This window comes from Nicotiana sylvestris, chromosome 9, assembly GCF_000393655.2.
Source record: "Nicotiana sylvestris chromosome 9, ASM39365v2, whole genome shotgun sequence".
In the NCBI taxonomy this organism is placed as follows: Eukaryota; Viridiplantae; Streptophyta; class Magnoliopsida; order Solanales; family Solanaceae; genus Nicotiana; species Nicotiana sylvestris.
The window spans coordinates 55,703,798-55,847,976 of NC_091065.1; the positions used below are offsets into that span (position 1 = coordinate 55,703,798).

Consider the following 144,179-nt stretch of genomic DNA (forward strand, 5'->3'; position numbering starts at 1 on the left):
CTAATTGTCTACACTACGCTCATTCCATGATGCCTGTCATGGCCTCCAATTACATTCACTATATATATATATATATTCTACGGGACATTCTCCGGATAAAATAATAAACTAAAGGGAATAACCTCTTATCTCAAAACTCAAACAAAATCCTAAAGCTTGCCTACCCAAGTGATAACAGCCTAAACATACTCCTAGAGAATAAAAATAATAAGAATAAAATAAAATGATATTAAATTTGATTCACAGTTTATGACCAAGAGCCAGTTTCGATTTTCATAGATTATTTCCCCGACCCAACCCTTCAAAGTATCGCCATTTCCATTCAAAATTCTTTCATGTCTTCATTCTCAAATGTATAAAACAGATCTTACAAAACATAATTCAGTGAAGCTAACCAAGATCAAAATCATAACAGATTAATTCAACCATTCAAAAAATAAATTAAACAAAGTAATAGTGAAGCTAACCAAAATTAAAATCATAGCAGGTTAAAACTTACGGAAATAAGTATATCTATGGATTAATGAAAGAGAGGAGAAGAGATGGACCTTTTGATGACCTCGACAGACCAGGAATGAAAACGCCAAGGGAAACTGCGACTTTCAACCTCGAACGACAGCTCGACTAAACGAACTCAAATAGACTTCAATCTTGATCGCAATTCTTGGTTTGAAACCGAAAACGAAAGGGGAAGAAACTAAGATATATTTTTGGTATTTCTTCTCCTTAAACTCCAACACTAACTCTTACTTTGAAATTAAAAATTAAAAGAAGAAACTAAATATTTTTGCATATTTACTGAAAGCCAATCTGAAATCTAACTCATCCTAAAATAGAGACGTCTTTTTGTGTATTTCTCTTCTTTTGAAATCCAAAAGAGAACTGAAACTTTGAACATAGTTTGGACAACTTCTCCAAATTTCGAAGCCAAGGATTGAACCCAAAACCTTTTTCAGAAAATCTAGCTTTTCAACCCAATTTCTCTGTCTAAACTCCTCTCCGTTTCTTGGACTCCATCTATAAAAAAAAGTTAATCCCTCTCAATCTCTATCCCCCCTTTCCCGTTCTTTACTCTCTGCCTGTCCCATTGTGTGTGTGTGTGTGTGTGTGTGTGTTTGTGGTTGGGTCTGGAGAGTTGGGTGTTTGGGGCTGCTTTTCGCGAGGAAGAAGAGGAAAGAGTCAGAGTCCCTCTTTTTTGCGTGATCTGCGGCTGAAGCTCTCCCTATTTTTCGTTTCTGTTTGGAGTGGCGGCTAAAGTTCGCTGAAGGCTTGGTCAATTGTGAGGTCGGCGGCTGGAATTGGAGGAGGGTCGCTAGGTTCGAAGATGGATTTAGGGTTTGAGGTAGGTTAAAATTTTATGTGGTTAGGAGAATTGACATGGGCCATTGGATCAAAATAGATCAATGGCTACGATTAAGGGAGGGGTTTGATGGGTGAGAAAAGGATTTGAGCTAAAAGAGATTGGGAAGAATGGACCTTTATCTTGCTAGGCCACTAAAATCCGAAAACGAGTTCCCAATTGGTTCAAATTCAATTCTTTCTCATTGAACAAAAATAAAAATAAAAATACTACCAAAATATATTAATTAATCTTAGTTAATAAGAATAAACTATTAAAGTGAACTATATATTAAAATGAATGTGTCTTTTCAAATGTTAAAAAATGTATAGAATACTATGTTACAGTAATGGTAAAAATTAAAATATTATCATTATAAAATACTAATAAGCTTAAATAAATAAAAAGATATATAATAAGAGAAGAAATATCATAAAACTATTTTTGTATTATTAAACTTATGTTAGAAAATTAAAATTAAAAGTTGACTGAAATCCTATTAAAAATGAAAATAAGTAAAAAAAAAATTAAAATACTACTTTTAAAAGTTGTGCGTGTCAAAAATTACGTGCTTACAACAAGAAGTGTGTTGCATCAGTAAATTAGACCTAAAAACAGCAGTAACCACAAGTACATGTCATCGACAAATTTGATCTCCAGTATCGAAATTCACAGCGATGTTTCAGGACCCATATTTCACACCCTACTTAAAGCTAAATTACAACTAAATGATTAAAATTCTTATAAGCTCTCATGAAAGTAGTGAGACAAGAGAAACAAACTCCAAAGTCACCCGTCCCTTGGACCGCGTATTGATGACAAAATGCTCCGGGTATTTTCTTAAAAGCATCAGCAATCCATACCATGGCTTTGATTTGGCTTCAGGGCTAGGATAGTCCTCAGATGTTAAGTATCTCCTCACACGACTATGATGCCAGGTATTGCCAAAGTGTTCCACCAACTGCAAAAGCATAAGCTTGTCATTAGCCAAAAATCCAACTCTAACTTAAAAAATCTACAGTCTAACAAAAAGCTGAGCAGGAGCAAAAATTTCCCACAACTACCATGAACATGAAGCAGGAAATGATATTTGATACATGATGGAAAGACAAAATATAATACTCTATGGGATCTGTTTAGAGAGAAGACAAAATGCAATCAAATTGTCAACAAAGTAGAACAGCAACTTCAACCATAATTAAGCAAAACCTCGTCAAGGTTATAAAGAATGAGGGAAAGCATACAACTATAAATCTGCTCTTTTCTTTTCCAAATAAAAAGCTGTACCAGAAGTTCACCACTGCATGCCTAACACGCAAAGAAACCATAACATTATTAATCGTCAGACTCTTGACTAGGTATAAGATCTTCATATGTGTTTAATCAAAGCCCAATTAGGTAAATGGCTTTAACAGCTTAATAATCAAGTAGGGAATATGGAGTAAGGTCAATATATGAAGACTTGGTGTGTAGTTCTATCAATGGTGGTCGGGATTCAGGAGAATGGTCTTGATGATTGCACCATGTACAGGGGAATCAGAAAAGGTTTCAACATTTTTGCAAATATTGCTGCTTTAGAAAGGGAAGGGATTCACGGGAAACAGAATCTACTTTTGACCGTGATAATGGCCTTTGAGATTGAGCTTCCTGCTAATATAATTTTGATGGATAGAGATGTTACTTGTGAGTGGGAAAACATCATTTTCAACCCTATTTGTAGAAAGGGCTTGCAGGTTGAGGAGGTGGTACCTATGCTGAATCTCTTGTACGCAGACCTTACCTTTACCCCGAGGGCAGAGAGATTGTTTCCAGGAGACCCTCAGCTCAAAAAGACGACAAGATATGATATATTAGTACCATCAATAGAGTCATAATAAAATAACAGCAATATAGAAAATACGTAATAGATGGAAAGTACAATAGTAACCAGTAGATAAAGCCATGCATCAGTAGATAACCACTAGCATCCTAAAACTAAATCCTAACTGTCTAGTCCTACTCGGGTGCGTCGTAGAAATATTAGCAACTTCCTCCTAACCTACAACCTTAATATTCGACCTCCACATACTCTCGAATCCTAAATTTATGTGATGAAGAATCCGACCTATAAATCCGCACCCCTATCGAATATGATGTCATTACATCCATTAGAGGCGGAAGAGTTCCACCTCTTGACAGAATCAAAGTGCAAACAAACAATATAGTCTTCACTTAATAACAAATTGGCATTTCTGTGACAAAAGATGTATAATATTGAAGTTACCTCAGTATGAAGCTTCTCCATTGGCATCCATTCTCCCGGCCCACAGAGGTCCGAAAGCACATTTGCCACAGATGATACAACATCCTTTTCTTCTAACTGCATGAGCTGTTGATTGTCAGCATCTCGGTCAACACGTGATCTTCCCTCAATCTTCTTATCTGCAAGAAGTTTTTGGCCAAACAAGTTCCATATTCAGATACTAAGTTCCATTTAATGGGTATAAGCTTTACATCTACATTTATCTACTAAGAAAATCATAGAAGCATGAAAATCTAGCAGAGGACAACTGTATAAAATAGAATGGAAATAGCTTTTGGTTTGACATCGCCTGAAACAAATCTCCTGCTTTGATAAGAAATATCTGAGTAAAGACAGCTGAGTAATATCCGATTTCTAGGGTTAGCTTTGCATTATCATGAAAACCGACTCCTCTCCAAAGAATGATAGAAGGAACAGCCCATCCAGAATGAGCTTTCTCGAACAATAAAGAAAAGAGTTACATGAATACTATTATCAGATCGTGTAATTCAAGGAAATAGATTGCTTCCTCTTATTAATTCAAACTTTCCAAGTGCTCATCCTATATTGCATCCTCATATAGCATTAAATGTTTCAACTATTCATTGTTCTTTTTGTTATGGCGGTATATTTATCCATACATATTAGCTATAATGATAGTGAGTGCATGTCAAGTGTCCTTAGAAGTTTAATGCCTCATAGCAAAGGATGGGATGTGAGGAGGAGCTGACAGGGCTAGGGGCGAGGGAGAGGGTCGTAAGCGGGCACAGATAGAGATGAAAGGGGCGGCATGACGTCTACTCATCTGGATGCTAAAGACAGCCTTTAAACAAAAAATATTACGAGAGTTGAATCGAAAATAGAAGTTGATACAAAAAAACTCAGTGACAGAGGTTGACATCAGGGAGGTCTACATGGTGACATAATTTGGCAGAACGTTCCAAGTATTTTATTTTTCTAAACTGAACGGGAGGTTCATTTAGTTTTGGTAAATCAGATTGGAGTTCTAAGTAAGATGCTGCTTTTCAAATATACAAATTCTGAGCCAACCTTGCTGCAATCTTCTATTAAGTATATATATAAGATTTAAGATGGTTGAGGATTCTGAGTTTCCGAGTTCAAATATCAGGTCAACAGGAAAGAAGAAACCTCAAACCTGGATTTGATATAAGTTATGATGCAAAACCCATATGCTAGAAAGGAGAGCTTTTGAAAACCAATAAAAAAATTTCCCCCTATGGTGGTGTACGGGCTAACTTGCACACACCTCGACCAATAAAAAAAAACCATAGTGTTTTTTGTCTTTGTTGAGATTTGAGCCTTGATCTCCAATGTATGCACCCACTTTATTGACCGTTAGGCCACTCCATTGGGTGCAATCAAAGCCAATAGAGATGGAATTAAGTTCATAAACTGAGAAACTAAGATTTCACTCATGATAGGGAATATATTTGGTAACTTTCACCCCAATAAAACACTTAAATCAGACAAGTGAAGATGACCCAACCAAGAATTGGTATGTTCAAGTTGACAAGGGGGCAGAGTGGAGCAAGTGCTACTGTTGACTTTTGGACAAAGGGTTATCACTGGATGGGAGGGTTCAGGGGGTTGGAGTCTAACATATCAAAAAAGAAAATAAGAAATAACACAAAATCAAAACCAGTTAGCAGGGAGGTTCTTTGAAATAGAAGGCAAAGAGAAAAATGTCTTTTACGGTATATGATCATTGATGGAGCTTTGATTCCTGAAAAAGCCTGAATAGCGTAGGATATAATGGATTTTCATACGCGTTATACCAATCCTATCAAGTTGCTTTCCCTATCATGATCACATAATTCCACTAGCGTACTCACAACACTAAAGACCAAATTTCATGAACAAAGTCATTAATAACACCAGCAAACTTATAAGTCTGTCTATTTCATCTGTAAGCACAAAAAAAGTCTAAAACCTAATCCCTACAGCTCTTTGCTCCACTCCGGGTACTATTACCAAGGGTCTACTCTAAAAATTGAGTATATTTACATACATTAAAACTCCATCTGCAGTAACTAAATCCATAGAACTAACCATCACCATATAGACTGAAAGAAAATCTCTTCTGCATCTAATCAATAAGACTATAGTAATTCAACAAACAAAAACACCTCCTATACACAAAATCTCTTCTCGGGAAACACAGTTCACCTAACAGCAGAAATTCTCAAATAGCCACTTATAGAGCCAATAAAGATGAGTTACTAGCTACTTACATCCAATAAAGATGAGTCTTTAACATGTTAATCCTTCACAAGCAACACAAATCCTTTGTGGCAATTCTCAATCATAGTTAACAAATAAAGCATTCATATATATATATATATCGTCTAAGTTGATAAATTAACAATCAAGAACGTATTTTTATTGAAAATAAACACCATGAAACTGATAAAACTACTTACCTAAATGCCCAGAAATAGTAGCCTTCCCACCGGAACCATACCCATAACCACCACCACCCTCAATGCCATCCCCTCTCCTCATCTTCTTAGCTCCAGAACCATCTTCCCCGCCGTCATCGTCATCATACTCCTCCTCATAATACTCCCTCCCTCTTAACAAACCCTTTTTCCCTACCCCACCACCATAACCCACAGCCGGCGGCAAAGGCACATGTTGCTGCTGATGAGGATGATGGGGGCCCACAATAGGAGAGCCCCCAACTGGATAATTCACACTGACATGATGTCTGCTAGGCCCAATCGGCCCACCTAAGATACTCCGAATTGGAAGAAGAAAATAAAACTCCTTATCTCCGATCTGAAGTAAATCCTGCGAATCGAGTTTTACCGGAGGGTTACCGGGAAGATGAAGCACACCTTCAACGAAACAGCCGTTTTTACCTAACACTTCGAGGGCAAAGCGACGCCGTTGGAAGTCATAGAAGATGCGTGCGTGGTGGCGGGAGATGTTCATTCCGCCGCCGAGGGAAGATAAGTCAACGTCAACCGTTGACTTCTTGGAGTTACGGCCGAGGATTATGGAGTATGTCTGCATGTAATACTCGAAATCTTCGCCTTGTAGCTTCGCGAATCCTGCTTCCACATCGCTTCCGCTGCTACTTCCCATTTCATAGGACAATACGGGTGTGCAATTAAAGGGAGTTCGATTATGTGGTTATTCTATTTGTGCAATATCAAGGAGAGTGGAATGGGAAGAAGAAGGAGAATCGGACAAGTGTGAAGTGGAGTTCTGAGCATTGCTGACTCGAGAGGGAAAGAGGACAGGTGAGAGTGTATTTACGACTTGGGATTTCCTATTCCGAATATGTTAAACCTGGGAGCAATTGCCAATTGCATATTTTTGGCATCAATTGTTATTTAGTCATTGAGAGCATGTTTGGAAAGCCACCTTGGAATTAGATTTAGGTATAATTACACACTTTGATATATTTATCTCATCAATTAATTACTTGGTTAGCCTAAAATTGAGTGTAATTAAGAGACTTGTAATTACACTTGGAATTAGATTTGGATATAATTACACAGTTTGATATGTTTATTTGACCAATTAATTACTTAGTCAGCATAAAATTGGATGAATGTAGTTACACCCTTCAATTCTTAAAGGGATTATTTGACCAAAAATATAGATCTTGGTTCAACCAATTAAATTAGTATAAATGAGGGTCAATCTTAGCTAACAATGATATCTTAAAGATGGAGTTCTCAAAAGTGTAATAAATACCACGTAAGAATATTTTGATAGCAGCAGCAACATATAATCAATATTCAAGAAATCAAAGGCAATAATATAACATTAAATATTGAGGAACAACAATAAATGACATTTTATGTAAATAATGCAAAGAAGCCACCCAAGACCAGATGAAAGTAATTGAATATTCTTTCTGACAATGATGAGTGATAGATAATCATTTGAATATCTGAGTTATTCTTGGATATGGTGGAAAAGTGTAGACAAGTATATTAGTGAAAAGGTAATGTTAGTATGCTTGCAATGAAATCTGATTCTCTCTTTAGAGTCAATGTATATTTTTACAAATGAATATCACATGTCCCCCATCATTGTGTCTCTTCTTTTTATAGGGAACATGTTCCTAGAAACCCTAACAGTACACCTGTCGAGAATATTCATTAGAAGATTCTCTTTTATTTCCTATTTCGAACATAGTCGTTATAACTCTATCAAAGGTGCTCGACCTCGGCCTCGATGACAACTCCTCGACTTCGATCATGCTGACTCTTCGACCACGGCCTTTGATGCTAATTAGATTACTTCGACACGTGGTGCCTTAGGAATTTCTTACTAAAATCATTTCGACTAAAGACGTACTTTGACCTGTACAGTTAGTCCCTCTATTTATCGAGGTCGTTCCCGCGGACGAGGTCGGTGAGCGGACAATGTCGTTCATGATACAATTCTATGGAGTTGGTTGAGGCCGTGGTTGCGGAGATAGGGCTACATGGCCTTTTGAGGTCCGCATATTTTGAATTTTTTGAATTACCCGGGAAGTCTATTGGAGCCATCTGGTCAAAGAGAAAAAATGACGTCATGAAGTCATAATGATTCACGACGCGTTGCATCGATTTAGGTGTGACCCTTGATGGGTTCTCTTGTTTCGATTTTTATGATAATCATGATCCATCGTTTTGATTTTGTTGCCTCTCAAACCTTATAAATAGAGGATGGTTTGTCTACTTCGAGACTTTTTCCAAACTCTTTCCTCTCTTTAGGAAATAACTTCTTTTTCATCTTCTTTGCAGAATTCTTTCTACTATTTGTTTCAGCGACTTACACTGTTCCTCATTCCCTCTTGCTTATTATTCTTTTTTTTTTTTTACATTAAACCATGTCTAAGGTACCTTCTGAGGTTGGCGAGGGGAGTCGTGTTGCTCCTTTGGCAGTGACTTTCCCCTTATTTGAGGAGAGTGTTCCTGCCAATGTTGTGGATGGAATCTTCCTGTTGGTAGAGGATATAATCCCATACAACCCTGATTCCAGGTCCGATTTCACCAAATCACCGGAGGTAAACCTGGAGCTTTTCGATCAGCAATGACGGTGAAGGAATTAGCGGAGCTTAGGGATAAATTCAGCCTCCCTGATCATATCGAGTCGACCCCGGATGAGTGGGATACAGTACAGGTCCATCGTCCTAGGTATTGCGCCCTCTACGCCTACCCCTTCCAAGTCAGTTACTCTTTCCCCCTCCTTCTACTGGTGTAGGAGTTCTGTCGTTACTACGACGTTTGCCCTGCTCAGCTCGCGTCATACGTCTATAAAGCATAAATATGCTCCCCAAGTTTGCTGAGTTGGCTGGGATCGAATTGACACTGTGACATTTAATTCATCTATTCGCCCCTAGTTTTTATAGAGGGACAATGCTGAACCTTCGCCATCGAGGGGGAAAATACCTGGTGGTGAACATGGATGACAAGGCCAATCGTTAATTTTGGTTCAACTTCTTTTATGTTGGAACCGAGGACGCTGTGACCAATGTCGATGGCTTTCCTGAGGCTTAGAACTATACTTGTAAGTGCTTTGATCTTTCCTCCGTGTTCGATCTTGAATTTTGACTTCTCGTCTTCTTCTTTTGCAGCCAAGACCTCGCCTCCTCTTTTGGACGCCCATGTTTCTGACTGGGTCGAGCGGCTCCTCCCTCACATCGTAGGGATTTGTGAATGGCCAAGTTTTTTCAAGAATTTCGGGCATGTTCTCCCTTCGACTAGTAATTTCCTTTTTACCATCCGCATCTTAACTCTTTCTTTTTGTTTTCCTTCACTGATTTCCCTTTCCTTATTTTTTCTTAGCTTCATCCACGCCTATGAGAAGGTCAAAAGCCTCCGCACCCTCGTCCCGGAAGAGAAAGGCTATTATGCCCTCGGTTTCCACCCCTGCTTCGACTATAGCTAATCCTATTTTTTGTCCCAGCTCCTCCTGTTGTTGCGCTCGACTCTATTTCCACTTCGTCCGTGGAGATTTTGGCCTCTCCTCTATATTATCTTATCGACGAGGATGATGGAATTTTGCTTGGTGATGGAGATCTTCAACCTCGAAAGAGGAGGTTCGTAGACGCTGGTGAAGGAGTCACCCAAGCCATTGACGCGACAGAAGGGGACTTTTCGCTGCGTGAGACAGTGACTATTATCATGGAGAATGATGTCGAGCTGAGTCCTGAGGCTCCAAGGTTAGTGGGAGCCGATGTTGATATGCCTCTTCCCTCTACTGTGATGGAGACCGGAGAGCCGACTACTGATGTTCTTGATACTTCTTGGCGAGAGGAGGTATCAAATTCTCCAACAACTGTGGATACCTCATTGCCAGCTGTGAGCACATGATTTTTTCCCTATGAGAATTACTCCAAAAAAAAAAATTCAAAATAAAATGGTTTGGTGTTGTTTGTGATTTATTTGTATTTTTTGTCTGTGCATGTTTATTTCTACTTTAATTTAGAAAAATACAAAAAATATGCGTTGCATGTGCATTTAGGATTTAATTTTACAATTTAGTAATTAATTAAACAAACAAGTTTGTTTTACAAAATGAAAAATCACAAAAAAATAATTTACTTTGCATTTTTAGCATTTAATATCAAATTGTGTGATTTTATTTCTAATTGATATTCAATTGTGTGTGATAATTATTATTAAGGGTTGATTAGTATTTTGTAGGATAATTTTGGCTTTACAATTTATTTTAGAATTTTTGTTTTGGGAATTAAAAAAGAAAATAGAAAAAAAAGAAGAAAACAAGAGAAAAATCGGACTGGGCCAATTTTAAAAGAGAGTTCAGGCCCAGTCCAAATACCCTCTTGCCCGGTCCAACCCAGCCAGCCTTGAGGGCGGATGGAACGATGCCGTTTAGGCATGAAAAATCTGGGCCGTTGATCTCACTCGATCGAATGGTCCAGTCAATCCCCAGATATATCCAAACGACATTGTATATAGTTGATAGATCCAGGCCACCCGTTTCAATTGATCCAACTCCTCAGAACAATCCCCATAACCCGACCCACTTGCCCCCGGATCGACCCCGCCCCAGTACTACCCCAAAACGACACTATCTCCTTTAAATGAACTGATCCAGGCCATTGATCGTGCCTGATCCAACAGCCAGGATTAGACCACCCCCTCCGTATATAAACCCAACCTCTCACCTCACACCCCGCTAAGCCACACCCCTGTTCATCGTCTCCTTCAGAGACAAACCAAACAACCCTCCAAACCCTAGCCGCCCTAAAACCCCTTCGCCTGAAAGCCGGCGACAACGACGCCGATGACCATGAAACTAACACCCCTAGAGCACCTAACCACCCTCTCCACGAATCCCTTAACCGTTTTGCCCGAATTAGACTGTAGCTTCTCGAATCTTCAATCGAAGATTCGAGCAAACTTGAAACCCACCCCAACCAGTCCCAAACTCATACCAAGGCACCCCCTGACCACCCTCGTTATGGATCTGTTAACCGTTTGCCTCGAATCAACCTCCAACTTCTCGAATCTTCAATCGAAGATTCGAGCAAAACTCGAACATACCCCCAACCAAGCCCAAATTCACACCCTGGCATCCCATGACCTCCATCGTGCCCAAACCACCTTTGGTTTGAATCGAATCTGGCTAGAAACACTCGAACCCCAAATCGAAGCGTAAGAACCTTAGAAAACCAAAACTAGTTTCTGTCCGAAGTTTAAAGGAATTTGGGTGTTTAACTGACCTTAGGCGGAGTGTTCTCAGAACACTCGATTAAGGTCCGTTCGACCTCAAACAGTTCGAGTTTGAGTTTGAATCAGGGTCGTCCAGGTCCCGAGGTCTTGAGGTATTTTCCCCCTTTCCCGTTTGTTCCATTTTTGTGTTTGTTTATTCTATTTAATTTAGTTTAGTTTTATTGACTTTTCATTTTTCTTTTGTCGATTGATTCTGTCCGTCTTCAATGACCCTTTGTTTGGTCGAACTTTTTCTGGTCATGGTTAATGAATGTGATAAAACTATATAATCAATTTGAATAAGTATCGTCGATTAGTTAAGTTTTGTTATGAATCCCTGTTTTCTATCAATACGATTCGAATCACCTGTGTGCCTGTTCGATTCTTATTTGCTATTGATTGTATGAGTTGTAATTCGTGTAGTCGATTGAATAAGTGTCGTCGATTAGTTTTACATGCTTCAATTCTGATTAAATAACCTGATAACAATGTGATTCGTACTACTTCAATTCTAATTGAATCATTGTTTGAATTGGATTGTGAATTGGTTATAGTTGTAGTACTTTAGTGATCAGTTAAAAAATTAGTTGTTAGGTTTGTAACTTAGAAAACAGATCGATTGAAGTTTAGGGCATGACAGTAATACACAGGGGTTAAGGGGGTAGTTTGGGGATTGAAAAGTTCAGAAAATTGGCTAGTTTAAGTGGGCTGACAGTAGGGTACTAAAATACCATTAAACTAATACAATTGTTTAGTGCTAATGGGGAACAAGCCATAATGATGGGGGAAAGGTTTAAAGAAAATGGATTAAGAAATAGGTGCTCATACCTATTTGACTTTAAATAAAGAAAAGACAAGTGTAGTGGGGAACAAAACATATACTAGTGGAATTAAAAGGAGATGATGGGCAGAATTAGTGGGAAAATTCTTCCCAAAGTGCTTCTGAAAGTTGAGGGGCAAGGTTAGTGTTTGGTTATAAATATAGTCACTTAGGACAGATTTAGGGGTCATAGTTTTGACAAAGGATTAATTCTAAAAAAATCTGGAGAGAGACATGGGGGGGGGGACCTTTTTTTTGAATGGGCAGTAAGGGTTGAAGTCAAAAACAAGTAGAAAAAGTCCAAAGATTGGCACACACTGCCCGACTTTGAAAAAGATTGAGAAAACCTACTGTTGCATTAGTTTCCTGAAGTCAAATTAGAATTCCATTTGATGAGTTGCATGTTTCTAGCTTGATTTCTGATTGTGAGAGTCTCAGAGGTTCCCTGGTTGGTTTTCTAGTGAATTTGGGTTTATTCAGGCTGGTTTTGAGTCAGTTCTGGTAATTCTGTTGGGTTTTAAACACTTCTGGATTTCTGGTTTATCGCTTGGGTCTGTTGCGTATGTCACTAGCTGTTGGTACCTGCTGTTTGGTACTCGTAGTGTTTGTTTGATGTTCTGCTGTGTTGTATTGCTACTGCTGCTGATCCTCTTCTCCTTCTTCTTGTCCTGTTTTTCTAATCCAGGTACACTTTTCGAATCGCCTTGATGTAGCTCCTTGAAGTTGAAAAATGGAAATATTCACAGATTTGTGTTCATTTGTAGGCTGCCTATTGTTTACAATTGGATTAGTTGTTAGTTAATTATATCTAGTCGATATTGATTATGTGTTTAGTATTATGTGAATAGTGGATACACATGGATTGTAATTAAGAGCTACTGAACCGCTATGTTCCCGTTGACATGCTGTTAGTTTAAAAATTTGAGCTGCTAGGTTGTCAGTTGCTTTACCATAACAATTAGTACTAGATGAAGTTATTTGAACTCTTGATTCGTTCTGCTATAAGGGATTCATGTCAAAGTGGGCAACTAGTTAGGGACAATAATTTAATTAGAAACGGAAGCATCAGAATGTTCGAATGTGCGCTGGTTTGATTTGGGACTACTTGAATTCATGGTTATCTAGCAACCGCTTTAGTATAGATAGTGCTCACTTTAGTATAACACTATTCTGTTGAAAAGTCAAATTCAGAAACATGATTGGGGTTGCAAATGTATGATGGGTCATCAAGTTTGATTTCGAGTTAAACCTAATATCAGTAGGCATCAACAGTTTAGGCTAGTAATATCAGTAGGCATCATCAGTAACTTGTTCAAAATAATCAGGCACTGTTAGCACTGACTAAACAAATTGGTCATAATAATTGGATATGAATAAGTAGTTAATTTGAACGAGCGTACGTCGTAGTATTTTATTACTATTTGGTAAACACACTCTGGAGAGTTGGAGTAATTGTGGTGTGCAAATGCTTATCCCGCGATCTTCTCGGCTTGATCCTGTTCATTTGAACTAGGTTAGTCCTAGGCCCACCTTGGGCCACTGAAAATTCACGGTTGGCCTGCACGAATTTTATGGCTTGGGCTCTTTGGGCCCAAGACTGATATGGCATGTTGGCACTTAAGGATGGACTGAGCTTTTAAATTGGGTAGTGGATTCACATTAAAAGGTTCGTCCTTTCGTTTGGATCCGGACTTGAACTATGAGGCCCGTTTTTGTAATGTTAATTAATTAGGACTTTTCCAATAAGAATGAGATGAGCCTCGCCGAATAAAAAAATAAAAAAAATAATACAAAATTGCGGGGCCCTCAATAAATATATTTTTTAAAATACTTAGACTTAGAGACGTGCCGTTTAGCGAATTTCACGGCCTTCCCCAAAAGATAATAACGCGCAAGTCACTTCCGGCACGCTTTAAATAATTTAATCTCTTAAGCTCGGGTGAACATTTATGTGACCCAAATCCAAGTCTCAACGAAGTCGAAATATGTCGCTAATCACGGGTACATTGATTGTGACGTGGTTCGAGATGCATTTCCACGATGTTGCAAATTCCTTTAAAAAATAATGAATGAGACGAGCCTCGACAAACAAAAATACACCAGCTGCGGGGCCCTCTATACGTATTGGTAAAATTACTTAGACTTCGGGATGGACCATTTAGCAAAATTTCACGGCCCTACCCAAAATAATGATACGCTAGTCGCTTTACGCGCGTACTTAATAATGCTATCTTCTTAAACTCGGGTGCACATTTATGTGACCCAAATCCAAATCTCAACAGAGTTGAAGTGTGTCAATAACCACGGGTGTATTGATGTGACGTGGTTCGAGATATATTTTCACGATGTTGCAATTCCAGGTAAAAATGATAATAATAAAAGCGGTACACAGTTAAAATTTGCACACAGGTTCAGCATGTATTAAAATCAGATAAATAAGCCGAATATGACAGTTGAGCGACCGTGCTAGAACCACAGAACTCGGGAATGCCTAACACCTTCTCCCGGGTTAACAGAATTCCTTACTCGTATTTCTGATTAGCGGACTGTTATACAGAGTCAATCTTTTCCTCGATTCGGAATCCAACCGGTGACTTGGGACACCATAAATCTCCTAAGTGGCGACTCTGAATTAAATAATAAATCCCGTTTCGATTGTCCTTTAATTGGAAAAACTCCCTTTACGCCCCTTCACGAGGGGTGTAGGTAAAAAAGAGGTGTGATAGCTCTGGCAACTCTACTGGGGATCATAACCCAGAATCTCTAGTTCAGGGTTCAGAATTTGAGCTTAGATAAATTGTTATATTCGGTTTTATGTGATTTTTACATGTTTGGGCTTAATGTGCTAAATGATGCTTTTACCGCTTTGATATTATCTGAACTGTATATAAACTGTGCCGAAACTCTTCTCTTCTTACCCCCAGGGAGGAGCTTGCTGGTCGAGACTCCCTATTCTGTTAGTGTCAATACCTGAAATAAGAAAGAGACCGGACAAGTTACTAAGCCGGATGGCCTTTTGGTTCCCGGTACGTAGCCCCCTCCTCGACTCGAGTTGTCCGCTCGGGTACACAGTCTAGAACAAATACCCAGGTTATGAACCTAGAATAACTCAGCTTCATGTCGGATCCCTAGTAGGAACGTTTGTTTGCATCACGTGCATTTGACTTTGGAGGCTCAATACAGGGGTTGGGTCTGTCTAGGACATGTATACCAAAAAACGAAAATGACCATCCTGATGCATCTTACTTGCTACCTGTGCATTTATTTGCTTCGGACTTGCATGCTGACCGACTTTTTGAGGAAAGCGAAATAGCAGTATGAGGGTTAAGGAGAGTTAATCGCCTGTTTTTGAAAAAAAAAACAATGTCCAAATAGTGTCGAAACTCTGCCGATTTTTTTTTAGAAAATGGAAAAAAAAAGAAAAAGGAAAAAGAAAAAATATAAGTTTTATTTGCCAATGAAAAGAGTCTTGTTTTCAAAAGAAGTTTGTTTTATCTACCCGAACTACGTGGGTTTGATTCTCACAGGGTGCGGGATACGTAGGTAACCCTCATCGGGTCCAACCTCCCCTTTTACAAAAATAGCCAAAAATGTCAAATTTTAATTGTCAACATAAATAAGTCGGGTGATGCCGTTTTTGGCAAGAATAGCCGAATGTTACCGAAAGGGACGCCGGAAGGCTGACTTTGCATAAACGGCCACTTTTAGTCATTTTTGGATTTTTAACCGGTTGACTCACCCAGCTTTAAAATCTTCGTTCCCTAAGTGCTGAAAAGCTGTGTGCGGAGCCGGATCTTCCTTTTAATCTGTGAAAAATTAAAAATAGTCAATTTGTTGAGTCAAATAAATTTTGCTTCTTAATCACCTTAATAAATGTGCAGGATGAGCACGATGCAAAATAAACCTTTTTCAATAATGACTAAAATCCCTTTCAAGTTGCGGCTATGGTGGGATGATTTAGGTGGTGAAGGGCAAGATGAGGTCAAGAAATATCTAAAAGGTCTTACGGGTTTATTGGAAATCCAGCCACGGGGGATATCATAAGAGCTTTGGTCACCTGCTGGGACCCGGCACACAATGTTTTCCACTTCTCTGATTTCGAACTCACTCCGACTTTGGAGGAAATAGCCGGGTACATCGGAAATGCTGAAGTTTCGTTGAGGCAAAAATACCTGGTTGCTCCAAGAGCTGTCACTGTGTATCGGTTTTTAGATTCGTTAAAGATACCCAGGATGGTCCATAACCCAGATTTGGCCGCATGTTTTTGTAATCCGCGCTTCATATACGACAGATACGGTCATGTCGGAGGATTCAACAACCCGGGTAACAAGTTATGCAGCAAAAGTAACCGTCAGAAATGAGACGAGCATAGACGAGTGGCTTTTATGATAACCTTTTTGGGCCTTTTTGGTTCCAAGGAAAGACGGAAACATTGATCTGAAAATAGCCGGGGTCGTCAGTACCTTGCTCACTCAAGATAAAAGCACTCTTGCGCCTATGATAGTATCTGATATCTTCCGAGCTCTCACAGCCTGCAAAGCCAGAGGGAACTTTTTCGAGGGGTGTAACTTGTTGCTACAAATATGGATGACTGAGCATCTCTGCCACCGTTCCCAGCTCTTGAGTTATGGTTCCTCGAAGAAAACTTGCATAGAAGAGTTCTACACAAGAATCAAGGGGGTCAGTCTACCCGAGGGAGTTACGGCGTGGACATCATTCTTTCGGACCCTCACCGCCAGCCAAATGCAGTGGACACTAGGATGGTTGCCTGTGGATAAAATCATATATATGCCAGCCACTGGACCCCATTTCCTTTTGATGGGACTCCGGAGTATTCAGCCCTATGCCCCTTATCGAGTTTTGAGACAGTTGGGGAGATGCCAAATAGTTCCAAAAGATGAAGATCTTAGTGGCCAAGTAGTCGAGATCGGGCCCAACGGACAGTTTCCTGAAGCAGCAGTTCGACAAATTTGGAGCGAGTGTCAATACTTAACAGCCAATACATGTGTACGTGATCGGTCCAAAGGTGAAGTTTCGCCGGGATACCTTGCTTGGTTTAGGAAAGAAATCGAGTTTGGGAGACCGGCCAAGAGGCCCCATCTCCAGGAGTTCGTCCAAGCGTCGCAAGAACAGTGGGATTGGTTGGCTAAAGAAGAGAGTTACAGGGCAGAAATAGGCAAGCTGAGGGAACAGATTAGAGACCTGGAATTTGAAAATAGTCTGCAAGTTGATGCCGATAGGGGAGAAAAGAGCAAATTGGCCCAAGAAAATGAGGTGCTGAAAGCCCAAATCCGACAGATGAGAAGAGATGCTGGTGAACAACAAAGAAGTCGGTCGGATGAGCGGTTAATAAAAGGTTTGAAAAAGGAAATCGGTGAGTGCCGGGATGATTTGAAGAAATCTGAGGATACCATAGCACAACTCCGGACACAATGGGCAAAAAGAACGAAAGAGCGCACACAACACTTACAACAGGCAAGGAAAGATCATGAAAAGACCCTTGTCAGTCTAAAAAGGAAGGTGACCACCCTAGAGAGTGAGGCGGCTAAGCGAGCCAAGGCTTTTGAAACCGAGAGTAAACACTGCCATAATCTGATGGCCTCGATGGAAGAGGAAATACAACAGTTACGGAAACAACGTCTGCATGATTCTCAGGTTTTGAAGGCTAGAGGAGATCAGATAGGACGCTTACTCCTAAAGAAAGACCGAACCAGGAACAAGATTCTGACTATTGCTCGTGCTATTACCAGGAGATGTCAGGAGTGTGAAAACATGAAGCGCACTACCTTCTTCTCGGCGGTGATGATATTTGTGAAGCAAACCATGTATGAATTGGAACAGCTGGAAAGGAACCTCACACCTAAACCCGCGGCGAGGCCGAATGACGCCCCGCAGGCACCCAAATTTAAAACTTTAATGTGTTCATAGTTTGAAACTGCATTTTTTCTTTCTTTCCTAGAGTCTGTTGTCTGTTAGAGTCTGTCTTTCTTTCGCATCAGAGTTTGTCAGTAGTCCTCGAGATTCGTACTTGGTTTGGTTTCGAGTCTGTTATTTTCCTTTCCAAAAAACGTCTGGTTTGTAATAGGATGTTTATTAATGAAAAATCAAAAATTTCCAAAAAAATATCTCTTTGCTTTTCGCACTTATAGGGCAGAACTACGCCCAGTCTGATTCATGCGGGGACATGATACGTAGGCAATCCATATAAGATTCGACCACCACTAAAAAGAGAAAAAGAGAAAGGCAAAGTGAATAAAAGAAAGGAAAAGAAGGAAATAAAAAGAGAGATAAAGAAAGTTTTAGAAACACTTAAACGAGGATATCCTATAGCAACTACGTTTTAACAGGATATCCTATAGCAACTACGTTTCTTGTCGCATTTGTCTCTACTAGTTGAGGATAAAAATGCCCCTATTCAATTACATGCTTGCAGGTTATTATAACGGAATTCCGAGTGCCTTTGCAGAATAAGAAAACATGGCCATGCTCATGGGCAGCTAATCGAGCATCGTGGGCCCAAACCCAGCCCACACGGTATCGGCTGGACCTGGGCCAATGCCTTTCTGATGAAAGGCTGCTGGGTTCGTTTGATTCGGGCTCGACCTTCGTGAGGTTGAGAAGTGCAGACTTGCGCCGTTTATTTTAAGGCAATAGTTTGCCAATTGTAAGGAGACAGTTTATCAAAAGGACATGAAATTAACTAACATGGATAGTTCTATGTTTTTAAGGACATGCTAACCATAAAAAAACCTAAGATACAACCTACTGCATTGGAGACCCTTTTATCTATCAACCTACATATACAAACTAGCATTCAATCACCACATATTGACATCTACTGGGCACACAGGCTACCTTCAGTATCTAAACAAGAATGCAAACTATTACATATTACATGAATATTTAATGTAACAATCTATGTATAAAGACATTCTTCAGGACTTTCATTTATATTCATGCTCAAATTTCCCAATTACATTTTGACAGTGCATTGGTTGTGTACCTGGTATAGAAGACAAAGAAGAAAGGAATGATCAGCCGGGCAATATGCAGTAAACACAGCAACAACAGATACACAACAACAACACAACAACAAATCAACAAACCAAGTGTTTTCCACAGCCCACAGACAACCAACAATATTTCACAGAACAAAGAGAACCAGCAAATAGTCGAGCACCAAATGAGCAATCCCAGGAAAGAATAATGAAACAACAGCAATAACTGAGTGTTCAATGCAGCAAAACCACCAGTTCAACAACCACAAACAGCTCAGTCAATGCAAACAATAGAACTTGGCCAAGACAGCTTGACCAATATGCACTCTTATACAACTTTCAGGCAGTGTTTGGTTACAATGTTTATTGGAAACTACCTTATGCTTTTCAGTTTTCTTTAAACTCACTAGACCTCTCTTCAGACTAAAAGTTCCAGCCTCAAGACTAAAAATTCCAGCCCTCTTATATGTCCTGAAACAGCTTATTTATAAGCTAATAACCCAGTGCAGTCAAGCTGCCTGCATCCTGCAACTTGCAGTCTGCCCATACCTATTAAACCCATCCTTAAGCATCTTTTGATGCCAGCCATTTGCTCCCCACGCCTGGTTTTCTTTAATCAAGAGTTATGGGCTCATTTTAGTATTCATTTTAAACTCCCATGCTCTTATGTCTTGTTCCCCATTGGCATTAGTTTAATCTTAATTAGTACCCTACTTGTCAGTTCATTCAAACTAATCTTTTCTGTCCTTTTCAAACCTCAGAATACCCTTGTTAGCCCTTGATTATTACTGCCCTGCCCATTGCAGTATCAGGGCATTTTTGAACTTCTGAAAGTTCAATTTCAGAATTGCCCTAGCCTGATCCTTTTAATTGTTTTTTTTACAATGTAGTTACACACTAGCATTCCCAGATAATGTCCAATATTCATTTCACAATACAGGTCCATTCAGTCAAGTGAGGTTGTACATATCAGAACATTTGAACATTCAGTCGTAGGAAGTTAATCGACGACATTTATCAGGTCGACTATACTAATTATAACAAGTAATAATCAGTCGCTCATATAAACAATACGTTCAGGGACCTAAAGGGCTTCGGACAACTTTGGTCAATCACTGGGAACCTATATAAGTTAACTTATTTGACGATTAATCTAATCGACGAACATGTATATCACAGAGTACATTCAGAACACACACATAGAAAATCAATCGACCAAATAAAAGGTCTTTGCTAGAGATGGAAGAAAACAGAAAAAGTAACAGACAATAACAAATACTCACAACAAAGCATGTTAACAACTCAATCAAAACTAAAACAAAGAGCAGGAAAACTTACGGAAAAAGTTTAAACCAAACTGTCCCAAATCCGACTTAGCTTTGATCATTTGAGGCCGAACAAATTTTAACCAGGGTGTTCTCACATGAGAACACCTTGGTTAAGATCCATTAAACCTCAAACCCCTTTCAAGACCGGCCGGATTCCCCAGGTGCATGTGTTCTAGGTTTTGGATCTTCAGATCTGATTTTTTGGGAGTTGTGGGTAGATTCGGACCAAACCAAGCTTGGTTTGGTCACGAGGAGGGTCAGGGGAGTGTCTGGTATGAAGATGGGGTAATTTGGTATAGGTCCGGGTTCGACTCAAATCTTCAAATGAAGATTCGAGACGAAGGAAAGTGATTCGAGGCAAATGGATAGCAGATCCATGTTCAGGAGAGTGAGGGGGTCTGAGGGTGTTCAGGAGGTGATCACCGGCATTCGTGCCGCCGGTTTTAATGGCGAGGGAGACTAGGGCGGCGTTAGGGTTTGGGGGTTTCCGAGCTTGGGGAAGGAGATGCCTGAAGGGGGGGGGGGGGTTCGGATAGGGGGCGTGGGGTGAAGGGTTGAGTTTATATACGGGGAGGCTGATTCAATCCTGGCCGTTGGATTGATTAAAATTGATGGCCAGGATTGGGGAGGCTTGACCATACGGTGCCGTTTGGTTAAGCAAGGGGTCGGTCAAAAATGGGACTGGGTCGGGTCATGAGGGCCAATAAAGGCCATCGGATCAATGGAAATGAACGGCTCAGATTAACCGTCCCTGAAACGACGTCGTTTCGGGAGTTTCCTGGGCAGGCCTGGTCTGGACCGGACTTGTGCTGGTTTGGGCCCATCTTTTTGTTTTATTTCCTGGGCCTAACCCGTTTTTCAATCCCTCTTTTTGTTTTCTATTTTATTTTTTCTTTTAAAACAAAAAATGAAATAACAAACAATAAAATAATGAAATTAAAACCAACAACAATGCAACATTTTAACACAATTATCACAAAAAATATTTCGGTAAGTTAACTAAAAGCCTAGAACGAACGATGCACATATATTTTTTGAATTTTCTTTTACTGACCGAATTATGGTTTAATCACCCTGACATGCATATTTTGTATTTTGTTTGTTAATGATTAAATGCAAAATGGACAGATCCACAAATGACTAACAACACATGTCACGAAAAACTCGAACAATTGTACAGCGAAATCATTTGTCACTATTTTTATTTTCTTTTGGAGCGATTGCTCGTAAAGCAAAAATCACGTGCTTACAGCTGCCCCTCTTTGCACGAAGACACGAAGGGTTTTCGCGCAAAGATAAAGCGAGCGATTTTTGCTCGTCCGAGTACTCCGTGTGAAGCATTTTTTGAAAAAGATTTGACCGAACCTTTGCTTCAAAGGTTTCCTACATATCCTGGGCTGAACAGGAATCAGGTCAATGTAGTTCGGGAAATTTTGGTAGCTGGGACTACCGTGTGACTGTAGTGCTTGCTGCTGTTGTGCGCTGTTGCATGCTGCTGTAGGATGTTACCGCTCATTGATCTCCTTGTTACATTGATCTTGAAAGGAAAGAAGAAAGAAGCTAAGCTAGAGTAGGAGATCTCATCTATCTCCGACTTGTTCTTGTTGTCTTGCTTTCTTGTCGGCTAACGCTTTCCTCTGACGCCTTTATTTTGTGAACTTGGCAGATTATGCTGGTCCTTCGCCTTTTCTGAATGCCAGTTTTCATCACTTTGCTTGATTTGCTGGGAACATGGCTTTCTTATTTAAATATTTCAATGGTTTCTTCAGTGGTATGTTTCTTCATCAACATTGCTATACTGGGCATGCTACAACGTTTCCAAACTGCTTCTTCTGAGACGCGTTCCTTCTTCCTTTTGAATGTGCGCTTGCTTTGGCAGCCTTCTGCTTCTTGGCGCTGGGGATTTTATTGTTTCCTGCTTGGGGATCTCTGTTGTAACCTTCCGTCTTCAGGCGGGGCTACTGATTCCAAAATCTAGAGCTAAATGTATTCCCGCATTATACTGGTGGGCGACCTAGAACTTAAATGTATTCCCGCGTTATACTGGTGGGCGACCTAGAACTTAAATGTATTCCCGCATTATACTGGTGGGCGACCTAGAACTTAAAAGTATTCCCGCATTATACTGGTGGGCGACCTAGAACTTAAATGTATTCCCGCATTATACTGGTGGGCGACCTAGAACTTAATGTATTCCCGCGTTATACTGGTGGGCGACCTAGAACTTAAATGTATTCCCGCATTATACTGGTGGGCGACCTAGAACTTAAATGTATTCCCACATTATACTGGTGGGCGACCTAGAACTTAAATGTATTCCCGTATTATACTGGTGGGCGACCTAGAACTTAAATGTATTCCCGCATTATACTGGTGGGCGACCTAGAACTTAAATGTATTCCCGCATTATACTGGTGGGCGACCTAGAACTTAAATGTATTCCCGCATTATACTGGTGGGCGACCTAGAACTTAAATGTATTCCCACATTATACTGGTGGGCGACCTAGAACTTAAATGTATTCCCGCATTATACTGGTGGGCGACCTAGAACTTAAATGTATTCCCGCGTTATACTGGTGGGCGACCTAGAACTTAAATGTATTCCCGCGTTATACTGGTGGGCGACCTAGAACTTAAATGTATTCCCGCATTATACTGGTGGGCGACCTAGAACTTAAATGTATTCCCGCATTATACTGGTGGGCGACCTAGAACTTAATGTATTCCCGCATTATACTGGTGGGCGACCTAGAACTTAAATGTATTCCCGCATTATACTGGTGGGCGACCTAGAACTTAAATGTATTCCCGCATTATACTGGTGGGCGACCTAGAACTTAAATGTATTTGAAATTGTTCCCCCGTTCTTACGAGAAAATTTTGACAATTCGGCAGAAAATTTTCTGCCCCGGTTTTGGTGACTTCCCTGGCGTTGCATCTTGCTGCCATCATCAATCCTTTGTTTTCCTGCAGCAAACAAAAGGATTTAATCAGTTTTTATCGTGGTGGTAGAGGGTGCCTTTCTGGCGGATGATTTTTCCTTTCTTCTCTTTTCTTGCTCTATGTCCCATAATTGATTAGTGGGCAGAGTTGCCTGCTGGGGGTCTCTAGCCTGCTGAGGATTGGCTTTCAATTAATCCCCTTTTCTGCTTTCTCTTTAAGCACATGCTGTGGGAGTCTGCTTTTAACTTCCGACACCACTCCCTTTAGGAGCTTACTTCCTCAAAATTGTCGGGCACGATCACTGCATTGCCTGGGATCGGCCTCTAAGACTGTTTGCATTATCCTGCATTGGATGAATTCCCCTTCGGTCTCTGGTAGTAAGCTTTGAAAAATCCTTTTCAAGACAAATTTTAGGAAGAGAAATAAAAGCTAGAAAAGGAGAAAATCTTTCTGAACCCATATTTGGTGGGGAGAAGAAACTCAGAAGAACTTATCTGGAGGACATGACTGGTCCCCGTGATCATGACGTGCACCATAGATTCCCGACCCAGTCTATTTGTATCAATCGATTTGCCCGATGGTCTGACTTGCTGGGGATGATAAATGAGTGTCCATTTCGTTTCGAATGTGGTAGCTTTTGTTGATCTGTCTTGTCGCCTCATAGTGCCCTTCGAGGGGTTTTCACTAATGAGACTCTCTCTTTTCTCTCATCTCCCGGCGCCTTATGGTGCCTGTGAAGGTTTTCACCAATAAGACTCTCTCATTTCATATCCCTCATCTTACATCGCCTCTCGGTGCCTGTGAAGGTTTTCACCGATAAGACTCTCTCATTTTATTTCTTTCGAGGAATCGGGGTGTTGTAGATACGACCCTCTCTTCTGGAGATTCCTTTGACCATCAACTCATTCCTAGTCTTACGATCCTCTTCTTTGCTGGGTATCGGTGTATTAGTCTCGGCTTTATTTGCCTGACTTGGCATCTCTTGGACATTGATCGGGAGGTCTTTTGGACGTTGATGTTGGTTTTGGTGTGGGGTTAAAGAAAGGCTATAAAAATGAAAATAATTTGATGGGTGATGTGCTACAACTTTTGGAATCAAACCTTTGTTGGAACTTAAAACATAACCTCTGCCCCAGTTTTCTTGCTTGGGGAATTTATTTTTTACACTTATGTTGCGCTATGTGCGTTACGCACACTGTGCCTATTATGCACACTATGTACATTATGCATCCTATATTCACTATGATGCATACTATGACCGAGCCGTGAGGCGCCTACGTATCCTCTTTGAGGAATCAGGTCAAACGTAGTTCCCACGGTTTTGTATTTCTTGTGATTTTATCTTCTTCTTCTTTTTTCTTTTCCTTCTTTTCATTTTTTTTCTTTTTCTTTTCTTTTCATTTTTTCTCTTTTCTTCTTCTCTTTTTTTTTTCATGTCTTTTCCATTATTGATTCCACAAGAGGGGTATGAAAGAATTACTTAAGGCTCAAAGGGGGAAGCAAAGGTTAAAGTGTTTGGATAGAAGAAAGAATTGCCTCCGTCATCTCATTATCCAATAAATGCAAAATACAAACAAATAAACCAAAAATTGCCATAATTAAAGAAATTACGCGTAATATCTCTTGGCTGCATCAGAATTGATAGCCATGTCGACACATCTACCTTCGACATCTGTCAAACACAAAGCACCGTTGGATAATACTCTGGTCACGATATAAGGCCCTTGCCAATTTGGGGCGAATTTGCCTTTTGCCTCGACCTGATGTGGGAGGATCTTCTTCAATACCTGTTGCCCTACTTCAAACTTCCTGGGGCGCACCTTCTTATTATATGTTCTTGCCATTCTCTTCTGGTACAGCTGACCATGGCACACTGCTGCCAATCTTTTCTCATCTATCAGGCTCAACTGTTCCAATCGAGCTTTGACCCATTCATCATCATTAATCCCGGCTTCAGCGACAATTCGGAGGGACGGAATTTCGACCTCCGCTGGTATTACGGCCTCAGTTCCATACACCAACAAATAAGGAGTTGTGCCTATGGAAGTTCGGACGGTAGTGCGGTAACCCAACAAAGCAAAGGGTAATCTCTCGTGCCATTGTCTGGACCCTTCCACCATTTTTCGCAGTATCTTCTTGATATTCTTATTGGCTGCTTCGACTGCTCCATTCGCCTTGGGACGATATGGGGTGGAATTGCGGTGTGTAATCTTGAATTGTTGGCATACCTCTCTCATCAAGCTGCTATTAAGATTCGCACCGTTATCCGTGATGATCACTTTTGGGATCCCAAATCTGCAGATGATATGGGAGTGAACAAAGTCCACCACTGCCTTCTTGGTTACTGATTTGAAGGTTTTAGCCTCAACCCATTTGGTGAAGTAATCAATGGTCACTAGGATGAACCTATGACCGTTGGATGCTGCTGGCTCGATGGGCCCAATGACATCCATGCCCCATGCCACAAACGGCCAGGGTGCTGACATCGTATGTAACTCTGTTGGCGGAGAATGAATCAAATCTCCATGTATCTGGCACTGATGGCATTTCCTCACAAAAGTGATACAGTCGTGTTCCATGGTGAGCCAATAACACCCTGTTCGAAGGATCTTTCTTGCCAATACATATCCGCTCATGTGTGGCCCACAAACTCCAGCATGTACCTCTGCCATAACCGTCGTTGCTTGACTGGCATCTATGCATCTCAACAATCCCAAATCCGGGGTTCTTTTGTACAATACTCCTCCACTGAGGAAGAAACCATTCGACAAACGCCGAAGGGCTCTTTTTTGGTCTCTAGAGGCATGTTCTGGATATATCCCCATTCTGAGGTATTCCTTGATATCATGAAACCAGGGTTCGCCATCTGCTTCTTCTTCTATGGCATTGCAGTAGGCGTGCTGATCACGGACCTGGATGTGTAGAGGATCGACATACATTTTGTCAGGGTGGTGCAGCATTGATGCTAAGGTGGCCAAGGCATCCGCAACCTCATTGTGAACTCTCGGGATGTGTTTGAACTTCACCGATCGAAATTGCTTGCTCAGATCATGCAAGCATTGTCGGTATGGTATGAGCTTTAGATCTCGTGTTTCCCATTCACCCTGAATTTGATGTACCAAGAGGTCCGAGTCTCCCAAGACCAAGACGTCTTGGACATCCATGTCAGCAGCCAAGCGCAGACCCAGAATGCAAGCCTCATACTCGGCCATATTGTTGGTGCAATAGAAGCGTAGTTGAGCCGTAACAGGATAATGCCGTCCTGTTTCAGAAATGAGTACTGCTCCTATTCCGACCCCTTTCGCATTTGCAGCTCCATCGAAGAAAAGCTTCCAACCCGGTTCCTCAGGCAATTCCAACTCATTTGTATGCATTACCTCTTCGTCAGGAAAATACGTTCTTAAGGGCTCGTATTTTTCATCAACGGGATTCTCTGCCAAATGGTCTGCCAGCGCCTGGGCTTTCATGGCCGTCCTCGTTACATAGACGATATCAAACTCTGTGAGCAGAATTTGCCATTTTGCCAACCTTCCCGTGGGCATAGGTTTCTGAAAGATATATTTCAATGGGTCCAAACGGGATATGAGATAAGTAGTATATGAAGACAGGTAGTGCTTCAACTTCTGAGCTACCCAAGTTAGGGCGCAGCATGTTTTCTCGAGTTGAGTGTACTTGACCTCATGCACTGTGAATTTCTTGCTAAGATAGTAGATGGCCTGCTCTTTCCTTCCTGTGTCATCATGTTGCCCCAGTACACAACCAAATGAATTTTCCAAGACCGTCAGGTAAAGAATTAAGGGCTTCCCGGGCTTAGGCGGGACCAATACGGGTGGATTAGACAGATACCCTTTGATTTGGTCGAAAGCCTCTTGACACTCTGTCGTCCAACCTTCTGCAGCATCCTTTCTCAGTAGCCGAAATATGGGCTCACAAGTTGCTGTGAGTTGAGCGATGAACCTGCTGATGTAATTGAGTCTACCCAGCAAACTCATTACCTCTGTTTTGTTCCTTGGCGGTGGCAAATCTCGGATGGATTCAATTTTGGATGGGTCTAACTCAATCCCCCGTCGACTGACGATGAATCCTAGCAACTTTCCTGATGGAACCCCGAATGCGCATTTGGCCGGGTTAAGCTTGATATCATACCTCCGGAGTCTTTGGAAAAATCTCCTTAGGTCTGCCACATGGTCCTCCTGACGCCAAGATTTGATGATCACATCATCGACGTACACCTCTATTTCTTTGTGTATCATGTCATGAAACACAGCAGTCATTGCTCGCATGTACGTTGCCCCGGCGTTCTTTAACCCGAATGGCATTACCCGATAGCAGTAGGTTCCCCATGGCGTAATAAACGCTGTCTTCTCAGCATCCTCCTCGTCCATTAGGATCTGATGATAACCCGCATAGCAATCCACAAAGGATCCGATCTCGCGCCCAGCGCAATTATCGATCAGGATATGAATGTTGGGTAACGGAAAATTGTCCTTGGGACTTGCTTTGTTGAGGTTGCGGTAGTCGACGCACACCCTGATTTTTCCATCCTTCTTTGGGACTGGTACCACATTGGCCAACCACTCGGGATATCGAGTGACCCGAATGACCTTTGCCTGCAACTGCTTAATCACCTCTTCTTTGATTTTTACACTCATTTCTGTTTTAAATTTCCTTAGTTTTTGCTTGACCGGAGGGTATGCCGGGTCAGTGGGCAATTTGTGAACCACTAAATTGGTGCTTAATCCAGGCATATCGTCATATGACCATGCAAAAACATCTTTGAATTCCATGAGGGTTTTGATCAATTCTTCTCTGACATTCGGCTCAATGTGGATACTAATTTTGGTCTCTTGGACGTTATCAGCGTCTCCTAGATTCACAGCCTCGGTGTCATTTAGGTTAGGCTTGGGTTTCTCTTCAAATTGGCACAGTTCTCGGTTTATCTCTTCGAAGGCTTCCCCTTCGTCACATTCAGATTCATCGTCACAAACGACCTCTTGCATCATTGAGTCGGTTTCAGATTGATTTATTAGACTAGGTCGAAGATCCGCTGTGCATGCCATGTCATTAGAACCAGTAAAAAGAGAACTGTTCAGAAAGAAAAAGAACAAAACAAAATTAAAATGGGACAAAAGAAAAGAACTTTATTAAACTTGCGGGATAAAAGGGTTCACACTTTTACAAAAACGAAAGTAAAATTTGGATTACACCCTTGAATAATCCGATCAAACAAACAAACAAACAAAACATTAATCAAAGCCTACTACCAAGACTCCCCTCGGACAGGAAGAGGAGTAACCGTCCAATTGTTGGTCTTGGCCTCAGGCCCCACAAATTGTATCTCTGCTCTGCTGGAACCTTCTCCAGCTTCCACCATACTGACATCCGCGAATAGTCTCTCAAAACTCTGATTCAGGTCTTCATTTATACCGATCAAAGGTCCTCGAATCTTTGGGACCGGCGACCCCTTGGTACTTGCTTTGACAAAAGACTTTGGGAGGCGTGGCACTGGTTTAGGCAGAAACCAGACCCTCTTCTTCATTTTTCGCGCTTGCTTCCTGTCTGCTGCGGTTGGTTTGAACCCCAATCCGAAAGTTTCTAGATTTTTAGGAAGGGAGACCGGTTGGACTATCCCTTGAAGCTCGACTCCCAGGCCTTTTCCTGGCACAAATCCATTACCCAGCATTTCTGAGACCATCATGACTGTTGCGGCAGCTACCCTAGGGTGCAGGATGATTTCTCCTTCAGAAATTTTGTTGGCCGACCCTGTATCGAAGATCTGGTAGACCCAAGGCCCTTTGTCATCAGCGGTCTCTATGAAAGGTACAATGGTTCCGCCCATGGTGCACGTTGTATCCTCGTCGTGTAACACGACCTCTTGTCTTTCCCACTCGAACTTCAACGTCTGATGTAGGGTGGAAGGCACCGCTTTGGCTGCATGAATCCAGGGTCGTCCTAACAGCAGGTTATAAGAAACTGTGGCATCTAACACCTGGAATTCCATGGTGAACAGGACTGGACCAATGGTCAGTTCAAGTACAACATCCCCTACAGTGGCTGTTCCGTTTCCGTCAAACCCCCGGACACAGATGCTATTCTTCCGGATTCTTCCGCGGTCGATCTTTAACTGGTCCAGAGTGGATAATGGACAAATATTGGCGCTTGAGCCGTTATCCACCAATACTCGAGTTACCACCGAGTCTTCACATTTGACGGCTAGGTATAGAGCTTTATTGTGCTCCGTACCTTCCACCGGCAGGTCATCATCTGAGAATGTTACCCTGTTCACCTCGAAAATCTTGCTGGCAATGGTTTCCAGGTGGTTTACAGAAATCTCACTGGGTACATGAGCTTCGTTCAATATCTTCAACAGGGCCCGACGATGCTCCTCAGAATGGATCAGTAATGACAACAGTGAGATCTGGGCCGGTGTTTTTCTCAGCTGTTCGACCACAGAATAGTCTTGTACTTTCATCTTCCTCAGGAACTCTTCAGCCTCTTCTTCGGACACAGGTTTCTTGGTTGCAACTGGGTTGGTTCTTCTTAGCTCCACCGGAGCAAAACATCGACCTGATCGAGTCAGCCCTTGCGCTTCACAACTGACTTCTTCCACCTGTTTTCCTTTGTACATCACCACCGCCTTTTCATATTTCCAAGGCACAGCCCTGCTGTCAATCATCGGCAGCTGGACCACAGGCTTTATGGTCACCCGTTCTCTACATACCCCTTTCAACACGACCGCCGGTGTGGGCGGGATCCCTGGTATTACCAACTTGCTTGGCTCGGGTTTGCTTGTTATGGCGGACGGGCTCTTTCCCAATATCACTACCGGCTTGACGCCTTCTCCCTGCGACTGTACACTCGTTCCTCCACTGGTTGAGACTTCTTTCGGGGCGGCTTGGATCATCATCACTGTTTGTGAGGGTTTTCTCAATTCTCCTCCCTCACACACCAACTCAATCATGTGAGTTTCGTGGTGCGCTGGCAGTGGGTTTTGGTTGATGTTAGGAGCTTCTGGTGTCTGGACCTCGATCTTATTGGTGTCGATAAGATCCTGTATGGCATGCCTTAACTTCCAACACTTCTCGGTGTCATGCCCGAGCATCCCTGAGCAGTATTCACAACTTATTGATCGATCCAAATTCTGAGGTGGGGGATTTGGTTCTCGAGTCTGGACAGGACTAACCAAACCCAATTGCCTCAGCTTGTGGAACAAAGCGGTGTAGGTTTCTCCCAACTCCGTGAAAGTTCTCTGCTTCCGCAACCTGTCATTCCTAGCATCTGGATTTCCCCGGAAGCCTGCCCCTGAAGGGTTTCTATACGCCCTCGGTGGAGGATAGGTGTTTTGTGGTGGTGCATATATGTTCTGGGGAGCCGGCGCGCGCCATTGTGGGCGAACCGGAGGCTGAGTGTATGCTTGGGCCTGGTGTACGGAACAATGTGGTTCTCGAGGCGGATAGAAATTTTGTGGTGGGTTGTATGGGTAGTTTGACCTGTGAGGTCTGGGTTGGTTGTAGTGCGGCCGGCCAGCCCTGGACCAACTGCCTGCCTCGATCGTGGCAACCTCTTCTTTCTTTCTTCTCAGCGCACCTCCCGTGCTGCTTTGAATAGCCTGGGTTGTGGCCTTGAGTGCCGAATAGTTCAAGATCTTGTCAGACCTCAGACCCTCTTCTATCATGACCCCTATCTTGACCACCTCGTTGAAAGATTTTCCAACCGTTGTCACCAAGTGACCAAAGTAGGTTGGATCCAATGTCTGCAAAAAATAGTCCACCATCTCTCCCTCTCTCATGGGAGGATCGACTCTAGCTGCTTGTTCTCTCCAGCGGAACCCGAACTCGCGAAAACTTTCCCCGGGTTTCTTCCCAGTTCTCAATAACGTGAGACGGTCAGGGACTATCTCTAGATTGTACTGGAAATGACCTGCAAAAGCCTGCGCCAGATCATCCCACGTGTACCACCTGCTGAAATCCTGCCTGGTATACCATTCCAGTGCAGATCCGCTCAGACTTTGGCCGAAATAAGCTATCAAAAGCTCATCCTTGCCTCCTGCCCCTCTCATTTTGCTACAGAATCCCCGCAAATGTGCCATGGGATCACCGTGCCCTTCATATAAATCAAACTTGGGCATCTTGAACCCAGCCGGGAGTTGGACATCTGGGAAAGGGCACAGATCTTTGTATGCCACGCTGACTTGATTGCCCAGCCCGTGCAAGTTCCTGAAGGATTGCTCCAGGCTTTTGAACTTTCTCAACACTTCATCCTGTTCAGGGGCCTTAACCGGCTTCTCAACCTCTGCCGGTACTTCCAAATGGGGATTGTAAGCTTGAGGCTCGGGTGCATGGAATGTAGGCTCAGGGGGATAGTATTGTGTATCGTGAGCCTGAAAAAATGGCTCACTGGTCGTTCTCTGCAAAGGGGCTGATGTAGGTCCCACAAAAATGGGAATATTGGGTGTTGGGAGAGGTTGGTGGGGTGGTGGAGCTTGGGAATCATGAGGGCTTCTTTCTTGATGATAGAGGGGATTTGGGCGGCTTGTGGAAGGGCCAGAGTGAGGGTATTCCGGCATGTGTCCCAGTGTTTCAGGGCTCTTTTGTGTTTTGGCTAGGGCTAGTTGCATTGCATTCATCTCTAGTCCCATCCTTTCAATCTTTTCCATCGCTTCTTTCAACAACTGGCTCATCGGCCTTTCTTCCTCATTGCTATTCTCCGAAGTAGTCATGCTTGTTGCTACCGGTCCTTTGGATCTGGTTTGGTATGAGTGTGTTGCCAGAATTCTTTAACAACTAACTGTCTGGTATCAGACGACAACAAACTTTGTTAGCGTTAGAGCTTAACAGATTTGATCATAGCACATAGAGGATGTAATGCACCTAGGCAGTTAACCGTTTCTACATGCCTTGCTTCAAACAACATGCGTCATCCCGGTTTGCTCATTCGTCCCTTTAAAGTATTTTGGAAAACCCTGCGTTTTATTTTATTTGTATTTTCTTTTCTTTATTTATTAAAAACGGTCGAATCTTATGGGGATTGCCTACGTATCACGTCCCCGCGTGAATCAGACCAGGCGTAGTTCTGCCTCGAAGTAAAGACACATAGAAATTCTTCCGGAGTTGCTTAATTTCATTATCAAAATTTGCTATTACACATTGCTTTAAACAAAATAGCAACAGTACAGACTCCACGGTTTTAAACTTGGTTTGAGGAAAAGAAAACAACATATGGGGAAACAACAAACAAAACGACCAGGACTCGATCAACAACTAATTTTCCAACTTAGGGACCCACGAGGCATCTTTCGGCCCTTTCGCGGCCCTAGGTGTAAGGTCTCTTTGCAAGCTCTTCAACTCGTTCATAATCCGGTGGACGCAGCCCATGATAGAAGCAATGAGGGTCTCCCGAGGTGTTCGCTCGCATGCCAAGCATTTTAGGTAGATATAATGCCCGATTTCGTCAATTCTTGCTCGAATGTTGTCCCTTTCTGCGAACAGCTGCCTTATCTGTCGGCTTTTTAATCCTAGCGCTTGTGCATTGGTGGCGAGCTGATCCTGGAACATATCCATTTGCCTTTCCATCCTTGTCATTGCATTGTAATAGCGTCTCCGGTCGGCTTGGGCATCTTGTGTTTGCTTGAAGATCCGTTCTTGTAGAGCGGAATTTGTTTCCTTTGCTACTTTGACGCTTAGTTCACAATTCCTCATGACTTGCTGTGGGCGCTTCTTCCGGTCCATTGTACCTTCTGCCCATTTGACCCTCATCCTTGCTATGCAAGCCTCTGATTGGTCTAATTCTACTTGGCTCTGGATGACCTGATTTCTCAAACTGGCTATCAATCTTTCGTCGGAGCAACGCTTCTGTCGGTCGATGTTATTCTTACTAGCTTGGCGAAGGCGGGCCTTCAGGGTTTTGTTCGCTTGGGCTAGCTTGTCTTTTTCAGCCTGCTCTTAGGTGACTTGCACGTTGTTTTCGAATACAATCCTTTCAACTTGCCGCTTCAGCTTCCTGATTTCAACCAGGTAACCTTCCTCTTTTGCGAGCCAGTCCCATTGTTCTTGCGATGACTCAACAAAATCTTGGAGGTGAGGCCGTTTGGTTGACCGTTTCACAATGTTCTTCTTGTTATGCCAAGCGAGATAGGCCGGCGAGACTTCACCCCTAGACACATCACCTACCCGAGTATTTGCTGTCAGGTACTGGCATTCACTCCATATGCAACGAACTGTCTTTTCAGGAAATTGGCTGTCACTGCTGACCTCGACTGCATAAGTGCTGAGATCTTCGTCCGGGTGTAGTACTTGACATCTTCCTAACTGTCTCATTACCCTGTAAGGGGCATAAGGTTGAATACCTCTAAGTCTCATCAAGAGGAAGTGAGGACCAGTGGCGGGCATGTTATGATTTCTTCCACAGAAAGCCAACCCAAAGTCCAGTTTATTTGGTCTGCGGTGATGACCCGGAGATAGGATATCCATTCTTCAAACCCTCCCGGTGATCGGAAACCTGAAACCCTTAGGTTATAACCCTCGATGCAGCCCCCATTTGTAGACATGTAGCGCATATACTGAGGATAGTGACACAAGTGTTCGATCATCCACATCTATAACAACAAGTTGCACCCCTCGAAGAAGTCTTCTCCGGCCTTACAAGCCGTGAGGGCTCGGTATATTTCTGACATTATCATAGGGGCAAGGATGCTTTTATCGTTGGTAATCAGGATTTTGACGATTCCAGCCACTTTCAGGTCGATATTTCTATCTTTTCGGGGAAACACCACAAGGCCCAAAAATGCCACCATGAAAGCGAACCGCCTATGCTCATTCCATTTTACCAAATTTCCCCTGCTGCAAATACCACTTTCTGGATCATTAAATCCTCCTTTGCTCCCGTACCTCTGGTATATGAATTGTAGGGTGGAAAAACCTCTATCCAGTTCAGCGTATGGGACTCCTTTGCTTATCTTCAACAGATCCATGAATTTGTGTGAATTCACAGCTCTTGGAGCGATCAGGTATTTGTGTCTCAAACCTTCAGTGATGTCCATGTAACCCGCCATTTTTTCTAAGGTTGGGGTGAGTTCAAAATCTGAGAAATGGAACACGTTGTGGGCCGGATCCCAAAATGTAACCAAAGCCTTTATGATGTCGCACCGAGGCCTGACGTTCAACAAATCAACCAAACCTCCCAGGTGCAGTTTGACCTTGTCTTGCTCTGACTTTTCCAAATCCTCCCACCATAATCGCACTTCCAGGGGGATTTTGCTTCTAACTGTTACCGGCAAACTTGGACTTATGCTCATTCTGCATGTTTATTGGGGTGGTTAAGCAAAGATCCAGACTCATTGGACTCAAATACCAAATTGACACGCCTTTTTTCTAGAAAACGAAATTTTGGTTGTTTCCGAAAAGTACGATGTCACCTTAAAAACTTTCGTTATTTGGATTGTACCTATATTTTGAAAAACAAGTTGAGCCCGATGAGGGTTGCCTACGTATCTTGCACCCTGCGAGATTTAAACTGACGTAGTTCAGGCATAAGCCGAATTTTGGAGACACACTATTTTTCTCTTAGAAATGAATCAAAGACCCTTACTAAAACAATTTGATTAATATAATAGCATGCTTAATAAAAAATCGTGCAACTTTCTTATTTAACGTGATCAGCATGATAAGAAGTGTCATTTGTCCGCAAATATCATTTGTCCGCCAAATGACTCATTCACCCTTGAATAAATATAACATGTAGCACATAGGATGCCAAAGATGGTCTATTATTTTCAGGTTGCTTGTCCTAGACGGACCCAACCCCTGTGTTGAGTCCCCTAAGTCAAATGCACATGATGCAAATAAACGTTCCTACTAGGGATCCGGCATGTGGCTTTGTTATACTAAGTTCATAACCTGGGTATTTGTTCTAGACCTGGCTTACCCGAGCGGACAACTCGAGCCAAGGATGGGAGCTGTGTACCGGTAACCAAAAGGCCATCCGATTTTGCAACTCCTCCGAATCCTCGTTCTATTTTGGCATATGACACTAACAGAAAGAAGCCACGACCAGCGTGCGCTCCTCAAGAGAGAAGAGAAGGGTTTCGGCACAGTTTATATGTACAGTTCAAACAATATCAAAGCAGTAAAAGCAGCATTTAGCACATTAGGCTCAAAACATGTAATAAAATCAGCTAATAAATAAAGCCAAATAATAACAATTACACTAAGCTCGAATTCTTAACCCTGAACCAGTGGTTCTGGGTTATGATTCCCCAGCAGAGTCGCCAGAGCTGCACACCTCCTTTTTCCGCACCAGAGGGGGTGCAAGGGAGTTTTTTCCAATTAAAGGACAATCGAAACGGGATTTGGTTATTTATTTCAGAGTCGCCACTTGGGAGATTTAGGGTGTCCCAAGTCACCAATTTTAATCCCGAATCGAGGAAAATAATGACTCTATATTACAGTCTGCGTACCAGAAATCCGGATAAGGAATTCTGTTAACCCGGGAGAAGGTGTTAGGCATTCCCGAGTTCCGTGGTTCTAGCACGGTCGCTCAACTGTTATATTCGGCTTATTTATCTGATTTTAAATACAATTATGAACCATGTGCAAATTTTATCTTTTAACCGCTTTTGTCATTTACTGTTTTTATCAAGAATTGCAACGTTGTGAAAATGTATCTCGAACCGCGTTACAATCAATGTACCCGTGGTCGTCGACACACTTTGACTCCGTTGAGATTTGGATTTGGGTCACATCAATGTGCACCCGAGTTTAAGGAAATTAAATTATTAAAGGCGCGCCTAAAGCGACTAGCGTATTTATTTTGGGTAGGACCGTGGAATTTTACTAAACGGTCCATCCCGAAGCCTAAACAATTTTTAAAGCAATATTTATTGAGGGCCCCGCAATTTGTATTTTTATTTGGCGAGGCTCACCTCGTTCTTTATTTCTAATGAATTTGCAACGTCATGGACATGCATCTCGAACCACGTCACAGTCAATGTACCCGTGATTAGAGAGGCATTTCGAATCCGTCGAGATTTGGATTTGGGTCACATAAATGTGCACCCGGGTTTAAGAAGGTAAGATTTATTAAGGCGCGTCCTAAAGAGTCCAACGTATTGTTATTTTAAGAGGGTTGTGAGATTTTCTAAACGACCCGTCCTGGAAACTAAATGCTTCGATAATATACGTTTAACGAGGGCCCCGCATCTTGTGCGTTTTTGTTTGTCGAAGCTCATCTCGTCTTTATTTTAACAGGATATCCTATAGCAACTACGTTTCTTGTCGCATTTGTCTCTACTAGTTGAGGATAAAAATGACCCTATTCAATTACATGCTTGCAGGTTATTATAACGGAATTCCGAGTGCCTTTGCAGAATAAGAAAACATGGCCATGCCCATGGGCAGCTAATCGAGCATCGTGGGCCCAAACCCAGCCCACACGGTATCGGCTGGACCTGGGCCAATGCCTTTCTGATGAAAGGCTGCTGGGTTCGTTTGATTCGGGCTCGACCTTCGTGAGGTTGAGAAGTGCAGACTTGCGCCGTTTATTTTAAGGCAATGGTTTGCCAATTGTAAGGAGACAGTTTATCAAAAGGACATGAAATTAACTAACATGGATAGTTCTATGTATTTAAGGACATGCTAACCATATAAAAAACCTAAGATACAACCTACTGCATTGGAGACCCTTTTATCTATCAACCTACATATACAAACTAGCATTCAATCACCACATATTGACATCTACTGGGCACACAGGCTACCTTCAGTATCTAAACAAGAATGCAAACTATTACATATTACATGAATATTTAATGTAACAATCTATGTATAAAGACATTCTTCAGGACTTTCATTTATATTCATGCTCAAATTTCCCAATTACATTTTGACAGTGCATTGGTTGTGTACCTGGTATAGAAGACAAAGAAGAAAGGAATGATCAGCCGGGCAGTATGCAGTAAACACAGCAACAACAGATACACAGCAACAACACAGTAACAAATCAACAAACCAAGTGTTTTCTACAGCCCACAGACAACCAACAATATTTCACAGAACAAAGAGAACCAGCAAATAGTCGAGCACCAAATGAGCAATCCCAGGAAAGAATAATGAAACAACAACAATAACTGAGTGTTCAATGCAGCAAAACCACCAGTTCAACAACCACAAACAGCTCAGTCAATGCAAACAATAGAACTTGGCCAAGACAGCTTGACCAATATGCACTCTTATACAACTTTCAGGCAGTGTTTGGTTACAATGTTTATTGGAAACTACCTTATGCTTTTCAGTTTTCTTTAAACTCACTAGACCTCTCTTCAGACTAAAAGTTCCAGCCTCAAGACTAAAAATTCCAGCCCTCTTGTATGTCCTGAAACAACTTATTTATAAGCTAATAACCCAGTGCAGTCAAGCTGCCTGCATCCTGCAACTTGCAGTCTGCCCATACCTATTAAACCCATCCTTAAGCATCTTTTGATGCCAGCCATTTGCTCCCCACGCCTGGTTTTCTTTAATCAAGAGTTATGGGCTCATTTTAGTATTCATTTTAAACTCCCATGCTCTTATGTCTTGTTCCCCATTGGCATTAGTTTAATCTTAATTAGTACCCTACTTGTCAGTTCATTCAAACTAATCTTTTCTGTCCTTTTCAAACCCCAGAATACCCTTGTTAGCCCTTGATTATTACTGCCTTGCCCATTGCAGTATCAGGGCATTTTTGAACTTCTGAAAGTTCAATTTCAGAATTGCCCTAGCTTGATCCTTTTAATTGTTTTTTTTACAATGTAGTTACACACTAGCATTCCCAGATAATGTCCAATATTCATTTCACAATACAGGTCCATTCAGTCAAGTGAGGTTGTACATATCAGAACATTTGAACATTCAGTCGTAGGAAGTTAATCGACGACATTTATCAGGTCGACTATACTAATTGTAACAAGTAATAATCAGTCGCTCAAAACTAAAACAAAGAGCAGGAAAACTTACGGAAAAAGTTTAAACCAAACTGTCCCCAAATCCGACTTAGCTTTGATCATTTGAGGCCGAACAAATTTTAACCAGGGTGTTCTCACATGAGAACACCTTGGTTAAGATCCATTAAACCTCAAACCCCTTTCAAGACCGGCCGGATTCCCCAGGTGCATGTGTTCTAGGTTTTGGATCTTCAGATTTGATTTTTGGGAGTTGTGGGTAGATTCGGACCAAACCAAGCTTGGTTTGGTCACGAGGAGGGTCAGGGGAGTGTCTGGTATGAAGATCGGGTAATTTGGTATAGGTCCGGGTTCGACTCAAATCTTCAAATGAAGATTCGAGATGAAGGAAAGTGATTCGAGGCAAATGGATAGCAGATCCATGTTCAGGAGAGTGAGGGGGTCTGAGGGTGTTCAGGAGGTGATCACCGGCGTTCGTGCCGCCGGTTTTAATGGCGAGGGAGACTAGGGCGGCGTTAGGGTTTGGGGGTTTCCGAGCTTGGGGAAGGAGATGCCTGAAGGGGGGTTCGTATAGGGGGCGTGGGGTGAAGGGTTGAGTTTATATACGGGGAGGCTGATTCAATCCTGGCCGTTGGATTGATTAAAATTGATGGCCAGGATTGGGGAGGCTTGACCATACGGTGCCGTTTGGTTAAGCAAGGGGTCGGTCAAAAATGGGACTGGGTCGGGTCATGAGGGCCAATAAAGGCCATCGGATCAATGGAAATGAACGGCCCAGATTAACCGTCCCTGAAACGACGTCGTTTCAGGAGGTGCCTGGGCAGGCCTGGTCTGGACCGGACTTGTGCTGGTTTGGGCCCATCTTTTTGTTTTATTTCCTGGGCCTAACCCGATTTTCAATCCCTCTTTTTGTTTTCTATTTTATTTTTTCTTTTAAAACAAAAATGAAATAACAAATAATAAAATAATGAAATTAAAACCAACAACAATGCAACATTTTAACACAATTATCACAAAAAATATTTCGGTAAGTTAACTAAAAGCCTAGAACGAACGATGCACATATATTTTTTTGAATTTTCTTTTACTGACCGAATTATGGTTTAATCACCCTGACATGCATATTTTGTATTTTGTTTATTAATGATTAAATGCGAAATGGACAGATCCACAAATGACTAACAACACATGTCACGAAAAACTCGAACAATTGTACAGCGAAATCATTTGTCACTATTTTTATTTTCTTTTGGAGCGATTGCTCGTGAAGCAAAAATCACGTTCTTACAGTCGCAACAGTCGAGGCAGGTACTTGGTCAAGTTCCAGAAGTCCCCCCCACTACCAACCTAGACCCCATCACTCAAATTACCCACACATTCTATACGACCCTCTACAGCCCTACTACCCACCACAAGAGCCACACTTCTCTGTCCATCACGCCCAAACTTACACCCAGCCTCCGGCTCTCCCGCAATGGCGTGCGCTGGCTCCCCAGAATACATATCCACTCCACAAAATACATATCCACCTCCACAAAACACATATCCACCACCAAGGGCCTACAGGAATCCTTCGGGACCAGGTTTCTGTGGGAATCAGACTTTCAGGAACGAAAGGGTGCAGAGGCCGAGAACATTCACTCCGCTGGGAGAAACCTATACTACTCTGTTCCACAAATTGAGGCAGTTAGGCCTATTGAGTCCTGTGGATCCCAAATTGCCAAATCCCCTTCCCAAAAATCTGGACCACTCGGTAAGCTGTGAATATTGTTCGGGGGCTCCCGGGCATGATACTGAGAAGTTTGGAAGTTGAAGACTGCCGTACAAGATCTCATTGACACAAATAGGATCGAGGTCCAGGAGCCAGAGGAACCAAACATCAATCAGAACCCGTTGTCGGCACACCATTAAGCCCACATGATCAAACTAGTGCACGAACGAGGGAAGCTCAAGAAGCCCTCACAAATGGTAATGATGATCCGTGCCAGTCCGAAAGAAAAGTTAATCAGTGGAAAAGCGGTAGTACAGTCGGAAAGGGTAGAAGGCAAGCTAGTGGTGGTGATAGGGAAGAGTTCGTCTGATGTTGCCAAGAATTCAGAGCCGATCAAAGTAACGGTGCAAGGGATATCAAGCAAGCCAGTAGCCGTGAAGGGGGCATGTATAGGACCAGTTGTTATCAGGCCAGTAATACAGTTGCCGATAATCAGCGAGAAAGCTGTGCCATGGAGCTACAGTCAGGTAATGGTAATGCATAAGGGGAAGGATGTTGTGGAAGAAATATGTGAGGCACAGAGGTTAACTCGTTCGGGAAGGTGTTTTGCCCTCGCAGAGTTAAGAAGGGCCAATCCAGTAGCGACAAAGAATCCAGTTACCGAGGAAGAGGCGGAAGAATTTTTAAAGAAAATGAAGGCGCAAGATTACTCCATTGTGGAGCAGTTGAGGAAGACCCCAGCATAGATCTCATTGTTATCGTTGTTGATCCATTAAGATGAGCATCGCCAGGTATTGATGAAAATTCTGAACGAAGCCCATGTTCCGGATAAGATCTCTGTGAATCATCTGGAGAAAATAGCAAACAAGATTTTCGAGGTCAACAGGGTCACTTTTTCAGACGATGAGTTGCCCGTAGAAGGTACAGAACATAATAGAGCCCTTTATTTGACTGTGAAGTGCGAAGACTCGGTAGTCACTCGAGTACTGATTGATAATGGGTCCAGTGCCAATATCTGTCCTTTGGCCACATTGAACAAACTGAAGGTCGATGGTGACAGGATTCACAAGAACAACATCTATGTTCGAGGGTTTGATGGTGGTGGTACAGACACATTGGGTGACATCATACTTGAATTAATAATTGGTCCAGTCGAGTTCACTATGGAGTTTCAAGTGTTAGATGTGGCAGTGTCATATAATCTTCTGTTGGGGCGACCCTGGATCCACGCCGCCAAAGCAGTACCTTCTACATTACATCAGATGGTCAAATTCGAGTGGGATAGGCAAAAGATCATAGTACATGGGGAAGACAATGTAAGCGCCATAAGTGATGCCATCGTGCCCTTCATAGAGACTGATGATGATAAGGGACCGTGGGTTTACCAGATTTCCGATACGGTTTCAGTGGATAAAATTTCTGAAGGCGAGGACCTTCCACTTCCCAGGATCGCAGCTGCGACTGTCATGGTAGCCTCGGAGATGTTGAAGAACGGGTTTGTGCCAGGCAAAGGTTTAGGGGCTGATCTTTAGGGTATTGTTCAGCCGGTTTCTTTGTACAAAAATCTGGACACCTTTGGGTTGGGGTTCAAGCCTACAACGGTGGATGTGAGACGGGCCCGCAAGTTGAAGAAAAGAGTCTGGGTCCTTCCTAAGCCAATCCCGCACCTATCCAGATCATTTGTCAGAGCAGGTATCCGAAAGTTCTCGGACCACTGATTGGGCCAAATGGAGATTTGAATGAGGGTTTTGAAAGGCTGTTCGCCGATGTCAACATAATAGAAGCTGGAAAGGGTCCAGTAAGTTAGATGTACAGTTTGTGGGGCCTAGGGAAAATCTCAACAATTGGATGGCTACTCCCCTTCCGACGCGGAGGGAGTCTTGGTAGTGGGCTCTGATTTCTCTTTCTTATTTTTGGATTATTCCAGGGTTGTAATCCAGTTTTGTTTTGTGTTCGGCAAAGTGTGAAACTCTGTTATCCCGTATTTTATTAAAGTGAAAGTTTTTGTTTTTCTTATTTTGTTCTAATTTTGTTTTCTTCTTTTCTCTTTCCGAACAGTTCTCTTTATATTGGTTCTAATGACATGGCATGCACAACAGATCTTCAACCCAGTCTAAAAAATCAATCTGATTCCGAACTAATTGTACAAGAGGTCGATTATGATGATGAATCGGAATACGATGAGGATGAAGCCTTCGAAGAGATAAACAGAGAGTTAAGCCAGTTTGAAGAGAAATCCAAGCCCAACTTAAATGACACAGAAGCCATCAATTTAGGGGATGCAGATGATATCAGGGAAACTAAAATAAGCATCCACATTGCACCAAATATCATGGAAGAACTAATCAAAGCACTTATTGAGTTCAAAGACGTTTTTGCATGGTCGTATGATAACATGTCGGGGTTAAGCACGGATTTAGTAGTTCACAAATTGCCCATTAACCCGGCATGCCCTCCCGTCAAGCAGAAATTGAGGAAGTTCAAAACAGACATGAGTGTGAAGATTAAAGAGGAAGTAACCAAGCAGCTGCAAGCAAAGGTTATTCGGGTCACTCGATATCTTGATTGGTTGGCTAATATGGTGCCAGTGCCAAAGAAAGATGGGAAGATCAGGGTGTGTGTCGATTACCGCAATCTGAACAGGGCAAGCCCAAAGGATAACTTTCCATTACCCAACATACATATCTTAATCGATAATTGTGTCGGACGTGAGATAGGATCTTTTGTGGATTGCTATGCTGGGTATCATCAGATTCTGATGGATGAAGAAGATGTGGAAAAGACGGCTTTCATTACACTATAGGGGACTTATTGCTACCTAGTAATGCCATTTGGTTTGAAGAATGTTGGGGCAACGTACATGAGAGCAATGATTACTGTGTTTCATGACATGATACACAAAGAGATTGAGGTATACGTGGACGATGTGATCATAAAATCCAAGCATCAGGGAGACCACGTAGCAGACCTAAGGAAGTTTTTCCAAAGACTTCGGAGGTACGATATTAAGATCAACCCGGCCAAATGTGCATTTGGTGTTCCATCTGGAAAGTTGTTGGGATTCATCATCAGTCGGCGAGGTATTGAGTTGGACCCGTCAAAGATCAAATCCATCCAAGTTTTGCCACCGGCGAAGAACAAGACATAAGTAATGAGTCTGTTAGGAAGGTTGAATCATATCAGCAGGTTTATTGCTCAACTCACAACAACTTGTAAACCCATTTTTCGGCTACTGAAGAAAGATGCTGCGGTAGAATGGACGGCAGAATGTCAGGAAGAATTTGACAAAATCAAAGGATATTTATCAAATCCACATGTGTTGGTTCCACCTGAGCCGGGAAGACCGTTAATTCTTTATCTAACGGTCCTGGAGAATTCGTTTGGCTGCTTACTGGGGCAGCACGACATTACGGGAAGGAAGGAGCAAGCCATCTATTATCTCAGTAAGAAGTTTACAGGCTATGAGGTTAAGTACACTCAACTCGAGAAGACATGTTGCGCCCTAACTTGGGTGGCCCAGAAATTGAAGCATTATCTGTCATCATATACTACTTATCTCATTTCACGCTTGGATCCACTGAAGTATATTTTTCAGAAGCCTATGCCCACAGGGAGATTGGCGAAATGGCAGATATTACTCACAAAATTCGACATCGTCTATGTGACGAGGACGGCCATGAAGGCCCAAGCATTGGCTGATCACTTGGCCGAGAATCCTGTTGATGAAGAATACGAGCCCTTGAGGACGTATTTTCCTGATGAAGAAGCGATGCATGTAGATGAATTGGAATTATCTGAGGAACCAGGTTGGAAGCTCTTCTTTGATAGAGCCGCAAATGCGAAAGGAGTGGGAATAGGAGCGGTACTTATTTCTAAAACAGGACATCATTATCCTATTACGGCACAACTACGTTTCTATTGTAACAATAATATGTCTGAATATGAGGCATGCATTTTAGGTTTACGATTAGCTGCAGACATGGATGTCCAGGACGTCTTGGTATTGGGAGACTCGGACCTCCTGGTGCATCAGATTCAGGGTGAATGGGAAACAAGGGATTTGAAGCTTATACCATATCGACAATGTTTGCACGATCTGAGCAAGCGATTTCGATCAGTGGAGTTCAGACACATCCCAAGAGTTCACAATGAGGTTGCCGATGCTTTGGCCACTTTAGCATCGATGTTGCACCACCCAGACAAAATTCACGTTGACCCGTTGCATATCCAGGTTCGTGATCAGCATGCTTATTGCAACACGATAGAGGAAGAAATGGATGGCGAGCCATGGTTTTATGATGTCAAGGAATACCTCAGGATGGGGATATACCCGGAACAGGCCACCGGAGATCAAAAGAGAGTCATTCGGCGATTGGCAAATGGATTTTTCCTTAGTGGGGGAGTGTTGTACAAAAGAACACCAGATTTGGGATTGCTGAGATGTATAGATGCTAGTCAAGCCATGACAGAGGTACATGCTGGAGTTTGTGGGCCACATATGAGCGGATATGTATTGGCAAAGAAGATTCTTTGAGCAGGGTACTATTGGCTCACTATGGAGCGTGATTGTATTAGTTTCGTGCGGAAGTGCCATCAGTGTCAGATACACGGAGATTTGATTCATTCTTCGCCAACAGAATTGCATACAATGTCAGCACCATGGCCGTTTGTTACATGAGGCATTGACGTCATTGGACCGATTGAGCCGCCAGCTTCCAACGGTCATAGGTTCATTCTGGTCACCATCGATTATTTCACCAAGTGGGTTGAGGCTAAAACTTTCAAGTTGGTAACCAAGAAGGCAGTGATGGATTTCGTTCATTCCCATATCATCTGTAGATTTGGGATCCCCAAAGTGATTATCACAGAAAATGGCGCTAATCTTAACAGCAGTTTGATGAAAGAAGTATGTCAACAATTCAAGATTACATACCGTAATTCCACCCCGTATCGTCCCAAGGCAAATGGCGTGATTGAGGCAGCCAACAAGAACATAAAGAAGATATTGAGGAAGATGGTAGAAGGGTCTAGGCAATGGCACGAAAAGTTGCCATTTGCATTGCTGGGATATCGCACTACTGTCCGTACTTCAGTAGGTGCAACTCCTTATTTGTTGGCATATGGAACTGAAGCAGTAATACCGACGGAAGTTGAAATCCCATCCCTTTGGATTATCGCTGAGGCTGGGATTGATGACGATGAATGGGTCAAAGCCTGATTAGAGCAGTTGAACTTGATTGATGAAAAGAGATTGGCAGCAGTATGCCATGGCCAATTGTATCAAAGGAGAATGGCAAGATCCTACAACAAGAAGGTGCATCCCCGGAAGTTTGAAGTGGGTCAGCAAGTGCTGAAATACATCCTCCCACATCAGGCCGAAGCAAAAGGCAAGTTCGCCCCGAATTGGCAAGGGCCATTAATTGTAACCAGAGTGTTGTCCAATGGTGCTATATGTTTAACAGATATCGAAGGGAAATGCGTCGACATGGCTATCAATTCGGACGCAGTTAAGAGATATTATGTATGATTTCTTTTGATTATAATTGTTGTTTGTTTATACTTGGCATTTATCGGAGAATGAAATGACGGAGGCAATTCTTTCTTCTATCCAAACACTTTAACCTTTGCTTCCCCCTTTTGAGCCTTATTTATTCTTTCATACCCCTTTTTTAGAATCAGTAATGAAAATGAAAGAAAAGAGAAGAGAAAATAATGATAATAAAGACAAAAAGAAAAGTCACAAGAAAAACAAAGAAATTAGAAACTACGTTTGACCTGATTCCTCAAAGAAGGATACGTAGGCGCCTCACGGCTCGGTTATAGTGTAACAAAAAAAAATCCCCAAGCAAGAAAAACTGGGGCAGAAGTTTGTGTTGGTAATTTTGGAAAGAAAGTTCGATTCCAAGAGTTGTAATGTTTTACCCATCAAAATTATTTTGAACCTTTTGATACCCCTTTTCTTTTAGCCATTCACAAAAGCCCATATTGATGTCCAAAAAGACCTCCCGATCAGTATTTGAGAAGTGCCAAGTCATGCAAATAGAAGTCGGGAATAACACTCTGATCCCCAGCAGAGAAGAGGATCATAAGCTGGAGATGAATTGATAGCCGAAAGAATCCCCAGCAGAGAAGAGGATCATAAGCTGGAGATGGATCATAAGCCGAAAGAGAGAGTCATATCGGTAACACTCCAATCCCCAACTGAAAAAAATAAAATAAAAATGAGAGAGTCTTATCGGTGAAAACCTCCACAGGCACCATAAGGCGACGTAAGTTGAGAGAAATAAAATGAGAAAGTCTTATCGGTGAAAACCTTCACAGACACCATAAGGCGACGGGAGTTGAGAGAAATGAGAGAGTCTCATTAGTGAAAACCCCTCGAAGGGCACTATGAGGCGACAATACCAGATTGGCGGAAAGGATCCGCATTTGGCAAAGAGTTGAGTGCCTGTTTATCCCCAGCAGGATGAGGCCGGCCGAAAGATTGATTGATACAAATAGATTGGGTTGATTAATCCGGAATGCACGACATGATCGTTGGGATCAGTTATATCATTCAGATAAGTTCTTTTCTTTCTTTTTCCACAGCATTTGTTCAGAAAGACTTCTTCTTTTTCTATTTTTTGAAATCATCATTTTTCATTTCTTGGGCTAAAGATTTTATCTCCCTAGCAGTTTGTTTTGAAAAGGATTTTCAGAGCTTATTACTAGTTGCCAAGATGGTGCAAAAGCACAATGTGGATAGGACGGGCCAAAGATAAGGCGACAAAGCGAAAAGGAGTTTGTCGCTAGACCAAATGATGAATGGGTCTAGATTCCGAGAGGACCGAATTTCCAGGGGAAGTGGGAGAAAAACAGAAAAAACAACAGTTGAAAAGTTATGGATCAAATTCAAGAGGATCCCAAGCAGATTTGCGAGATGCAGAAACAACTTCGACAGATTATCGACCAAGTTCCGCGGTGGTCGGACAACACAGAGCGGGGAAGGAAGAGAAAAGAAAAACCATCCCCGGCAGGAATATCATCCCCAGCAAATAATATCATCCCCAGCAAGTTTTGTAATAAAACGCAAAGCAGGGAAAGGAACAAGGGAAAAACCATCCCCAGCAGGAGTGGCACGACCACTCACCACGTTTTAAACTAACAAATTTTTCTTTGATTTGAAGCAGGAAAAGGAAATGTTATTGACAGTAGGAAGACATGGCCACAACGAAGATTATCAAACTAGGGCAGAAAATTTTCTCTCATTGCGAAAATTTTCTTGAAATCAGATACCCACTTGGGGAGGATGGAAGATAGCACAAGTTTTGAAGGAAGTGGAATCCCCAGTAGTATACGGGGGAAGGCAATACAAGTTTTAAAGAAAGCAATCTTGGAAGAAGCAAGATAACCCGAGTTTTAAGGGTCGTGGTCTTTTGCCATCCCCACCATTGTTAAAACGAGGGAAGTAACTAGTCTTAAAGAAGGAAGATAATTCCCCAGCAGTGTTATTCCCAGCAGGTTTCAGAGAAGTGAAAACACCAGCTTGAGGAAAGTAGTTCCAGTGGAAGGAAGGCACCAGCTTTAAAGGAAGTAGACTGTGAAGAAGGAAAATAACATAGTTGTGAATAAAACACCGGTGTTGTCCCCAGCTGTTTTCGGAGGAGTAAGACACCAGTTTTGAGGGAAGCAGTGAAAGAAGATGATTCAAGTTAAAGGAGTCAGGAGCCCGCCTGGAGAATGGAGGTGTTATATTTTTAAGAAGTTGTTGAAGTCAGGAGCCCGCCTGGAGAATGGATGTGTCATATTTTTAAGTCGTTGACGAAGTCAGGAGCCCGCCTGGAGAATAGAGGTGTTATATTTTCAAGAAGTTGTTGAAGTCAGGAGCCCGCCTGGAGAATGGAGGTGTTATAGTTTAATAAGTTGTTGAAGTCAGGAGCCCGCCTGGAGAATAGAGGTGTTATATTTTTAAGAAGTTGTTGAAGTCAGGAGCCCGCCTGGAGAATAGAGGTTTTATATTTTTAAGAAGTTGTTGAAGTCAGGAGCCCGCCTAGAGAATAGAGGTGTTATATTTTTAAGAAGTTGTTGAAGTCAGGAGCCCGCCTGGAGGATAGAGGTGTTATATTTTTAAGAAGTTGTTGAAGTCAGGAGCCCGCTCGGAGGATAGAGGTGTTATATTTTTAAGAAGTTGTTGAAGTCAGGAGCCCGCCCGGAGAATAGAGGTGTTATATTATAAGAAGTAATTGGTGTTGAAGTCAGTAAAGCAGAGGAATACAACCAAAATCCCCAACGGGAAACAACAAAAAATCTCCAGCAGAGGAAGACAGTTCAAGATTCGAAGGAAAAATAACGCGAAGCTCACAAGAAGGAAATAAGCAGTTCGAGATCGGCAATCAAGGGAGAATACAAGTCAAATCAGAAATAAAGAAATACCAGAGGAAACACCAGGAAACAAAGGCAGCAACAGTCACATGACCAAGTTTGAGAATAAATCTTTGTAATTCATAGATCATACCTTAGTATAACTTCTTTATCTTTCATCAAGGTGTAATAAGGAGGTCAGTAAGCGGTAACATCAGCAGCAACAACAGTAACGGCAAAATAACAGCTCCATGGTAGTCCCAGCTACCAAAGCTTCCCAAACTACATTAACCTGATTCCCTTCTAGCCAGGGATATGTAGGAAATCTTTGAAGCAAAGGTTCGGTTAAATCTTTTCAAAAATGCTTCACACGGAGTATTCCAACGGGCAAAAATCGCTCGTATCCGCTCAGTTTATCTTTGCACGAAAACCTTTTGTGTTTTCGGACAAAGAGGGGCAGCTGTGAACACGTGATTTTTGCCATATGAGAATTACTCCAAAAAAAAATTCAAAATAAAATGGTTTGGTGTTGTTTGTGATTTATTTGTATTTTTTGTCTGTGCATGTTTATTTCTACTTTAATTTAGAAAAATACAAAAAATATGCGTTGCATGTGCATTTAGGATTTAATTTTACAATTTAGGAATTAATTAAACAAACAAGTTTGTTTTACAAAATGAAAAATCACAAAAAAATAATTTACTTTGCATTTTTAGCATTTAATGTCAAATTGTGTGATTTTATTTCTAATTGATATTCAATTGTGTGTGATAATTATTATTAAGGGTTGATTAGTATTTTGTAGGATAATTTAGGCTTTACAATTTATTTTAGAATTTTTGTTTTGGGAATTAAAAAAGAAAATAGAAGAAAAAGAAGAAAACGAGAGAAAAATCGGACTGGGCCAATTTTAAAAGAGAGTTCAGGCCCAGTCCAACTACTCTCTTGCCTGGTCCAACCCAGCCAGCCTTGAGGGTGGATGGAACGACGCCATTTGGGCATGGAAAATCTAGGCCGTTGATCTCACTCGATCGAACGGTCCAGTCAATCCCCAGATATATCCAAACGACGTCGTATATAGCCGATAGATCCAGGCCACCCGTTTTATTTGATCCAACGCCTTAGAACAATCACCACAACCCGACCCACTTGCCCCCGTATCGACCCCGCCCCAGTACTACCCCAAAACGGCACCGTCTCCTTTAAATGAACTGATCCAGGCCATTGATCGTGCCTGATCCAACGCCTAGGATTAGACCACCCCTCCGTATATAAACCCAACCTCTCACCTCACACCCCCCTAAGCCACACCCCTATTCATCGTCTCCTTCAGAGACAAACCAAACAACGCTCCAAACCCTAGCCGCCCTGAAACCCCTTCGCCTGAAAGCCGGCGGCAACAACGCCGATGACCATGAAACTAACACCCCTAGAGCACCTAACCACCCTCTCCACGAATCCCTTAACCATTTTGCCCGAATTAGACTGTAGCTTCTCGAATCTTCAATCGAAGATTCGAGCAAACTTGAAACCTACCCCAACCAGTCCCAAACTCACACCAAGGCACCCCCTAACCACCCTCGTTATGGATCTGTTAACCGTTTGCCTCGAATCAACCTCCAGCTTCTCGAATCTTCAATCGAAAATTCGAGCAAAACTCGAACCTACCCCAACCAAGCCCAAATTCATACCCTGGCACACCATGACCTCCCTCGTGCCCAAACCACCTTTGGTTTGAATCGAATCTGGCTAGAAACACTCGAACCCCAAATCGAAGCGTAGGAACCCTAGAAAACCAAAACTAGTTTCTATACGAAGTTTAAGGGAATTTGGGTGTTTAACTGACCTTAGTCGAAGTGTTCTCAGTTGAAAACACTCGATTAAGGTCCGTTTGACCTCAAACAGTTCGAGTTTGAGTTTGAATCAGGGTCGTCGAGGTCCCGAGTTCTTAAGGTATTTTCCCCCTTTCCTGTTTGTTCCATTTTTGTGTTTGTTTATTCTGTTTACTTTAGTTTAGTTTTATTGACTTTTCATTTTTCTTTTGTCGATTGATTCTGTCCGTCTTCAATGACCCTTTATTTGGTCGAACTTTTTCTGGTCATGGTTAATGAATGTGATAAAACTATATAATCGATTTGAATAAGTGTCGTCGATTAGTTAAGTTTTGTTATGAATCCCTGTTTTCTATCAATACGATACGAATCACATGTGTGCCTGTTCAATTCTTATTTGCTATTGATTGTATGTGTTGTAATTCGTGTAGTCGATTGAATAAGTGTCGTCGATTAGTTTTACATGCTTCAATTCTGATTAAATAACCTGATAACAATGTGATTCGTACTGCTTCAATTCTGATTGAATCATTGTTTGAATTAGATTGTGAATTGGTTATAGCTGTAGTACTTTAGTGATTAGTTAAAAAATCAGTTGTTAGGTTTGTAACTTAGAAAACAGATCGATTGAAGTTTAGGGCATGGCAGTAATACACAGGGGTTAAGGGGGTAGTTTGGGGATTGAAAAGTTCAGAAAATTGGCTAGTTTAAGTGGGCTGACAGTAGGGTACTAAAATACCATTAAACTAACACAATTGTTTAGTGTTAATGGGGAACAAGCCATAATGATGGGGGAAAGGTTTAAAGAAAATGGATTAAGAAATAGGTGCCCATACCTATTTGAATTTAAATAAAGAAAAGACAAGTGTAGTGGGGAACAAAACATATACTAGTGGAATTAAAAGGAGATGATGGGCAGAATTAGTAGGAAAATTCTGCCCAAAGTGCTTCTGAAAGTTGAGGGGCAGGGTTAGTGTTTGGTTATAAATAGAGTCATTTAGGACAGATTTAGGGGTCAGAGTTTTGACATGGGATTAATTCTGAAAAAAATCTGGAGAGAGACATGGGGGGGGGGGGCTTTTTTTTTGAATGGGCAGTAAGGGTTGAGAGTCAAAAACAAGTAGAAAAAGTCCAAAAATTGGCACACACTGCCTGACTTTGAAAAAGATTGAGAAAACCTACTGTTGCATTAGTTTCCTGAAGTCAAATTAGAATTCCATTTGATGAGTTGCTTGTTTCTAGATTGATTTCTGATTGTGAGAGTCTCAGAGGTTCCCTGGTTGGTTTTCTAGTGACTTTGGATTTATTCAGGCTGGTTTTGAGTCAGTTCTGGTAATTATGTTGGGTTTTAAACACTTCTGGATTTCTGGTTATTTCGCTTGGGTCTGCTGCGTATGTCACTAGCTGTTGGTACCTGCTGTTTGGTACTCGCAGTGTTTATTTGATGTTCTGTTGTGTTGTATTGCTACTGCTGCTGATCCTCTTCTCCTTCTTCTTGTCCTGTTTTTCCAATCCAGGTACACTTTTTGAATCGCCTTGATGTAGCTCCTTGAAGTTGAAAAATGGAAATATTCACAGATTTGTGTTCATTTGTAGGCTGCCTATTGTTTACAATTGGATGAGTTGTTAATTAATTATATCTAGTCGATATTGATTATGTGTTTAGTATTATGTGAATAGTGGATACACATGGATTGTAATTAAGAGCTACTGAACCACTATGTTCCCGTTCACATGCTGTTAGTTTACAAATTTGAGCTGCTAGGCTGTCAGTTGCTTTACCATAACAATTAGTACTAGATGAAGTTATTTGAACTCTTGATTCGTTCTGCTATAAGGGATTCATGTCAAAGTAGGAAACTAGTTAGGGACAATAATTTAATTAGAAACGGAAGCATCTGAATGTTTGAATGTGCGCTGATTTGATTTGGGACTACTTGAATTCATGGTTATCTAGCAACCACTTTAGTATAGATAGTGCTCACTTTAGTATAACACTATTCTGTTAAAAAGTCAAATTCAGAAACATGATTGGGGTTGCAAATGTATGATGGGTCATCAAGTTTGATTTCGAGTTAAACCTAATATCAGTAGGCATCAACAGTTTAGGCTAGTAATATCAGTAGGCATCATCAGTAACTTGTTCAAAATAAGCAGGCACCGTTAGCACTGACTAAACAAATTGGTCATAATAATTGGATATAAATAAGTAGTTAATTTGAACGAGCGTACGTCGTAGTATTTTATTACTATTTGGTAAATACACTCTGGAGAGTTGGAGTAATTGTGGTGTGCAAATGCTTATCCCGCGATCTTCTCGGCTTGATCCTGTTCATTTGAACTAGGTTAGTCCTAGGCCCACCTTGGGCCACTGAAAATTCACGGTTGGCCTACACGAATTTTATGGCTTGGGCTCTTTGGGCCCAAGACTGATATGGCATGTTGGCACTTAAGGATGGACTGGGCTTTTAAATTGGGTAGTGGATTCACATTAAAAGGTTCGTCCTTTCGTTTGGATCCGGACTTGAACTATGAGGCCCGATTTTGTAATGTTAATTAATTAGGACTTTTCCTCTTTTTTAGAGACAAATAAAGTAGAAAATTATAGATTGCTTTAGGTTTTCCCTTTTAACATAAGAATGAGATGAGCCTCGCCGAATAAAAAAAAATAATGCAAAATTGCGGGGCCCTCAATAAATATTTATTTTAAAATACTTAGACTTAGGGACGGGCCGTTTAGCGAATTTCACGGCCTTCCCCAAAAGATAATAACGCGCAAGTCACTTCCGGCGCACTTTAAATAATTTACTCTCTTAAACTCGGGTGCACATTTATGTGACTCAAATCCAAGTCTCAACGAAGTCGAAATGTGTCGCTAATCATGGGTACATTGATTGTGACGTGGTTCGAGATGCATTTCCACAATGTTGCAAATTCCTTTAAAAAATAATGAATGAGACGAGCCTCGACAAACAAAAATACACAAGCTGCGGGGCCCTCTATACGTGTTGGTAAAATTACTTAGACTTCGGGATGGACTGTTTAGCAAAATTTCACGGCCCTACCCAAAATAATGATACGCTAGTCGCTTTAGGCGCGTACTTAATAATGTTATCTTCTTAAACTCGGGTGCACATTTATGTGACCCAAATCCAAATCTCAAAAGAGTTGAATTGTGTCAATAACCACGGGTGCATTGATGTGACGTGGTTCGAGATGTATTTTCACGATGTTGCAATTCTCGGTAAAAATTATAATAATAAAAGCGGTATACAGTTAAAATTTGCACACAGGTTCAGCATGTATTAAAATCAGATAAATAATCCGAATATGACAGTTGAGCGACCGTGCTAGAACCACGGAACTCGGGAATGCCTAACACCTTCTCCCGGGTTAACAGAATTCCTTACTCAGATTTTTGGTTCGCGGACTGTTATACAGAGTCAATCTTTTCCTCGATTCGGGATCCAACCGGTGACTTGGGACGCCATAAATCTCCTAAGTGGCGACTCTGAATTAAATAATAAATCCCGTTTCGATTGTCCTTTAATTGGAAAAACTCCCTTTACGCCCCATTCACGGGGGGTGTAGGTAAAAAGGAGGTGTGACACCAGCCACTGAGAATGGTGATTAATCAAGTTCCGACGTTGATGCGGATGACCTAAGAATGATGCAAGAGGGGTTTACCCAGATTGAGGTAAGGTTGGAGGAGTCTACGAGGACTATTGCGATCCCCATGGATCGTGACCTGCCGAAAAACACCGAGGAGGTGGTCCCTGCCCTCGGCCTTCTCTGTTCCGAGATAGAGGGTAAGACCCTTAAAGAACTGAACAATAGTGCTTTGTCGAGGAACATTGACGGCCTTGCTCTTAAGGTGAGTGTTTGTGCTTGGACCTCTTTTCTTTCTTATTTTTTTTTGTGTTTTCCAGAGCGTCTTTGGTTATGACTTCTTTTTTCTCTTTCCTTTTTATGATTGTAGACGATGATTTTGGAGATTTGAGTATCGTGGAAAGTATTGAGATCTCCGCAAGCGATTTTGCGAAGGTAACGCTTTGCAGGCCCTTCAGAATGAGTTGAAGGAGAAAGATGATGAGTTGGTGGAGGTCATCGATAAATGTAGCATCCTTAAAGGGACTTTGAGGAGTAGGGAAGAGGAGCTTGAGGTAAGCAGGGGCGTGGAGGCCCAATGCAGTGACCTTCAAGCTCAAGTAGTCTAGTTGTGGGGGCAGCTAGAAGAGTGTCAACTTCAGCTGAAGGCCCTTAATAGTGAGATCGCCGAGAAGCAAAAGGAGCTTGGAAAGGCAGAGTCCTCTTGTTTGTATGCTCGGAGAAAGATGGAGATGCTTGAGTTGGCGAATAGGACTCTCCAAGCCGAGCGGGAGAGCTATCAATCAACGGTAAGAGCTAAGGAAGATCGATTCGAGGAAAGGATCGGAGAGCTGGAGAAAGATAACTATGTTCTTCAGGATCGACTAGCTGCTTTGGAGGCCGAGAAGGCTGCCCTCAAAGATGTTCATGTTAAGGCTCGTGAAGCTCGATTTGCTTGTGGGTATGATCCCGCTATACCTGAGGCCGATGAGTAGGAGGGGAACAAGGGTGTAAACTGGATTGAGGAGAATGCCTGGTACGATACCACTTATCCTGTAGGAGAAGGTGGCGATGGCAAGAGGGATAAAGAAGGTGAATGTGTTAGTAGTCGGGGTGGCGACATCATTGAAGACCAAGTTGGCGAGGGTACTGAAGGTCGTGATGACGATGACCAATACTTTTATTTTTGATTTTTTTGTGTATTTTTGCTGGCGTCTTCATGAGCCTTTGTAAATTTTTTAGGTATGAAATATCAAAGTTGTTCCTTGCATATTTTTCCATTCTTGGTTTATTTTCCAACACTTGTATTTTTTTTTTGCTTCTATTGTTGTCTTTTTAGTTGGTCGTGGCCTTGGAGCCGAATATTCATAGGTCATGTATGTTTCTTTGTTGAAATGTGGATGAGGGCCGATAGGTGTTTGCTCGAGCGGGGTAGAACATAACTTTTCATAAAATCGTGGTCGAGAGCCGGTAGGTGTTTGTTCGAGTTTAGTCGAACATAACCTTTTGTTAAATCGTGGCCGAGAGCTAGTAGGTGTTTGTTTGAACGGGGTCGAGTATAACCTTTTGTTGAATCTCGACCGATGGCCGGTAGGTGTTTGTTCGAGCTTAGTTGAACATAACCTTTCATTAAATCATGACCGAGGGCCGGTAGATGTCTATTCGAGTGGTGCCGAACATAACCTTTCGTTGAATCGAGGCCAAGGGATGGTAGGTGTCTGTTCAAGCGGGGTCGAACGTAACCTTAATACGAAAAGGGTGTTCTGATAAACATAAGTTTCTTATTGCTTTGACATTGTTGCTTTGGTTACTACTTGGAGAAAATTATAGATTTTGGGTATTGGTTGGTATTCCAGTCCGAGTCCCAGCCTACCTAGTCCCTTCATTGTTTGACTTGGAGAGTATTGAGGAGTCGAACAATGAAATGGTAACAAAAGTCCTACCCTCACGTACTTCTACCCGAAGGGTTCCCTTGGCTGCCTCGTTAAAAATCTCCAGGCCATCTGCCTCGTCATTCTGTGTCCGTGGAATTTGGTCGAGCTGGTATTCATCAAACTTAGGCATTAGCTTACAGATCTCAGTCTGGTATTTTTGCAACCTTTGTTCTTTGATTTGATAAGCCCCCTGTGAATTAGTTGACTATGAGTTGGGAATTATAGCGGAGTTTCAACCATTTTGCCCCGTACTTGAGTGATAGCTTCAACCCTACAATTATGGCCTCGTACTCGGCCTCGTTGTTAGTCATATTTGGGCATCTTATGGACTGGAGAATGAATTTGCATGTATGTACCTCGAGTACGAGTCCCAGTCCGGACCATGATGCGTTGGATGTGCCATCGGTGTAAGGACCTAAAGGTCTTGCATTTAGAGGGAAGCTTGGACGGCCTCCCTCTAGACTTCAGACATTATTTTTGCATTGAAGTTGGCGACGAAGTCAGTGAGCACTTGCGACTTTTTCGTCGTTCACGACTGGTATGTGATGTCATGCTTGCTTAGATCGATGGCCCACTTGGCCACCCTCCCCAATAGCTCGGATTTATGCAAAATGCTTCTTAGGAGAAAGTTTATGATGATCGAGATGGGGTGGCACTAGAAATAGGGAGTAAGCTTTCGTGAAGCTACAACCAATGCATAGCCAATTTTTTGAGGTGTGGGTACCTTGTCTCGACGTCGACGATTGTTTTGCTAATGTAATAGATAGGAGATTGCGTACCTTTGTTTTTGCAAATCAGGACTGCACTTACCGCTACTTCAGAGATGGCTATGTATACGACGAGCTGCTCCCCTAATTCAGGTTTTGAGAGTAGGGGTGGTGATGATAGGTACGCTTTCAATTCTCGTAGAGCCTGGACTCACTCGGGAGTCCATTAGAGGCTGTTGTCCTTTTTGAGCACGCCAAAGAATTTGTGATACCTATCAAATAAACGCGAGATGAATCTTGATAGAGCAGATTCGACTAGTCAACCTTTGAACTTATTTCTTGGTAGTCAAGATCTCGGGTATCCCTTCGATAACTTTGATCTCGTCTGGGTTGGCCTCGATCCACCGTTGTGACACTAAAAACCCCAAGAACTTTCCCAAGGCTACGACAAACGTGCACTTCTCCAGATTTAGCTTCATCCCGTACCGTCTTAGTATGTCGAAAGCTTCCTTTAAATAGTCGATATGGTCCTCTGCCTTTATGGACTTGACCAATATGTCATCTATATATACTTCCATGGTCTTACCAAGCTAGTCTTTGAACATTTTTGTCACTAATCTTTGCTATGTGGCCATAGCATTCTTCAGATCAAAAGGCATGACCTTATAACAATACATTTCTTGGTGGATGATGAACGTGGTTGTCACGCCCCAACCATGGGAGGCATGGCTGGCACCCGGTGTCGTATTGGCCTAAGTGAACCACTCTGTAACTCATTTACTTTCTTTGTAACCATTGTGAGCACGTGATTTTGGCCTTAACGAAAACTACTCCAAAATAAATCAAAAGATAAAATAAATTTCTTTTACTGTGTAATTTTTTTGAATTTGCGTGGTGTTAAATACTTGTGTTATGTCCGTAAGTGTTTACATTGTCATAATAAAATGAAAAAATAAAATAAAATACATATTGCATGCATATAGGATTTAATTATGCATTTAAAAGATAATTTAAATAAAATCACAAAAAAATATGCAATCGTTCTATTTTAAATATTCCACTGTGTGATTGATGTTTTGTCTATGTGTTAAATAATTGTTATAGAGTAATTAATATATTTTTGTGAAGTTAAAATTATTTTATAGTTAATATTAAAAATTTAAATTAGAAAAAATGAAAAAATATATATATATATACAAAATCGGACCTGGATTAAAATCCAGGCCCAAAACATTTTAACCCCCACAGCCCAATCCTTTAGCCCAGGTCCGGTCCAAACCAGACGAACCAAAACGACAGCGTTTGGTCGTGGCTTCTCAAAAACCGTTGGATCAAATCCAACCAACGGTCAAGATCTCACCCCCTTTACCCGTAACCCGTAACCCGATCCAGTGACCCGACTCAGCCTACCCTGGCATTAAACCAAACGACATCGTTTGGTTTAATGAATTGATCCTGGCCCTTCATCTTGCTTGATCGGACGGACAATATCAATCCACCCCACCCCTATATAAGTCCCAAGCCCTTACCCCGGCCCCTAACTGAACACCCCCCCTCCTCTCACTGTTCATCATCTTCCTCAGACCCTCCCCCCGACCCTAGCCACCCTAGGATCCCACCGCCTAAAACACGGCGGCATCAACGCCGCCGGTCACCAAAATAACACCATGGAATCCCCTGAACATCCTCTACACAGATCTAACATTGGTTTCCTTCGAATCAGGCCCCAACTCTTCGAATCTTAAATCGAAGGTTGGCCTGAAAACCTTATCCTTTCCAATGGCTTCCAAAATAACACCATAGTACCCCCTAGCATGCCTTGTTATGGATCTGAAGTTAGTTTGGCTCGAATCAGTTCCGAGCTTCTCGAATCTTCTTTTGAAGATTCGGACCAAACAAGAACAAACTCAGATCCGTTTTAAGCTGACACCAAATGACTTCTAGGCTACCTTCACCCTTGTATCATATTTGGTTCTCCTCGAATCTGACCAGAAATGGTTAAATCCCAAATCGAACTTTCAAGAACCCTAAAAATACCAAACTTTTGGATTCCGTTCAGATTGAATAAAGATTGAGGTTTAATCGACCTTAGTCGAAGTATTTTCAGTGGAAAATACTTCGACTAAGGTCTGTTTGATTTCAAACAAAATCCGAAGCCGAGTTGAGTTCGAGTCTGATTAAAATTCAGAGGTACTTTTCTATTTCTGTTTGCATATTCTGTATGTATTTTTGTTTGTTTTAATAACTCGTTGATTTTTCACATTTTTGTTTTTATTAATTCTGTCATTTTTGTCCCCTACCCGTCTACTTGATTCCAAATGAATTGTTTTTGTTGATTTTGTTTGTTTACAATGTGTGTAATCGACTCGATTAAGTTCGTCGATTAGTTATATTACGAATTTTCATTTCTGAAAATGCTGACTGAAACAGTCTGCTTCTATTGTTTTAGACTGATTATGGACAAATATTGTAAATAGTCAACTGATTAATACTCGTCAATTAAATCATGTTTGTTTGTGAATCAGTGAATTCAAATGTATGCTGTATATGTTGTTTTCTGAACATTAAGTTCAGGACATTGTCAATATATTGACAATGCTCCTGTTTGTTTGATCTTAGTTCAAAAGCTGAGTTCAGTTGAATTATTAGGCTGAATTCAGTATAATGTTGTTATGATGTTAGTTCTGAATTCAAGTTCACAAAAGTTGGGTAAATACAATTGTATTAGGAGGTTAATCATTAGGAATTGGTTGATAGCTGCTAGACAAGTTTTAATTCAGATAACTTGTTAAAATCTAAGACAATAATATCAGTAGAAAACAGTAGGTCAGGGACATTTCTGGGATAGAACAATGAGGATAACATGATAGCATAATGGGCTGAAAGTGAAAAGTTAGTGGCTATTAGTTAATGATACTAATGGGGAACAAGGGATAATGGGTTGCTGAAAATCAGGGAAAAGTTAGCATAATGGGATTTAAAGTGGAAAAATAGATTGTTAATGGAAATTTTCTATTTTTTAAAAAGAAAAAGGGGTCCAGGCAGACCTGTATAAGAAGGGGGAATGGGGACTGACTTAAAGGGGGGACTGGAGAACAGATTTTTAAGGAGAATTTAAGAAAAAATATACCTAGAGTGAGATAAAAGAGAAAATCCAGCAGAAAAATCAGATTCCCCTTGGAATCTGAAGAGGAAGAAGAGAAACCAAAAGAGAGTATTCGCGCACACACACACACACAGTGAATCTGAAACGGATATAGAAAAGGAAAGAAAAACCTGAAACATATTTTTTCTGGAATCTGTCCGTGTTTGTTTATTAATACTGTGTGGTTTAAATCTGATTTTTTTTTCTCTGTTACTATTGGTCTGGTTTCACGGGACTCGTTGATTGTGCTCAAAATCAGCTGCGTTATTTGGCATTTTCTGCCTATTTTTGTTGCTGCCATTACTGCTGAAATTCACTTCTTATTCCCTCGTTTTCCAGGTACATATTCTTAAAACTCATATTGTGAAGAGCCTTGAGTATAACAAAGATGAAGCTCGAATTGTAATTCTGTCTTCTATTCGCTCAAGTTCATTAGTTTGAATTTCAGCTTTGTTTCGCGTTGGTTTAATAGTAGTATATTTTGACGTAACGGCTGTAAATTAAATGTCATTTCTTGAAGTTGCTTGAAAATGTTGTAATAAGGTTAATTTCTAAATTTTCATTAGCGGATGATATAATTAAATTGTCAAAGTAGGGAATATGGCGTGAATGTTGGTCATTATTTAATTTTTGTTGTTAGCTAAGTAAGGAGTAATGTAGAAATATCAAGAAAACTACATTACTAACTCTTGTTAAATAAGGTTAAGATGGTATTGATGGTATATTTTTATAAGATAATAGATGTGTGTATAAACGCTGGCGAAAGGTGATATGATATAGCTTGTTACGATGTTAAAACGTTATGAATGTTTACGACATACAGCTAGGTTGCATGTAAGGTAATTTTATTTAATTGGCTTGTATAATAATTCCTTTCCTATAAACTCGAATGCCTATCTACCTTCATAAAATAAATTAACCAAATAATTAGGCCTATTAGATTAAAAGCAAGTATATGAGAATGAAAAAAGATGTACAAGCATAAATGGCCACACTTTATATCAATGGTAATTAGAAATAGAATTTGCATTAAGTAAATAATGAAAATTCTTGGAAAATATTTCCTTCCTTTATGAATCATTCATTTTCAGTTTCATATGCAATTTATTCTTTGGCGTATATATATATGTCATATTTGTTTAAAAAATAGTATTAATCATATTTTTATTCTGTTCTTTGAATTTGAATAGTTGGAATGAATATAACTTATATTCGGAAATTATAATCGACGAGCAACCTTTAATAGATTGCGAATTCTTTTCAAAGAATTTATAGGCCTCTAAGATGGGAGTTTCTCATGATTTTCACATAAAAAAATATATATATGAATATAATAAACAATTTGTGGAAAATCCCTAAACCATTACAAATATTTTGCGCAATTAGGGATGCGTTCGCGTACCCTGATTATTTTTTTTTAAAAAAAAAAACAAATTCGAATTATGCGTACGCGCAATTTCGAGCGAATATTTGATAAAGGGATTTCTTCGAGGACGTTAAATTAATTTCATAAAAACCCGAGATGTGCGGTTCATTATTTAAGAAAAACAAATATTCTTGATTCGACACAATTTCGAAAAAATGATTGTTTAATAAATATATTATCAAAAGTTATCGTGTACACGTACGCGTGACACAATTCCGCATTTTTAAATTTATAACACGAATATACGTACGCGTAATTCGATTCAAAGAAGGGTCCTTAATCACAATAAGTAAAAGCGGTAGAAAAATCACGTAACAAAAAGTATTTAATAAAAATCAAGATAATTAAGCCAATAATAAAAACAGTTAAGCGACCGTGCTAGAACCACGGAATTCGGAAATGCCTAACACCTTCTTCCGGATTAACAGAATTCCTTACTCAGGATTTCTGGTTCGCAGAATAATAAACAGAGTCATATTCTCCTCGATTCAGGGATTAAAATTGGTGACTTGGGACGCCTTAAAATTCCCAGGTGGCGACTCTGAAATAATTAAATAAATCCCGTTTCGACTGTCCTTTAATTGGAGAAAACTCCCCTGTACCCTCTCGCGGGCGCGGAAATAGGAGGTGCGACAGCTCTGGCGACTCTGCTGGGGAACAACTGTAACCCAGAACCACTGGTTCAGGGTTTAAAGAATTCGAGCTTAAGATAAATGCAATAATTGGCTTTATTTACTATATGATTTTCAACTGTTTATATGCTTAACATGCTAAATGTTTTTTTTACTGCTTTAATATTATTTGAATTGTGAATATATACAACTGCTACGAAACCCCTTTCTTTCTGAGTCTTCTGAATTTATGGTGTACACGTGCGCGTGACCCACCTTTCTGTTAAAGTCATACCAAATAAGACGGAGTTGGGACAAGTAACTAGGCCGGGCAGACTTTCGTGCTCCCGGTACGTTGCCCCCGCTTCGGCTCAAACTGTCCGTTTGGGTAAGCCAGGTTTAGAACAATCAACCTAAGGTTTTACACTTAGAATAACTCAGCCATGTACCGGATCCCTAGTAGGAACGAATATTTGCATCATATGCATTTGGCCTTGGAGACTCAACACAGGGGTTGGGTCTGTCTAGGACAGGTGAACCCAAAATAAAAAGACCATCATGATGCATCCTACTTGTTACTTGTGCATTCATTTGCCTCGAACATGCTTGTTGACCAGCTTAAATAAAATCATGGTGAGAAGAAAGGAATAAAATGGGTTGTTTTAAAAATTTCAAAAAAAAAAAAATAGTTTTAAGTTTTGAAATAAAGGTATTTAATAAATAAAAAAAAATTTCGAAAATGATTTTTTTTAGTATAAATTTTCAAAATGAATTTTGACTTTATTAAAATTAAATTTCAGATACAAAATGAACACCACACAAGGCCCCTCATCCACAAGTACGGAAGAATTTCTATGTCAGCTTCAAATGTGGTGGTATGATTTAGGCGAAGACGGTAAAAAATGGGGCGTCAAGCATTTGGGAAATCTCACGGACATTATGAAAGTTAAACCCCGTGATGATCTAATTGCGGCATTAATAACTTTTTGGGATCCTGTTCACAATGTTTTTCGTTTCTCTAACTTCGAGCTTACTCCTACATTAGAGGAGATAGCTGGCTATGCTGGTTTTGACGGAAGTCTAAGAAATCAAAGCTTGATATTCACAAAGGCTCCTTCGGTACATCGATTCTTCGGTCTTCTGAACATCAGCAGTCAAATCAGGAAAAGCAATGTCATCAATGGATGTTGTTCCTTCAACTTTTTGTATTCAAGGTTCGGAAAATCAGATGGGTTCGAAATTCATGAGAAAGGCCTTACTAATAAGCAAAACAAAGACACTTGGCAGATTGCACCGTCGATTTGCTTTCATGGTGGCTTTTCTAGGAGTCATGGTCTTCCCAAATAAAGAGCGAACAATTGATATTCGCACCGCAAAAATTGTGCAAATCCTCACCACCAAAGAAAATCACACCTTTGTCCCCATCATTCTATCAGACATTTATCGAGCTTTGACTTTATGTAAATCAGGAGCAAAGGTCTTCGAAGGATGCAAAATTTTGTTGCAAATGTGGGTGATGGAGCATCTCCAACAACAGCCCAAGATCATACAGTATGGGTCAAACAATGATAATTGCATCGAGAGCTATGAGGAAAGAACAAAAAATTATCAGGCTCCAGAAGGGATAGAAGCATGGGTATCTCATCTAAAGGCTTTAACGGCAAATCAAATTGAATGGACTCTGGGATGGCTCCCGATGAGGGAAGTAATACACATGTCAGCCTCAAATAGTTATCTACTACTATTGGGATTGAGAAGCATTCAGCCGTATGCACCACTAAGAGTCTTAAGGCAACTAGGGAGATATCAAATAGTTCCTGATGATGAAGATTTGAGTATGCAAGTAATCGAATTACACCCCGAAGCCACTATTCCCGAAGCTCTACTTCAGCAGATGTGGAATGGATGTCGATACTTGAAAAGTGATACTGAAGTCCCAGACACTACAAGGGGTGAGATAAATCCTGGATATGCAAGGTGGTTTGAAAAACGATCTCACATGGATGATGTATCAGAGCCTGAGCTAAGAAGGCCAACAAAAAGACCCCATGTTCAAAACTTCAGTGATAAAATCCAAGAACGGTTGATCTGGGGAGAAAAGGAAAAAGGGTACAAAGCAACTATCCATGCCCTAAAAGAAAATCTAAGAAGCCTCAGTTTGGAGAAAGATTTGCAAGCACAAGAAGCCGAAGGCGAGAAAAAGAGTCTAGCTTGTGAGAATGAAAATCTTCATGCTCGATTCCAAAAAATGAAAAGAGTTTCTGAAACGCCAAAGAGGAGCTGGAAGGATCAAAAAACCATCGCCAATCTCTTTGAAAGAATGCAAGATTATGATTCCATTCTTGCGGAAAACGAAAGGGCATTGAGCAAAGCAAAAGAAAGGATCCAACAATTAAACGAAGAAGCCAGATCTAACAAGGAACGCCAAGATAGGCAATCCGAAAAAGACAAGGCACAATTCAAGAAGGAAAAAGACTATTGGATGCGATCAGAAGACCAGCTTCGTGCACAACTAGAAGAGGCAAGAAGATGCAACAGAGAACATCAACAAGCAGACCTCGACAGGGAAAGATCGCAAGCAAGATTAGAGCAGGCCAGACTCCGAGCTCTGTTAGAATCAGCTCTAGATCGTGAAAACCGTGTCAGAGATATAGCCACCACTCGTCAGCAGCAATTGCAAGACCAAGACCAACGTCTCCAAGGTTTCAGGGCACAAATCCACGACTTGGCAGTCTTCACATCTCAAAGTTATGTAAACTGCCAAGGAATGGATTATGAAAGGTTTACAGAGCATGCGCCCACTTTTGCTCGTCATCTAGCAATGGAGTTGGAAAGGATGTATCGTACGCTGGGAGGCCATCCAGGTCAAGCCCCACATTGAGCAGATAATCCAATATTTGACAACAAAAGTGGAAAGTGGGGCATGTTGTGAGATGTTAAGAATTGTATCTTTTATTTTGATTTAAGTGTGTGTGTTTCAAGCCATTTTCTTAAAGTTTTCAAATGTAATTCCATCTTTGTGTAATGAATAAAAGTGATTGCCTTTAGTCCGAACTACGCAAGGTCTGATTCATGTAAGGCATGATACGTAGGCAATCTCTAAGATTCGACCACCACGATAAAAGATATATATAATAAATAAAAGTGAATAACAATAAAAATTTCAAGAAAGCTGGGACGACACAAGCAGCCGAGCAAATGCATAATAGAAAGGGATTATTTGTCTAGGAGCATTGCATCTCAACGTGTGATTATATATGTGTTAAACTCTCAAAACTAACAAGTTTGTTCATTTTCAGAATTCAAGCAGTTAGTTTCTCTAAAGAGTATACTGGCATATTATCACTATCACACAAGATCAAAAGGACCAATACCCGAAAGTATGTCTATCCCAGATGTTGACACAGGTATGGAGCTAGAGGAGATGGATGTCGGGAAAATGAAAGAAGAGATGTTTAAACTCAAGCAGCAAATGGCTGAGATGTACCAAGCCTGGTCTACAGGACAGTTACCCCCATCTCACCCAAATAACCCTGCTCCATCAATGACCCAAACTCAGGATAATATCACCACTGAATTATCCCCAAATTTCCCCATTTACCAGCACTACCGAGGCACCACCTCTCAGACACCACAGTCTCCACCTCCAAAACCAGTTCCGTACTTTCCTCCAACTATGACTCCTGTTTTCGTAGCACCTCCCCCTGCTACATTTCACAAATCTCCTAGTGAGCCTACATTCCAGGCCCAGGACAACCAATATTACCCCCGGAGCCCACCCTCAAAGCCTCCGAAATCAATTCAACTGCTCCTCGGTTTGATCTCCCAACCGAAATTGACAAGCCAGCCAAAAACGCTGAACAAGAAGAGATGTTCAGGAAGGTCAAAAGTCTAGAACAATCATTCCGAGACATGCGGGGATTAGGTGGGCAAGTCAGTGTAGCCTACAAAGATTTGTGCTTGTTCCCAAACGTGCAATTACCAGTTGGCTTCAAGATGCCCAAATTTGACCTATACAGCGGGCACGGCGACCCAGTAGCCCACTTAAGGGGTTTCTGTAGCAAGATGCGAGGAGCTGGGGGAAAGGATGAATTATTGATGGCTTACTTCAGTCAAAGTCTAAGCGGATCAGCTTTGGAGTGGTATACACGCCAAGACCATGGAAGATGGTACACCTGGGATGACCTGGCACAGGCATTCGCATACCATTTCCAATACAATCTGGAAATCATCCCAGATCGATTATCTTTGACAAAATTTGAGAAGAAACACAATGAAAGTTTCAGAGAGTATGGTTTTCGGTGGAGAGAACAGGCAGCAAGAGTGGATCCTCCTATGAAGGAGAGCGAAATGGTAGACTACTTCCTCCAAGCCTTGGAACCGACTTACTATGCCCATTTGGTTTCAGCGGTTGGGAAATCATTCAACGAAGTAGTGAAGATGGGAGGTATGGTGGAAGAAGGCCTCAAGACAAATAAAATCATGAGCTATTCAGCAATTAAGGCAACTACTCAAGCTATTCAAGGCGGGGTAGGAGGAATCGGAAGAAAGAAGAGGGAGGAAGCAGCGGTAGTTGATTCAGGAATTTGGCCGGGACCCAGAGGTTCACCGCTTTACTATAATCAACAACGACCTCGCCAATTAGCTTACCACCATGATTCATCCCAACACTACTATCACCCTTCAGAGCCTCATTTTTTCATTAACCATGCTCAAGCATACAATCAGCCACCTGTTCACACCAATTGGCGTGCTCCGGTCACACCAAACACTTACCCACGAGCCTATCTCGGACCAGGTTTCAGGCCTAGGCCAGCATTCAGGGGAGAAAGGGAACAGAAAAAGAAAACTTACACTCCATTGGGAGAGTCTTACACCAGTCTGTTCCACAGGCTGAGACAGCTAGACATGCTGAGACCAATACAATCCAAGCTACCCAATCCTCCTCCAAAGAATCTGGATTACACCATTAGCTGTGAATATTGCTCCGGTGCACCAGGCCATGATACAGAGAAATGCTGGCATTTGAAAAATGCAATACAAGAGCTGATTGATACTAATAAAATCGAGGTTCAAACCCCCGAAGCCCCAAATATCAATAGAAATCCAATGCCAGCCCATCAAGAGGCTAATATGATAGAAATCATACAAGCTGATGGGGAGACAAAGAAGCCGTCACAAACTGTCATGATGATCAAATCTCATGAAACCAAGCCAGATAAGCAGTTAACAGAGGAGAAGCCGGTATCTAAGCAGAACAGAAATAGTGATGGACCATCTATGATAATCGAGGAGGGATCATCGAGCAAAGTTGCCGCAAAACAAGAAAGGCCGAAAGTGATAGCACCAGGGGTTGCTAACAAACCCATTATATTCGTGGAAGGAGCCCGTACAGATCGGGTTATTATTGCACCTGTAATCCAGCTGCCGGTCATCAACAACAAAGCCATCCCATGGAACTATGAACGGGTGACTGTGATGTACAAGGGCAAAGAAATCAAGGAAGAAGTATGTGAGGTGCAAGGCTTGACACGTTCGGGAAGATGTTTTACTCCCGAAGAGTTGAGAAAAACTAAAAACAATCCAATGCCAACAAAGAGAGCTGTGACGGAAGAAGAGGCGGAGGAGTTTTTAAGAAAAATGAAACTCCATGATTATTCTGTTGTGGATCAATTAAAGAAGACCCCCGCTCAAATTTCATTGTTGTCATTACTGATCCATTCAGAGGAGCACCGTCTGGCTTTGATGAAAATCCTGAATGAGGCTCATGTTCCTGAAAAGATCTCTGTAAATCATTTGGGAAAAATAGCCAACAGAATCTTTGAGACAAACAGAATTACATTTGCTGATGATGAATTACCTGTGGAAGGTACCGAGCACAACAGAGCTCTTTACCTCACCGTGAAATGTGAAAACTCCGTAGTAACCCGGGTATTGGTTGACAATGGGTCAAGTGCAAACATATGCCCTCTCTCCACTTTAAGCAAATTAAAAATTAAAGAGGAGAGGATCCAGAAGAATAGTATCTGCGTACGAGGGTTTGACGGTGGAAGCAGAGATTCATTTGGCGACATAGTGTTGGAACTAACAATAGGGCCAGTTGAATTCACAATGGAATTCCAAGTGTTGGACATAACTGTTTCTTACAACTTGTTGTTGGGTCGACCATGGATCCATGCTGCTAAAGCAGTCCCGTCAACACTACATCAGGCTGTCAAGTTCGAATGGGATCATCAAGAAATAGTCGTGCATGGAGAAGAAAGTTTAAATGCTCACAACAGTACCATTGTACCGGTCGAGGGAACAGAAAATGACCAGGGACCATGGGTATACCAAGTGTCCGACACAGTGTCGGTAGAGAAAATTCCAGAAGGGAAATACCTTCCGAATCCAAAGATATCCTCTGCATCAGTCATGGTAGCTTATGAAATGCTAAAGAATGGCTTTATACCCGGCAAAGGTCTGGGCTTATCTTTACAAGGGAATTGTACAACCAGTATCTCTCCCCGAGAACTGGGGAACATTCGGTTTAGGGTTCATACCCACCGCCAATGACGTGATAAGGGCCAGGAAGTTGAAACACCGAGCATGGGTTCTTCCAAAACCAGTACCACATCTGTCAAAGTCTTTTGTCAAGACCAGTGCTAAAAATCGCCCGATAACAACAATTCCTAAATCCCGGGTCAATCCTGAAGAGGAATTAATTGAAAGGTTCGAGAAATTGTTTAGTGATGTGAATATGTTGGAAAGCGGAGAAGGGTGTAGCAACGCAGAAGTTCAATTCGTTGGGCCAGAAACAAAGCTCAATAATTGGAAAGCCACTCCTCTCCCAATTCGAAAGGAGTCTTGGTAGTTTATTTTGATTTTCTTTCAGTTTGTTTGGGTTACTTCAGGGTTGTAATCCCAAAGCTTATCTTACAGTTTGTTTGAAGTGTGCAAACCTTGTTATCTTTCATCATCCAATAAAAAGCAGTTTCCTTTTTATTATCATTCCTGATAGTTTTCTTTTCTTTTTCTTCTTTCCTGTACAGTTCTTTTTACGCTGGCTCTAGTGATATGGCATGCATGAGGAATCCTCAGCCCAGTCTTAAAAATCAATCTGGTTCCGAAATAATAATTCAAGAAATATATTGTGATTATGAATCAGAATATGATGAAGATGAGGTTTTTGAAGAGATTAGTAAAGAGTTAATTCACTTTGAGGAAAAAATCAAACCTAACTTGAGTGATACCGAGGACGTCAATATAGGGGACACGAGTAATGTCCGGGAAACTAAAATAAGTGTCCATCTCGAACCAAAGATCCGAGAGGAGTTAATTAAAGCACTCATAGAATTCAAAGATGTTTTTGCATGGTCGTATGACGACATGCCGGGCTTGAGCACTGATTTAGTGGTCCACAAATTGCCCACCGATCCAACGGTGCCTCCTGTCAAGCAGAGGCTGAGAAAATTCAAGCCTGATATGAGTGTGAGAATTAAGGAAGAAATCACCAAACAATTGGAAGCAAAGGTCATTCGAGTCACTCGATATCCTGTTTGGTTAGCTAATGTCGTTCCTGTGCCAAAGAAAGACGGCAAAATTAGAGTATGCGTCGACTATCGCAATCTCAACAAAGCAAGTCCAAAGGATAATTTCCCATTACCCAATATCCATATTTTGATCGACAATTGTGCCAAGCATGATATAGGGTCTTTCGTGGATTGTTATGCCGGGTATCATCAAATTCTAATGGATGAAGAAGATGCAGAAAAGACGGCATTCATCACACCATGGGGAACTTATTGCTACCGGGTAATGCCATTCGGTTTAAAGAACGCCGGAGCAACCTATATGAGAGCAATGACCACAGTGTTTCATGATATGATACACAAGGAAATTGAGGTATACGTGGATGATGTGATCATAAAATCAAAGCATCAGGCCGACCACGTTGGGGATTTGAGGAAGTTCTTCTTAAGACTTCGCAGGTACAACCTCAAGCTTAACCCTGCCAAATGCGCATTTGGAGTTCCATCCGGAAAGTTGCTGGGATTCATAGTCAGTCGACGAGGCATCGAGCTAGACCCATCAAAAATTAAAGCCATCCAAGAATTGCCACATCCCAGGAACAAAACTGAATTAATGAGTTTGTTGGGAAGGTTAAATTACATCAGCAGGTTTATTGCTCAGCTCACAACAACCTGTGAGCCAATTTTCAAATTGTTGAAAAAGGATGTTGCGATCAAATGGACCGATGAGTGTCAAGAAGCGTTCGATAAAATAAAAGGGTACTTGTCGAACCCACCCATGTTGGTCCCGCCAGAGCCAGGAAGACCTTTGATTCTTTACTTAACGGTTTTGGAAAATTCATTTGGTTGCGTATTGGGGCAACATGACCTCACTGGCAGAAAAGAACAGGCCATCTACTACCTTAGCAAGAAGTTCACAGCTTATGAGGTTAAGTATACTCATCTGGAAAAGACATGTTGCGCCCTAACATGGGTAGCTCAAAAATTGAAACACTATTTGTCATCCTACACTACTTACCTCATTTCTCGGTTGGATCCATTGAAATACATTTTTCAAAAGCCTATGCCAACGGGAAGACTTGCAAAGTGGCAGATATTGCTCACAGAATTCGACATCATCTATGTGACTCGAACTGCAATGAAGGCTCAAGCACTGGCCGATCATTTAGCCGAAAACCCGGTCGATGAGGAATATGAGCCGTTGAAAACTTATTTTCCTGATGAAGAAACAATGCATATCGATGAGGTGGAGCAAATTGAAAAGCCTGGCTGGAAACTTTTCTTTGATGGAGCCGCTAACATGAAAGGAGTCGGGATAGGAGCTGTAATCATTTCTGAAACAGGGCATCACTATCCTGTTACGGCTCAATTGCGATTTTATTGCACCAATAATATGGCTGAATATGAAGCTTGCATTTTGGGGTTAAGGCTAGCCGCAGACATGGGTATCCGAGAAATCTTAGTCATGGGAGATTCGGATCTTTTGGTACATCAAATTCAAGGAGAATGGGAAACCCGAGACTTGAAGCTCATCCCATACCGACAATGTCTACATGATCTTTGTCAGCGGTTTCAATCAGTGGAATTCCAACATATTCCAAGAATCCATAATGAGGTTGCCGATGCATTGGCTACCCTGGCATCAATGTTGCACCATCCGGACAAAGCTTATGTAGATCCAATACATATTCAAGTCCACGATCAGCACGCTTATTGCAATATGGTTGAAGAAGAATTTGATGGTGAACCATGGTTCCACGACATCAAGGAGTATATCAGGATGGGGATATATCCCGCACAAGCCACAGGAGATCAAAAGAGGACCATTAGGCGATTGGCAAATGGATTCTTCTTAAGCGGAGGAGTTTTGTATAAAAGAACACCAGATCTTGGATTATTAAGATGCATAGATGCCAGACAAGCTACAACTGTCATGTCTGAAGTACATTCAGGAGTTTGCGGACCCCACATGAGTGGATATGTGTTGGCAAAGAAAATCCTCCGAGCTGGTTACTATTGGCTTACCATGGAGCGAGATTGTATCAGTTTTGTGCGCAAGTGTCATCAATGCCAAATACACGGAGATTTGATTCATTCTCCACCATCCGAGTTGCACACAATGTCGGCACCATGGCCCTTCATTGCCTGGGGCATGGATGTAATTGGACCAATTGAGCCGGCAGCATCCAATGGGCACAGGTTCATTCTGGTAGCTATTGATTATTTTACCAAATGGGTTGAAGCCAAGACATTCAAATCAGTAACTAAGAAAGCTGTGGTCGATTTTGTCCACTCAAATATCATATGTCGATTCGGAATCCCGAAGGTGATCATCACAGATAACGGTGCTAATCTTAACAGCAACCTAATGAAGGAAGTATGTCAACAGTTTAAGATTACACATCGCAACTCTACCCCATATCGGCCCAAGGCGAATGGAGCAGTAGAAGCAGCCAACAAAAACATAAAGAAGATACTTCGGAAAATGGTAGAAGGTTCAAAACAATGGCATGAAAAATTACCATTTGCATTATTGGGATACCGCACTACTGTTCGCACTTCAGTAGGAGCAACTCCTTATTTGTTGGTATACGGCACTGAAGCAGTAATTCCTGCAGAAGTTGAGATTCCTTCCCTTCGGATCATCGCCGAAGCAAAGATTGATGATGATGAATGGGTCAAAACCCGTCTAGAACAGTTAAACTTGATTGATGAAAAATGATTGACCGCAGTATGCCATGGTCAATTATATCAAAGAAGAATAGAAAGAGCATACAACAAAAAGGTACGTCCCCGGAAGTTTGAAGTAGGTCAGCATGTGCTGAAACGTATTCTTCCACATCAGGTTGAAGCAAAAGGCAAATTTGCCCCGAATTGGCAAGGACCATTCATTGTGACCAGAGTATTATCGAATGGTGCACTATGCTTAACAGACATTGAAGGCAAGTGCATAGACATCGCGATCAATTCTGACGCAGTAAAGAGATATTATGCATAAATGTTTTGAATGTTTGTATTTAGCATTATTTCGGAGATTGGAATGACAAAGGCAATTTATTCTGCTATCCGAAACACTATACCCTTTGTTTCCCCTTTGATCCATACTTGTTTCTTTCCTACCCTCTCTTGGAATCAATGAAAATCAAGTATGAAATAAAAAAAAATCACTATTATTTAGTGAACTACGTTTGACCTGATTCCTCAAAGAAGGATACGTAGGAGCCTCACGGCTCGGTCATAGGGTGCACAATATACATAAAATGTGCACAAAAAGAAACATCAAGCGACCCCAATCAAGGAACTGGGGCAAGAATTGTATTGGAAATAAGAAAAAGATTCCAAGAGTTGTAATTTTAAACACATACCAAAACTGTTTAGCTTTTAATACCTTTTCCATTTCTAACCCCATACCAGAAAGACCTTTCGACCAATCTTAGAAAAATGCTGAGTCAAGCAAATGAAGATGGTTCATAATACTCTGGTACAAACAAGAAAAGAAAGTAAAAATGAGAGAGTCTTATAGGTGAAAACCCACACGGGCACCATAAGGCGATGGAAGTTGAGAGAAAAGTAAAATGAGAGAGTCTTATTGGTGAAAACCTTCGTGGGCACCATAAGGCGAAAAGGAAGTGAGAAATGAACAAATGAGGAAAGTTTATCGGTGAAAACTCTTTGAAACGTTGCAAGTCCAACAGGTCTGTGAAATGAAAAATGAAGTTGGGTTATGGAAATTTTGGCAAAAACAAAAATGAGACAATTGAAAGGAGATTGATTAAAAGACTGGGTTGATTAATCCGAAATGCATACCCTGATCATTGGTGCCAGTAACTCCAATCAGATAAGTTTTTATTCTTTCTCCAACAGTCATCCAAACTTGGATTTTTCTTTTCATTCTATAATTGTCGAAATCAGCGTGTTTCACCACTAATAAATCTTACTTTTCTAAAAGCTTTGATATAAGTTTTATTCCAAACAAATAAGAAGGAATGTCAAGGTATACTACCAAGATTCAAGGTTACATGATGCAAAATACGGCCACGAAAGGTGGGAGATAAAAGATATGGGTGTAAGAAAGGTGAAATCGAAAGTGGATCAGCAAAGTCAGAAGGGACATATGATTACAGTTAAAAGGGTTTGAAGGAAAACATACATAGGGGAATCCTATAGTCGAGGATGAGAATTAAAGAAGTCAGGCGTCCACCTGGAGAATGAGGATGAGAAAAGAAGAAGTCAGGCGTCCACCTGGAGAATGAGGATGAAGAATTAAAGAAGTCAGGCGTCCACCTGGAGAATGAGGATGAGAATTAAAGAAGTCAGGCGTCCACCTGGAGAATGAGGATGAGAAAAGAAGAAGTCAGGCGTCCACCTGGAGAATGAGGATGAAGAATTAAAGAAGTCAGGCGTCCACCTGGAGAATGAGGATGAGAAAAGAAGAAGTCAGGCGTCCACCTGGAGAATGAGGATGAGAATTAAAGAAGTCAGGCGTCCACCTGGAGAATGAGGATGAGAAAAGAAGAAGTCAGGCGTCCACCTGGAGAATGAGGATGAAGAATTGAGGAAGTCAGGCGTCCACCTGGAGAATGAGGATGAGAATTAAAGAAGTCAGGCGTCCACCTGGAGAATGAGGACAAAGAATTGAAGAAGTCAGGCGTCCACCTGGAGAATAAGGATGAGAAAAGAAGAAGTCAGGCATCCACCTGGAGAATGAGGATGAGAATTAAAGAAGTCAGGCGTCCACCTGGAGAATGAGGATGAGAATCAAAGAAGTCAGGCGTCCACCTGGAGAATGAGGATGAGAATCAAAGAAGTCAGGCGTCCACCTGGAGAATGAGGACAAAGAATTGAAGAAGTCAGGCGTCCACCTGGAGAATGAGGATGAAAAATCAAAGAAGTCAGGCGTCCACCTGGAGAATGAGGATGAAAGAATTGAAGAAGTCAGGCATCCACCTGGAGAATGAGGATGAGAAAAGAAGAAGTCAGGCGTCCACCTGGAGAATGAGGATAAAGAATTAAAGAAGTCAGGCGTCCACCTGGAGAATGAGGATGAAGAATTAAAGAAGTCAGGCGTCCACCTGGAGAATGAGGATGAGAAGAGAAGAAGTCAGGCGTCCACCTGGAGAATGAGGATGAGAAAAGAAGAAGTCAGGCGTCCACCTGGAGAATGAGGATGAGAAAAGAAGAAGTCAGGCGTCCACCTGGAGAATGAGGATGAAGAATTGAGGAAGTCAGGCGTCCACCTGGAGAATGAGGATGAGAAATAAAGAAGTCAGGCGTCCACATGGAGAATGAGGATGAGAATTAAAAAAGTCAGGCGTCCACCTGGAGAATGAGGATGAGAATTAAAGAAGTAAGGCGTCCACCTGGAGAATGAGGATGAAAGAAAAAGAAGTCAGGCGTCCACCTGGAGAATGAGGATGAGATAAAGAAGAAGTCAGGCGTCCACCTGGAGAATGAGGATGAGAATTAAAGAAGTCAGGCGTCCACCTGGAGAATGAGGACAAAGAATTGAAGAATTCAGGCGTCCACCTGGAGAATGAGGATGAGAAAAGAAGAAGTCAGGCGTCCACCTGGAGAATGAAGATGAGAATTAAAGAAGTCAGGCGTCCACCTGGAGAATGAGGATGAGAATCAAAGAAGTCAGGCGTCCACCTGGAGAATGAGGATGAGAATCAAAGAAGTCAGGCGTCCACCTGGAGAATGAGGACAAAGAATTGAAGAAGTCAGGCGTCCACCTGGAGAATGAGGATGAAGAATTAAAGAAGTCAGGCGTCCACCTGGAGAATGAGGATAAGAATTGAAGAAGTCAGGCGTCCACCTGGAGAATGAGGATGAGAATTAAAGAAAGTCAGGCGTCCACCTGGAGAATGAGGATGAAGAAAAAAGAAGTCAGGCGTCCACCTGGAGAATGAGGATGAAGAAAGAAAAGAAGCAGTCAAGGCACCCACCTGAAGAACGAGGGAATGAAATTGAAGTGTTGAAATCAAAAGCCCGCTCATATGAAAAAGGAGCACACTTAGAATCAATAAAGCAGAGGAGTCCAACAGAATCCCCAACAAGAAACGCAAGGGCATGATCTAGATAAGATTTTATAATTCATGTACCATAGTCTAGTTTAGCTTTTTGTATTACCTTTGAAGTAAGGTGTAATAAGGAGGTCAGCAAGCAGTAAAAACAGCACGAAGCAGCAGTAACATCACAGTCCCACGGTAGTCCCAGCTACCCAAAACTTCCCGAACTACATTGACCTGATTCCTTTATAGCCAAGGATATGTAGGAAACCTTTGAAGCAGAGGTTCGGTCAAATCTTTCAAAAAATGCTTCCCACGGAGTATTCGAACAGGCAAAAATCGCTCGTATCCGCTCACTTTATCTTTGCACGAAAACTCTTCGAGTTTCCGCACAAAGAGGGGCAGCTGTGAGCACGTGATTTTTGCCTTACACAAAAACTACTCCAAAATAAATCAAAAAATAAAATAAATTTCTTTTACTGTGTAATTTTTGAATTTGCGTGGTGTTAAATACTTGTGTTATGTCCGTAAGTGTTTACATTGTCATAATAAAATGAAAAAATAAAATAAAATACATATTGCATGCATATAGGATTTAATTATGCATTTAAAAGATAATTTAAATAAAATCACAAAAAAATATGCAATCGTTCTATTTTAAATATTCCACTGTGTGATTGATGTTTTGTCTATGTGTTAAATAATTGTTATAGAGTAATTAATATATTTTTGTGAAGTTAAAATTATTTTATAGTTAATATTAAAAATTTAAATTAGAAAAAATGAAAATATATATATATATACAAAATCGGACCTGGATTAAAATCCAGGCCCAAAACATTTTAACCCCCACAGCCCAATCCTTTAGCCCAGGTCCGGTCCAAACCAGACGAACCAAAACGACATCGTTTGGTCATGACTTCTCAAAAACCGTTGGATCAAATCCAACCAACGGTCAAGATCTCACCCCCTTTACCCGTAACCCGATCCAGTGACCCGACTCAGCCGACCCTGGCATTAAACCAAACGACATCGTTTGGTTTAATGAATTGATCCTGGCCCTTCATCTTGCTTGATCGGACGGACAATATCAATCCACCCCACCCCTATATAAGTCCCAAGCCCTTACCCCGGCCCCTAACTGAACACCCCCCCCTCCTCTCACTGTTCATCATCTTCCTCAGACCCCCCCTAACCCTAGCCGCCCTAGGATCCCACCGCCTGAAACCCTACGGCATCAACGCCGTCGGTCACCAAAATAACACCATGGAATCCCCTGAACATCCTCTACACAGATCTAACATTGGTTTCCTTCGAATCAGGCCCCAACTCTTCGAATCTTAAATCGAAGGTTGGCCTGAAAACCTTATCCTTTCCAATGGCTTCCAAAATAACACCATAGTACCCCCTAGCATGCCTTGTTATGGATCTGAAGTTAGTTTGGCTCGAATCAGTTCCGAGCTTCTCGAATCTTCTTTTGAAGATTCGGACCAAACAAGAACAAACTCAGATCCATTTTAAGCTGACACCAAATGACCCCTAGGCTACCCTCACCCTTGTATCATATTTGGTTCTCCTCGAATCTGACCAGAAATGGTTAAATCCCAAATCGAACTTTCAAGAACCCTAAAAATACCAAACTTTTGGATTCCGTTCAGATTGAATAAAGATTGAGGTTTAATCGACCTTAGTCGAAGTATTTTCAGTGGAAAATACTTCGACTAAGGTCTGTTTGATTTCAAACAAAATCCGAAGCCGAGTTGAGTTCGAGTCTGATTAAAATTCAGAGGTACTTTTCTATTTCTGTTTGCATATTCTGTATGTATTTTTGTTTGTTTCATTAGTTTGTTTGATTTTTTATAATTTTTCTAGTCAATTTTGTTATACTGTCCCCTACCCGTCTACTTGATTCCAAATGAATTGTTTTTGTTGATTTTGTTTGTTTACAATGTGTGTAATCGACTCGATTAAGTTCGTCGATTAGTTATATTACGAATTTTCATTTCTGAAAATGCTGACTGAAACAGTCTGCTTCTATTGTTTTAGACTGATTATGGACAAATGTTGTAAATAGTCAACTGATTAATACTCGTCAATTAAATCATGTTTGTTTGTGAATCAGTGAATTCAAATGTATGCTGTATATGTTGTTTTCTGAACATTAAGTTCAGGACATTGTCAATATATTGACAATGCTCCTGTTTGTTTGATCTTAGTTCAAAAGCTGAGTTCAGTTGAATTATTAGGCTGAATTCAGTATAATGTTGTTATGATGTTAGTTCTGAATTCAAGTTCACAAAAGTTGGGTAAATACAATTGTATTAGGAGGTTAATCATTAGGAATTGGTTGATAGCTGCTAGACAAGTTTTAATTCAGATAACTTGTTAAAATCTAAGACAATAATATCAGTAGAAAACAGTAGGTCAGGGACATTTCTAGGATAGAACAATGAGGATAACATGATAGCATAATGGGCTGAAAGTGAAAAGTTAGTGGCTATTAGTTAATGATACTAATGGGGAACAAGGGATAATGGGTTGCTGAAAATCAGGGAAAAGTTAGCATAATGGGATTTAAAGTGGAAAAATAGATTGTTAATGGAAATTTTCTGTTTTTTAAAAATAAAAAGGGGTCTAGGCAGACCTGTATAAGAAAGGGGAATGGGGACTGACTTAAAGGGGGGGACTGGAGAACAAATTTTTAAGGAGAATTTAAGAAAAAATATACCTAGAGTGAGATAAAAGAGAAAATCCAGCAGAAAAATCAGATTCCCCTTGGAATCTGAAGAGGAAGAAGAGAAACCAAAAGAGAGTATTCGCGCACACACACACACAGTGAATCTGAAACGGATATAGAAAAGGAAAGAAAAACCCGAAACATATTTTTTCTGGAATCTGTCCGTGTTTGTTTATTATTACTGTGTGGTTTAAATCTGAATTTTTTTTCTCTGTTACTATTGGTCTGGTTTCACGGGACTCGTTGATTGTGCTCAAAATCAGCTGCGTTATTTGGCATTTTCTGCCTATTTTTGTTGCTGCCATTACTGCTGAAATTCACTTCTTATTCCCTCGTTTTCCAGGTACATATTCTTAAAACTCATATTGTGAAGAGCCTTGAGTATAACAAAGATGAAGCTCGAATTGTAATTCTGTCTTCTATTCGCTCAAGTTCATTAGTTTAAATTTCAGCTTTGTTTCGCGTTGGTTTAATAGTAGTATATTTTGACGTAACGGCTGTAAATTAAATGTCATTTCTTGAAGTTGCTTGAAATGTTGTAATAAGGTTAATTTCTAAATTTTCATTAGCGGAAGATATAATTAAATTGTCAAAGTAGGGAATATGGCATGAATGTTGGTCATTATTTAATTTTTGTTGTTAGCTAAGTAAGAAGTGATGTAGAAATATCAAGAAAACTACATTACTAACTCTTGTTAAATAAGGTTAAGATGGTATTGATGGTATATTTTTATAAGATAATAGATGTGTGTATAAACGCTGGCGAAAGGTGATATGATATAGCTTGTTACGATGTTAAAACGTTATGAATGTTTACGACATACAGCTAGGTTGCATGTAAGGTAATTTTATTGAATTGGCTTGTATAATAATTCCTTTCCTATAAACTCGAATGCCTATCTACCTTCATAAAATAAATTAACCAAATAATTAGGCCTATTAGATTAAAAGCAAGTATATGAGAATGAAAAAAGATGTACAAGCATAAATGGCCACACTTTATATCAATGGTAATTAGAAATAGAATTTGCATTAAGTAAATAATGAAAATTCTTGGAAAATATTTTCTTCCTTTATGAATCATTCATTTTCAGTTTCATATGCAATTTATTCTTTGGCGTATATATATATGTCATATTTGTTTAAAAAATAGTATTAATCATATTTTTATTCTGTTCTTTGAATTTGAATAGTTGGAATGAATATAACTTATATTCGGAAATTATAATCGACGAGCAACCTTTAATAGATTGCGAATTCTTTTCAAAGAATTTACAGGCCTCTAAGATGGGAGTTTCTCATGATTTTCACATAAAAAAAATATATATATGAATATAATAAACAATTTGTGGAAAATCCCTAAACCATTACAAATATTTTGCGCAATTAGGGATGCGTTCGCGTACCCTGATTATTTTTTTTAAAAAAAAACAAATTCGAATTATGCGTACGCGCAATTTCGAGCGAATATTTGATAAAGGGATTTCTTCGAGGACGTTAAATTAATTTCATAAAAACTCGAGATGTGCGGTTCATTATTTAAGAAAAACAAATATTCTTGATTCGACACAATTTCAAAAAAATGATTGTTTAATAAATATATTATCAAAAGTTATCGTGTACACGTACGCGTGACAAATTCTGCATTTTTAAATTTATAACACGAATATACGTACGCGTAATTCGATTCAAAGAAGGGTCCTTAATCACAATAAGTAAAAGCGGTAGAAAAATCATGTAACAAAAATGTATTTAATAAAATCAAGATAATTAAGCCAATAATAAAAACAGTTAAGCGACCGTGCTAGAACCATGGAATTCGGAAATGCCTAACACCTTCTTCCGGATTAACAGAATTCCTTACTCAGGATTTCTGGTTCGCAGAATAATAAACAGAGTCATATTCTCCTCGATTCAGGGATTAAAATTGGTGACTTGGGATGCCTTAAAATTCCCAGGTGGCGACTCTGAAATAATTAAATAAATCCCGTTTCGACTGTCCTTTAATTGGAGAAAACTCCCCTGTACCCTCTCGCGGTCGCGGAAATAGGAGGTGCGACAACCATCATGGGCTAACATGGCCACAACTCGTAATGTATAACTATAAGTGAGCAACACTATATCACTGAACCATTTTTCTTAAAACATAAATACATATGGGCCGTTAAGGCCTCTGACATACTGTACCAAATGAACCTCTGTCTATAAAGCCTCTACGATTATTTGACATTAAATGAGACAGGGTACTAGCCTACCTATAAGTCTACAGCAAAGCTCTAACACGATGACTCATAGACTCGGCTACACTCCGAATGAGGTGGAGTCTTATCGATCCGTTGTTGAATGTTGACCTCGTCTACTATGAGGGCTTGTCAAACTGATTGTCTATACTTGTAGGCATGAATGTAGCATCCCCAACAAAAGGACGTCAGTACGGATAATGTACTGAATATGTGTGGCAGAACTGAAACATAACAATAAGTCAACATTAATTAGAGACATATAAGAATTAATCTGAATCTTTGAAGTGCCACCTTATCTGCATACTTATCATACTTACATATATAATGCTTCTCGTTGAGACTATTTCTATTATCCATATCGTATGATGCATGACTGCCCAACTGATCAGTGGTAACTGCCCAATCGGCCTTTGCACGGTGGTAAATACATGACTGCCCGACCGGCCGTAGCTCGGTGGTAAAAGTGTAACTGCCCAACCGGCCTTAGCTCGGTGGTAAATGCATGGCTGCCCGACCGGCCGTAGTACGATGGTAAATGAATATGCATGACTGCCCAATCGGTGGTAAATAATAATACATAACTGCTCAAGCGGTGGTAACTGTCCGACCGGCCGTAGCACGATGGTAAATGCATGAAAATACATGTATCACTATATTAAAAACATTAACATCTCTATCATATACCTCAATAGGGACTTAGGGACATACTTAGACATGCTTGAATATCACTTTATAGGAATAAATAACGTAGATATCCTTAATTGCTAAGAGTAGAATCACTTATGGAATAGCATTACGTTTACGTATCGTTACTTGGATCATGCCAAAAGAGGCAAGGTTTAGCCTTGACATACCTTTAAGGCCAACTATCTACTTGTATCCATGAACAATCCTCACCACGCCTCAATCATAATTACTGGAAAAGGGTATATGAGTTACGCACTATAAGATACTTGAATTTCCATTGCCTGGTCTAGGGGTGGGCATAAAATCCGAAATACCGAATTCCAAACCGGACCGAATTAATTCGGTATTTCGATTTCGGTTTTTTCGGTATTTCGGTTCAATTTGGTACTAAATTTTCGGTATTTCGGTATGGTCCTCGGTATTAGGATCTTGATAATTTGGTATACCAAAATATCGAATTTTAAAAAATGATATAGGAGTAGACTGCCCAGCGCCCCAGCCCAGGTGGCGACCCGAAAGCCAAAAATTTTATTTTTCGTGTTGGAGTCAACCCAATAAGACCCAACCCAGTAATAAATAACCCAATAACCCAAAAATATTTCACTTTCTTACCCTCTTGTCTTACCCCAGACAAATGAATGGGAAAAAAATGTTCGAATTTGCTACATGTATTAAGCTGCGAAAACTACCTTATAAGCTAAAATTATTGACTCCGTCAGTATCAAGATCAGACTTTTGAAAATGTAATAATAAGGATAACACCTCGCAAAAAAGTCGTCAACTTCAAATTTAAACTATAAACACCAAATCATAAGTAGGGTATTGATAATACAGTAATATCAGTGAATAGACACCCAAAATGCATCAGAAATTCATCATCAACAGAAAAGTAACAAGCAAGAACAGGAATCCTGTAAACTTTGGCTAATGAATCACTTCCATCTCTTGAACTTGTGTTTGCCAAACATTCCATGTTTCCAACGCTTGCCAAACTTCCCATGCTTGAATTTTCCGTGCTTAAACTTGCCAAATAAATGTGCCTTGTGTATGTCTCTGCTTTATATTTTGTATTGGCCACTTGTAGTTTGGTATTTTGGTTGCACATTTCTTTTAACACACTAATAACGAGTGACAGTTAGACAACATTTTGTTATTCTTTATCAGCGAATATTAAACCAAAACCGTATCGAACCAAAATAATATATACCGAACCGTACCGAAATATTTTGGTACGGTATTTGGTATACACAATTGATAAACCGAATACTAAAATACCGAACCGAAATTCTTAAATACCAAACCGAAATACCAAATGCCCACCCCTAGCCTGGTCGCAGTTATGTGTTCATCAACAAAGATACTATGATTGACATATAAAGTCACATATATTCACGGTAATTAAATGTAACACGGGAAAATGCAAAATTCAGAGAATCACTCATTCCATAAAGGTGAAAAGCTAATAACCTATAACCTTAAGAAAGAATCATCTTATTACACAAGCATCTACATATGCAGCATAACCCATTTCTAATAGTTAAAAGTTTCCAAGTTAAGGGATTTCAATTGGCATTGATCAACTTAAGTTGCAAATGTGAATTCTCCCTTTCCTTTAAGCTTTCATCTTTGACAATTGCCGACAAAAACATTCTCAAGCATCATGCCTTTTCAATTAAAAAGGAGTTCTACTAATATTATATTAGTAGTAGTTGTAGAGAAAAGGAAATAGTCTTGCCACCTAGATTAACTATATTAAGAGTCATTACTTGAAGAAGGGGTGGCTGCCACGTGGGGGTGGGGAGGGTTAGTCTTATTCATCCATAACTCATTAATTAATTAGGTAATGACTCATTACCCGATAATTAACCAATTACCCATATAATTAAGAATTATCTCAAATTACTTAAAATACTACTCACTTTTAAGACACTTTATACACCTTACTATAATATACTTTATTATTATGGTCATGTGGTACCATATAAAATCAACACATACATTATTATTTCATTAAAATATCCATATAAAAATACATAGATGTAACGACCCGACCGGTCGTTTTGAACTTTTGCACTTTGATCGCCAGTTCCTGGGATAACTTGCCCTGTGTAACGTATTATGACTGATGTAGATCGTTGGTTTTGGTTTTCAGGAAAAATCGGAATAAATTTGAAGGAACAGTCTCAGTTGAAAACTTTGAATTTGAAAAGTTTGACTAAGAGTTGACTTATTTGTATATGAGCTCGGATCGGAAATTTTATGATTTGGATAGCTTCGTTGGGTGATTTATGACTTAGTAGCGCGATCGAAATGCATTTTGGAAGTCCGTGGAAGGATTTGGCTTGAATTGGCAAAGTTAATATTTTGGCGAATTTCGGTTGATAGGTGAGATTTTGATCCGAGGGTCGGAATGGAATTCCGAGAGTTGATGTAGCTTCGTTATGTCATTTGTGATGTGTGTGCAAAATTTCAGGTCATTTGGACGTCGTTTGGTCGACTTTTTGATCGAATTCAGATTTCGGAAGTTTTGAAATTCTTAGGCTTGAATCCGAGGGTGATTTGACGTTTTGATATTATTTTGAGCGTTCCGAAGGTTGGAACAAGTTTGAATTATGTTATGGGGTGTGTTGACATGTTTGGTCGGGGTCCCATGAATCTTGGATAAGTTTTGGAAGAGTTTTTGGAAGATTTTGCCGTTTTGAGCATAAGCATGTAATGATCCAAAGATTCATTTTTAGTTCTAGAGATTGAAATTTGATTTAGAAGCTTCCGGAATTTTGATAATGAATTATAGGACTGATCTGAAAAGTTTGATCTAATTTCATCAAGTCGCGATTGAGTTTTTGACACGAAACATGAGTTAATTGTTTAACGAGCGAAATGGGTATTGAACTGAGCAAATGAACTCTGAATTGAGTTTTGACTGAAGGCTATGTTCATATTATTATTTGTGACTCATAGGAACAAGAATCATCGAATTCCGAGTTCATATGATGGAATTAGAGCCTTTTTAGTGAAAAGAAAAGCTGCTGCAATTTTCTGGGCAGTTTCTGCATTTTTCGCACCTGTGAACAGTGACCGCACCTGCGTGAACAGTACCGTGTACAGTACCCCATGAATAGAACCGTGTATAGTACCCCATAAACAGTACCGTGAATAGTACCCCGTGTACAGTACCCCATGAACAGTACCGCGTGAACAGTCGTGAACAGTGTGAACAGTACCGGACAAAATGTTATGTTCTCCATTTTTACCAAATTGGAGCTCGGGGAGAGGCAATTTTCGGGAGATTTTCAGAGAAAACAACGGGGTAAGTGTTCTTAACTTAATTTTGGTTAGATTACCCGAATCTATTACTAGTTTTGGCATTTAATTGGTGATTTTAGTTGGGAAAATCTTGAAAACCCTCTTGGTTTAATTTGAAGATTTGAGGGTCGAGTTGATGTCAAATTTTAGTAAAATTGGTATGGTTGGACTCGTGGTTGGATGAGGTTTCATATTCCGTAATTTTGTCGGGTTCCGATATGTGGGCCCCACGGGCGAATTTTGAGTGCAATTTCGGATTTTTAATGGAAAATATAGAATTTCATATGGAATTAATTCCTATAATTTTTATTAACTGAATCAAATTATTATGGCTAGATTCGAGGCATTCGGAGGTTGATTTGAGAGACAAAGGCATCGCGAGCTAGAGGATTAGCCGGTTCGAGGTAAGTAATGATTGTAAATACTGTCCTGAGGGTTTGAAACCCCGGATTATACGTCGTTGTGTTACTTTGAGGTGACTTGCACGCTGGATGACGAGCGTGGGGTTGAGCACCGCTGGGGATTGTGACCTAGTCCATCCCGAACGAATATTTTAATGCGTATTTGATAGTTAATTGTTTGACATTATTATATTTTTGGGTTGTATGCCATATTTGGGGCCTTGTGCCGACTTGTTGAGACCCTTAGGGGCATTTTTACTATCTTTCCTCACTTTATTTGTTTGAAAGCATATTCTCAGTCATGTTTTACCTGTTTATTGCTCAAATTTGGCTTTATCACAATATTCTTAACATGTGGAAATTGTTTTGGGCTGAGTTCCTTGTTTTACTGAGATAGACCGAGGGTCTGATTATGAGATTGATGACTGAGATAGACTGAGAATCTGATGGTGAGGTTAATGACTTAGAGAGGCCGAGGGCCTAGTTGTGAGGATTATATATCTATGGATCGGACTGCACGCCGCAACAATGTATATATATATATATATATATATATATATATATATAGATCGGGCTGCACGCCGCATCGATACTTATATGGATCGGGCTGCGCGCCGCAACAATATAGTGCTTGGGCTATAGGAGCCCCTCCGGAGTCTGCACACCCCCAGTGAGCGCAATCGACTATTTATATGGATCGGGCTGTGCGCCACAGCAATGCATGGATCGGGCTGCACGCCGCATCAGTTACTTTGATTTCAATTATTGTGAGAGATATACAGATCGGGCTGCACGCCGCAGCGGTTACTATATGGTACCAATTAAGCGTGAATGCTGAGTGCGAGTACTGATTGGTAAGAGTTGAGTCACGAGTGACAGAGAAGATATCTCGAGGGGCGATAGATATATATATGCATATGAGTGGTGTTTTACCTGAGAGGCTTGTTTATGGACTTATTGATTTCACTCCTCTTAAAATGAGTTTCTATCGAATATGTTAATTTATTGACTGTTTTCACTCATCTTTATATCGAGCCTCTGTCGGAAAGTTGCACAAATATTTTAAAATAACTTTTATTTAAACTGGGGTTTATGAGATGTTCAGAAATTAATCACTGATTTGACATTGGTTATTTCCACTGATATTTTCAAGTTATGAAGTATTTGTGATTACTGTTTTGCCCGAGGGGCTGTTTTAAGAACTATGCTTTGCCCTAGGGGTCGATTTTGACTTTAATCTCTATTATTATTTTAAATGGTATTGAACCCCTATTGAAACTGTTGGAAGGTATTTCAAAGATGATTTTTACTAAAAGCTGGATTTTAAAAGGGAAGATTGACTCGTATTATGATTTGAAAGCCTGTTGTGTTTATTGAACCCAGCGTAAATGTGGATTCATTGTTTCCTACTGCTCAGCCTTTATTTACTCTTATTACTTAATGGGTTGGAGTACTCATATTACTCCTGCACCTCGTGTGCAGATTCAGGTATATAGGTGTGAATGACCCAAAATGTCATCTTTAAATTAAATAATCATATCGGTATTTTTAAGACCTTGAAAAGCGGTATCAATAATTCCTCGACTTGCGTGCGCAGTCCGTATAATTTTTCGGTAGGTTTTTATATGAAAAATGGATTAAATTGTGAACTAGAGCTTTAAAACTCAATTGAGTTGACTTCGGTCAACATTTGAAGCAAACGAACCCGGATAAAAGTTTTGACCATTCCGGTAGTTCCGTATCATGAATTGGGACTTGGTCATATGCCCGAAAGAGAATTTGGAGGTCCCTAGATCAAATTATCGCCATTTAACGGAATCTAGAAATCTAAGGTTAAAAATTTCTTAGGTTTGACCGGAGAGTTGACCTTTTGATATCGGGATCAGAATCTAGTTCTAAAAATTTTCATAGCTTTGTTATGTTATTTATGACTTGTGTGCAAAATTTGAAGTCAATCGGACTTGATTTGATAGGTTTTTGCATCGAATATAGAAGTTGGACGTTCTTAGTTTCATTAGGCTTGAATGGAGATGTGATTCACGGTTTTAGCATTATTTGATGCGATTTGAGGTTTCGTCTAAGTCCGTATCATATTTTAGGACTTGTTGGTGTATTTTGTTGAAGTCCCGAGGGCCTCGGGTGAATTTCGGAAGGTCAACGGGTAGAAAAAGCTGCTGAAATTCTCTTTGGGAAGCTGCTGTCTTTTTTTTACAGCATCATGTACAGTACCCCGTGAACAGTACCGTGTACAATACCGTGAACAGTACCGTGAACAGTACCCCGTGAATAGTACCATGTATAGTACCCCATGAACAGTGCCGTGTACAGTACTCCGTGAACAGTAAGTCGTGAACAGTACCGGAATTTTTCTGGACAGAACATTAAGTTCTTAAAATGGGATTTTTAGCGAATTAGAGCTCGGGAAGAGGCGATTTTCAGGAGATTTTCAAAGAAAACAACAGGATAAGTATTCTTAACTTAATTTTGGTTAGATTACCCGACTCTATTACTAGTTTTGGCATTTAATTGGTGATTTTTAATTGGGAAAATCTTGAAAACCCTCTTGGTTTAATTTGAAGATTTGAGGGTCGAGTTGATGTCGGATTTTAGTAAAATTGGTATGGTTGGGCTAGTGGTTGGATGAGGTTTCATATTACGTAATTTTTGTTGGGTTCCGAGACGTGGGCCCCACGGGCGAATTTTTAGTGCAATTTCGGATTTTTAATGGAAAATGTAGAATTTCATATAGAATTAATTCCTATAATTTTTATTGACTGAATCGAATTATTTATGACTAGATTTGGGAATTTCGGGCACGAATTCGCGAGGCAAAGTCTTGTTGGAATTTTGAATTGGTTGCAAATCGAGGTAAGTGTTTGTTCTAACCTTAGCTTGAGGGATTAGGAGTTGTGTCTTATTTTCTACATGTTAATTATGGAGTACGACGTATAGGCATGGTGATGAGTATCTATACGTTGGTGTCAAACATGCCTGTGAGTCTTATATTATAATTGTTATGTCTCCGTTGTGGTTTATTGCGCTTTATATGTTATTATTATTATTGTTCCCTTGCCGGGATGTTTGTTTGATATTATTGTTCCCTTTCCGGGATGTTTGTTTGATATTATTGTTTTGATGTTGTTTCCCTTGCCGTTTATTTGATTGTTGTATTATTGTTCCCTTACCGGAATTTTATTTTGATTTCATTTATTTCCTTGCCCTTATTTCTTGTGATTGTTGTTTGGGTGAGGAAGAGTGTTAAAACACAAAGGGTGATGCCGTGTATGATTTTGTGAGGAAGAGTGTAAAGCACGAAGGGTGATGTCGTGCCGCACGATGTACAATTCCGTGCCGATTATATTGATTTTATGGTGAGGAAGAGTGTAAAGCACGAAGGGTGATGCGGTGTAGTTTATATTGATTCTTATGGTGAGGATGAGAGTAAAAGCATGAAGGGTGATATCGTGCACTTGTCCTTGATTTTTCCTGCTTCTAATTGAGTTATGTTATCATGTACGTTTATTTACTAATTTTCCATTATTACTTGATTTTATTTCGATGTTATTGATTCCCTCACCCTATTTGCCTTGTGTTTGTTGCTTGGGTGAGGAAGAGTGTAAAGCAGGAAGGGTGATGCCGTGTATTTTTTTGGTGAGAGAGTGTTAAAGCACGAAGGGTGATGCCGTGCACTTTCTGTTTGCTGTGTTTACTTGTTATTAACAATTCAAGTGTATTAACTGTTTAGATCCCTTTACTGTTGTGATCCTTTGTGTTGGAATCCATAGTGTTTACAATACCTCGCATTATTTTTTTAATATGTTCAATACTTCAAATTTCAAGAATTATTACATTTTTAACTCAATTGATTTCTCAACTAAAGTTTCCTTAAACTGTTTGAGGTTGTACTTTACTTAAAAAGGAATTTCTACTATGTTTTGATTTATTAATTTCTCGTATTAAAGGTAATGATTCCTTCGATATTGTACTTTCATTGAAAATGGTATTTTCTTTATCAAATGATTTTAAAAAAAAAATTTCATCTTTTCTTGTTGATTTCCTAATTGGGTTGGAAGTTGTACTCTACTTTATGTTAAGTGAATGAGGCTCCTTGAACACTCTTAATTGTATTTGGTTATGGAATCTATGAGCTGAGTAACATGAGAATATTGTTGTGCAATGTGAGACAGAAATATGTGGCACAAGGTGCCGGAAAAATTATTATGGTTTTATTTAATGGCACGTGAGTTTTCCGTGCGGTTGTGACATAAATATGGGCACGAGGTGCCATGAAAATATGAAAGTGGGCTGAGACCTATATTATTTATGATTATGAAATGAGGTGTCACAAGGTGACCTTTACTCGAAAGAATTATATTCGAAAGATGCTTATCTGAAAGATATTTATTTGAAGGAAATATATTCGAAATATATTTATTGAAAAGCATATTATCTTAGAGATTATTACTTGAAGGATTTATAGGCGAAAGATTTATATTTGAAGGACTTGATTAATTTATTGCACTTGTATTTATTATTTGTTGAGAAACATTTATGGTGTTCTTGTTGCCTGCTATTTATATCACTGGTTGATCATTGTTGCCATCATTTTTATCTGCTTCCTATTATTTTTGTATGCTATTTTGCACAGGTTGTAGGTTAGGGGAGAGTTGTAAATATTTCTACAGCACAATAGAGTGAGACTAGCCAGTTAGGAGTTAGACTAAGAATGTCATTGGTCGTCTATTGATGTAGGGCTTTACCTGCTAGTTTTACTATATCAGCCATCTTTTTCGTATTTCGTATTCTGTATTTCATATCTCTTGTATTGCTATTGATGTTATTTTATTATGCATTTTTATGGTACTAATATATCGGCTCCTGTTGCTTTTTGAGCCGAGGGTCTCCAAGAAACAGCCTCTCTACCCTTCGGGGTAGGGGTAAGGTCTGCGTACATATTACCCTCCCCAGACCCCATTTGTGGGATTATACTGGGTCGTTATTGTTATTGTTGTTGTTGCTGTTGTTGTATTTTGCACAGGTTTATTTGGTAGTCTAGTCCTAGCCTCGTCACTACTTCGCCAAGGTTAGGCTAGGCACTTACCAGCACATGGGGCCGGTTGTGCTGATTCTACACTTTTGTACATTTTTGTGTACAGACCCAGGTATTTGATCGATAGTAGCTACTCGTTGCGGTGGAGACTCAAGGTAAACCTGCTGCAGCGTTCACAGTCCTTAGAGTCACCTTCAATTGTGCTTATTTTCATTTGTTCCCTTTGTTTCGGAACAATGATGTATTTATTTTGTATAACTACTCTTAGAAAGGCTTGTGACTTGTACCACCGGTTTTGGGAATTATAAATTGTTAAGAGTTATTGAATTTAAAGTTGGCAAATATCAATGTTATTTCAGTTAATGTTAGGCTTACCTAGTTTAGAGACTAGGTGCCATCACGACTCCTTCAGAGGGATTTTTGGGTCGTGACAAGTTGGTATCAGAGCTCTAGGTTCATAGGTGTTGCAAGTCATAAGCGAGTTTAGTATAGTCTTGCGGATCGGTACAGAGACGTCTGTACTTATCTTCGAGAGGCTACAGAACTAGTAGGAAAAATTTCCACTTCATTCATTCCTCATCGTGCGACATTTATTCAGCTTGAAACATATATCTTATGTTCTTTTGCACCCACTCATGTATGGAATTGTGCACTATGCCAATGGTTTGTGATACCGTAAAAGGTTATAAGAGAGCCAGGGCTGCTCAACCATTGTTACCACGTGTCGTTCAGAATCGAAGATATGGAAGCGCAAAGAGATCTTTCGGTTGTGCGCATGGGGTGCATCAGATTCTGACATTTGGTTGATAAGTACAATCTTAAGAAGGTTTAATTGGTTGTCTAATCATCACATGTGGATGTAGATCTAAAAATAGTTGGTCGTATTAGAGATTATGTGTTTCGTATGCGATTTCTATTTAGCGAATGGTATTTACTAGCAAGCCGAGACACTGGAAGAGGCGAGTTTAACTGTCACGAGGATGACATGCACCAAATAAATAGCTTGAGGTGTCTTATGACCGGTGTCGTACGAGCGATAAAGGTTAGTATTGTGAATCATCAGAATGTTTCATATGGCTTCGTGCTAAGTGAGGGGAGTTTACTATCAACGCTCAAATTGTGGGGTCATGTGTTATATTAGTTTTGGCTTGAGCTGTATATATGTGGTATTGAAAGGTTTGTCGAAACTTGTATATGATTAAGAGCTGATATTTGAAAGGAATGATGATGGGACTTTTGGTATTCCCGCATCCTTAATAATTCTACATTTCAGTATCAGCAGGGACATGGAAACAATTTCAGAATACTCATAGTGCTCCAGTTAATCAGGGCACTTACGTGGGGCAATCATTTTTAATGTACCAGCGGCATGAAATTTCCTGCAATGGTTATTTAAGTTATCTGGTACAGACTTAGTATGAGCAGTCGAACTGCGAATGGGTTGTTATGAAAATGGTGATACTAGGAACATCTTGAGAAATTATCCTAGACTTGGGAGAGACATATTTCGTCAAAGCACTCAGGCTACGTGCCCCATTGCAGTTACTACTCCACTTACATGACCAACCATAGGTAGAGGTCAGGATATTAGAGGTGAAGGTGAGACTCCTAGAGGTGGAGACCCAGTCCGTTGATATATTTTTTATGGTATGGCTAAGGTTGCTACACCATATGGTATCATTATAAGTACGGTCTTGAATTATTATAAAGTCAAAATTTCCTTAACTTGATTCGGTTTTGAGCATCGAGGAAAGTTCTCCTATTGTGCTCCACTTATGAGTGAGCTTCCTAATTCTTAAATCTACATATGTGAATACTTCTGTTGGGAGATTATATGGAGATAGCTATGTCTATCATTATGTGTTGGTCACTAAAAATAGTTGTGAGGCTAAAAGTGACTCTTGTTAATTAATTCGATGAGTTTGATTTAATTTCTAAATAATTGATTTCCATTGTAAATTATATGCCCTACCGGTAAGAGGGATCATTGTATGTTGTGATTTTGTTTAACCGAAGTTATTTGAAAGAAGGAAGAAAGGAAATGGAAAATTTTAGTTGGCACAATGTGCAAAATACTTGTGATTCAGAGTTGAGGATGAGATCCTCACATTTTTATATGATATGAAATATTTAAACCGGGCTACAAGTTGCAGTGGATGTTATATAAGGACGAGGTCCTGGTGGTGAAAATTTTATGTGTTTAAATTCTCCTTTTGTGAAATTAAAATTTGTGTTGTAGCACTTGTAGGGAGTCATGCCTATTAGGCTTATTTGAAAATTCATATATGAATATTTCTATGCATAATTTGCCAAAATTGTATTGTAACTATTGAGTTTTAGCCTACAAGGTGAGAGCCCAGGTAGCGTTAAATTGTGACTCGTTACTTCAGGTAAGTAATTATAAGATCCCCATGCCTTGTTGTTAGTAATCTGGAGGTTTGAAACGAAATTTTGTTAACATGAGGTTAATTGGTGATGTTGTAATCTATTATGAACAACCATTAAGACCAGAGATGTAGTTATGGTCATACATATGATGCGTTTTATGTCAAGATATCATTGTGATAATGGCGTGCTTGTAATGCAGAGATTAGTGTTATTGATATATACTTTGCGGTGCGTTGTTGGGTTGTGGACACGTTGTTAGGAGTTGTTTTGGTGTTACTCTGACAGGTGGATAGGCCCAATTACAGGGGAGACTCTGCCGAAATTTCTGAAAAATTTGGGAGTTAGAAAAATTTGGGATATTGAGATATGCAAAGAAAGAGATAAGTTACATTATGTGTTTGAAGACGGACTCTACTTCTCATTTAAGGACGAATGACCCTAAGTGGGGGAGAATGTAATACCCCATATTTGATGGGTGCGTAGGCACGAGTTGCTATAGCCAGTCGGGACTAATATCGTGTGTTGACGTAAAAATCGAACCTTTCTAGAAATGATTGGAGTGTAAGAAATTTGGTCTTGAAGTTTACGAATATGGATAAAGTAAATGATCTCAATTGAAATGGTGTTGTCGGACTTTTGTCGAATGCGATAATGTGGGATCAACCGCGAATAATTGTGTAAAAGTAAAATCATCAATTTGGTAACTTGAGAATAATTCTTAGTACGTTCGAGGACGAACGTTTGTTTTAAAGGTGGAGAATGTGATGACCCAAAATGTCATCTTTAAATTAAATAATCATCTCGGTATTTTTAAGACCTTGAAAAGCGGTATCAATAATTCCTCGACTTGCGTGCGCAGTCCGTATAATTTTCCGGAAGGTTTTTATGTAAAAAATGGATTAAATTATGAAATAGAGCTTTAAAACTCAATTGAGTTGACTTCGGTCAATATTTTGAGCATACGAACACGGATAAAAGTTTTGACCATTCCTATAGTTCCGTATCGTGAATTAGGACTTGGTCATATGCCCGAAAGAGAATTTGGAGGTCCCTAGATCAAATTATCGCCATTTAACGGAATCTAGAAATCTAAGGTTAAAGATTTCTTAGGTTTGACCAGAGAGTTGACTTTTTGATATCGGGGTCGGAATCTAGTTCTAAAAATTTTCATAGCTTTGTTATGTCATTTATGACTTGTGTGCAAAATTTGAAGTTAATCAGACTTGATTTGATAGGCTTTTGCATCGAGTATAGAAGTTGGACGTTCTTAGTTTCATTAGGCTTGAATGGGGATGTGATTCACGGTTTTAGCATTATTTGATGCAATTTGAGGTTTCGTCTAAGTCCGTATCATATTTTAGGACTTGTTGGTGTATTTTGTTGAAGTCCCGAGGGCCGAGGGTGGATTTCGGAAGGTCAACGGGTAGAAAAAGCTGCTGAAATTCTCTTTGGGAAGCTGCTGTCTTTTTTTTACAGCATCATGTACAGTACCCCATGAACAGTACCGTGTACAGTACCGTGAACAGTACCCTGTGAACAGTACCATGTATAGTACCCCATGAGCAGTACCGTGTACAGTACCCCATGAACAGTACCATGTATAGTACCCCATGAGTAGTGCCGTGTACAGTACCCCGTGAACAGTAAGTCGTGAATGCGTGAACAGTACCGGAATTTTTCTGGACAGAACATTAAGTTCTGACAATGGGACTTTTAGCGAATTGGAGCTCGGGAAGAGGCGATTTTCGGGAGATTTTCAGAGAAAACAACAGGGTAAGTGTTCTTAACTTAATTTTGGTTAGATTACCCGACTCTATTACTAGTTTTGGCATTTAATTGGTGATTTTTAATTAGAAAATTTTTGAAAACCCTCTTGGTTTAATTTGAAGATTTGAGGGTTGAGTTGATGTCGGATTTTAGTAAAATTGGTATGGTTGGACTCGTGGTTGTATGAGGTTTCATATTCCGTAATTTTTGTCGGGTTCCGAGACATGGGCTCCACGCGCGAATTTTTAGTGCAATTTCGGATTTTTAATGGAAAATGTAGAATTTCATATAGAATTAATTCCTATAATTTTTATTGACTGAATCGAATTGTTTATGACTAGATTTGGGAATTTCGGGTACGAATTCGCGAGGCAAAGGCTTGTTGGAATTTTGAATTGGTTGCAAATCGAGGTAAGTGTTTGGTCTAACCTTAGCTTGAGAGATTAAGAGTTGTATCTTATTTGCTACATGTTAATTGTGGAGTACGACATATAGGCATGGTGACGAGTATCTATACGTTGGTGTCAAGCATGCCCCTGAGTTTTATATTTAATTGTTATGACTCTGTTGTGGTTTATTGCACTTCATATGTTATTATTATTATTGTTCCTTTGTCGGGATGTTTGTTTGATATTATTGTTCCCTTGCTGGGATGTTTGTTTGATATTATTGTCTCCCTTGCCGGGATGTTATTGTTTTGATGTTGTTTCCCTTGCCGTTTATTTGATTGTTGTATTATTGTTCCCTTACCGAAATTTTATTGTGATTTCATTTATTTCCTTGCCCTTATTTCTTGTGATTGTTGTTTGGGTGAGGAAGAGTGTTAAAGCACGAAGGGTGATGCCGTGTATGATTTTGTGAGGAAGAGTGTAAAGCACGAAGGGTGATGCCGTGCCACACAATGTTCAATTCCGTGCCGATTATATTGATTTTATGGTGAGGAAGAGTGTAAAGCACGAAGGGTGATGCCGTGTAGTTTATATTGATTCTTATGGTGAGGACGAGAGTAAAAGCACGAAGGGTGATGTCGTGCACTTGTCCTTGATTTTTCCTGATTCTAATTGAGTTATGTTGTCCTGTACGTTTATTTACTGATTTTCCGTTATTACTTGATTTTATTTCGATATTATAGATTCCCTTACCCTATTTGCCTTGTGTTTGTTGCTTGGGTAAGGAAAATTGTAAAGTAGGAAGGGTGATTCCGTGTATTGTTTTGGTGAGAGAGTGTTAAAGCACGAAAGGTGATGTCGTGCACTTTCTGCTTGCTGTGTTTACTTGTTATTAACAATTCAAGTGTATTAACTGTTAGATCCCTTTATTGTTGTGATCCTTTGTGTTTGAATCCATAGTGTTTACAATACCTCGCCTTATTTTTTTAATATGTTCAATACTTCAAATTTCAAGAATTATTACATTTTTAACTCAATTGATTTCTCAACTAAAGTTTCCTTAAACTGTTTGAGGTTGTACTTTACTTAACATGGAATTTCTACTATGTTTTAATTTATTAATTTCTCGTATTAAAGGTAATGATTCCTTTGATATTGTACTTTCATTGAAAATGGTATTTTCTTTATCAAATGATTTCAAAAAAAAAAATAATTTCATCTTTTCTTGTTGATTTCCTAATTGGGTTGGAAGTTGTACTCTACTTTATGTTAAGTGAATAAGGCTCTTTGAACACTCTTAATTGTATTGGGTTATGGAACCTATGAGCTGAGTCACATGAGAATATTGTTGTGCAGTGTGAGACAGAAATATGTGGGCACAAGGTGCGGGGAAAAATATTATGGTTTTATTTAATGACATGTGAGTTGTCCGTGCGGTTGTGACATAAATATGGGCACGAGGTGCCATGAAAATATGAAAGTGGGCTGAGACCTATATTATTTATGATTATGAAATGAGGTGTCACAAGGTGACCTTTACTCGAAAGAATTATATTCGAAAGATGCTTATCTGAAAGATATTTATTTGAAGGAAATATATTCGAAATATATTTATTGAAAAGCATATTATCTTAGAGATTATTACTTGAAGGATTTATAGGCGAAAGATTTATATTTGAAGGACTTGATTAATTTATTGGACTTTTATTTATTATTTGTTGAGAAACATTTATGGTGTTCTTGTTGCCTGCTATTTATATCACTGGTTGATCATTGTTGCCATCATTGTTATCTGCTTCCTATTATTTTTGTACGCTATTTTGCACAGGTTTATTTGGTAGTCTGGTCCTAGCCTCGTTACTACTTCGCCGAGGTTAGGCTAGGCACTTACTAGCACATGGGGTCGGTTGTGCCGATACTACACTTCTGTACATTTTTGTGTACAGACCCAGGTATTTGATCGATAGTAGCTACTCGTTGCGGTGGAGACTCAAGGTAAACCTGCTGCAGCGTTCGCAGTCCTCAGAGTCACCTTCAATTGTACTTATTTCCATTTGTTCCCTTTGTTTCGGAACAGTGATGTATTTATTTTGTTTAATTACTCTTAGAAAGACTTGTGACTTGTACCACCGGTTTTGGGAATTATAAATTGTTAAGAGTTATTGAATTTAAAGTTGGCAAATATCAATATTATTTCAGTTAATGTTAGGCTTATATAGTTTAGAGCCTAGGTGCCATCACGACTCCTTCAGAGGGATTTTTGGGTCCTGACAATAGGAACCCGGTAGCGGGTGTTGGTAGCTCAGCCACGGAGTCATCAGAGTTAGCAAGGTGGCTGCATGACGTTCACATCACCGCTTCCTTCTCCTCATTGTTGTTACTGTATTTAGTACATTTTTAGACTTTTGTTGTATTCAGACCTTGATAGTTGCTCATGACTAGTGACACCCCGATGTCGGGCTAGTATTTTATTTCACACTGTTATTCCAGGATTTTATTATGTAATATTGTTTAATTTAAAGACTTAAAAATGACTCTTAATGCTTAAAGGGTTAAGGTGAGTGTTGTGTCGGCTGACCTTGTCTTCACGAGAGGCGCCATCACGACCGGGCCGATTTGGGGTCGTGACAATAGATTTTCTCAACTTTTAATTTTCCTAATCTCATATAAAGAGTACAAAATTTCGTATGCTTAATTCTTAAAATGGTAAAAAGATAACTTTCTTTTCTTGTGAAAAAAATAATTTCTATCTTTACAATAAAGAAAATCTCATAACCTTTCTCATATTATATATGTGTATAATTTAAACCATATTCGATAGTGGTAATATTAATAATTATATAAAATCATATTTGTCAAACTTTTTTTTTACAAAAATGTTCCACTCAAAATACCATATGAAAATATATCTAACAATATAAAGGTTGTTAACTTGCGTAGTCTTACAATAACCTAGTCACAAATCCTCTATCATCTCATGAAAGGTCTTAATCCCTTCAAGCTCATATGAATTACTATGACTTATCCTAATATTAAATTACGGGATGTAACAATGGTCTTCTCCTGGTTTTATTCCTCCATAAGGATTTGGTTATAGCCTGAGTAAGCATCCAAAAAACTCAACAGCTCGTGCCCGACTATTGCGTCGAAGAGTTGGTCGATGTGAGGTAATGAGAATGAATCCTTTGAACATGCTTTATTTAAGTCTGTGAAGTCCACGCACATCCCCCATTTCCATTTTTCTTTTTTACCATCACTACGTTGGCAATCCACTTAAGGTACTTCGGCTCCCTAATAGAAGCATTCTCTAATAATTTTTCCACTTCCTCACAAACTGGATTGTTGATGGCGGGGTTGAATTTATGCCTCACCTGTCTAACTGAGGGGTGGAACGGATCGACTTTCAATTTGTGTGTGGCGATTTCCCTTGGGATGCCCGGTATATCTGCATGGCTGAAGGCAAATAAATCTGCATTAGTTATTAAGAATTGACAGAGTTCACCTAATTCCTAGAGTTTGCAGCCGATATAGGCCTTTTTGCAGTAATCGTTGAGGTCCAATTGAACAGGGTTGAGGTCTTCTGTGGTCGAGTCAGTTGCCTCGACCATTTTGGGCTCCGTGATGGCGTCTCCAATCTCTCCTTGCGTTGACCTCGACCTTGTTGATTGCCATGCCTCTTTTTCCTTGTATTTTTTCTGTTGGATTGTCATGCTGTCTAAGGTAATACGGGATCATTCTCGGGACATGCGCTGATCCCTGCATATGCTGAATATTCCCCATGGTGTTGGGAATTTGATTATTTGGTATAGGCTGGAGGGGATGGCTCTCATGGGATGTATATACAATCGTCCCACTATGGCATTGTAAGCGGTGGCCTGATCCATGATGTGGACTGTCATCTCCAATATTACGCTGCCGGCCAAGATAGGCAATGTGATTTCCCTGACGTCCGCTCAGCTGCATTATTAAAATAGGTTAGTGTGATGCAGCACGATACTATCATTTCCTCGAGTCTCATTTGGGTAAGGAATCAGGAGCATGCGCCACTTCCATCGTCCACCATGATACATTTAACATCGATATCTAAAATGCGTAAAGTAATAACAAGGGCATCATTATGAGGGAAATTCAAACCGTCGGCATCCGACTCATCAAAGATGATATTTTCTTCGAGTCCTTCGTACCGTTCGCAGGTGATAGACCGCTTAAGCTTGTGAGTGGTGGTGAACTTCACACCGTTGATGGATGCGTCATTGCCGCCACCGACGATAATGTTGATTGTACGAGCTGGTGATGGTGGCTTCGACGGGCCTTGGTGTTTGTGTCCTTTGGTGAAGTTCATTCTACCGCTATCGCTTAGCAGCTCTTTGAGGTATCCCTACCATAACATGTTTACGACTTACTGTCTGAGGGTGATGCAATATTTCATTTTGTGCCCACGTTCCTAGTAGAACTCATAAAAGCCATCGAATTTTCTAGTGTTGGGGTCTGATCTCATCTTCGATGGCCACTTCACCTTTATTCCAAGTTTCTCAAGAGCGTAGACAATTTCTGTAGGTGATACACAAAAATTGTGAGCAGAAAATAAAGGGGGATAACTCCTTCTTTCCGATGAGTCCCCATTCTTGGCCTGGATGGGCCTTCTTTATAGCGGGAGCAAGGTGCGGCGGCTGCCCTAACATATGGCTGGTGTCATTCCTTATTGGGTCGTGAAACCGGTTGGTCTCTTCTGATGTTGTCTCTTCGTTCTTTTTTGGATTCGACTTGTACCGAGGTTAGCCGGTGAGTTGGTTCGTTGAGGCCGTCCTCGTCTTCTCGGACCTCGGCACAATTAGCATTATGGATTTCATCCCAAGTGGTTGGAGTATACTTCATTAATCGGCTCAACAGTTTTTTAGTTGCTCTTGAACCATCTCTACTTATCCCATTCTAGAAAGCTGCGACCGTCATCCCTTCGGATACATTCAATAGAGTCATCCTTACTCTGTTGAACAAGGCGAGGAAGTCTATTAGTCCCTCTCCAAAGGACTACATAATAGTGAGTATGTCGTTTACTTTTATTTCGGCCTTCTTGGCTTCGGCGTGGGCGGTTAGGAACTTATCGGCCATTTCCTCAAAAGTTTCTATGGAGCGGGCTGGCAGTTATAAGTACCACATCAGTACCCCCCCCCCCTCCGTAAAGGTTTCGCCAAACTTGTTCAGCAAAATAGAGGACACTTGTTATTCATTTGAAAGATATTTACAACTTTTAAGATATTATTTATTAATTTATAATTATTAATATACTTCGATAGATTAATGTGAAAAAAGTTTATTTAACTATGTAATTACAATCATCCAGCCAAGCATGACAGTGAAAATTACACTGTAATTACCTTCTGGCAAACAAACATGTCATTGTAATTACTATGTTGTGTAACTACTAGGGTGGTAATTACACAGCCAAGTAATTACACATGGCTTTTCAAATAGACCCTAAAGCAATTCCTAATCTTGTCATCATATTTAATACTCCTTCTGTTTCAATTTAGATGAGGTAGTTTGACTCAACACGAAGTTTAAGAAAAAAAAGAATATTTTTAAAACTTGTGGTCTTAAAAACTTAATGGATAAAAGCTTTGTGGGGCTATGACATTTGTGTGATTATAAAAGGTTCTCATTAAGGATAAAATGAAAAGTTTAAAGTTAAATTATTTCCAAATATAGAAATATATCATTTATTTTGGAATAGATTAAAAAGGAAAGTAGCTCATCTAATTTGAAATGGAGGGAGTAGCATGTTTGGCCGAGGTTGATAGACCCTAAATTAATCATGTTTGAAAAAATAATTTTGGAGAGAAGCAATTTATATTTGGCTAATCAATCTAAAAAGCATTTTGAGTAATAATTTGTATTTGGCCAAATTTTTCAAAATGTGCTTTTAAGTATCAAATTACAAATAAGGATATGAATAGATTTACTTACTAGTTCATATTATAAGTAAACAAATAGTCTCAAAATTTTATTATTAAAGACAATAATTAAATCTTTTTATTGTATTTAAGTAAAATATGAAAATAAAATTAAAAAGTACTTTAATTATTTTAAGATAATTTAAATATATTCAAAAATCATTCAATAAATACAAAATCATTCGTCTCTGAAGTTACTATATATTAGAAAGTTATCCTAAAAATAAGAAGAAGTACTTACACAATAATATCTTAAGTATTAGGTTTCAAATAAGTAAAGTTAATTTGGTATATACTATATTTTGTTAAGGGTATTTTTGGTAAGAAAAAAAGCCAAAGATGCTTTTGCTTCTACTTTTTGGGAGAAATTATTTTTCTTTGTTTCTCCAAAACTGCTTCTGCTTCTTCCCAAAAGTACTTCTACAACCCACCCCCACCCCACCCCACCCAAAAAAAATTGACCAAATACCTTATGTTGAGAAACAAAATACTTTTGAAAAAAGCACTTTTAGCCTTTGGAGAAGCTTGGCCAAACACTTCTCTCTCTTTGAAGTGTATAGGCTGATCTATTGCACATTGTTTTCACCATCGACACCACTAAATTATACCAATCTTCATCTTTTCAATTCAAAACACTGAAATGAATCCAACAAACAACAATTTTCATATCCTCCCCCTAAGCTACCAGATAAGGATACTAACACTCAAAAAGAAGAAATCTAATGTTTTAAAGACAAACTTATCGAAGGAGTACAACATTCCCTAAAAATTGCTGAGTCCCCTACATATATTGATACTACTACAAAGGTCCAGGAATCAAATCCCCTACCCAATCACTCAATGTCCGTGGATGAACAGAGAATTCATTTAACAGAGGAAGACCAGGAACGTATATATCAACCATGGCGATATTCTCTCATTATCAAACTACATGGTACGAAAATCCAGCATCATATCCTAAAAAAAAAATCAGGAAGCTTGGAAAATTATGGATAATTTTTCCCTAATCAATTTGGGAGTAGACTACTACATAACTAAATTCAGATGCGAAGAACACATGATCAAAGTTTTAAACAATGGCCCATGGTTCATATTTAGCCATTTTCTCTCTATTCAGAGATGGAAGCCAAACTTTGTGGCAACGGAAGTAAGGAGCTTCCTCATAGCCATTTGGATTCGTCTACCTCAGTTACCAACCGAGTTTTATGATGGTATTATATTGGCAATAATTGGAAATTTCATTGGCAAATTACTAAAAGTAGATGCGTGCACTTCTTTAACTCTAAAGGGCCGCTACACCAGACTATGCATTGAGCTCCCACTCGAGGTTACAGTAGTCCCATTCATCAACATTGGCAACCATAAACAAATCATCCAATACGAGGGTGAGAATACTCTATGCAAGCAATGTGGGAGACTGGGTCATGTGTCAATGAAGTGCCACTATGTAAAGACTTTACTACCAACAAACTCCACTCCAGGTAATCAAAATCCTCTCCCTAAAGAAGTGAGCAATGCCAGTGAAGTAAATGGCAACGCATGGCAAATAGTTAAGTTCCCTAAGAAGAAAAGAACCAATGGGTGGAATTCTGGAACCACTCAAAATTCAGGTATTCAATCAAAACTACCTCATCCAATACCGAGTAAGTTTTCTATTCCAACCTCTAATACTATGTATATCACCTCAAACACTCAATGTATGAGTAACAAAAAAACCCCGAGTAATCATTCCACATCTCCTCAGGGAAGCTTCGTAAACTGTAGTAACAAGTTCTCCACTTTGGAGAATCTGCCCATAAAAATAAAAGAAAATTATTTACAAAATTCTGAAAATAATTTAAATTTAGACATTGATAACGTGGCTTTATCAAATTCTCCCAATAATAACGTGTCTGACATGGAGGTCAGTGATTTACCCAACATGTAGTCCCTAATAACTCCCACTAAGCTAATTAACGAAGACAATAAAGCTACAAATAACGATATTACCTTCCGGAGTAAAGTAATTCCATCTGATAACCACTCCTTAAATCATCCTAGTATAATTGATAATACCTCTAACTTTTGCATGGATGAAGATCAGGCCCCATAACAAATGTCCCACATGCCACCACCTTCTAAACATTTGACCAATAACAAACACCACGTGCCTAACCCTACTACTACACCAAATCAACTTAAAATCTCTTCTCTTGCATGCAAAGAAATCATGCAAATAGACCAAATCATTAACGCCCTAGGAAATCCTTGTACCAGAACCCCTACACCTTCCAGTGAGCAAGCCGTTCCAAAAAATATGAATCAACCCCTTAATACTCACTATGCCAAGAATTACCATATCATAAAGGAGGAGGTACAGACTTGTGCAAATCCTAAGGCACCAAAGAGCTCACACAATGGGCAACCCACCTCCAAATTTGAACAACCAACAGGGAAACCAAATAGTGTTCTTCATCCAACCACCTCTCCCTCAAGATCACCAACCTCTATCATGGATAGAACAAGTAGTGATGGGCCATGCAGTAATGTTCAACATGATTCTAGATGGCCAGGAAACAGTGATCATCCTCCAAAACTCTCACTTCCTAGCTCAACTTGTCTCCGAGGGAATGCACATGGCCATGAGCAACTACCACAACCACGTTTGGCTAAACTATATACTTCACCCATTGGCTCCCACTATGAATGACACCAAGCTCAAGCTATGAGGAACCAATGAAACCTTCCTCACCACTTCAATCCCCTCCAACCACAGAATATGTCACTGGATCTCACATTCTTTACCCCAGGGGAGATCCAGAACTTAAACCCATTCTTCATGCCATAGGCAGCAGCCCCCCACTTTCACCAAAACCAAGCTCAAGCAGTCCCCCCCAGTAAACAACCCACCTCCACAACCAGCCAATACCAATGTGCAAGAACACGAAGAGCCACCAGTAGAGAATGTAGAAGAAATGAACTTACTAGGTTCGGAAGAGATAATAGAATTCTCAAGTCTAAACGATGTAAAGATCTATCTCTTTAGGGAGATGCAAGAGAAGATATATGTTCTCAGTTGCCCCCCCAACTTTGTACAAATTCTCAATGGACATCAGGCCTCCACAAGACCCTATAGTGGGGAGCCACGCAATGATACCGGTTCCATCCCTGAGGGGAAACCCAGTGCTCCATGCAACAATGGAGAATAGCTCAATCAACAACCATGTTTCAATGATGTATAGGCTACTAACATAATCATTTGGAATATTCGTGGTGGTAACAATGACAACTTCTGTATCAACTTTAGGAAGATGGTTGATACTCACAAACCTTGCATGGTAACTTTGTTAGAAATCCGTATGGAAAATCATATCACCCTCCTAAATGATTTTCCTTTTACGGAAATGATCAAGGTCCCAGTAGAGGGTCAAGCTGGGGGTATGGTTATTATGTGGGATGCCAGCATAGTGAGAGTTCATGATTTTGTTAGGAAGAACCAAGAGATCCACGCCACTGTTGAGGTAACTCCTTTCAATACTATTTGGCTATTTTCCTTAGTATATGCTAGTACTAACTTAGGAAAAAGATGTACCCTGTGGAATAATATTGAAAACGTTCATAAAAATAACTCTAAGCCTTGGCTCCTTGGGAGAGATTTTAATGACATCTTTAGTGCTAATAATAAATTTGGTGGTAATCCAATAAATCGTAGGAGAAGTAATAATCTTTAGAATAGCATTAACAAGTGCAATCTATTAGACCTAGGTTATAAGGGATATAAGTATACTTGGACTAATAATAGGAAATAATCTAGAGGATTAATTATGGAAAAATTAGATAGGATTTTTGTTAATAATAACTGGCTACCCCTTTTCCCAAAGGCTATGGTCACACATCTACCCAGATCCCACTCCGACCATAGCCCGTTATTAATCCAATTAAGTCCAAAAAATATAAATTTCTTAAATAAGCCTTTTAGACTTGAAACAATTTGGTGTAGACATCCTGATTTCATTAACATTGTTAAACAATGTTAGTCTAACAATAGTTTAATTGAAGCTTAAGTTAGTTTCAAATACAATGTTGTGAGCTGGAAAAATGAGACATTTAGAGATATTTTCAAAAATAAAAAATACTCCTAGCCCGGCTAAATGGAATTCAAACCTCCCCCTCTTACTAAAAAAGTTTCTTTTTACAAGACTTAGAATCTAAACTCTAATTAGAATACAACAATATCCTGAAAATGGAACAAGACTTTTGGAAATTACGCTCCAGGATCTCTTAGTTAAACGATGGGGATGCAAATACTAGGTTCTACCATGTAATGGATTCAAATCGTAAGCATCGTAATGCCATTATGTACTTCACCAACAATAATGGTGAATGGATTACTGATCCAAAATCAATTTTAGACCATACTCTTGCTTTCTTTACTAATGTCTTCACAACCGCAAAAACCTCCTCTCATAGAAAGGCCATCCTAAATGATCCTACGTACCATAATAATATTGATTTATCTAGTCTTGACACGGCCTTGACAAATGAGGAAATTACAAATGTTGTTTTTTCTTTCAAGCCCTTCAAAGCACTTGGGCTGGATGGAATTTATCCTTTTTTCTATCAAAAATACTGGTATATCATCAGAAATTCGATAGAATCCTACTTTCATAAGGTTTTTGATACCCAAACTCTGCCAAATGGTATAAATAAATTTTTTATATGTCTTATCCCAAAATTTCCCAATGCAAACAACCTAAATTTTTTTAAACCTATTGAACTTTGTAATACCTCTTACAAAATAATCACTAAAATAATTGCAAACATGATAAAACGTATTTTACCCTACATCATTAGTCCTCTCCGGTCTAGCTTCATTAAAAATAGGATATCTAGTGACAATACTATTATCATTCAAGAGCTTATGAATAATCTTCGTAAAAACTAAAGATCTATCCCTGATATGCTTATAAAAATTAATCTGGAAAAAGCTTTTTATAGATTAGAATGGTCTTTTGTCTATAGAATCCTTAGATTCTTCAATTCCATCCCCCCCTCCCAAAAATCACTAATTTAATTATACATTGCATTAGTACCAGCTCAATGGGAATCCTTGTTAACGGGACAACTACTGAATTTTTTAGTCCAAGTAGGGGTATCCGCCAAGGAGACCCTTTATCACCCTACATTTTCATCCTATGCTTAGAATTGCTCTCAAAGCTCATAGATTATCAAATAGACATTTTAAATTGGGATCCAATAAAAATCTCTCAAAAAGGTCCCTCTTTTTTCCATGCTCTATTTGCGGATGATATCACCCTAATGGGCAAAACTAACAAAAAAATCGGAAATTGCATAAAATCGTGTATGAATTTTTTCTGCTCTCAATCAGGCTTATCCATCAATTTTACTAAGTCCAAAATCATCCTCCCAAAATTATGTCCTCCTCATATTTCTTCCTACTTCTCAAACCTTCTTGGAATGAAAGTTACTCATGATTTTGGAAAATATCTAGGATTCCCAATTCTAAATCATACTCCAAAGCCTAGAGATTTCCAATTCATAATTGGCAAACTTCATAATAAAATGTCTCATTGAAAATGTTCCTTCCTAAATATTGCTGGTAGAACAACCCTTGCTACTAGCACACTAAATGCTATCCCTGCTTACTCTATGCAATACACTTATCTACCTGGTAAAATCTTAAAATAAATTGATAAGATACAAAAGGATTTCATTTGGGGGAGCACTAGCACCTCAAAAAATCTCCATTTAGTGAACTGGAATATTGTCACTAAGAGTAAACAGGAATGAGGCCTTAGCATTCATAAAGCTTCTTCCAAGAATATTGCCTTACTAACAGGTCTTTCTTGGAGACTGTTACAAAACATAAACACCCCATGGGCTCAACTCATCTCCTATAAGTATGCCAATAAAAAATGAATCAACTCCTCTTCTTTTATTTGGAAATCCATACTAAAAGGATGGAATCTTTGTGATGATAGTATTTTATGGCACCCATACTCTCACTCAAATATGAACATTTGGTATTCAAATTGGATCCACAACTCCAGTGCATTAAGAAAGAATATATATGATCCTATTAATAAAAAAAATCTAAACACTTTCATTAAACATATTATAAAAGATAATAAATAGGACCTCACTTGTATCTCTTTTGACATCCCTAGTATCCTTATGAAAAAAATTATTGCAATTCCTACACCTAATAAGTTTTTTAAAAGGAATACTATGACATAGGTTATCACTTCTAGTGGTCACTTCTCTACTAAATCTTGCTACAATCTCATAAATCCTTTTACCTCTCCTAAATTATATTTTGACTGGATTTGGGATCTTCAATGCCCAAACAAAATCAAATTCTTCTTGTGGAAATGGATGCATAACCACATCCCTTGTAGAGCTTTCTTATCCCACATTGGCATGAACATAGATAATGTTTGCATCGTTTGTAGAAATAATTTAGAAAATGCACAATACATTTTCCTCCACTGCCCTGACACTCAATCTTTTTAGGAAAATATGAGCATCTCAAATATTCAGTTAAAAGAAGGTATCCACTGGTTAATGAGCCTAAAAGATATTTTTATTCAAAAAAGTTTTTATTCTACTATCTGGAGGACCATTCTTCCCTTCACCATATGGAATATCTGGAAGAATAGATATAATAACAACATCAATAACCTTAATTATAAGGTTCATCACACCGATGTTCTTCAACAAGCTTGGGAATATAACTTCTTAAAGGGGAAAATCCCCTTCAAAGAAAGCAGGATATTAATTGAGATCAGATGGAACAAACCACCACCAAATACTATCAAGCTAAATATTGATGGAGCCTTCTCAAAATATACACTAAAAGCTGGCCTTGGTGGTGTTTTCAGAAATAATAATGGAGACTGGATATTTGGCTATTGCAAGTCAACTTATGCTTCATTGGTCATACATTGTGAACTAATGGCTCTGCATGAAGGATTAAAAATTGCTCAGGAACTCGGTCTCCCAAACTTTGAGAACGAGACGGTTCAACAGATGCTATATCATTACTCAATGAAAAAACCCAAGCTTCTCTAATCTAACTTTTGAATGCAGGTCATTAATGCACCAGTTGAAGCACCCAATCCTGAGGCATAACTTCAGGGAAGGAAATGTGATGGCCCATCTCTTGAAAAAAGAATCAGTGAAAAACTTTAAAGTTTCAAAATATTTTTACCATACACGTCCACCATGTTTAGTTGAACCTCAATTGCTAAAGGACAAGTATGGTTATTGTATTAGCTCTAAGTATGTTGTTTCTACTATTTGAGAAAAACTAGCCAACATTGGCAATGCAAATGTCCTTAGGGACTATGTAAGGATTCTGTAATCTTTTGTTATTAGTAATATAATATTATCCTTCTACTTCAAAATAATGATTTGGCCAAACAGACTATAAGCCATGCTAAAAGCACTGTCCAAAACCATTTCTGCTTCTGTTTTTGGGGAGAAGCTATTTTTCTCTGCTTCTGCTTCTTCCCAAAAATCCCCACCCCCACAAAAAAAACTTGGTCAAATATCTTAAGTTGAGAAAAATACTTTTTTAAAATAAAAAAATACTTTTGGCATTTGGAGAAGCTTTAGCCAAACAGACTTTAACTCATGCTAATACATTAAATTTAAATCCAATATGCATTAGGAGATTTTGTCTTGTTAAAAATTTATACAAACTTTGTAACGACCCGATTGGTCGTTTTGAGCTCTAGCGTATCGTTCAGCAGTTTAAGGCCATGAGAAGCTTCACTTTAAGTATTATGACTTGTACGCATGGTCGGAAATGAATTCCGGGAAGTTCGGAGTTGATTTGGAAAAGAGAATTCTCATTTCGGAAGCTTTAAGTTGAAAGAATTAACTAAGAATGGATTTTTGAGTAAACGACCTCAAAATTGGAATTCAAAGGTTCCACCAGGTTCGTATGATAATTTTGGACTTGGGCGTATGTCTGGACCGGGTTTTGGAAGACCCGGGAACGCTTCGGCACCTATTGTGGAAGTTAGCATTTTGGAAGAATTTCATAAGTTTGGGTTGAAGTGCATTTCAGTGTTATCAATGGGATTCCGAGTCTGGGAATAGCTCCGTATGGTAATTCTGGTGTTGGGAGCGCGATCGGAAGTGAAGTCAGAGGTCCGTGGGTCATTTTTGAGTCATTTGGCTAAAGATAGAAATTTGAAGATTATTTGAGGAGTTTGACCGGAAGTGGACTTTTTGATATCGGGGTCAGATATAGATTCTGAAAGTTGGAGTAGGTCCGTAATGTCGAATATGACTTGTGTGCAAAATTTGAGGTCAATCGGACGTGATTTGATAGGTTTCGTCATCAAATATAGAAGTTTGAAATTCTAAAGTTCCTTAAGCTTGGATTGGGGGTCGATTCATTATTTTAGCATTGTTTGATATGATTTGAGACCTCGAGCAAGTTCGTAATGTATTTTGGGACTGGTTGGGGGTCCCGTGGGCCTTCGGTGTGTTTCGGGGTGGTTTCGGATCGAATTTGGATAAAAAGCTGCTGCTGATTGCTGGTATCTGGTTTCCTTCTTCGCGAACGCGAAGGGAGTCCCGCGTTTGCGAATAGGAAAGTGGGAGGCTGCTGGATTTGGCCTTCGCGAACGCGAAGGGGTGGGCTGAGTTGACTACGCGAACGTGTATGGGAGATCGTGAATACGTAGAAGGAAAGAGGGGAGCGGGGCCTGAGGCCGTTGGCCTACGCGAACGCGAGACCTGGAATGCAAACACGTAGGGTCCGGGGAACTGGCCTTCGTGAACACGAGCGTCGGGTCGCGAACGCGATGAAGAAATTTTGGGGCTGAAGCAGGTTGTGCTTCGCGAACGCGAGGGCATTTCCGTGTTCGCGAAGAAGGGCAGTGCTGGGCAGTGACTTGTTTTAAGACGGGATTTGGCCCGTTTATTTTATTTTTCTCTTGGCTTGGGAGATTCTTGGAGGATTTCAAGAGGAGGTTTCATCATTTATTGGCAAGGTAAGTTATCCCCACTTATTAGGAGTTAAATACATTGATTATGTATGGATTTTAATATGAAAATTAGTGGGAATTTGGGATTTTGAGGAAGACCTAGAAATTTGATATTCTTGAATTTTGACCACGATTTTGGACATAAAATTGAGAGTAAATTATATATCTGAGTTCCTGAGGTTATGAGTAAACTTTATCTTCGAAAAATTTTGGAATCCGGGAACGTGGGCCCGAGGGCTATTTTGTCAACTTTTTGATCGGGGTTAGGAATTGTTATAAATTGGATTGTAATGAGTAATTGAACATATATTAATGGATTTGCATAATTGTTGGCTAGTTTTGGTGCATTGTGCATCGATTCGAGTCTTCGGAAGGGCGTGGAATGCCGGTTATGGAATTTCGGAGCGAGGTGAGTCTCTTTTCTAACCTTGTAAGAGGAAATTATCCCCATAGGTGAATTAATTAGATATGTGCTCCTATTTGTGGGGGCTACGTACGCATGCGGTGACGAGAGTCCGTGCGTAGCTACTATTATGCTTAAATCCGGCTAGTTTAAGGCCCAAAAACATGATTTACTTGTAATATTGCAACCTTGTTGTCAACTTAAAAATGCTTAAAACATATCTAATGTATAAATAAATTTTTAAAAGGCTAGACATCATTTCTTGACTTTTAAAGAGAATCTTGCCTTTTCCTAAATAATTGCTCCTTGATGAATTCTTGATATGACTGTTTGAATGTGTTTATCTAATGTGGAACGGGCCGAACGCTTCGGTAGATTAAATAGACGCATCTATGGTTCGCGCCATTCGACCCTCTGGCAGTGCACAGTTTAAATATTGTTGGATCGGGTCGTACGACCTTGGCATGATTTGCGCATGCTTGTATTGCTTGCCTTGAGATTTATAGAAATTGATATTTGCTCTCCCTGACTTGAGATAAATATATAATTAATAAATTATGAATTCAGAGACTTTTAATATAAAAAGGAACGTTTACCTGTTTTGTGACTTATTTGAATTTACTGCCGTTTTTAATAAATTCCTGATTATTCGTATTAATAATATATTATTATTGTACCACTAGTAAGTGTCGAAGTCGACCTCTCGTCTCTACTTCTTCGAGATTAGACGGGATACTCACTGGGTACACGTTATTTTCGTACTCATACTACACTTGCTGTGCATTTTGTTGCACATGTTCATGTGTGGCTGGTGGCTTAGTGATATAACGGCATGATTGATACAGAGTCTTAGGTGAGCTGCATTTGTCAAGACGACCCACAACCAGCAGAGTCCCCTTCAGAGTATTGTACTGTATTTTCATTTATGTCCATTTTGTATTCCGGACAGTTACTGTATTTTATTTCATTCCTAGTAAATGCTCATGCACTTGTGACACCGGGTTCTGAGATGATTATTGGGTATCTTGTATTTATTTCTAAACATTCTTTTATTTACCTTGTAAGGATTATCTTTTACTAGTAGAATTGAAGGAAAATCATAGCTTTCAAAATTATTAAAACGAGAATTTAATTAAGTATTTTGGTTCGCTTACCTGACAGCGGTGTCCGGCGCCATCACGATCTTTGGTGGATTTTGGATCGTGACAAACTTATAACACTAATAAAACTAATCATTTATGTTATTGAAGTGAGATGAGATTCAATTAAGCACATGAAAACTAAGAATTCATATAATGAATTCCTACTTGATTGTAATTGAGACATAAAGTTGTTGGTGTTGTTGTTATCTATTTATGTTAGTAAAATATATTTCAAAAATTATTTTCGATACTGAGTTTTGACGAGTGATTGAATTGCTTATTTGATTACTTATAAGCTGCAAGTTATAATTAATAGAAATAGCTCCTTCCAATTGTAAGAAGGAAAGCAAAGAACGAGTACCTATACTATGTGTATCCATGTACTAATAAGGAAATTCTTAAGTCCAAATGTTTATTTGTGTCTCGAATAGATGAATTTGCTGGATCTTGAGAGCATAAAATAAACATGCTGGCATGTTAGTGATATAGAGTACAAATGTCATAAGTAATTTCGAATTAGAGATATTTAAAATAAGAAGATGAGGAATATCCACAAGAATTACAGATCAATTTTCATCTTCGCACTCGTTTTAATGCAATAAATACACTTACTTTCAAACTAGTTTTACGATTATACAGTATATACTAAATTAAACTCCGACGATGGACTTAAGAATATCGTCAAAACATGATGTGTTGCTCACAAGATCAGTCTTTATAGTGGTAAAGAAAAAGACTTCCACCCCCATACTTCCAAGAGTTGGAATAAAGATCCTTACAGAGGAAGCAGGTTTGTTATTGCTCTTTTAAACTAAATTCGTTACATATATAGAGATGTTGTCTGACCCATTCAGTGGCATTTCTTTTTTACTTTATCACCAGGCCGTGGTTAATATTATTAGTAAAATCAAACATATATGTCCCTTGATCATGTAAACATGTCCTCTTCTCATTCGGCCTGTGTTGTAAATTTCATCTCATCCTCTTTCCCCATTTTCTTTTCTTTTTGTTAGTTATAGTAGTCTTTCAGTACTACTGATCACATAATTCTTGCTTCTGGAGAATTTTGAAGTTATTATAAATAATAATAATAAAAGGAATTCAAACGGAACTGAGGGCTAATATTGTTGATCATAACGTGTTTCGAGTTAAGGTGTTATAGTATTTTGTCTTTACTGTTAGAAGTATAATGTGACAATAAACTCATGAGTGAAAAATTGAATAAAAAAATGAGTAAAGTATGAAACAGAAGAGAAAAGAAAAGAAGAAACTAGTTGGAATTAGGGCATTCATGTGAAGTAGCTGGTGGTTTAGCATCAATCAATCAACTAAGAGACAAACCAATGTATTAGGATCGAAATAATTAGGTGTTATGCGAAAGCTATCAAAGCAAATCATGAATGGCGATAAATCAAATAACAAAAGAGACACTTACATTTAACGTGGTTCGGTCAATTGACCTACGTCCATGACGGAGATGAGCAATCCACTATATAAAAAAGAGTACAAAATATCGAGAAAGCAACCTAATGAAGAGACAAATACAAGTGATACACTAACACTTGTATGATCCTCAATTTATAGAAGTCCAAATATTTTCCTACAAGAAAAATGACTAGCCAAATATGAGAGATTTATAATTTTTTTGTACAAAAAAAAAAATCCAATTATGGTAAATATATTGTCCTTTTCTTTAAGAGACAAAAAATCAAATATGATAAAAAAAAAATGAGGACAAACACCTAACATACACAAGTGTATACGGCCAAAATTGGAGAGTTCGATTCTGAAGCTACTATGCCGCTCCATGCCTAACCTCGAAGAAGCTCGAAGCGGGGCATAAGGTTCAACCCCGAGGTGCGTCCCTCGAGGGAGCACATCGAAGGCTCATTGTGGTCAACCTCGGAGCAATACAATCGATGACCGCTGTTGATACCCAATTTTTGTCCATATATTTTTAATATATGTATATATACTTTCAAAATAGAACATATGCAGTTATAAGCATGCATAAGCATTTTTTATAATTTTTTCATAATTTTAAAAGCTTTAAATCAATTTATTTCTTCTCTTTTATTTATAAAATATCCAATAATTATCCTTCAAATTACTTTTGTGATGATTTAGTCATTTGAATTCTTCATTTATGCCAAAATAGTGTTTAAATATTTTTAGTGTATTTTTTGTAATTATATTTATATTTTAGGCTAAATTGCACATCTTTGCAATAATTGCCCTACTAATGCATAATTACATTATCGGTGCATAAAATAGTCTTCTATATTTTTAAAATGTTAAACCACTATTTTAAATCATTTTAGTATACGAAAATATATTTTGGAAATCATTCAAATTATTTTTTTTAAATTATATATTTATTAAAAGTGGATATTTAAAATCTAGCCTTTCAATTTCAGCCCTATTTAAACCCAATACCAGCCCAATTTTAATTTGAATTTACCCAACCCAAACCCAACTACCCGATCCCGCCCAAAACCCTTTTAATCTCGGCCGTTGATCATAGAGATCAATGGCCACAAACGACCCTTCCTAAAATAAACCAAACGACCCCCCAAACCCTTTTATTCTACACTATCTGCCGCGCTGAAACCCTTCTCCTCTCTCAAACGCTCTGAAACCTAACCTTAACCTACCTACATCACCGGTAGTCTGCTGCCTTCCATTGTGTTCCTCACCACTCCCCAAGCCTCTAATGGTCTCCCTCACGTTAGTACTGCCATCTCCAGGGTCCTCAAGGGACCGGGGTCAGTGGCTTGCACCTATGGTCCCTTTCTCGCCTATTTCAGGCCGTTCCAGTGTGATTCCGAGTAAGATCGTCCTATATTAACCATGATTTATGGGTTTCTAAGCATGTTTCTTCACCTCTGTGTTGTTCTCTTCGAAACCCTAATTTATTTTCTGAACCTCTTAGATCTGTACAGATTTGAACTTGTTTCATATGAGTTTTACAACAACCTTGAGATTCTTTATAAGAATCGTATGATTTTTAAGTGATTTTCATATTTTTCTAAACTAGGGTTTCTGGAAATTTCTTTTACAAAATGTTTGGTGATTTTTTGAGTGTTTAATCTTCTGCTTCTTATGTGTTTTGACTGATTTTGTAAACCTTAACTCGCTTGTACTAAAAACCCTAATTTTTTAACGTTCTTCATTTGGTTTATGAGTATTGGTATACTAATTGTGTTCTTGCTTTGGTTCTTGTGATTCCTCGTGATTTTCTTGTCCTAGTATGCCTCTATTGAATTTTTTAGTTCAACCTTTTACTGATTCTATATTCTTGTGTTCATCCTGACTATTCATGTTAAGACCTATATCTTTCTCCTTGAATCAATGTCGATTTAACTATTTGTTTCGTTAAAATTACGTGTTGAATCCTGACTATTCATTTCTTACCTTATTTTATTTGCTAGACTTGTGACTCTATACGTGATTTTCTCCTTGACTATTCTGATATTCTTATTCCCTGATTTAATTTGAACTCTTTTGCTTAACAAATTTTGATTCTTATTTTTGATTGAACCCTTTGCCTTAATTAGCTTTTGTCACGATCCGGATTTCCCACCCTCGGGAGTCATGATGGCGCCTACTCGTGAAAGCTAGGCAAGCCGCATAATATAGAATCACTAACTCTTTTATTTAGCCTTCTTAACAATTTAAATTAACATGCGATTACGGCAATACCAACATACATCTCTACCCGGAATCCGGTGTCACAATATCATGGACCACCTACGGATACTACATACAAATGTTTGGAAAGAAAGGTACAATCTGTCTCTGAAGTAAATAAAAACAGAATACATATAAAGATAGAAGAGAATGTCGGGCCTGCGGATGCCTGCAAGACTACCTCGGGATCTCTAATTGGACTGAAGGCAGCCACCCAATGCTACGGTCCAAAAGCTGCCGCTACGGGATCTGCACATAGTGCAGAGTGTAGTATCAACATAACCGACCCCATGTGCTGGTAAGTGCCTGGCCTAACCCCGACGAAGTAGTGACGAGGATAGGACCAGACTACCAAATAAACCTGTGTAGTTATATAATATACAGCGGAAAATAAAACAGGAATAGACAAATAGAGTTGGGGGGGGTACATGTTGGGGGAAATATCAATACCAACAATAAAATTAAGAAAAAGACATAAGGACGATTTAGAATTCATAGCAAAACAATAAGGAACTCGTCACCAGTCTATAAGCACTTCGTATTATCCATTGCTGCGGCGCACAACCCAATCCAAAAACATAATAACACTATTGCGGTATGCAACCCGATCCATATCATTTATCACTGTTGCGGCGTGCAGCCCGATCCATTTATATCATTGTTGCGGCGTGCAACCCGATCCAAATATAATATTGTTGCGGCGTGCAACCCAATCCACATATACAGTTCAACACCAATCACAACGAAAGTCCCGGCAAGGGTTCAATAAAGAAACAACAATATCCCGGCAAGGGAATCGACAGTATAAGTAATGACGTCCCGGCAAGGGAAAATCGGCTATAACCAAACTTGTTCCAACATCTAACTACCTCAATTAGCAGCAATACCCAATCATAAGTAATTCCCACGAGAATAATCATAATCCTTGCTCAACACAGAGAATCAACAACTTTGGCATTCGTAGGTTTTATTAAGAAGACAACAATTTCAATTTAAGACTCACGGTCATGCCTGATACCAACGTATAGATACTTGTCATCATGCCTATACATCATACTCAACAAGCAACATGTAGCAGATAGGACACAACTCCTAATCCCTCAAGCTAAGGTTAGACCAAATACTTACCTCGAACTTCCACGGCCAACTCAAGCCTCAAACACCGTTTTTCCTTTAGAATCCGCCTCCAAACAACTCGTATCTAGTCCAAATTGATTTTAACAACATCAATAAATGCTAAAGAATTCATACCCAATGCTCAATTATAGGTTTTCTATCATTTTCCCCAAAAAGTCAAAAATCGACCCCGGGCCCGCTTGGTCAAAACACGAGGTTCGGACTAAAACCCGATTATCCATTCACCCACGAGCCCGAATATGTACTTAGTTCCAAAATCCGACCCCAAAATGAGGTCTAAGTCCCAATTATGCAAAAAGCCCTAACTCTACCCAAATCCCTAATTTTCTACCCTTAAGAACATGATTTAGGCCTAGAAATCTAATGGGTGTTAATGGAAATTGAAGAAACTGAGTCTAAGATTACATACCTATGAATTTGTGGTGAAGCTCCCTTTCAAAAATCGCCCAATTTAGAGTTTGGAAGAAGAGGTTATGAGGTTTTTGTTAAATCCCATATATTCTGTTACTGTTTAAATGACTGGGCAAAATTGGTCCTTGCGATCACGAACAAGGGTACGCGATCGCATAGGGTAAGGGGGGCTGGGCATCGCAATTGCGGAGCATGGATTGCGATCGTATAGAGGAAAATGGGTTCCCTTCCCAGGCCTGGTTTAACTCTTTGCGATAGCGGAAGGAACAATGCAATCGCATAGAACAATTGGTGACCTCCTAGAATTTACTCTACGCGATCGCGGAAGGACCTATGCGGTCGCATAGCACAAAATGGGACCCCCTGAATTACACTATGCGATCGCGAACCTTCTTATGCGATAGCATAGCACAAGCACCAGGACACCAGCAGACAACAATTTTCTACAATTTTTCCTAAGTTCAAAACCTTCTGAGACCTATCCAAAACTCACCCGAGCCCTCGGGGCTCCAAACCAAACATGTACACAACCTCAAAAAGACCCTACAGACTTATTCGTGCATTCAAATCACCAAAATAACATCAACAACTATAAATTTAGCATCAAAATCATGAAATCACTTAAGAACTTCAAATTTTTCATTTTTCTCAAATACGGTCCGATTCACGTCATTTCAAGCCCGTTTCTTACCAAATTTCACAGACTCGACTTAAACCACATATAAGACATGTACCGGGATCCGGAACCATAATATGGGCCCAATACCATCAAATTTAAGCACATTTCATTTTGAAAACTCATAAATAATTCTAGAAAACAATTTCTTTAAAAAATTCATTTCTCGGGCTTGGGACCTCAGAATTCGATTTCGGGCATACGCCTAAATCCCATATTTTCCAACGGACCCTTCGGGACCGTCAAATCACTAGTCTGGGTCACTTTACCCAAAAGGTTGATCGAAGTCGACTAAAATTCATTTTAAAGTCAAAATTCATCATTTTTCATAGATTTTCACATAATGGCCTTCTGGCTACGTGTACGGACTGCGCACGCAAATCGAGGTGATACTGAAAGAGGTTTTTAAGGCCTTGGAACACAAAATTTATTTCTAAAACAAGTGATGACCTTTTGGGTCATCACATTCTCCACCTCTAAAACAACCGTTCGTCCTCGAACGGACATAAGAAGGAAGTACCTGAGTCGGGGAAGATATGGGGATAACGGCTCCACATATCGGACTCGAACTCCCAGGTCGATGCCTCAACAGGCTGACCTCTCCACTGAACACGAACAAAAGGGAAACTCTTTGATCTCAATTGACGAACCTGCCGGTCTAGAATAACTACCTACTCTTCCTCATAAGACAAGTCCTTGTCCAACTGGATAGTGCTGAAATCTAACACGTAGGATGGATCGCCGTGATACTTTCGAAGCATGGACACATGAAACACTGGATTGATGGCTGATAAGCTTGGCGGCAACGCAAGTCTATAAGCCACCTCTCCTACTCGATCAAGAATCTCAAACGGGCCAATGAACCTAGGGCTAAGCTTGCCATTTTTCCCAAATCTCATCACGCCCTTCATAGGCGACACTCGAAGCAATACCCGCTCACCGACCATGAAAGCCAAATCTCAAACCATGCGGTCGGCATAACTCTTTTGCCTGGACTGAGTTGTACAAAGCCTATCCTAAATAATCTTGACCTTGTCCAAGGCATCCTGAACCAGATCCGTACCCAACAACCGAGCCTCCCCCGACTTAAACCATCCAACCGGTGACCGACACCGCCTACCATACAAAGCCTCATAAGAAGCCATCTGGATACTCGACTGGTAGCTGTTGTTGTAGGAAAACTCTGCTAAAGGCAAAAACTTATCCCACGAGCCTCCAAAGTCAATAACACAAGCTCGAAGCATATCCTCCAAAATCTGAATAGTTCGCTCGGACTGCCCGTCCGTCTGAGGATGAAATGCTGTGTTCAACTCAACCAGTATGCCCAACTCTTGCTGAATTGCTCTCCAGAAATGAGAGGTAAACTGCGTACCTCGATCCGAAATGATAGACAGGGGAACACCATGAAGACGAACAATCCCCCAAATATAGATCTCAGCTGACCTCTCGGAAGAATAGGAAACTGCCACAGGAATGAAATGTGCTGACTTGGTCAACCTATCAACAATAACCCACACTGCGTCGAACTTCCTCTGAGTCCGTGGGAGTCCAACAACGAAGTCCATAGTGAACATTCCCACTTCCACTCAAGAATCTCAATCTTCTAGAACAAACCACCAGGCCTCTAATGCTCGTATTTAACCTACTGACAGTTCAAGCACCAAGCCACATATGCAACGATATCCTTCTTCATTCTCCGCCATCAATAATGCTGCCGCAAATCCTGATACATCTTAGCGGCGCCCGGATGAATAGAGTACCGGGAACTATGAGCCTCCTCTAAAATCAACTCTCGGAGTCCATCCACATTAGGCACACAAACTCGACCCTGCAATCTCAAAACTCCATCATCACCTAAGGTAACCTACTTGGCACCGCTGTGCTGCACCTTGTCTCTAAGGACACACAAATGGGGATCATCAAACTGTCGATCACGGATATGCTCCAATAAAGAAGAACGAGCGACTGTGCAAACTAACACACAGCTGGGCTCAGAAACATCCAACCTCACGAACTGATTGGCCAAAGCCTGGACATCCAAAGCAAGAAGTCTCTCATCGACTGGAATATAGGTAAGACTGCCCATACTGGCTGACTTCCTACTCAAAGAATTGGCCACCACATTTGCCTTTCCCGGATGATATAAGATGGTGATATCATAGTCTTTTAACAGCTCCAACCACCTTCTCTGCCTCAAATTCAACTCCTTCTGCTTGAACAAGTACTGCAGACTCTTGTGATTCGTGAACACCTCACGTGTCACGCCATACAGATAATGCCTATAAATCTTCAACGCGTGAACAATGGCTGCTAACTCCAAATTATGAATTGAATAGTTCTTCTCATGAATCTTTAACTGCCGTGAAGCATAGGCAATAACCTTGCCATCCTACATCAACACCGCACCAAGTCCAATACGAGATGCATCACAATTAACTGTATATGGCCTTTAACCTATGGGCAAAACCAACACCGATGCCATAGTCAAAGCTGTCTTGAGCTTCTGGAAGCTCGCCTTACACTCGTCCGACCACCTGAACTAGGCACCCTTCCGGATCAACCTGGTCATCGAGGCTGCAATAGATGAAAACCCCTCCACAAAATGATGATAGTAGCCTGCCAAACCCAAAAAACTCCGAATCTCTATAGCTGATGTTGGTCTAGGCCAGTTCTTGACTGCCTCAATCTTCTTCGGATCAACCTGAATACCCTCTGCAGATACAACATGACCTAGGAATGCAACTGAACTCAACCAGAACTCAAACTTCAAAAACTTGGCATACAACTGACTATCCCTTAGAGTTTGAAGAACCACTCTAAGATGCTGCTCGTGCTCCTCCCGGCTGCAGGAATAGATAAAAATATCATCAATGAAGATTATCACGAATGAATCCAAGTAAAGGATGAACACTCGGTTCATCAGATCCATAAAATCTGCTGACATTTGTCAACCCGAATGACATCACCAAGAACTCATAATTCCCATATCATTTGCGGAAAGCTGTCTTAGGGACATCGGATGCCCTAATCCTCAAATAATGGTAGCTAGATCTCAAGTCAATCTTCGAAAATACTTTGGCACCCTGAAGTTGATCAAACAAATCATTAATCCTCGGCAACAGATACTTATTCTTGATTGTAACCTTGTTTAACTGCCTTTAATCAATACACATTCTCATCGATCCGTCCTTCTTCTAAACAAACAACATCGGCGCACCCCAAGGCAAAACACTAGGTCTAATGAACCCTTTTTCAAGCAAGTCCTGCAACTGCTCCTTCAACTCTTTCAACTCAGACGGGGCCACATGATACAGTAGGATAGAAATGGGCTGAGTGCCCGGAGCCAAATCAATGCAGAAGTCAATATCCCTGTCGGGTGGCATACCCGGCAGGTCTGAAGAAAATACCTCAGGGAACTCACGAACAACAGGCACAAAATTAATAGAAGGAACCTCTACACTAGACTCACGAACATATGCCAAATAGGCCAAACACCGCTTCTCGACCATACGCCGAGCCTTCACATAAGAGATAACACTACGTGTAGAATGACCAGGAGTCCCTCTCCACTCTAAACGAGGTAAATCCGGCAAGGCTAAGGTCACAGTCTTGGCATGACAGTCCAAGATAGCGTGGTAAGGTGATAACCAATCCATCCTCAATATGACATCAAACTCAACCATGTCCAGGAGTAATAAATCCACACGAGTCTCAAGACCCCCGATCACAACTATACACGAGCAATGGACTCGAGTTACCACAATAGAATCACCCACCGGTGTAGACACATATACATGGACACTCAATGAATCACTAGGCATGACCAGATACGGTGCAAAATAAGATGACACATAAGATTATGTAGACCCTGGATCAAATAAAACTGAAGCATCTCTGCCACAAACCAGAACAATACCTGTGATAACTACATCGGAAGCCTGAGCCTTAGGCCTGGCTGGAAGAGCATAACATTGGGGTTGGGCCCCACCACCCTGGACTACATATCTGGGACGACCTGTAACTGGTTGGCCTCCACCTCTAGCGGTTTGAGCTCCACCTCTAACACCTCTACCCTCACCCCTAGCTGGCGGAGCGGGCAATGGAACACCTGGTGCCAGAACCATAGCACGGGAACCTGCTGCTGCGACTGAGTACCCACTAATCTCGGACAAGCCCTCCGTATATTAACATACTCACCACACTCAAAGCATCCACCTGAGTGCTACAACAGAGGAAACTGAGACCGACCCTGGCGACATGAATGACCACCCCGAATGCTCTGGAGCGGCGACACACTGATAGGAGCTGGTGGTGCACTGTAGGGCTGCTGATTAGAATACTGCATAGAGAACCACGGCCACCTGAAGCACCGTGAGAAACCTGAAGGGCTAACTGAAAAGGCCTAGAAGGATGGCCTCTACCATATGAATCTCTGCCTCCAGACGAGGTACCATTGAATAGGCCTGAATGCGAGGCCTCTTGTCAGACCCCTGACTACCTCCCTGCGATAGAACCATCTCAACTCTCCTGGCCACATTAGCCGCCTCCTGGAAAGAAATATCACGCCCAGTCTCCTTATCCATCTAAAGTTGAATAGGCTGGATAAGTAACTCAATGAACCTCCTCACCCTCTCTCTCTCTCAGAAGTATGATAAGAGCATGACGAGCCAAGTCAATGAATCTGGTCTCATACTGAGTAACAGTCATAGAACCCTATTGGAGACGCTTAAACTACCTCCGATAGATCTCTCTCTGAGTAATAGGGAGAAACTTCTCCAGAAATAGCTGAGTAAATTGCTCCCAAGTCAAAGCTGGCAATTCGACTGGTCTAGCCAAACAATAATATCTCCACCAAGTCTTGGCGGATCCAAATAAGTGAAAAGTAGCAAAATCGACCCCATTGGTCTCCACTATCCCCATGTTCCTGAGAACCTCATGACAGATGTCTAGAAAATCCTAGGGATCCTCAGAAGATGCACCGCTGAAAGAAGTAAGGAAGAGCTTGGTGAACCTATCCAATCTCCACAAAGCATCGGCAAACATAGCTGCTCCCTCACCGGTCTAAGCTACCACACCCGGCTGAACTGCTCCAACTAGTTGAGTTGCTGGAGTCTGAAACTGGGGAGCTGTCTGCTCCGGAGTGCGAGTAGCAGGAGTCTGGGCTCCTCCTCCAGCCTGAGAGACAGCTGGTGCTACAGGAAGCAAGCCTGCCCGAGTGACACTCTCCATAAGGCCCGCTAGATGGACCAGAGCATCCTGGAGTACTGGGGTAGCAATAAACCCCTCTGGGACCTGAGTTGGGCCCACCGAGACTGTCTAGACTGGAACCTCATCATCAAAGTCAACCTAAGGCTCCGCCGCTGGTGCTGCTGTTCTGGGCTGAGCTCTTCCCCTACCTCGACCTCTAGCACGGCCTCGGCCTCACCCTCTTCCCCTCGTGGACGCTGCTTCTAGGGGCTCATGCTGCTAATCGGTGGATGAGGAAGCGCATGTTCTCGCCATCTGCAAAAGAATAGAGTAGAAATTCAATTAGCATTGAGAAACCAAATCGCATGACAGGAAAGAATAAATGCGAAGTTTTTCCTAACTCTGTAGCCTCTGGTGGATAAATACAGACGTCTCCATACCGATCCCTCAGACTCTATTAAGCTTGTCTATGAATTGTGAGACCTATGTAATCTAGAGCTCTGATACCAACTTGTCACGACTTGGATTTACCACCCTCGGGAGTCGTGATGGTGCCTACTCGTGAAAGCTAGGCAAGCCGCGTAATATAGAATCACTAACTCTTTTATTTAGCCTTTTTAACAATTTAAATTAACATGCGATTAACAACGAAATATTAGAGATAAATAAATACATGCGGAAGACTTAATTTGATAACTAGCCAAAACATGTACGACAATACCAACATACATCTCTACCCGAAATCCGGTGTCACAATATCACGGACCACCTACGAATACTACATACAAATGTCTGGAATGAAAGGTACAATCTGTCTCTGAAGTAAATAAAATCAGAATACATATAAAGATAGAAGAGAACGCCGGGCCTGCGGACGCCTGCAGGACTACCTCGGGATCTCTAACTGGACTGAAGGAAGCCACCCAATGTACGGTCCAAAAGCTGCCGCTCTGGGATCTGCACATAGTGCAGAGTGTAGTATCAGCACAACCGACCCCATGTGTTGGTAAGTGCCTGGCCTAACTCCGGCAAAGTAGTGATGAGGCTAGGACCAGAATACCAAATAAACCTATACTGTTATATAATATGCAGCGAAAAATAAAACAGGAATAGACAAGTAGAGATGGGAGGGGGTACCTGCTGGGGGAAATATCAATACCAACAGTAAATTAAGACAAAGACATAAGGACAATTTAGAATTCATAGCAAAACAATAAGGAACCCATCACCAATCTATAAGAACTTCGTATTATCCATTGTTGAGGTGCGCAACCCGATCCAAAAACATAATAACACTATTGCGGCGTGCAACCCGATCCATATCATTTATCACTGTTGCGGCGTGCAACCCGATCCATTTATATCATTGTTGCGGCGTGCAACCCGATCCAAATATAATATTATTGCGGCGTGCAACCCGATCCACATATACAGTTCAACTCCGATCACAACGAAAGTCCCGGCAAGGGATCAATAAAGAAACAAAACTATCCCGGTAAGGGAATCGGCAGTATAAGTAATTACGTCCCGGCAAGGCAAAATCAGCTATAACCAAACTTGTTCCAACATCTAACTACCTCAATTAGCACCAATACCCAATCATAAGTAATTCCCACGAGAATAATCATAATCCTTGCTCAACACAGAGAATCAACAACTTAGGCATTCGTAGGATTTATTAAGAACACAATAATTTCAATTTAAGACTCACGGTCATGCTTGACACCAATGTATAGATACTCGTCACCATGCCTATACGTCGTACTCAACAAGTAACATGTAGCAGATAGGACACAACTCCTAATCCCTCAAGCTAAGGTTAGATCAAACACTTACCTCGAACTTCCACGGCCAACTCAAGCCTCAAACACCGCTTTTCCTTTAGAATCCGCCTCTAAACAACTTGTATCTAGTCCAAATTGATTTTAATAACATCAATAAATGCTAAAGAATTCATACCCAATGCTCAAATATAGGTTTTCTATCATTTTCCCCAAAAAGTCAAAAATCGACCCCGGGCCCACTTGGTCAAAATACGAGGTTCGGACCAAAACCCGATCACCCATTCACCTACGAGCCCGAATATGTAATTAATTCCAAAATTCGACCCCAAAACGAGGTCTAAGTCCCAATTATGCAAAAAGCCCTAACTCTACCCAAATCCCTAATTTTCTACCCTTGAGAACATGATTTAGGCCTAAAAATCTAATGGGTGTTAATGAAAATTGAAGAAAATGAGTCTAAGATTGCATACCTATGAATTTGTGGTGAAGCTCCCTTTCAAAAATCGCCCAATTTGGAGTTTGGAAGAAGAAGTTATGAGGTTTTTGTTAAATCCCGTATGTTTTGTTACTATTTAAATGACTGGGCAAAATTGGTCTCTGCAATCGCGAACAAGGGTATGCGATCGCATAGGGTAAGGGGGCTGGGCATCGTGATCGTGGAGCATGGATTGCGATCGTATAGAAAAAAATGGGTTCCCTTCCTAGGCTTGGTTTAACCCTTTGCGATAGCGGAAGGAACAATGCAATCGCATAGAACAATTAGTGACCTCCCAGAATTTACTCTACGCGATCGCGGAAGGACCTATGCGGTCACATAGTACAAAATAGGACCCCCTAAAATTTACACTATGCGACCGCGAACCTTCCTATGCGATCGCATAGCACAAGCACCAGGACACCAGCAGACAGCAGTTTTCTGCAATATTTCCTAAGTTCAAAACCTTCCGAGACCTATCCGAAACTCACCTGAGCCCTCGGGGCTCCAAACTAAACATGTACACTACCTCAAAAACACCCTACGGACTGACTCGTGCATTCAAATAACCAAAATAACATTAACAACTATAAATTTAGCATCAAAATCATGAAATCACTTACGAACTTCAAATTTTCCATTTTTCTCAAATACGGTCCGGTTCACATTATTTCAAGTCTGTTTCTTACCAAATTTCACAGACTCGACTTAAAACACATATAAGACATGTACCGGGCTCCGAAACTATAATACGGACCTGATACCATCAAATTTTAAGCACATTTCATTTCCAAAACTCATAAATAATTCCAGAAAATAATTTTCTTTAAAAAATTCATTTCTCGGGATTGGGACCTCAGAATTAGATTCTGGGCATACGCCCAAGTAACATATTTTCCTATGGACCCTCCGGGACCATCAAATCACGGGTCCTAGTCCGTTTACCCAAAATATTGACCGAAGTCAACTTAAATTCATTTTAAAGTCAAAATTCATCATTTTTCACAGATTTTCACATAATGGCCTTCCGACTACGTGTGCAGACTATGCACATAAATCAAGGTGATACTTAAAGAGGTTTTTAAGGCCTCGGAACACAGAATTTATTTCTAAAACAAGTGATGATTTTGGGTCATCACAGCTTTCCCCTTGCCTTATTTGTTATTTGCTGATCTTTATTGATTGTTACCTTAATTGAAATTTCTGTTCATTTACTCCTAATTACCTACTCTATACCCGAACTTTACTTGATTTTTCCCTTAAATATCTAGCATGCTTTTACCGTTGATTTGATTATCCTTGATTAATGGGAAGACTTGCTGATTTTTACGTGTGATTGATTTCCTGAATCTCTCTAATTGCTATTTAATTGATCCCTTACCTTATTTTGCTAAGCTTTTGATTAATATATAAACTCCTTACTATTCTCACTTCTGGAGACAAAACATTAGTTCACAAAGCACACTTACACTCTAAAGCTTTCTTTTTCTCCTCTGCTACTTGTGATATTCAGTAGTCTAGCCGGCTGAAAGCCAAGGCTAGATATTGGAACTTCATCTGATTTATATTCTGCTCTCTTTTCTTCAACTAGTATGTCTCTAGTTAAGTTTTAAAATCCAAACCCTATATGTTTCATTCCTGCACTAGTTCATCAGTTATGAGTTCAACTTGTATTCCTGCTTACTTCTTTGCTCAACATATCTAAACTCTGCCTGTTCAATGTATTCTTTATATTCTGCACTCATTCCTGCTTACTTCTTTACCTAGTATGTCTAAATTGTATGTTAATCCTGTTCAAGATATGTCAACTATGATCTATGTCTTAACCACTTATTGTCCATGTTTAGCCTGTTAAATCTCTAAGATCCTAAGTGTTTTATGCAGTTTTGTTGACTATATATTTCCCCTATACCCTATCAATGTACCCCAATGTGACTCGTATGTGCCCTATCCCTTTATCCCCCTGTGAGATCTGTTTGTTAAGTGTTTTCTAAATCTGGATGTTTTTATGACCAATTGATTGTCTGCTGTTTTGGTACTCTTCTCAAACTATCTTTTACCACTAAACTATTTACTGTTTCTGAAAAACCTTTTACTTCTGAAGTAATCTCTGTACTATTTTCAAAACCTTTTCAAAACTATGTCAAGCACTCTCACTTCACTCTTAGAATACTAGGTTCTGCCCCTCTGATATGTGTACTGCCTTGAGATCCTTGGGATCTCTCTAAACTCTGGCATGTCAGAGCTGGCCTTTCCACACTGCACCTAAATCAGTTATTGTTTGAGAAAAGGTCTAGGTGTGAACACTGTCCGGGATCCTTGAGGTCCTTAGAGAACTCTGACACACATAGACATGAGTTTGGCTATGGAAATTTGGGCATTTGAGGCTATTGGAGTCTAGGAAGTCATTTAGGCTTACTGTGGGCTCCCTATAGATTAACTCCTATTTATTTATGTATTTTTATTTTAATTCATTGGTCTGTAATGATTTTTGTAAACAAACATTGGGGTTATTAGTGAAAAGGGTGGGTAGTTATATATATGTTGGGTAAATTCGGTAGATACCATGCCTATAGGGTCGTGTTGATTCAAACGTGTTTGCTATTTTTGCTTTACTTCCACAATCTTAGAAACCATGCCTATTGGACCTAAAAATGGCTTTAATAATAGGGATCATCCCTATAGGGTTAAAATCAGCTCTATAGACATGCCTATAGGGGTTTCACTTTGGTTAAATGAATGTTGTTCGTTTTTTACCTTGCTTAACTAGAGATCATATCTATAGGACTTAAAACCAATTTAGTTAAATAAATCAGTTCAAATTCGTGTCTATATATTCTTAATTGGCTTAATTAATTAATCTATCCATTTCTTTAATAAGTTTTCAAATGCTACCTCTATTAATACTTCTAGAAAACATGTTTATAGGATCTCAAGTTATCCGTTTTAAAAACTGTTTACTGTTTTACTGTGTTCCTAATCAATATAGATGTCATGCCTTTAGGATGTCACTGTTATGCATTTAGGCAAGCCTATGGGGCGATTAAAATCCTGCAACTCTAAAAGCTACGCTTTGTTATTTTTGACTATTCATATTCACAGGTCTAAAATCAGTAGATAAGCTAAATAGGTCTTTGACGCTTGGTCCTAATTCAATCCTTGCTCACCTAGATATCATGTTTTAGGATTTTCTCTTAAATACTTGACTGTTGTTTGAAGACATGCACTTACTTGTTATATTTGTGGAGGTGACTGTGAGCCTGTAATTTGTTCTATTTAAATGCAATCCTAATTGTTTTTGATTGACGCCTAGACTTTTATCCTTTAAAACCTTAGAAAGTTCTAGAACTACCTACATTAGAGGTCCTAAATACATCCAGGGCCACAAGGAAGGGACGGGTAGTGCACGCATAGGGCATCTATCAAGGTTATTAGAACGCTTTAGGCTGTGACCAAGGGGATGGAACTGAGTAGTAAGGATATGATGACTACGTGCTAATGTCACGTGTAGCCCCTTATTGAGGAGTGATTACCGGGCATTGTGTGGGGTGATCCTGTAGGCCAACCAACCTAGGACCCCTCTTTCCCAATTTCCAATGTTTAAACTTTACTTTTCTTTATATATATACAACTTGTTCAAACCTTTTCCCTTGTTCCATTACTTGAGGCATATATGTGCTTAACATGCCTTTATTTGCAAGTATGTGTTTAAACTATTTATTTGTTAAAAGGACTAATTCACATAAGTATAAGTTCGGCCGGTACCTACCGTTGTGGACCGAGAGGGGTGCCTAATACCTTCCCCTCAAGGTTATTTCGAGCCCTTACCCCTAATTTATGGTAATGCAAACTAGTCTAAGAGTTAATTGCTCTAGATGCCCTAACACACTATAATCTGTTAGGTGGCGACTCTTCAAAATATACAATTCCCGAAAGGAAATGAGTCATTACCCCGATGAACGTCGAAATCCGGACTTCTCTCCGAGGAAGGAAAAAAATGTGGCGCGACAGCATGACGACTTTACTGGGGATATTCTTTTAGGATCTTACCATAACGAACTTGTCTATTGTGAATTAGTCCAAGCACGCTCTATCCCACGTACCCTTTCCTCTTATTTGAATTTAACTGTCTATTTTCAAGCATTTATGATTTCTTTCCTCCTGAAACTGACTTGTCAACTGTTTTCTTTTTCCGTAACTGTCTTTCAATTATTTAAGTACTGTATTTGTTTTTCCTACGTGCAAATACTTGACTACATGCTATTTATTGTTGCATACCATGCTCCACATCATACGCCACTCATGCGTATTAAATCCTATAGAAATGCTTGATGAGTGGTTGCGCTCTTCCTATTTATTACCCTTAAATTCGGAAAGGCTTATTTGCGGTAAAACTAGTCGATCAGCGGTGTAGTCGACGGTTTCGTGCCTTTCTCCCTCAAGTTGTCCGCTTAAGGGTACCAGTCTAAACCCCCATAGTAACCTTACTCTGATTGAAATTGTGCATGCTTTATGGTCAAACCAAGTTGGATTAATATGTTTTACACATAATAATCCTTTAAGATGAGCCTTATCCAAAAGTCCATTGGGGTTTCCATAATCCCAACGGACACAACCACGTTCTGTGCATTAATTTGTAGAACTAAATGTCAATAAGCTAATCATGAATGTATAAATAGTCGAGTCTGGTGGGGGAGAAGGGCCTAACCTTTTTTGTTTTGCAAAAAATGAGGCACGAGATCCCCAGATTCGGTATGGTTAGAAACATTCCACCATTGTTGCTAGATTGGTGGGAGGACCTTTCCTCAAGTGACAAGAAACATGTAAGAAAGTACCTGGGTAATTTTCCTTCCCTGCTAGACATTCATCCAAACAACAAGTTGATCGAGGCTGTCACTTTGTTCTAGGATAGTGAAAGGTCTGTGTTTCGTTTCGGCGACATATAAATGACTCCACTCCTAGAGGAAATTGGGGGACTTGCGGGATTGACTTGGGATAACCCTAGGCTGTTGGTACTGGAGAACCGTACTGGTAAGGGGTTCCTAAAGATGATGTAGTTGAAGAAAAATGCTGACTTGGGATGCCTAGAGAAGTACTACATACTCTTCGAGTACATGTACGAGAGATATGGCCATAACAAGTCCTACCGTACCTTCCATGACGAGCTTTCCATCACTTCTATGGGCCACATCCACCGCAGAGTGTTCATGTTCATCATATGTTTCTTGGGCTTGATAGTGTTCCCAATGAAAAGGGAAAGAATCCACACTAGGTTGGCCATGGTCTCCAAGACTCTGATGGAAGGGATCAATGGACAAACATACACTATAGTCCCCATGATCATAGTCGACATCTACAGGGCTCTAGAGTGCTGTCAAAAAGGGGTCAAGCATTTCAAGAGTTGTAACTTGTTACTGCAGTTGTGGTTATTAGAACATCTTCAAAAAGGTCAATATCGCCAAGAATTTTCGCGAAGGGCTTGGAACGACCATATTTCCTTCCATCATCCCAAGTGGATGACTTACATTCCGGACAGGTTTGCTTAGTTGGAAAGTGCCAAAGAGTGGGTAGGGTTCTTCGACAATCTGACCGAGGAACAGGTGCAATGGATGTTTGAATGGTTCCAACAGACGAATTCATCATCAAATCCAGGGATGCTCCACACTTGGTGCTGATTGGGTTGAGAGTAATATACCCTTATGTCCCTATCCGAGTCATGAGGCAAGCAGGCAGGAAACAGGTTGTACCCAGGATTGCCAAAATGAGCCATTTCAGAGAAGACTTTCAGGATGTTGATGTCCCTTACAAGTGCCAAGCTCAACACATGTGGCAATGCAAGATCATTATGGAAAAGAACACCATTGAGCCAGATAGGTATCATGCGGGGTGTGAACCTCTCTACCCAGCAGGGTTAGAGGACAATCTAAAGGGGATGGTGATGCCAGGTGTGAGCACGTGATTTTTGCCCTATATGAATTACTCCTATAAAATTCAAAAAAATAAAAATTTTCCATTATTTGCAATTTTATAAGATTTTGTGAGAATTTGTGCTAATTGTTTGCATTTCTGTGCATGTTTGTTTTTGTTAAAATCATGAAAATGCCAAAAATACCATGCATTGCATTTAGGTTTTATTTTTATATTTTAAGGTTAATAAGTGAATTAGTTGCTTTATTAAAATTGAAAATCACAAAAAATTGGCTTACTTTTGCATTTTTAGCTTTTTAATTTTAGATTAGTAATTTCCTCATTTAATCTAGGAGTAATTAATTTTTGTAAATATTATAGCAGATAATTAGTTTAATTTTGCAAGTTAATTTAATTTAGGTTTTTTAATTAGTTAAAAAGGAAAAGAAAAACAATTGAGAAAAGATGAGAAAAAGAATTAGAAAAAGGCTGTTTTAATTAGGGCCCAAACCCCTTTGATCCATTCCAACCCAAGCCCAATCCCTACCCAGTCCAGCACCCCCCACCAAAACGACACCATTTCGTGTAATTAAATCCCATCCGTTGATCTTTTGGGATCCAACGACTGTGAACTGGGTTTTTGATTTCCTTATATATGTTTGAAGGCCCCATACCCTAGAGAACCCTTTCATTCCCACCCCGTCTCTAACCTAGCAAACCCTAGCTGCCCTGTTTTTCTATCAACACACACGACCCAAACCCTAGCCGCCGCTCACCGGAAATCATTTCACGGCGGTGGTTGGTCTCCAAACACCTTCAAATCTTTACCTTACAACCACCTTTATCCCTCATTTTCAAATCCATGAGTTATTTCCCCTAAATCCTCCTCAAACCAGTCAAATATCAAATCTGAAAATCCAAAAAAAGAACACTGGTTCCTGCATGTTCATTCCTCCGTGATTTTTTCCATTCGATAGTTCGAAACTCACCCCAAATGAATTGTTCTTGATAAGAACAATCATTTGGGGTCAATTTTGAGCTATATCGAAACCCAAAAATGAGATCCACTTCAGATTTTTCCTGTTTCTCAATAGGTACAACCTTGTCCTTGTTTTTCTTTTTAATATTCTGATTTATGTTTGTGAAAATGAAAAGAAAAGAAAGGAAAAAAAGTGTTGTTTATTTTATAGACTTATTAGACTACTATCTTATTTAGTTTTTTATTTTCATTTAATTGAACAAAAGAAAACTTCAGGGGTTTATCTGAGAGGTGGGTAACTTGATAGGGTAAAGAACTTATTGGAAGGATCTAGAATAAAGGGCAGTTGGCCTCATTTGGCCAGCACAATTGCTGAAACCAATTAGAGTATTACAACTGTCCCATTCTGTTAAAAAAGATACTTGTGTGATGGAATAATTTCCATTATGTTTATGCAGCACATGGTACCCAAAAAGAGATATATATAGACCCTTCTTTCACTCAAAAATCAGTCATTAATACCCTGAAAAAACACTCAAAGTTTCTGCGTCATTTTTGGTTACAAATTGCTTGGAATTGCTCTTTGGTTTTCACTGTTAGTAATAACTTAAAACTTCAAAGTATTTCTGATTCATCTGGGTTTAAAGATGATCTAAAGGGGGATGAATATTGCTGTTGACTTGTTGATCTGTTCACATTTTTGATTTTGCTGAAGTCCTCATTTCCTTTTTGCTTTGTTTCACTATTCATGTACTTCTTGGACTTTAAATGATCTTTGGAGTGCAAGACTTTGTTTACAGTTGAAATATATCGTTGATGTCGAGTATTTAATATTAAAGGCTCCCTTTTAATGTTGTTCCCCTATTTTTTCCCAACTTCATTTAGTTTTTTTAATAATTTCAGTCTTCTGTAATGTTCATGTGGGTATCCTAGGAGAGGTTTGATGGATGTGGTTAATGAAATTATGTGTAGGCTTGAAAGTTTATTGGTGTAAAGTATGTAGAACTTGGTTCTAGCATGTTTAAACTACATTAATCAGCATGTGTATGTTCTCAGGAGTTTAATTTTGATATAATAATCGTGTATGTAATATGATAATCAGTAATTAGTTTCATAGTGCAAGCTCCTGTTGTTAGCATGATTAGCAGTAATGATTTAAGATCTGTAATATGATTGTTATTGCTGTCAGCATAGGATTTGCATATGCTGTTTGTTCCATGTGATTTATGGCTACTTAGGGTTTTAGTAGGGCTTTGCTTCTCATTATGCTCATGCCAAAGTTAAGGTTAAAATTGGCCCAAATAGAGACGCCTGGGTTGTGGACAACCCCTGATAAGTTTTGGTTATTTCTACCCTCCCATTGGGCTCAATTTTAAGCCCAAACCTTTTCAGCTCTCTTTACCCCTCAAAATAGCTTATTCCAGGCTATGAATTGGGCTATGTCAGTTGGCCCACTTGGAAATGGGAGACCGTGTGCCTGGCCACATTTCTGAGCTTATTTTAAGCTAACTAAGAGCGCTATCCGTTCCTACGCCCCCTATCGAACTTGAGGATGAGCCCAGTTTTTCCATTTAATAATTCGCTGAGTTTAAGCCCAAATCCAATTGGTTTTAATTAATTAAAGGTCCAGCATCCCCCAACTTTCTTATTAATTTTCATTTACTTAGTTCAAGTCATCCTTTTGGCCTATTTGAATAGATGGAGGTGTGCCATTTTAATTAAATCACATATGGCCCTCACAAATACTTTGATTAGATATTAGAATGAATATTCGTGTAAAGTCCTTTAGGCGCATTTAAAATACCATCGTGATTGTGTATACGTTCGCGTAACAAAATTACGATTCTAAAAATCAATTCAGAGTATGCTTCAGCGCAACTTCGATCAAACTTTTCTTAATAATAAAATTGTTATTAATGGACCACTAATTAAATTTAGTCATATAGTCCGCGGTGTGCCATCCACAATTTAATCACTCATGGCCCTCATATTAATCTTATGACTTAGATATAAAGTTGACAAATGCTCGTAGTTGCTCTAGGCCCGTTTAATATACCATCGTGATTGCATACACGTTCGCGTGACATGATTACGAGTCTAAAAACAAAACCAGAGTATGCGTTCGCGTAACTTCGGCCAGACTTCCTTAATAATAATAAACCGTTACTAATTGTGGACATGTTCGTATGCCATGATTTTTGACGCGCCAAACGAAATGAGTACACGTACGCGTGACTCGTTTTAGGATAATTGTTTTAGTTAAAAGAGGTGAAAGCAGCATAGTTTCTAAAATAAGTAATTAAATAATTTTAATAAGCCAAGTATGATCAAAGCAACTGTGCTAGAACCACGGAACTCGGGAATGCCTAACACCTTCTCCCGGATTAATATAACTCCTTGCTCGGGTTTCTGTGTCGCAGACCGCAAATAGAGTCAAATTTCCTCGATTCGGGATTTTAAACCGGTGACTTGGGACACCATAAATTATCCCAAGTGGCGACTTTGAATTTTAAATAAATAATCCCATTTCGATTGTCACTTAAATTGGAAAAAACTCCCTCATATCCCTCTCGGGGTGGAAAATGGAGGTGTGATAGCTCTGGCGACTTTGTTGGGGATAAAAACCCAGAATCTCTGGTTCAGGGTTCAAGAATTAGATCTTGTTAATATGATTTTTACTTGGCTTTATTTATTGTTGATATTACTATATTTTGTGAACCTTTTGTGCTAATTGCTGTTTATTTACCGCTTTGGTATTATTTGAATTGTATATAACTGTCTTCTTACGCCACCCCTCTGAGTCTTCTGAAAATGGTGCACACGTTTGCGTGGCCTGATTTTTTTGTAGAAGTTATACCAAATAAGAACAGGGCTGGGCCAGCAATAAGGCCAGGTAGACTTCAGTGCTCCCGGTATGTTGCCTCCTCTTTGGCTCGAGTTGTCTGCTCGGGTAAGCCAGGTCTAGAACACAACCCCATGATTTAAACCTAGAAAAATACAGCCTTATGCCGGATCCCTAGTAGGAACATTTATTTGCATCATGTGCATTTGACTTAGGAGACTCAACACAAGGGTTGGGTCCATCTAGGACAGGTGTATCCAAATAACAGACCATCCTAATGCATCCTATGTTCTATGTGAACATTTATTTGTTTTGTCCTGCATGCTGACTGGCTAGGGAAAAATAAATCAAGAGATAAACCAAGAGTGATGTAGGGAAGGAAATAAAGCCCGGTTCTGAAAAATCCCCGATATTTGGAAATGTCCCGAAACTCTGCCAAATATTTTTCCAAAATAAGAGGAAAAGAAGAGAGTCATTTCAAAAGAGTCAATCCTGTGTCCTTTTCAAGTGTGTCAAAACTGACAGAACTATGCAGGTCTGATTCTCACCGGATGTGGGATACATAGGCAACCTACATAAGGTTCGCCTTATTTTTTGGAAAAAAAAAAGAGCAAAAGAGTAAGTGTTCAAATAAATGTAGTATGGAGTTTTGGTCAAAAATAAGTCGATCCAACTTCGGTAATGTCTTAAGCCATTCTTGCCGAGATAGCCTTTGAGTATCTTCAGTTGTCGAAGGGCTATTTTCGTAAAAGAACAGACAAGTCTGTCGGTAAAGTGTCATTTTTCCATAAAGTAGTTCTCCCCGACCTCAAAATTTATTTGGAATTGGGAAGGGGCCACATTTTCAAAAATGACCATTTTTGCTAAAATTAGCATATATAGGAAGGAATCACGGTTCGTTGATTTTTCTTTTAGAAACTGAAAAACCTGTTGTACAAAAAGGGTCCACCAGAGTCAAACCTAACCTTAATCTCCTACAGGTACAAATGAACACTGCCCAGAACCCGTCAAAATTGGTCATAGAACAGGCTCAGCTACAGTTGCATATTTGATGGAATTATCTAGATCAAGATGGTCAGGATTGGGTAAAAAATAGTTGGGTGCCCTTATAAACATTTTGGAAATCAAACCACGGGAAGATCTAATCAAGGCTTTGGTAACTTTTTGGGACCCTGCCACAATGTTTTCATTTCTCGGACTTTGAGATCACTCCTACTTTGGAGGAAATGGCCGGGTATATTGAGTTTGGCCGGCATTTGAGGAAACAACAACTTATATTTTTGAGGGCTCCTTCGGTGCACACATTCTTTGACCTCCTGAATATCAGTAAACAGATAAAGAAGGCCCATGTAAGCAAAAGGGTGTTGTTCTTTCTACTTCTTATACTTCAGGTTAGGGCATTCAGCTGGGTTTGAAACGCATGAAAAGGGTTTGAGCAACAAACAAGATAAGGGCCTTCGGCAAATTCATCGTCGGTTCGCTTTTATTGTGGCATTTTTGGGGATCATCGTTTTTCCAAATGCGGAAGGGACAATGGATATTCGTATGGTTAGAATTTCACAAATCCTCACTACCAAGAAAGATCATACACCCGTTCCGTTAGTGCTGGCAGACATTTATCAAGCAATGACATTATGCAAAGCCGGGGCTCAATTCTTTGAAGGTTGCAATATTCTTCTACAAATGTGGTTGATCGAGCATCTCTGCCATCACCCCAAATTCATGAGTTATGGTTCGAGTACGGATAACTTCATCAAGAGTTATGAAGAAAGGGTGAAAGACTACAACGTGCCAGAAGGGTTTGAAGCCTGGGTCTCCCACTTGAAAGCCCTCAAAGCAAGTCAGGTCGAGTGGACTATAGAATGACTCCCAATGACAGACGCCATATACATGACGGCTACCAAGGGTTACCTAAGGTTGATGGGTTTGAGGAGTGTCCAACCATATGCACCGTAGAGTGTTTTAAGGCAATTAGGAAGATATCAGGTGGTGCCCGAAGATGAGGATCTCATCACCTAGGTCATTGAGCTACATCCAGAAGCTGCACTGCCCAAGACTTTAGTTCAGTAGGATTGAAATGGTTGCCGTTATCTGAAAAATGGAACCCAAGTACCAAATGTTTCAAAGGTGGAAGTGGATCCAGATTACACTGTATGGTTTGAGAAAAGGTCTTGTGTAAACAACGAGCCCGAGCCTGAGCCCGAGCCTAAGCCCAAGAGGCCTGCCAAGAGAACTCATGTTCAAGCCTTTGATGATAAAATCCAAGAAAGGTTGGCCTGGGGAGAAAAGGAGAAAAAATATCAAGCTGCGATTCACACCTTGGAAGAGAAGCTAAGAAACATGGAATTCAATAATGATCTCTAGGCACAAGAAGCTGAAGGTGAAAGAAGAAGGTTGGCCCAAAAAAATGAAGCTCTCCGAGCCCAAGTTTGAAAAATGAGAATAGCAGCTGATAACCCGGGTAGAAGCAGAAAAGATGAAAAGTTCATCTACAGCCTTACGCAAAAAGTATGTGCCTATGAGGATGATTTGCAAAAGACTGAAGCCGAGCTAGCAAATGCCCGAACTAAGTTAGCCAAGAATGCGGAGGGACGTGCCAGTTTCATTCGGCAACTGAAGGAGAAGTATGACAAAGGAATGGTGAGTATAAAGAAAAAAGGTCAATGTCCTTGAGAATGAAATGGCCAAGAAGGCGAGAGACTTCAAAGCAGAAAGGGAGCACTGCTATGCTCTGATGGTGCAGTTAGAAAAACACCTGCAACAGCTTCAAGAGCAAAATCATACAGCCGTGCAAGTTTTGGATGCCAGGTCTCAACAAATCGGACGGTTGCTACAGGAGAAGAGTGTTATCAGGGAAAGGGTTAGGAGAATTGCGGACTACATTGTGATGAAGTGCAACGAGTGTGAAGACATGACTAGGCCCATGTTCTTCGCTTCAGTTATGATTTTTGTTCGACAGATCATGGATGACTTGTTCTGCCTCCAAGACGATATGGAGCAAAGGCCCGCAGCAAGGACAACTAGAGCAGCAGTTGAGGCACTTATGTATTTTTTATTTTATTTGTTCGAGTCTGTATTTTGTTAGTTCATTTTCGAGTCTGTATTGTCAGGTTCTTCTAAGTTTGTTAGTTCACTTTCGAGTCTGTATTTGCAGTTTTCTTTTGAAGTTTGTTGGTCCACTCATCGAGTTTGTCAGTTTTTATGTTTAAATCTATAGGAGAAGTCGTCGTAATCAAGATATTTTTCTTTTATTTTCTTTTATTTTATGAAAATTTGAAACCCCAAAAATGTTTTTATTATTATTATTATTTTTATTTATTTCGAACATGTTGCCAGAAATACGCTTGGTCTGATTTATGCGGCATCATGATACGTAGGCAATCCCCATAGGATTCGATCATAACCGTGAAATGAAAAGAAAAAAAGAGGAGAGAAAACAAGAAAATACTATGGGAAAGAAATAATGGCAAAACCAGAGAGGAAAAAAATGAGAGAATAAAAGAATAAAAACAAGAATCAAGCAAAGAAAAACAGGAATGAAAAGGAGAGAAAGAAATTGCAAAATGGAAATTAGTGAAAGCCAAGATGACGCAAGCAACTGTTCAAATAGATAATAGAAATGATTAACTGCTTAGATGCATTGCATCCCCAACATGCGGTTGCCTATCTGCTAAGATCTTAGTCGCTAACAAGTTTGCTTGTCGTCATCAAGTACAGGTAGGTGGTTAGTTTTTTTGGCATTCTGGCAACTCACCCGTACAACACCAGGTCCAAAGACAAGTTGATCATGGCTGGACATGAACTAGATGCAACTGTTATTGATCCGTCAAGGGAGGGGGAAGAGTCTGATGTTAATCTGAAAGAAGAGTTACATAAGTTGAAACACCAAATGGCAGAGATGTACCAGGAATGGATGAAAGGGCATCCACCACCATCATACCCCACCAATCCTGCTTTCATCCCGCCACTGGCTCAATCTCAAGAACCTCCCACTATTGATTCATCCCGAGGCTTCCCCCATTACCACCACTATCAAGGCACCACTTCCCAAACCACACACGTACCACCAACTAAACCAATCACATACCCCCTCCACCAGGCACCCCTATTTTTGTAGCACCACCGCCAGCTACACTTCATCAATCCTCCAATGAGCCATTATTCCAAAACCAAGATATCAATACTATCCCCCGAAGCCTACTTTTAAGGCCCCAGATCACTAATCCTATATTCCTCGTTTCGACCTCCCAGTTGAGACTGAGAAACCACCTAAAAACCCAGAGCAGGAGGAGATGTTCATGAAGGTAAGAAGCTTGGAACAAACATTCAGGAACATGCAGGGATTGGGACGCCAGGTGAGCGTAGCCTACAAAGATTTGTGTCTATTTCCCGATGTGCAATTGCTTGTGGAATTCAAGATGCTGAAGTTTGATCTGTATGACGGGCACGGGGACCTGGTGGCCCATTTGAGGGGATTCTGCAGTAAAATGAGAGGAGCTGGTGGGAAAGATGAGCTGTTGATGGCATACTTTAGCCAGGGTCTGAGTGGCGCGGCATTGGAGTGGTACACTCGTCAGGATCACAACATATGGTATAACTGGGATGATTTGACCTAAGCATTCGCTCGTCATTTCCAATACAACATTGAGATTGTTCTAGATCATTTGTCTTTGACTAAGATTAAGAAGAAGCCTAGTAAAAGGCTCGGGGAGTACATTTTTTGTCTGGAGAGAACAAGCGGCAAGAGTCAACCTTCCGATGGAGGAACACAAAATGGTGGAGTACTTTTTGCAGGCTTGGAGCCTACTTACTTTGGCATCTGATATCGGCCATAGGCAAGTCTTTCAATGAGGTAGTGAAGATGGGTGACATGGTGGAAGAAGGGCTTAAATCAAGCAAAATCATAAGTTACTAGGCCATCAAAGCAACTACCCAAGCCATTCAAAATGGTACCGGAGGAGTGATCGGAAAGAAGAAAAAAGAAGATATGGCAACAATTGAGTCAGGATCGTGGTTTGGACCGAAGGGCCCGTCACACCATTATACCCAGCCTCGACCCCATCACTGAACCTACACCCCAACCCCGTATAATCCACCCCAACATTACTTCCTATCATCAAACCCTCAGATTTCTGTCCGCCACGCCAAGTCATATACTCAACCTCCTTCCGACTCACAATGGCGTGCCCCAGCCCCACAAAACACCTACCCAGCTCCACAAAATGCTTACCCACCCCTACGAGCCTACCAAAACCCTACTGGCCCAGGTTTCCAACCCAATCCAGCATTCAAAAATGAGAGGTTGCCGCGGAAGAAAACTTTCATCCCGTTGGGGGAGTCTTATACTAGTTTATTCCAGAGATTGAGGCAGTTGGATATGTTGAGGCCAATTGAGTTGAAATTGCCAAACCCTCCTCCAAAGAATCTTGATTACTCCTTAGTTGTGCATATTGTTCTAGTACTCCGGGGCATGATACGGAGAAGTGCTGGAACTTGAAAAATGCCATCCAGGAGCTCATCGACACAAACCGGATTGAAGTCCAAAATCCAGAGGCACCCAACATCAATCAGAACCCATTGCCAACCTATGTGAAAACAAACATGATCAAGATAGTGCACAAGGAGGGGGAACCCAAGAAGCCCTCATAATCCGTTATGTTGATTCGGTCTAGCGAGGTCAAGCCAGTCAAAAAACCAATGGTCGATGGATCGGTGAACAAGTTGAGCATGACAAACGGTGAGCCATCTATGGTAGTTGAGAAAAGATCCCCAAATGATGTTGTAGCAAAGCAAGAAAAGTCAAATGTGGTCGTGCCAGGGTTGGCAAATAAGCCTATCATAATTGTATAGGGTGCCCGTACGGACCCTGTCATCATCAAGCCTGTAACCCAGTTGCTGGTAATCAACACCAAGGCTATCCCATGGAACTATGAATGGGTGATAGTGACCTATAAGGGAAAGGAAGTGAAAGAAGAAGTCAATGAGGCCCAGGGATTAACTCGTTCGGGGATATGCTTTGCCCCAGAAGAGTTAAGGAAAGCTAAAACATCCAGATATAACCCAGTTCTAGTAAAGAAAGCAATCACTGAGGAAGAGGCAGAGGAGTTTTTGAGAAAAAATGAAGGTACAAGATTACTCCATCGTGGAGCAGCTGAGAAAGACGTCCGCTCAAATTTCCTTGCTATCACTATTGATCCACTCAGATGAGCATCGTCGGTCCCTGATGAAAATTATGAACGAAGCTCATGTCCCCGACAAAATTTCAGTGAACCATTTGGAGAAGATTGCCAACAAAATATTTGAGGTGAACATGGTCACCTTCTCTAATGACGAGTTGCCTGTGGAAGGTACTGAACACAACAAAGCTCTCTATCTTACGGTAAAATGTGAAGACTCTGTGGTCATCAAGGTGTTAGTTGACAATGGTTCCAGTGCAAACATCTGTCCTCTATCTACTCTGAATAAGTTAAAAGTTGATGATGAGAGGATTCACAAGAACAACATATGCGTCTGAGGTTTTGACGGTGGAGGGAAAAACTCGATTGGTGATATAGTGCTTGAATTGACAATAGGATCGGTGGAATTCAACATGGAGTTCCAGGTACTGGATGTAGCCGTCTCCTACAATTTGCTGTTAGGTCGGCCTTGGATACATGCCACCAAAGCAGTCTCGTCCACTTTACACCAGATGGTCAAGTTCGAGTGGTATAGACAGGAGATCGTCGTGCATAGTGAGGAGAATTTGTGTGCTCACATGATGCCTCTATCCCGTTCATTGAGGCTGAAGATGACAAAGGGCTTTGGGTCTATCAAGTTTTTGAAACAGTGCCAGTCGAGAAGGTTTCAAAAGGGAAATGTATTCCAACTCCAAAGATAGCCTTTGTATCCATCATGGTTGCCTCTAAAATGCTAAAAAATAGCTTTGTGCCAGGTAAAGGTCTGGGTGCATCACTGCAAGGTATCATACAGCCAGTGTCACTCCCTAAAATTTGGGTACGTTCAGTTGGATTCAAACCTACACCGGCAGATGTGAAAAGGGATAAAAGGTTAAAACAAATGGTATGGGCACTTCCGAAGCCTATCCCGCGTCTCTCCAGGTCTTTTGTCAAGCCCGGTGCCAGGAAACGCCCAGTGACGACAGTTCCAAGTTCTGTGGTTGACATTGATGAAGATTTAATTGAAAGGTTCCAGAGGTTGTTTCATGATATGAACATGGTGGAAGTTAGAGAAGGTTCTAGCAAAGCAGACGTGCAGTTCGTCGGGCCGAATGTAAATCTTAACAATTGGAAGGCTACTCCTCTCCCTACTCTGAATGAGTCTTGGTAGTTTGTTTTGTTTTCCTTTCTATCTGGGTCATTCCAGGGTTGTGATCCAGATTTTTATTTTTCGCTTGTAGATGTTCTAACCCTGTTATCCTTTACTTTCAATGAAATGCAATTTCCCTTTTCCATCATTCCTGATAGCTCTTATTTTTGTTTTCTTTTCTTCTTTGTACAGTTCTTTTTATGTTGGTTTCAATGACATGACATGCATGAAGAATCTTCGGCCAAGTTTTAAAAGTCAATCTAATTCTGAAATAACAATCCAAGAAATAGAGTGTGATGATGAATCAGAATATGATGAAGATGAGGCATTTGAGGAGATTAGTAAGGAACTAAATCATTTTGAAGAAAAACCCAAGCTTAATCTGAATGAAACGGAAGCAATCAATCTAGGAGATCCAGATAATGTCAGAGAAACTAAGATAAGTGTCCATCTTGAACCACAAATCAGGGAAGAAATAATTAAAGCATTGTTGGAATATAAGGATATTGTTGCATGATCGTATGATGATATGCCAGGCTTGAGTACCGATTTGGTGGTCCATAAATTGCCAATTGATCCAGCATTCCCTCCAGTCAAGTAGAAGTTGAGAAAGTTCAAAACTGACATGAGTGTGAAGATTAAAGAAGAAGTCACAAAGCAGCTTGATGCAAAGGTCATTCGAGTCACGCAATATCCCACGTGGTTATCCAATGTTGTGCATGTACCAAAGAAAGATGGTAAGACCATAGTATGTGTTGATTACCGTAACCTCAACAAAGCAATTCCAAAGGACAATTTCCCACTACCAAATATCCACATTTTGATTGATAATTGTGCCAAGCATGAGATTGAGTCTTTTGTGGACTGCCATGTGAGGTATCATCAAATTTTAATGGATGAGGAAGATGCGAAAAAGACGACATTCATCACGCCGTGGGGAACATATTGCTATCGGGTCATGCCTTTTGGTTTAAAAAATATTGGGGCAACTTACATGAGGGAAATGACTACCATATTTCATGACAAGATACATAAGGAGATTGAGGTCTACGTGGATGATGTGATCATAAAGTCCAGGAAGCAATCTGACAACGTCAGAGACTTGAGAAAGTTTTTCCAAAGGCTTCATAGGTACAATCTTAAGCTTAACCTTGAAAAGTGTGCATTTGGTGTTCCATCTGGGAAATTGTTGGGGTTCATAGTCAGTCGATGGGGCATTGAGTTGGATCCGTCAAAAATCAAGGCTATCCAGGAACTACCACTGCCAAATAACAAGACCGAGGTGATGAGTCTGCTAGGGAGGCTGAACTACATCAACATGTTTATTGCTCAGCTCACGACAACTTGTGAGCCTATCTTTAAGTTGATAAAGAAGGATGCTACAGTCAAATGGACTGATGAGTGCCAAGAAGTATTTGATAAGATCAAAGTGTATTTGTTGAACCCACCTGTGTTGGTCCTGCCGGAACCCGGGAGACCTTTGATTCTTTATTTGACAGTCCTGGATAATTCATTTGGTTGTCTATTGGGTCAGCATGGCATCACTGGTAGGAAAGAGCAAGCCATTTATCTCAGCAAGAAGTTCACATCTTATGAGGTTAAGTATACCCCCCTTTAAAAGACATGTTGCGCCCTGACTTGGGTGGCACAGAATTTGAAGCATTGTTTGTCATCCTACACTACTTACCTCATTTCTCGTGTGGATCCTTTAAAGTATATCTTTTAGAAGCCCACGCCCACATGAAGGCTTGCAAAGTGGCAGATCTTGCTCACAGAGTTTGACATCATATATGTGACTCGAACGGCGATGAAAGCCCAAGCTTTGGCCGATCACTTAGCCGAGAACCCAGTAGATGAAGAATATGAACCTTTGTAGACTTACTTTCCTAATGAAGAAGTAATGTATATTGACGAGGTCGAGAAGGATGAAAAGCCCGGTTGGAAACTCTTCTTCGATGGGGCTGCTAACATGAAAGGCGTTGGAATATGAGTTGTACTCATCTCTGTAATAGGGCACCACTACCCTGTCACAACTCGGTTTCGTTTCTATTGCACCAACAACATGGCCGAGTACGAAGCGTGCATTTTGGATTTAAGGTTAGTCGTGGACATGGGAGTCTAGGAAGAGCTGGTTTTGGGAGATTTAGCTCTGTTAGTGCACCAGATCCAGGGAGAATGGGAGACTCGAGATTTGAAAATCATACCGTATCGACAATGTCTGTAGGATCTTTGTCAGCGGTTCAGATCAGTGGAGTTCAGGCATATCCCTAGGATCCACAATGAGGTTGCCGACACCTTGGCCACTTTGGTGTCGATGTTACATCATCCAGATAGGGCTTATATTGACCCTTTGCATATCCAGGTCCGCGATCAGCATGCTTACTGTAACATGGTGGAAGAAGAACTTGACGGTGAACCTTGGTTCAGCGATATCAAGGAGTACATCAGGTCGGGGGTATATCCGGTACAAGCCATAATGGATCAAAAGAGAACACTTCAATGTTTGGCAAGTGGATTTTTCTTCAATGGAGGAGTTTTGTACAAAAGAACTCCAAATATTGGATTGTTAAGATGCATAGATTCTAGACAAGCCACGACTATCATGACCGAAGTGCATTTCGGACTCTGTGGGCCACATATGAGTGGGTATGTTCTGGCAAAGAAAATTCTTCGAGCAGGTTATTATTGGCTCACCATGGAGCGAGATTGCATCAGTTTTGTGCGCAAGTGTCATCAATGCCAAGTACATGGAGATTTGATTCATTCTCCGCCATCTGAATTGCACACAATGTCTGCACCATGACCCTTTGTTTCTTGGGGTATGGACGTCATCGGACCAATTGAGCCACCAGCATCCAATGGGCATAGGTTCATTCTGGTGGCCATTGACTATTTCACTAAGTTGGTTGAAGCTAAAACTTTCAAATCTGTGACCAAGAAGGCAGTGGTCGATTTTGTTCATTCAAATATCATTTGTCGGTTCGGAATCCCAAAGGTGATCATCACAGATAATGGTGCCAATCTTAATAGTCATCTGATGAAATAAGTGTATCAACAGTTTAAGATTACACATCAAAATTCCACCGCATACCGCCCTAAGGCGAATGGAGCAATCGAGGTAGCCAACAAGAACATAAAGAAGATACTTCAGAAAAATGGTG

The 144,179-nt window shown here is 40.2% G+C and overlaps 1 protein-coding gene across 1 annotated transcript; it reads right to left on the minus strand.

Annotated features, from left to right (window-relative positions):
* Nucleotides 1–1,926: 1,926 nt before the first annotated feature.
* Nucleotides 1,927–6,947, minus strand: LOC104221117 (transcriptional activator FHA1-like). The gene is made up of 3 exons (XM_009772110.2): nt 6,062–6,947; nt 3,603–3,760; nt 1,927–2,300 (listed from the first exon to the last, which is right to left on the minus strand). Exons 1-3 carry the CDS (start codon nt 6,726–6,728, stop codon nt 2,091–2,093), a joined length of 1,035 nt encoding a protein of 344 aa, XP_009770412.1. The 5' UTR covers nt 6,729–6,947; the 3' UTR covers nt 1,927–2,090.
* Nucleotides 6,948–144,179: the final 137,232 nt, after the last annotated feature.

Coding starts and splice junctions, on each gene's coding strand:
- LOC104221117 (XM_009772110.2), bottom strand. CDS start 6,728: ATGGGAAGTAGCAGCGGAAGCGATGTGGAAGCAGGATTCGCGAAGCTA. Junction 3,761..6,061: donor TACTATTTCTGGGCATTTAG/GTAAGTAGTTTT, acceptor AACTTCTTGCAG/ATAAGAAGATTGAGGGAAGA. Junction 2,301..3,602: donor TGGAGAAGCTTCATACTGAG/GTAACTTCAATA, acceptor ATGCTTTTGCAG/TTGGTGGAACACTTTGGCAA.